This window comes from Cnephaeus nilssonii (assembly GCF_951640355.1).
Source record: "Cnephaeus nilssonii genome assembly, chromosome: X".
NCBI classification, from domain to species: Eukaryota; Metazoa; Chordata; class Mammalia; order Chiroptera; family Vespertilionidae; genus Cnephaeus; species Cnephaeus nilssonii.
This window is the reverse complement of record NC_137071.1, coordinates 25294180-25438358: the sequence shown is the minus strand read 5'-3', so window position 1 is coordinate 25438358 and position 144179 is coordinate 25294180. Positions and strand designations below refer to the sequence as shown.

Below are 144179 nucleotides of genomic sequence, written 5' to 3'. Positions count from 1 at the left end.
GGTTTCATTGATCTTTTGTATTGTTTTGGTTGTTTTTTTTGTCTCTATGCCATTTATTTCAGCTCTGATCTTTATTATTTCCTTCCTTCTGCTTACTCTGGGCTTTTCTTGTTGCTCTCTTTCTAATTCTTTAAGTTACAGGGTTAGATAGTTTCTTAGAAGTTTTTCTTGTTTTTTGATGTAGGCCTGTAGTGCTATGAACTTCCCTCCAAGGACTGCTTTCTCTGTGGCCCATTGTTTTTGGGTTGTTGTACATTCATTTTCATTTGTTTTTAGGATTTTTTATTTCTTTGTTTAATAACATGCTATTTAGCTTCCATGTGTTTGAATGTTTCTGAGTGTTTTATTGTAGTTGATTTCTAATTTCAGGCCATTGTGATCTGAATATATGCTTGATATAATTTCAATCTTCTTGAAATTGTAGAGACTTAGTTTGTATCCTAACATGTGGTCTATCATTGAAAATGTCCCATGTGCATTTTAAAAGAATGTATACTCTGTAGCTTTGGGCTGAAGTGTTCTGAAATGATCAATTGATTCCATTTGATCGAGTGTGTCATTTAGGATCTCTGTTTCCTTGTTGATTTTATTCATTGATGTCAGTGGGGTGTTAACATTCTCTGCTATTATTTTATTGCTGTCTATCTCTCCCTTAAAATCATCCAGAAGTTTTTTTAATATACATATTTGGATGCTCCTGTATTGTGTGCATATATCTTTATTAGAGTTATATTATCTTACTGTATTTATACCTTTAGTATTATTACATGGCATTCCTTATCTCTTGTGATGGCTTTCATTTTGAAGTCTACTTTGTCAGATATGAGTATTGCTACCCCATCTTTTTTATTTTCCATTTACCTGGAAAAAAATTCCCATCCCTTCACTTTCATTTTGTGTGAGTCCTTTGTTCTGAGGTGGGTCTCTTATAGACAGCCTATATATAGATCATGTTTTCTTATCAGCTTCTCTATGTCTTTCGTTTGGTGCTATAAAGCCATTTACATTTAATGTTATTATTATTAGGTACTTATTTGTTGCCATTCTTACTCTTTATGCCTATGTTCTTCTCTTTCTATTTCTTCTTATTATTCCAGTCCCTTTAGCATTTCTTACACTGATGGTTTGGTGGTAATAAATTCTATTAGACATTTTTGGTTTGTGAAGATCTTTATTTCACCTTTGAATTTTAATGATAGCCATGCTGGATTGAATAATCTTGGGTTCAGTCCCTTGGTTTTCATTACTTTGTATACTTCATAGCACTTCCTTCTGGCTGAAGTGTGTCTATTGAGAAATCCGCTATGAGTCTAATGGGAGCTCCCTTGTAGGTAACTTTCTGTCTCTCTCTTGCATCATGTAAGATTTTTTTCTTTGCCTTTAATGTTTGCCATTTTAATTATTATCTGCCTAGGTGTGGGTACTTTGGGGTTCATCTTGATTTGGACTCTCTATTTCATGAACTTGAGTGACCTTTTCCTTCACCAGGTTAAGGAAATTTTCTGCCATTATTTCTTCAGTCTGGTTCTCTTATTTGCTTGGATTCTTCTCCTTCTGGCATCCCTATGATGCAAATGTTGTTATGTACCATGCTGTTCCAAAGCTCCCTTAAATTCTTCTCCTGCTTTTTATTTATTTCCCATTTGTTTCTGTGGATGGGTGTTTTTTTCTACTTTGTCTTCTATTTTGCTGATTTGGTCCTCAGCTTCTTCTAGTCAACTGCTGAATCCTTCCAGGGCGTTCTTTATTTCAGCTATGTCATTACTCATTTCAAATTGACTCTTATTTATTTTCTCAACCTGTTTTTTCAAGTTGTTGTAGGTCTCATTAAGTCCCTTTATAATTCTTCCTAAGTTTTTTATAATTCCCATTAAGTTGCTTGTAGTTCTCACTGAATTGTTTGAGCACCCTTATTACCATTATTCTGAATTCTTTATTTGATAAATTGCTTGCCTCCATTTCATTTATTTCCTTTTTGGGTGAATTCTCCTTTTCTCTCATTTGGGAGTTGTTTCTTTGTCTCCCCATTTTTAATGTCCCTTTATATATGTTTCTGAGTATTAGATCAAACTTCTTTTCCTCCCAGATTTTTGGGGTGGCCTTATGTAGTAGGAGTTTTGTGGGACCCAGTGGTGCAGTCTCTTAAATCTCCTGAGCTGGGTGCCCAAGGAAGTTATTTTGCTTGAATTATTTGTGTTCTCCTGTTGTAGTTGGGTCTTGAATGTTATTGTCCAATTTGTTGATGGAATCTCCTCCTCTGCTGGCTGACTATGTGGCTAGCCCCTAACTATGTCAGGTGAGCTCTTGTGGAAGTGCTGACAGAACAGAACAAAACACAATACAACAAAATGCGACACAAAAGAAGCAAAACTAAAACATACAAAAGACCCCTTCAGCAACAACAAAAGTAACCACAAGAGAATGGAGAATTAGGAAAGAGAAAAGAGAGCAAGAATGATAGAAGAAAAGAAAGAAAAAATATGAGAAGAAAATAACAAAACAAACAAACAAAAGGAATCCACACAAACAAAAAAATAAAATAAATAAAAAGTCAACAAACAAATGCAAAAAAAGGGGATGTATAAAATGGAATATGTAGGTGGAGAGCTGAAAAAAAAGGAAATGAAAATAAAGAATTAGGGGAATAGGTGAAGGAAAACAGTTTAAAATAAAGGAGGAAGAAAACAAAAGAAAAAAATGAAAAGGAAAATAGAGGAGAAAGCATATAGACCCAAAATAAGAAAAGTAAAAAAAAGAAATAAAATTTTTTAAAAATGCTGAGATAGCAGGGTAAAGGAGAAGAGAAAAAGAAAAGGGGAAAAAAAGATTGTGTAGGAAAAGGGAAGAGGAAAAATAAATACATGAACAAAACAGTAGAGATTAGAATTATAACAAAGCCATAAATCAGATAGATAAATAAGATAAATTAAAAAGCAAAAATAAGGGAAGAGTTAAAAATAACAAAGGAAAATAAAATAAAAAGAAAAAAGAGAAGTTGTGTTCTTTTCTGCTGAGTTTAGTGCCCCATGGAAACTCCCTTTGGATCATATTCTTCTGATGACTATGGGCTGACTCTCTGTTTACCAATTCTGGGCTTTCCGTGAGATATTTAGGTGCTAACCAATATCAGAAACCTGCTTGGAACTCCAACTGATCCACAGTTTGTGTTTGTCTCCACAGGACTTGGCTGCCAGCAGGTGGGGCCAATCTGCCCTCTAAAGTAGGTTTGTTAGTAGCATGGGCCCCAGGGCTGGGCCAGCAAACTTCCCCTCATTCTCAGGGCTCTGCCTCAGCCTGCCTTTGCCTTTTAGCCAGCTGTCAATCTTAATCACTCAGAAGTTTGTTTCTGAAAGGGCTTTAGGTGGGGGGAGGTGCTGTTCAGATTCCAGGGAAAGTGGTGGGTGTGTTTCCCTGTCACAGAGCTACTCCTCTGCAAGTGGCCCAAAATATTACTCTGCCCTTGGCTGGGCAGAGATCCTTGTATGCAATCCAGTGGGATATGCTGGAAACCTGGAGTTTCTATTAGCTCTCCTTTGCTGGGAATGTGCCAGTCAGGTTCATGGGATAGTGGGGCAGACCACCCCTCCCCTAATCCAGTCACTGAGGGCTCCTGTGACTGTTCAAACCCACAGGCTTGGCCTCTGCTTTTGTTTCCTCTTTAAAGGTCAAAATGCAGGGTGTGGCAGGCAGTGCTCCTGAGGGTGGGTGGGGTGGGCTGTACCACCTAGGGCAGGGATTTTTTTTTTTCTTTACCTACACTGTGGCTACTGGGAGCCACTAGCTCCTCTCAGGAAAAATGGCCCTTTTCGGTTTGGGCGCCTATGACCAAATGCTCCTGGCTGCTGATTTTCCAAGTCTCCCTGCTATGCTTCCCTCCCCACTCTCTCCTTAGACACCTCAATTCCGCACCTCCCTCCCTGCACCAAAGCCTCAAGTGAGTAGCTAAAAATGAAAACACCTGTGCTCTGGGTTTAGAAAGGAAAAACACACACACACAACACAACAACAACAACAGTAAAAGAAACTGCAGCTTTCTTTCCAACCAGCTCTGGTCTCTTGGCCCCAGATTCTGCCACAGCCAGCAAGCAGTCCTGCTGCTTTCACAGCTGGATGTTAGTGGGTCTGGGCTCTCGTGCTCAGGGCTATGGAGCCTAGCCTTGGTTCCGGGCCTCTATCTTCTGAAGGAGCAGACTCTCCCTTAGCCCAGAGCTCTCACCTCACTCTCAGCCTGCAGGCTTACCAGCCCTGGAGCTGGGTCAGCTCCTCTCATGATCTTGCCCTTTCTACAAATCTGAAGTGTTTTTCTGTCCTTCCTGGATATGTCTCCTCCTCAGCTGGACCTCAGTTGGTAATTACAGGTGAAAGTTCTCCAATTCAGTCTGGCCCTTAGAGGAGGTGCACAAAAGGTCTGTCTATTGTGCCGCTATTTTTCCTCTCTCTCTGACTGCTGTGACATTTCAACCCTTATATATGGTTAGAGCTTTGGAAAAAATCTAAAGCTAGTGAATTCCCAGGGTCTGCTTTCTGTTGTTGTCCTTGCAAATATTAGCCCCAGAATGTTGCAAGGATTAGCTCTGGAACGCTGTCTCCCTTCAGATAGGTTCTGTCCTTGATATACACTTAAAATGTGTCTTCTTTTCTGAGTAATGGACCAGTCAGGGCTTCAAAGTTGCCTTATCTTTACAGCCCTCTGGTTCTTCTTGCAACATGTCTTCTAGTTTCCCAGGGTTTGTATGAAAATCATTTTTCTATTACATGTCCCTCCCCTGTCAGTTTCACAAAAATAAAATACATGTAACAAATAAGCAGAAACCTCAAATTAGAAAATAAGCCATCATTAGGCAACAGAGACCTCTCCAGATCTTTCAAAAAATGGTGATGATTAATAGATAGCACATCTTCACTGAGGAGTTATAATTATCCACACAGTTCTGTGTGTCCATTGATGTTCTGTAGGGGTAGAGCAATGCTTGCTAAGAAATTATTTTATCCTTGGTTTTATGAATGAATCAAAGCAGTGGCCTACATATTTTGTGTACAGGCATAAAGATAAACTGAAACTGGTTATTTAATGGTATCACAACCATAAAATCCTGTTTAAAATTTCCAAACACTTTGCTTTGTCCTATGTTTTTTGTGTAGAGGCAGTCTCAAAGAAAGTATTGGTGTTTACAATTATATGTAGGTTACCAGGTATAGTTCATAGTTCTCTTCTCCAACCCCACATAACTCACAGTTTGGAGAGAGAAAAAAAAGGGTAAGAGAAGGAGGAGGGAAGTTTTTCCACTTTACCAAGCACATGGTAGGTAATTTGAATATCTGGAAATTTTCCTCCACACATTTTTTCTTGAATTAAGACTAAGGAAAGACAAAGAACATCCAAGCCAACCGAAAAAGTTTGAAGACCGACAATTACAAACATTATTGGATGAAGATACGTGTCAAACTCAAAAACAACTTTCAGAAAGATTAAACCTTGCTCAGCAAACAATTTCCAATCATTTACAAGCAATGGGAAAGATTTTCAAGGAAGGAAAATGGGTGCCACATCAACTGAATGAAAGACAAATGGAAAACCAAAAAGTCATAAGTAAAATGTTGCTTCAATGGCATGAAAGAAAGACTTTTTTGCATCGAATTTTGACTGGCAATGAATAGTGGATTTATTTTGAGAATCCCAAACGCACAAAATCATGGGATGATCCAGGTCAACCATCAACATTGACTGCAAGGCCAAATCGCTTGGGAAAGAAGACAATGCTCTGCATTTGGTGGGATTAGGAATGTGTGGTGTATTATGAGCTTCTAAAGCCAGGTGAATCTGTTAATACTGATCACTACTGACAGCAAATAATTGATTTGAACCACTCTTTGATCGTAAAACAATCAGAATGGGCCAGAAGATATGGCAAAGTAATTTTGCTTCATGATGACGCACCATCACACACTTCAAAACCAGTAAAAGACAAGTTAAAAGATCTTGCCTGGGAAGTATTAACCCACCTGCCGTATTCACCAGACTTCGCTCCTTCAGATTACCACTTGTTCAGATCCATGGCACATGCACTTTCTGAGCAGCACTTGAAAACGTATGAAGAAGTGAAAAATTGGGTCTCTAAATGGTTTGCCTCAAAACAAGAAAAGTTCTATTGGGAGAGTATCCACAAATTACCTGAAAGATGGGGGAAATGTGTAGTTAGAGATGGACATTTCTTTGAATTAAGCACTTTTGATGTTCCTCTTGAAATTATCGTGTTTTCTTTCATTACAAAATCTGCATTATTAACCGGTACACCTGGTAAGTACATAGCCCGTGGACAAATAATAGTGAGGGGAAGGCCTGGTGACGGGGTGCGAGTGGGTTAAAAGGGGTCAATGGTGGGGAGGGGAGAAGGGGACATTTGTAATACTTTGAACAATAAAGTTTTTTGTAAAGTAACCTTGAGTATAAAACTTACTTTTGTCAAGTCTCTAACATATACCTCATGAAAATCAACAGATCAGTTTGGAGATGGTGTAATCTTAACAATATGATATCTCTTGATTCCCAAACATGGGTACTTTCCATTTATTTAGATCTTTAATTTCTTTCAACATAATGTTGTACTTTTGAGAGAGGGCAAGCCACATATTTAATTTGTGAAATGTATTCTTAAGTATTTTACTATTTTAGGTGCAGCTGTAAATGGTACTGTTTATTGCATTTTGGATTTTCATTGCTTGTGTACTATATAGAAATACAGTTGATATTTGTATATTCATCTTCTATTTTGTAACACTGAGTGTTAACAATTTTTTACTGACTGCCAGCATCCTTCATGGGTTCACGGACTGCGAGAGGGTGCAGGCCAGGCTGAGGAACCCCCTTACCCCAGTGTACGAATTTCGTGCACCAGGCCTCTAGTAGGAAATATTTGTCAGTAATGTCCTTTCCTTGAGATATTTGGTCTGTCATAAGTATTTGGGAATACTGATTTTTTTAGAATGGGTTGGGAAGTGTTTTAATTGTTGTGAGAGATTATGAAGAGTTGGTATTAATTTTCCTTTGGATATTTTGTAGAATTTGGTATTGAATTACTGAAGCCATCTTGTTCTGGGATTTTCTTTGTTAGTCGTTTATTATTATTATCATTATTATTAACAATTTAGTCTCCATACATGTAACAGGTATATTCACTTTACCTGTTTCTTATGTCAGTTTCAGTAGTTACTGTCTTTCTAGGAGTTTGTCCATTACATCTACTTTATCTAATTGATTGGCATACAGTTATTCATAGTATTCCTTTATATATATTTGTAATTTCTGTAAGGTCAGTAGTAATCTCCTGTATTTCATTTCTTATTCTAGCAATTTGAGTCTTCCCTTTTTTTCTTTGTTAGATTAGCTAAAGGATTTTTAAATGTGTTGATAATTTCAAAGTCTGCCTTGTGGTTTTATTGATTTTGTTGTTTTCTATTTCCCTTTAATTAAATTATGCTCTAATTTGTTATTTTGTCTTTCTCTTGACATTTTTTTTTTTACTTTTTCACTCCCTTAGACTTTATTTTTCACAGAAGTTTTAGGTTCACAGCCAAATTTAACAAAAGGTACAGAGATTTCCCATACACTTCCTGCTCCCATACAGTTATAGCCTTCCCATTATCACTATCTCCAGCCAGAGTGAAACATTTGTTACAATGGATGAACCTACATTGACACATCATAATCAACCAAAATCTACAGTGTACATTAGAACAATAGGATTCACTCTTGGTATTACACATTCTATGGCTTTGGACAAATGTATAATGACATGTATCTAATATTACGGTGTCACACAGAATAATTTTACTACCCTAAAAATCAATTGAATTCCACCTATTTATTCCTCCCTCCAGCCTAGTCCCTGGCAACCACTGATCTTTTTATTGTCTCAACTAGAGGCCCGGTGCACGAAATTTGTGCATGGGGGGAAGGGACCCCTCAGCCCAGCCTGCACCCTCTCCAATCCAGGACCCCTCGGGGGATGTCCGACTGGCTCCTAACCGCTCACCTGCCTGCCTACCTGATCACCCCTAACCGCCTCTGTCTGCCGGCCTGATCACCCCTCACTGCCCCCCCGCCACTGTCCTGGTCACTCCTAACTGCCCCCACCCCCCCGCTGGCCTCGTTGCCTCACGCAGCCTGCTGCTCAGTCATTTGGTCACCCCTCACTAACCCCCCTGCCGGCCTCGTCGCACCACGCAGCCTGATGCTCAGTCATTTGGTAGCCCCTCACTAACGCCCCTGCCGGCCTGGTCGCCCCACCCAGCCTGCTTCTCAGTCGTTTGGTCGCCCCTCACTAACCTCCATGCCGACCTGGTTGCCCCACACAGCCTGTTCAGTCGTCTGTTTGGTTGTGATGGTCACTTAGGCTTTTATATAGATAGATAGTTTTGCCTCTTCTAGTATAATATATATTTTTTTACTTTACTTATTTATTCATCACCATGTATGCCCTCTTCCACCTCTTTCCCCTTCCACCTTTCCTCCCCCACTCCGTCTCTCCTCTCGCAATCGCTACACTGTTGTCCATGTCCATGAGTTCTCTCCTTTTTTTTTTCTTTTGTGCTCAATCCCTACACACACACACACACACACACACACACACACACACACACACCAACACCCCTCCTTTATAGATGTCTGCCTGCTCTCTTATCTGTGAGTCTATCTCTGTTTTGCTTGGTAGTTTTTTTTTTCTTTTTCCAGTCTTTAGGTAGAAGTTTGGGTTATTGTTTGAAATCTGTCCTCTGAATATAAACATTTACAGCTATAAATTGCCATTTATGCATTGCTTTAGCTGCATTTCATGTTTTGGTATGTTGTGTCTTTTTTTCTCATTTATCTCAATGTATTTTTGAAATCCTTTTGTGATTTCTCTTGGTTAATTATTCATGTATTATTTCCACATATTTGTGAGTTCCCCAATTTTTTTTCTTTTTGCTGTTTATATCTAACTAGAGGCCCGGTGCATGAAAATTCATGCACTGGAGGGGGTGTTCCTTAGCCCGGGCTGCCCCCTTTCACAGTCCAGGAGCCCTGAGGGGCAGGAGATGACCCTGCGATCAGGGGAAGGTGACGCCCCCATCACACCTCTGCTGCTGCCACTGCTGGCAGTGCAAGCCTCAGCCATCCCTGGTTACCTGAGCCTTGGGAAGCTGGGGGCAGCTGGGCAGCTGCCATCTGAGGCTTGCCTGCGCCTTGGGCATCAGCTGGGCAGCCACCATCCGAGTCTTGCCTGTGCCTTGGGCTGGCCCTACGTGGCTGGGGGGCTGAGGGGACTGGGGGACTCTGGAGGCAGGCACGCAGAGCAGCTGGACCTGCCTGGGGGCTGAGGTGACTGAGCACTGCCATCTTGTGGCTGTTGGCACCACCATCTTTGTGGGTGTGACAGTCAGTTAGCATATTCCCTCCTTATTGGCTGTAGGCACTGATATCTTTATGAGGGTGTGATGCTCAATTAGCATATTCACTCTTTATTAGATACAGTTGCATGTCTTTGTCTTTGAAAAACATATTTAATATTATTTAAATTATTTTACTTTAATTATTATCTTTAATTAAATTTATTAGAGTGACATTGGTTAATAAGATCATATAGGTTTCAAGTGTACATTTCTATGATACATCACTTGTATAGTGCATTGTGTGCCCACCATCCAAAGTCAAATCTTCTTCCATCACCATATTTTTGATCCTCTTCACTAACCTCCAACCCCCCAGGTAACCACCGTACTATTGTCCATACCTGTGAGTTTTTGTTTGTTTGTCTTGTTTGTTTAGTTGTTGCTATTTTAAACTCACTGAGGTTTTTATGACCTAATATATGTTTTAGCTAGAGAATATTCCATGTGTTCTTGAGAAGAATGTATATTGGTTTTTGAGTAGAAGTTTCCTCAGATTTATGTTAGGGCTAGTTTTTTTTTTTTCCCCCAGTGTTTTTTAATCCTTTTAGTTCCCATTGATCTTCTGCATAGATGTGCTACATAATATTAAAAGTAGGTATTGCCCATCAGCAGATGAGTGGATTAAAAACCTGTGGTACATCTACGCAATGGAATACTATGCCGCTATAAAAAAGAAGGAACTCTTACCATTTGCAACAGCATGGATGGACCTAGAGAGCATTATGCTAAGCGAAATAAGCCAGTTGGAGAAAGATAAATATCACATGATCTCACTCATATGTGGGATATAATGATCAACATGATTTGATGAACAAGAGTAGATTGATCTAGAGAAAAAAAGCAGGGGAGAGGGGTTAGAGAGCAACCAAAGGTCTTGTACGCATGCATGTTAGCATGACCAATGAACACAGACACTGGGGTGGTGGGGGCTTTCCTGGGGTGGGAATGGTGGGTGGGGTCAATTGGGGGAAAACGAGGCATATGTAAAACTTTAGACAATAAAAAAAGTAGGTATTGATGTGATCAAGTACATTCACGGTGGTATGGCTGTAGACCAAAAATAAAGTAGGTATTGAAATATCTAATTATTAGTATAAAATTGTCAGTTTCTCCCTTTATGTCATTTTTCACTTTCTGTGTTTGGTGCTCTATTATTATGTGTACATATGTTTATATTTGTTATATCTTCCTTTATCATTATCAAATGTGTGTCTATCGCTAATAACATTTTTCTTTTATGATCTCTTTTGTCCTATATTGAAATAACCATACCAGATTTCTTATAGTTCTTGTTTGCATAGTAGATATTTTCATTCTTTTACTTTCTATTTAAAATGTTCCAACAGTATATGGTTGGATCTTGCTTTCTTAACCTGTCTGATAATCTCTACATTTTGATTTTATTATTTAATCCATTCACATGTAATGTTGTAATGTTTTATTAATATATTTAGATTTATTTTCTGCCATTATACATTGTATTTCCCATTTGTCTCATGTCAATTTCTCTACTTCTCCTTTCTTTTTGGTGTTAGCTGAATAATTTCTACTATAGCACTTAAATTTCTTTGATGATTTTTTAATCACATTTTTAGTAATGTTTTAATGTTTAGTCTAAGGCTTACCATGTACATCAAAACTTGTCAGAATTAGCCTCATATTTATACTAACTTTATTCCAATGAGCTGTAGAAACATTTTTCCTACATAGTTCTATTTTTTCACATTTTTGGTACTATTGTCATACATATACTATCTAAAAAAGTTCTAAACCCAACAATACATGCTTATAATTTTTACATTATTTAATGTACATCTTTGGAAAAATCTGAGAAATGAAAAAAAGGAAAATGTATATTTATAGCTTTTGTTATATTAACCTTATTTCTTATTCTATTCATTTGTTCTTGTGGATTTTAGTTAATATTTGGATTCTGCTTTTATTGGCAAATATTCCTATATTTTGCAGACCTGAAATACATCGTGTATATATAGATATCATTTTATATAACTGTTTGAAAATAAGTTTAGAGAATATATACATTTATACTGTTTTTATAATTACATAATTAGTTATAATTGTAATTATAAATGAAATGGTGCTCTTTCTTTTTCATTTGGATTAGAATTACTGTCTTTGATACATTGTTCTCATAAAATGCTACACACACACACGCACACACACACAGACAGACACACACACACACACACACACAGAGTTTCCTGCATAGGAATTGGTACATTTTTAACCAGTTTATAAGTTTATAAAAATATATTTAGTTTAGCCAAAAAATATGACAAGGAGGCAAAGGGAGCAATGTATTGTGACTAGACAATAAAAAAAAGAGAGAAATACAGAATGTCCAATAAAAATTCAAATAAATGCTCAGAATCATGAATGATCATAAAAATATTAATAAAACTGAAATGAAAATAATAACTTATATTAATCAAATTAACATAATTAAAAGATATTAACATACTATAAATTGGCTAGCATGTGAGCTTATATAACAGAAGTTACATTTAAATAATTAGCAAAATCATTTTGTCAACATTTAATAAAGTTGAAGATGTACATACCCAATACCCCAGGGATTCCACTTCCAAATATATGACCATGAGAGACTGTCACACATGTCCATGAGAAAACATGTATCAAAATATTCCTTACAAAATTATTTGCAATAGAATAAAATTAGAACAAAAACAAGATTTTATTGATGGAACAGAAAAATATTTTGATATACAATAAAACACTACTCAAAAAGGAAACTAAACAAAGTGATAAAAATCATTATAGAAATAAATTTAAAATTATAATAAAAGGAGAATAATGTGCTTATTTACAATAAAGTGTGTACAAATTTAATGCACTGGGAAGAAATTTCCTTTAAGGCAGCACAGTGACTGGTACAGTAGGATTTTTGAGAGCCAGAGAGGGAGTACAAGGCTGGACAGTGAGATATGATAGTTAAATTTATTAAGACTTACTACATAGCTGTATAAAGCAGGAAAAATTTATGTGTGTCTCTCATAAACACACACACAAACAAAGGTTTAATGAAATGGTGATCAACTCTAGCCAAGATTTTTGTAAACATAAACAACCTATATAACAAAAAGCCAGGGACCATAAGTGTAACAACCGGAATGACCACTCGACCATTCACTATGAGGTACATTGACCACCGCTCAATCCCTCTCCTCCGGTCTGCAGGCTCTGATCGCAGCATGGCAAATGGGGAACCATGGCGAACTGGAGTGGATGGCAGCAGGCAGGACTGGGGACTGGCAAGTGGGCAGAAGATGGCCCTGATTGCAGGCAAGGCCTAGGGACCCTACCTGCAAACAATTTCATGCGCTGGGCCACTAGTCCTATCTAATAAAAAGGGAATATGCTAATTGACCCTGACCCCATCACAAACATGGCAGCACCCACAGCCAATAAGGAGGGAATATGCTAATTGACTGCCACACCCTCAAATATGGCAGCGCCCACAGCCAATAAGGAGGGGATATGCTAATTGACTGTCACACCCTCAAAGATGGTGGTACCCACAGCCACAAGATGGCAGCGTCCAGTCCCCTGAGCCCTGCTGGGGCAGCAGGTGTGCAGCAGGGCCCAGCCACTCTGCATACCTGCCTCTGGAGTCCCCCAGTCCCCTCAGCCCCCAGCCACCCAGTGCTGGCCCAAGGTGCAGGCAAGCCTCAGATGTTGGCTTCCCAGCCGCCCAGGGCCAGCCCAAGGCACAGGAAAGCCTCAGATGGCGGCTACCCAGCTTCCCAGAGCTGCCCAAGGCTCAGGTAACCAGGGCCGGTCGAGGCTTGGGCTGCTGGCAGTGGCAGAGATGGATGGGGCATTGCCTTCCCCTGATCTCTGGTTGTCTTCTGCCCCTGAGGGCTCCCGGACTGTGAGAGGGGGCAGGCTGGGCTGAGGGACGGCCCCTCCAGTGCATGAAATTTTATGTACCAGGCCTCTAGTATTTCTTGTAAGATTTGCAAGTAGCCCTAACCGGTTTGGCTCAGTGGATAGAGCATTGGCCTGCGTACTGAAGGGTCCCAGGTTCAATTCTGATCAAGGGCATGTACCTTGGTTGAAGGCACATCCCCAGTAGGAGGTGTGCAGGAGGCAGCTGATCGATGTTTCTCTCTCATCGATGTTTCTAACTCTCTATCCCTCTCCCTTCCTCTCTGTAAAAAATTCAATAAAATATTATTTAAATAATTTGCAAGAAAAGTCACATACCCTGTAATAGCTATTATGGACTGAATGTTTACTAGTATGTCTCCCCAGAATCAAGTGTTGAATCCCTAGCCACCCGTGTAATTATATTAGGAGGTGAGGCCTTTGGAAAGTAATTAAGTTTAGGTCTGGTCATGAGGAATTTGTACCCTAGAAGAGGAAGAGCTACCAGTGCACCCTCTTTCTCCACAATGTGAGGACACAGTGAAAATATTTTCTATATGCCAGGAAGAGTGCTGTCACCAAAATCTGACTTTGCTGGCAACCTAATCTTAGACTTCCTGGATTCCTGAACTTTGAGAAATAAATGTCTGTTGTTTAAACCACTAATTTTGCAGTATGAATTTTGTTATAGCAGCCCACAGAGATTAACACATAGCTAAAATAATCTTGAAGAATCACACTACCCAATACCAGATAGTTAAGCCTTCTATATAGCTATAGCAATCAAGATTTTGTGGTATTGGCAGAGGGAGAGCTATACACAAATCAGTGAAACAAAATACATCACATAGAAGTAGACACACAAAACCATGCCCAACTGATTATTGACAAAGTTGCACAAGCAATTAAATGAGGAAAGGATAATTCTTTCAACAAATAGTGTGAGAGCAACTAGACATTGATAGTTTAAAAAAAAACAAACCTTGACCTAAATCTCAAATCTCACGCTCGATACACAAAGTAACTAAAAATAAATCATGGGCTTAAATATATAATGTAAAACTATAGAAGTTTTAGAAAAAAACATAGAAGAAATTTTGAGATCTAGTGTTAGATAAAGAGTTTTTAGATTTCACACCAAAAAACTTGATCCATAAAAAAAAAATTTATGAACTACACTTGGTAAAAGTTATAAACTTCTGTTGTGAAAGAACCTATTAGGAAGATTGAAGAACAAGCTACAGAGAAACTATTTAAAACCACATATCTGACAAAGGATTAGAACCTATATAAATAACCATATAAAAGCAACAAAGCAATTAAAAATGGACAGAAAACATTAACATACATTCCAATAAAATGGATACAAATATGTCAAATAAAATAATGAAAAAGATTTTCAACATCATTAGCCACTGGGAAAATTCAAATTTAAGAGATTTGACTACACACCTATCAAAATGACTAAAATAAGAGATAGTAACAACTCCAAGAAAGCAGATCACTCATATACAGCTTGTGGGAATGCAAAATGGTATGGCTATTCTGGAAAACAATTTGACAGTTTCTTGTAAAACAAAATATGTGACTATCATATTAGGCACCAATTGCACTACTGGTCATTTTCCCAGCGAAAATAAAACTTATTTTCACACAAAACTGTACACACATATTTAGGAAAGATTTATTTATAATGGCATAAAACTGAAAACAACCCAGACATATTTTAACAGGTGAATGGTTAAACATACTGTGAAGTAGCCATACTGTGAAATTCTACTCAGCAACAAAGGTACTGAACTATTGATACACACAACTTGGTTGAATCTCAAGGGAATTGTGGTGAGCGTAAAAAGCTACTCCCAAAAGGCTACATAATGCATCATTTTATTTATATAATTTTACTGATAGGAAAAAATTATATAAATGAACAGATTAGTCTGTGCCAGTGGTTAGGGTCAAAAGTGGGGTGGGTTGGGCAATAAAAGGGCATCACAAGGTTCCCATGTAGTTATATAACTGTTTGTTTTTTTTAATATATCTTATTGATTTTTTACAGAGAGAAAGGGAGAGGGATAGAGAGTTAGAAACATCAATGAGAAAGAAACATCGGATCAACTGCCTCCTGCACACCCCCTACTGGGGATGTGCCTGAAACCAAGGTACATGCCCTTGACCAGAATTGAACCTGGGACCCTTCAGTCCACAGGCCAATGCTCTATCCACTGAGCCAAACCGGTTAGGACTAACTGTTTTTTATTGTGCTTGTCTCTACACCAACATTCTGGTTGTAATACTGTACTATAGTTTTGCAAGATGGTACCCTAGGGAAAGATTTAGCAAAGGACATATAGAATATATGTATCATCTATAACAACAGCATGTGCATCTACAAAATAAATAATTTCATTTATGAAATTAATTAGAAAATATCACCATAATACAAAACAACTAGGAAATTATACATGAATAGGGAAACTGCTTAGAAAATACAACTCAATAGTCAAATTCATAGATTCAGAGTACTATAATGGTTTTCTGAGGCTTAAGAATGGGAAAATGGGGAACAACTAACCAATGGGCATGAAGTTTCAGGCAAGCAAGATGAATAAACTATAGATATCTTCTGTACAACATTGTGCCTATAATCAACAGTAATGTATTATACAGTCAAAATTTATTTAAAAGGTGAGTTTTTTATTAGGATAAAATAAAATGAAATAAAATTTAGAAAAGAAAAAAAATACATGCAATTAACATGCAGTAAACATCTCTTTTACAAAGTATCAAACTATTAAACTGAAATAAATATATTGCTGAATTGTTGTACTACATTGGCATAAGTATGACAAAATAAACTTACATCAAATGAAAAAGCTTCTACAGAGCAAAATAAACCATCACCAAAATGAAAAAAGGAATCCACTGAATAGGAGAACATATTTACCAATGATACATCTGATAAGGGGCTAATTTCCAAAATATATAAAGAACTCATACAAAGTTTTTTTAAAAAGGAAGACAAACCTTGCTGGCCTGGCTCAGTGGTTGAGCATCGACCTATGAACCAGGAGGTCATGGTTCCATTCTTGATCAGGGCACATGCCTGGGTTGCAGGATCCATCCCCAGTGGGGGATGCAGGAGGCAGTTGATCAATGATTCTCTTTCATCATTGATGTTTCTATCTCTCTCTACCACTCCCTTCCTCTCTGAAATCAATAAAAAATATTTTTAAAAAGGAAGACAAACAACCCAATTAATAAATGGGCAAAGGACCAAATATACACTTCTCCAAAGAGGGCATACAGATGATCAATAGAAATTTGAAGAAAATTCTCAATGTTACTAATATACAGGAGTGTCAACAATAAAAAACTTAAAAAAAGAAACTATTTATAAATGTTCATTTAATAAGAAACATTTTGGACCAAGTATATAGTTTAGTTCTTTGTTACTAGACTATCACCTCACATGTTGGATGAATGGCCTGAATTCAATAACTAGTCAGACAGAATAATTATTAGAAGATAAGGGCAGGACCAATATTGATTTTAAATTTAAAAATATTAATAATATGTGCATTTATTGATACCTAATTCTGTGCAAGGTTCTTTTCTAAACATTATCTAAGAATTTTATCTTGTAATCTATGGAGTAGTTCCACTTATAATATTAGTAGAATAGGTCTTATTGGAGCAACTGTCCTGTAGATAATAACAGTGACTCTAGATAAAACATTTAAAAAATACCCTCTGGCCCTGGCCTGTGTGGCTCAGTTGGTTTAGTGTCATCCCATGCACAGAAAGGTCACTGGTTCAGTTTACAGTCAGGGCATATGCCCAGGTTCTGAGTTTGTTCCCCCATTGAGGTGCATATGGGAGGCAACCAATTGATGTTTCTCTCTCTCATTGATGTTTCTCTCTCCTTTCTTTTCTCTCTAAAAAATCAATAAACACGTGTGTGTGTGTGTGTGTGTGTGTGTGTGTGTGTGTTTAATTATTTTTATTTTTTCATGTTATTTTATTGTGGTAAGAACACTTAACATGAAAAGACCCCGAATAGCCACAGCAATCCTGAGAAAGAAGAATAAAGTAGGAGGGATCTCAATACCAGATTTTAAGCTGTATTACAAAGCCACTGTTCTCAAAACAGACTGGTACTGGCACAAGAACAGACATATAGATCAATGGAACAGAATAGAGAATCCAGATAGTGACCCAAACCACTATGCTCAATTAATATTTGACAAAGGAGGCATGAACATACAATGGAATAAAGACAGTCTCTTCAATAAATGGTGTTGGGAAAATTGGTCAGATACATGCAAAAAAATGAAGCTTGATCACCAACTTACGCCATACACAAAAATAAACTCAAAATGGATACAGGACTTAAACATAAGATGGGAAACCATAAAAATACTAGAGCAATCCACAGGCAGCAAAATGTCAGACATATGCCAAAAGAAATTCTTCACTGACACTGCCCCTAGGGCAATGGAAGCTAAAGAGAAAATTAACAAATGGGACTACATCAAAATAAAAAGCTTTTTCACAGCAAAAGAAACCATCAACAAAACAACAAGAAGGCCCACTGCATGGGAGAACATATTTGCAAATGGCATCACTGATAAAGGTTTAATCTCCAACATCTACAGGCAGCTTATACAACTTAATAAAAGGAAGATATATGATCCAATAAAAAAATGGGCAACAGACATAAATAGAATCTTTTCAAAAGAAGACAGAAGGAAGGCCAAGAGACACATGAAAACATGCTCAACGTCACTAATTATCCGAGAGATGCAAATCAAAACAGCAATGCAGTACCATCTCACACCTGTCAGAATGGCTATCATCAACAAATCAACAAATGACAAGTGTTGGTGAGGATGTGGAGAAAAAGGAACCCTCGTGCACTGCTGGTGGGAATGCAGACTGGTGCAGCCACTGTGGAGAACAGTATGGCGTTTCCTCAAAAAACTGAAAATGGAACTCCCATTTGACCCAGTAATCCCACTCCTGGGAATATATCCGAAGAAACTAGAAACACCAATTAGAAAGGATATATGCACCCCTATGTTCATAGCAGCACAATTCACCATAGCTAAGATTTGGAAACAGCCTAGGTGCCCGTCAGCAGATGACTGGATCAGAAAACTGTGGTACATCTACACAATGGAATACTATGCTGCCATAAAAAAGAAGGAATTCTCATAATTTGCAGCAACCTGGGAGGAATTGGAGAACATTATGTTAAGTGAAATAAGTCAGTCAATGAAAGAAAAATACCACATGATCTCACTCATTTATGGATAATAAAGAACATTATAAACTTGAACAAAAAGATAGATACAGAGACAGTAAAGCATCAAACAGACTGTCAAATTACAAGGGGAAGGTTAGGGAGAGGTGGGGGAGATAAGAGATCAATCAAAGGACTTGTATGTATGCATATAAGCATAACCAATGGATGCAAAACTCTGGGGGGGTGGGGGCATATATGGGAGTGGGGTGTGGGGGGGCAATGGTAAGATATGTACACATATAATACCTTAATAAAAAATTGAAAAAAAAACACTTAACATGAGACTTACCTTTGTAACAGTTTTTTTTTTATTTTATTGTTTAAAGTATTATATATGTCTCCTTTTTTCCCAATTGACCCCTCCTCCTACCACTCCAGCCTCCCAGGACAAGCTGCCACTGCCCCTGTGTCCATGTCCATTGGTTATGCTAATATGCATGCATACAAGTCCTTTGGTTGATCTCTAGGCAACCTCCCCCCACCCCAGCCACTTGCCTGCCTTCTCTCTGAGGTTGGACTGTCTGTTCAGTGTTTCTTTGTCTCTGGATCTGTTGTTCATTATATCCCACATATAAGTGAGATCATGTGATATTTATCTTTCTCCAACTGGCTTATTTCACTTAGCATAATGCTCTCCAGGTCATCCATGATGTTGCAAATGGTAAAAGTTTCTTCCTTTTTATAGCAGCGTAGTAATATTCCATTGTGTAGATGTACCATAGGTTTTAATCCACTCATCTGCTGATGGGCACTTAGGCTGTTTCCAAATCTTAGCTACCATAAATTGTGCTGCTTTGAACATAGGGGTGCATATATCCTTTCTGATTGGTGTTTCTGGTTTCTTGGGATATATTTCTTAGAAGTGGGATTACTGGGTCAAATGGGAGTTTCATTTTTAATTTTTTGAGGAATATCCAAACTCTTTCCCACATTGGCTGCCCCAGTCTGCATTTCTACCAGCAGTGCATGAGGGTCCCTTTTTCTCCACATCCTCTCCAACACTTGTCATTTGTTGAATTGTTGATGATAGCCATTCTGACAGGTGTGAAATGGTACCTCATTGTTGTTTTGATTTGCATGACTTTGAGTATGTTTTCATATGTCTCTCGGCCTTGTATATGTCCACTTTTGAAAAGTGTCTATTTAGGTCCTGTGTCCATTTTCTAATTGGATTGTTTACCTTCTTTTTGTTAAGTTGTATGAGAGACAAAATGAACATAGTCTTAGAAAAATACAAGCTTCCAAAACTCAATCAGGAAGAATAAAAAAACCTGAATAGGCCAATAACTACCAATGAAATTGAAGCAGAATTAAAAATCTTCCAACAAACCAAAGCCCTGGTGGGACGGCTTCACAGAGGAGTTTTACCAAACATTCAAAGAAGAACTAACACCTATCCTCCTCAGACAATTTCAGAAAATTCAAGAGGAAGGCACACTTCCAAGCTCTTTCTATGAAGACAGCATTACCCTTATTCCAAAACCAGATAAAGACACCACATAGAAAGAGAACTACAGGCTAATATCCCTATTGACATGTTAAAATCATCAACAAAATTATAACAAATCAGATCAAGCATTACATTAGAAAGATCATACACCATGACTAAGTGGGATTTATTCTGGGGATGCAAGAAAGGTACAATATCCACAAGTCAATAAATGTGATACATCACATAAACAAATTGAGAGACATAAATCACATAATCATATCAATCGATGCAGAAAAAGCATTGCCTAACCAGGCAGCCTCACCTCTACCCAGGGTGCCCTCAGATAACACCCGATACTCTACAACCACCACCACCAGGAACCTGCTGCCTTGGCTACAGTCCCATGATCACCGAGATTCTAGCCACCTCTGGCATGGGCTCCTGTGAGTTCCGAAGCACACTCCCCTCTGGCCAGCACAGTGCTTTAGCCCAGGGCAATGCGGTGACCTAAGCAGCAGCTATGTGATCAGCCTGTCCCCGTCTGAGGAGCAGCAGCCCTGTGAGCAGCACGCCCCAGTCCAAAGAGCAGGAGCCTCATGTGGACTGACCCTGTTGGAGGAGCAGCAGCCATGCCAGCAGCCCACCCCCATCCAAAAAGCAGCATCCCTGCGAGCAACCTGACCCCATCTGAGGAGCAGCAGCTCTGCAACCAACCTGCCCCCCTATAAGGAGGAGAAGACTGGCAAGCAGCCTGCGCCCAGCTCAGGAGCAGCAGCTCCATGAGGAGCCCACCCCTGTCCAAGGAGCAGCAACCATGCACAGCCTGTCTCCATCCAATGAGCAGCAGCCTTGTGAGCAGCTTGACCCCGTCCAAAGAGCAGCAGCTGTGAGAGCAGCCTGCCCCCACCAGCCAGAGGAGCCACCACTGCTGTGAACAACACCCACCACAGGAGCCACCACCAACTGAAGAACAGCTGCTGCCAAGACCACCCAAGGAGCAGCCGCCTATCAAGGAGATGCTGCTGCCTGATGAGCAGCCCCTGCACAACTCGACACCAAGATCCTTTGGTAAGACCAAAAATGGGGAGACAAAGAAACCCCCTAAGTCAAGAAAAGAAGGAATCTTCAGAAAAGCAGCTAAGTGAAATGGAGGCATGCAATATGTCAGGAAAAAAATTCAGAATAAGGGTCATACAGTTTATAAATCAGATGGATGAAAAAAATCAACAACTTAGGTAAGAATTAAGAAGGAATAAAGAGTGATATAGCTGCAATAAAAAACACTATGGAAAGTTTCTACAGTAGACTAGGAGAAGTGGAGGGCCAAATTAGTAAATTAGAAGACAGGGAAGCAAACACACCCAAACTGAACTACAATTGGAGAAAAAAATTAAAAGACAGGAGGAGAGCCTAAGGGAGATTTGGGAAAACATGAAATTAAGCAACATATTAATAATAAGGGTTCCAGAAAGACAAGAAGAGGAACAAGGCTTAGAAAGCCTATTTGAAGAAATAATGTCAGAAAACTTCCCTGATGTGGGGATGAAAAAAGTCACACAAGCACAGAAAGTCCCAAACAAGAGGAATCAAAAAGACCCACACCAAGACAAGTCATAATTACGATGGCAAACATTCAGGACAAAGAGATAATCTTAAAGGCTGCAAGAGAGAGAAAGTTACTTCAAGGGATCTCCCATTGGATTATCGAATGGTTTCTCAAAATAAACACATAAGGCCAGAAAGGAATGGAAGGAAATTTACAAAGTATTGCAAAGCAAGGGGCTGAATCCAAGAATATTCAATTGAACAAGGCTATCATTCAAAATTGAAGGGGAAATCAAGAGCTTCACAGACAAAAAGAAAGGCTAATACTGGAACAAGAACAGGCATATAGATCAATGGAACAGAACAGAGAACCCAGATTTTATCACTACCAAGCCAGCAATGCAAGAAATTCTAAAGGGACTGGTGTAAAAGGAAGAAATAAGAAGGGAAGAAGGAACACAGGCACAAAAAATAAAAATGGATACAAAAAAGTACTTATCAATAATAACTTTAAACATAAATGGATTAAAGGATCCATTCAAAAGACATTAAGTGACTGATTGGATAAAAAAACGATGACTCATATATATGCTATCTATAAGATACCCACCTCAGAACAAGGGACTCACACAGACTGAAAGTGAAGGGATGGAAAAATATCTTTCAGGAAAATGGAATGAAAAAGAAAGCTGGGGTAGCAATATTTATAATTGACAGACCTCAAAGTGAAGGCCATAACAAGAGATAAGGAAGGCCACTTCATAATACTAAACAGATCAATAAAACAAGAGGATATAACCCTGTTAAACATATATGCACCCAATGCAAGAGCACACGAATACAAAAAACAACAACAACAACAACAAAAACTTCTGGAAGATATCAAGGGAGACATCGACAACAAAACAATCATAGTAGGGGACTTTAATACCCCACTAACAGCACTGGATAAATTCTCTAGACAAAAAAATCGGCAAACAAACAGCAATCCTAAATGACTCACTAGATTAGACAAACTTAATTGACATCTTCAGAGTATTTCACCCAAAAGCCATGGAATATACATTCTTCTCTAGTGCACATGGGACATTTTCAAAGATAGACCACATATTGAGTCATAGGCAAAGTCTTTCCAAATTCAAGAAGATTAAAATAATATCAAGCAACTTCTCAGACCACACTGGCATGCTATTAGAAATAAACTACAATAAAAACAATCCAAATAATCCAAAAACTTAAAAGCTGGATAGCATGGTATTAAACAATGATTGGGTTATCAAAGAGATCAAAGAAGAAATTAAAAACATCCTGGAAAGGAATGACAATGAAAACACAGCAATCCAAAATATATAGGACACAGTGAAAGCAGTCCTGAGAGAGAAGTTTATAGCTCTACAGGCCTTCCTCAAAAAAAACAAGAAAAAATGGTAATAAATCATTTAACTCTACAACTTAAAGAATTAGAAAGAGAGCAACAAGAATAGCTCAAAGTGAGCAGAAGGAAGGATATAATAAAGAACAGAGCAGAAATAAATGACACAGTGACCAATATGTATATATATATATATATATATATATATATATATATATATATAAAAGATCAATGAAACCAAGAGCTGGTTCTTTGAAAGGATAAACAAGATTGATGAACCTCTAGCCAGGCTCACCAAGAAGCAAAGAGAGAGAACCCAAATAAAGAAAATCAGAAATGAAAGAGGAGAAATAACAACAGACCCCACAGAAATACAAAGGATTGTTATAAAATAGTATGAACAACTCGATTCCAACAAATTTAACAAACTAGAGGAAATGGACATATTCCTAGAAAAATACAAACTTCCAAAACTGAATCAGGAAGAATCTAAAAATCTCAATAGGCCAATAACTATGGAGGAAATTGAAGCAGTCATCAAAAAGTTTCAAGCAAACAAAAGCCCAGGGCCAGATGGCTTCACAGGGGAGTTTTACCAAACATTCAAAGAAGAACTAAAACCTATCCTCCTCAGACTATTACAAAAAATTCAAGAAGAAGGAACACTTCCAAGCTCATTCTATGAATCCAGCATCACCCTAATACCAAAACCAGATAAAGACAATACAATGAAAGAGAATTATATGCCAATATCCCTCATGAACATAGATGCTAAAATCCTCAACAAAATTCTGAGGAACTGGATCCAGCATTATATCAGAAAGATCATACAGTTGACTAAGTAAGATTTATCCGGGTGATGCAAGGATGGTACAATATCCACAAATCAATAAACGTGATACATCACATATACAAATTGAGAGATAAAAATCACATAGTCATAGCAATTGATGCAGAAAAAACATTTCACAAAATCCAACAACCTTTCTTGATAAAAACTCTCAGCCAGGTGGAAATAGTGGGATCATACCTCAACATAATAAAAGCATTATCTGATAAACCTACAGCCAACATCATACTCAATGGGGAAAAACTAAATCCATTTTAGCTAAGAACAGGAATGAGACAGGGATGCCCACTTTCACCACTCCTGTTTAACATAGTACTGGAAGTGCCAGCCATAGCAATTAGAAAACAAGAAGAAATAAAAGGCATCAAAATTGGAAAAGAAGACATAAAACTGTCATTATTTGCAGATGACATGATACTGTATGTAGAAAACCCTAAAGACTCCAACAAAAAATTATCAGACTTAATAAATGAATTTGGCAATGTAGCAGGATATAAAATTAATGCCAAGAAATCTATGCATTTTTATACAACAATAGTGAACATACACAAAGAGAGATCAAACAAACAATTCCATTTACCATCACACCAAAAAAATTAAGATACCTAGGAATAAACAACTAAGGAGGTAAAAGACCTGTACTCAGAAAACAACAGGACACTGAAAAAAAGAGATAAATGAAGACATAAACAGATGGAAGAACATACCGTGTTCATGGATTGGTAGAATCAACATCACTAAAATGTCCATAAAACCCAAAGCAATCTATAGATTCAATGCACTCCCTATTAAAATACCAATGGCTTATTTCACAGACCTAGAACAAAGTCTCCAAAAATTCATCTGGAATAAAAAAAGACCCCAAATATGTGCAGCAATCCTAAGAAAGAAGAACAAAGTAGGAGGGATCTCAATATGAGATATCAAGCTGTATTACAAAGTCACTGTTCTCAAAACAGCCTGGTACTGGCACAAGAATAGACATATAGACCCATGGAAGAGAATAGAGAACCCAGAAATGGACCCAAACCACTATGCTCAATTAATATTTGACAAAGGAGGCATGAACATACAATGGAGTCAAGACAGTCTCTTCAACAAATGGTGTTGGGAAAATTGGACAGATACATGCCAAAAAGTGAAACTGGACCACCAACTTACACCATACACAAAAATAAACTCAAAATGGATAAAGGGCTTAAATGTAAGACAGGAAACCATAAAAATATTAGAGGAATGCACAGGCAGCAAAATCTCAGACATATGCCAGAGCAATTTCTTCTCTGATAGTGCTTCTAGGGCAATGGAAACTAAAGAGAAAATAAACAAATGGGACTACAACAAAATAAAAAGCTTCTATACAGCAAAAGAAACCATCAACAAAACAACAAAAAATTCCACTGCATGGGAGAACATATTTTCCAATGCTATCTCAGATAAGGGTTTAAACTCCAAAATAAAAACATACTTTAAAAACCTTTAAACTTACTACAGTGTTAAAAACAAAAAAGCCAAAACTGAAGAGAAGTCCATATTTGGGAAAAAGTATTGCACTGAGTAAGGTTTTTCTTTTTATGTCATTGAGCCTGAGGGCAGGACACATTTGTGGGATAGCTACAACTTGGATATAAACCTACAGTCTTATTGAAGAACCAGGGTATGTTTATGGTTACCTCAAAAGATGGATAAGAAGGAAGAAAATCTCATCAAGAGAGAGACAAAGATGGTCCCACAAATTTTGAGTATAAACTCTACCAATGTTTTTGCTGAATTATTCATGTGTGGTGCTGATTATAGCAAACTGCTAAGGCTAAAATGACTGAACAAAGATTTAAGCTGTTTACAACTGCAAGTGAGATAGAGTTTAATGCTTGATTTCAGCCAATAATGACTATTAAACCAAACGGGAAAATGGTACTCTCTGAAGGATTATAATAATCCAGTATCTATATGGATGTATAATCACAATGTTCAAGATAAATTCCAATTTACTAGTCATTCGTAAACAAATAAATGTGATCCATATTGAAGTAAAAAGGTAACCAATAATGATCCACCCCAACATGAAGTAGACATGTAAACAATTAGCAGATAGTAATTTTAAATAACTATTACAACTATGCGGCGGGGGTGAGGGGAGAGTGAGAGAAATAGAAGCCATAAAGTAAAACTAAATGAAAAGTTTGAACTTGAAAACAGTACAATATCTGAAATTCACAATTCACTAGATGGGCTTAAAAACAGAAAAGGATAACAGAACAAATGATTAGAGAATTTGAAGATAGAAATCTAGGAAGTGTCCAACCTGAAAAACATAAAGCAAAAAGAATTTAAAAGAGCTACATTGATCTGTGTGACAATATGAAAATGTTTAATATGTGTGTAATTAAAATTCCAGAAGAATAGAAGAGATTAAGTGGGCCAACAAAAAATATTAAAAAAAAACAATGCCAAAAATTTCCTAAAATTGATGGAAGACATTGTTACAGATTCAAGATCAGAACACCTCAAAAACAAAGATAAATAAAAAGATAACCACACTATAAGCATATCATAATTAAATTTCTGAAAGCAGACAGAAAATCATGACCTTCTGAGTTCTCATCAGGAAATAAAAAAGTAGAGGCCCAAAGAAAATAGGATATTTAAAATGCTGGGAAAAGGCAACATAGAACTCTATATTTAGAGAAAATATCCTACCAGAATGAAGGCCAGAAAAATATAGAGTATTGTTTATTCTCTAGTATAACTGTACTACCAAAAGAAAAACAAACAAAAACTAGAGGACATCTCCTGGCTAAAGGTATATGATATGAGACAGGAGCTGAAATCTTCAGGAGGAATGAAGACCATCAGGAATGGTAAATGTCTGAATTAAATTTAATAGCTCTATGTTACATATGACTTTGAAAAAAATTCTATGCAACATTCTATTGTATTTATAATGTATGTAGTGGCAAGACATATGACAACTATAACAATGTATGAGATTGGAAAATTAACATATATAGTTCAAGGTCTTTGTATTTTAATTAAAGTGGCAAGATTAACACAAACTAAGTGGTAAAAAAGTAAGGATATATATTACACTACCTAAAGAAACTACTAAAATTATGCTAAAAGTATAACTAAAACTTTAATAAATATAGTAAAATTAATTTCTAAAAGTATATATTATAGATTAATCCCAAACAAGAGAGGAGAGGAGCAACAGAAGAATGAAAAACAGATAGGGGAAAAAGAAAGATAAAATGATCTAAATTCAATAATTTAAATAATTACTTTAGAGAAAATGTACTAAATATTCCAATGAAAAATAACTCTATGAGGTTGGTAACATTTTTATTTCTTTACTAGAGGCTTGGTGCATGAAATTCGTGCATGGGGGGGCATTTCTCTCAGCCCAGCCTGCACCCTCTCCAATCTGGAACCACTCGAGGGATGGCCTATTGACCATTTAGGCCCAGTCGTGCCTAAACGGGCAGTCAGACATCCCTCTCACAATCCAGGACTGCTGGCACCCAACTGTTCACCTGCCTGCCTGCCTGATTGCCCCTAATAGCTTCTGCCTGTCAGCCTGATCACCCCCTAACCACTCTCCTGCGAGCCTGATTGATGCCTAACTGCTCCCCTGCCAGCCCGATTGCTCCTAACTGCCCTCCCTTGCCAGCCTGGTCCCCCCAACTGCCCTCTCCTGTAGGTCTGGTCGCCCCCAACTGCCCTCCCCTGAGGGCCTGGTTGCCCACAACTGCCCTCCCTTGCAGGCCTGGTCCCTCCCAACTACTGTTCCCTGCTGGCCTGATCACCCACAACTGTCGTCCCCTGTCAGCCATCTTGTGGTGGCCATCTTGTGTCCACATGGGGGAAGCCATCTTTGACCACATGGGTGCGGCCATCTTGTGTGTTGGAGTGATGGTCAATTTGTATATTACTTTTTTATTAGATAGGAGGATTTTTCTTTCTTTCTTTTTCTTTGAAAAACTAAAGCACAGAGAGTATAATAATTTCTAAGTTCATACAAGTGGAAGAGCCAGGATTTAAACCCAATTAGAGCCCATGTTCTCTTTAAAAACCTTTTTATTTTTTTAAGAGAGAGAGAGAGAGAGAGAGAGAATCAATTTTTTGTTCCACTTAGTTGTGCATTCATTGGTTTCTTCTTGTATGTGCCCTGGCCAGAGATTAGAGCCCACATTCTTAATGTCAAAACAATGAAACAATGTCATTTAACTTTTAAGTGTTCAGTGGCATTAACATTTAATGTCCAGCTCTTACCCACTACAAATTAATTTCCAAATAAAAATAGATTTTAATTGTGAAATAATAATTTGTAATGCAAGGCTAGTGAACTCAGTGCTAATATAAAAGCTAGTGATACAATACTTACAGGAAATGTTTAGAGAAAGACAAAAGACAATACAAATATGTATTGAGTACTACAGTGCAGCCTAGAGATGGAAAAGAAGAGAGAGACTTCCCTTAAAAAGAGAACTGGGGATTTAAGTTTGGAGCTATTAAAGGATAACAAACTTTCTATAGATGAGTGAAGTTATTCCAAGCTAAGCAAATGGAATGTTTAATCACACCAGGCTGAAGGTACTGTCTTATGGAATACAATAAAGAGATTAGCCTGCTTAGTGGTATAACATGCACACTGTTAAATCAATAAAACAGATAAATAACTGTAACTAGTTGAGTAACTAGACAAAGAATTAATCTCGCAAGGCCTCACTAGAAGAATATCTCTTATGGTGTGGCTAAGAGCTGTCTTTTGCCCTATTCTGTTTGTTTTATAGTCCTTGTGAAAGACTTCATTGGGGAAAAGGGTCATCCACATATGCAGTGGAATTGAGAAGGTTGTCAAACACATTGTTTGATATATTTAACATGCCAAATTGTGTTAATAGGCTGAAAAATTAGCCAAATCTATCAAGAGGTGATTTAGTATATAGTTCAAATTGAGTAAGTACAACATATAATGAGATGTTTATAAGTTAGTATGAAAATTACTTTAGGATTTTATTATAAACTTATTCTCTGAGTTCCAGTTACTTTATCTACAAACTGATGTAATTAAATTAAAATATTTTAATGGTTCTATGACATTCTTGCCCAGCCGGTGTGGCTCAGTGGTTGAGCGTTGACCTATGAGCCAGAAGGTCATGATTCAATTCCAAGTCAGGGCATATGCCCAAGTTGTGGGCTCAATCCCCAGTGTGGGGTGGGCAGGAGGCAGCCAATCAATGATTCTTTCTCATCATTGATGTTTATATCTCTCTCTCCCTCTCCCTTCCTCTCTGAAATCAATGACAATATATTAAAAACAAAACAAAAAACAACTTATAGACACAGACAATAGCATGATGATTACAAGAGAGAAAGGGTTTGGGGGGAGGTAGAAGAAGGTTAAAGGTGGATGAATGATGATGAAAGGAGACTTGACTTGGGGTGGTGAACGCACAATATAATATACAGATGATGTATTATATGATTGTCCACCTGGAAACCTATATACTTTTATTAACTAATGTCACCCCAATGAATTCAACTAAAAATACTTATTTAATGTAATAAGTATTTCTACTTAATAGAATTAACTTTTTTACATTTATTGAAAAAATAAACTACATTTTTTATTTCAGTTTCCTTATGAAATATATTTTTGCTTAAAATATTATATTGATTGTTTGATCATAATTTCTGTAAAAATACATTTATAAATTGAATTTTGTGTTTTAAATATTTTTGTGACTTTTTCAATGAGGGATCATTATAATTATTAGTATAGTAATTAAACAAAATGATGGTCACATTTTTTTATTTGCAAAATATATTAAACAAATATTAACATGTTATTGAGAATTAGTTATTAGTAGAGTCATATGGGACTGTTTTTGTACTAAATTCATGTATCTGCAATGAATATTACTTTTCGCTAGAATGAGATAGGAGTCAGCATCATTTATTTTTTTCCACTTGTTTTTGAAGATGTGAGCAATGAAAAAAATCTGTTCACTTAAATAAATGGATGCAAATGGAAGGAGTTTGGTTATAACACCGTCATTCAATTATGTGATATCCTTTGGCAGGAGTCAGAAAACTTACCAACCAAAATAGAGACAGACTCATGGATAGAGAGCTGGTAGACAGCTCTGGCAGGGAGTGGGGAGATGGGAGTGGGCAGTGGTGTTGGGTGGGTGAAGGGATTGAGCAAAAAAAAGAAAAATAAAGAAAACTTACTGAGGCTATGAATCAATGTTAATGATTTTTTAACCTCTTTCATTTGGTAGTAATTTGGAGTGTAATTACTTAGGACAAGGGTTGGTTTAAAGTCATCTGTTTAGTAGCCAAAAATCTCTAAATAAGATACAGCCATACCTCGTTTTATTTTGCTTTGCTTTATTGTGCTTTACAGATATTGTGGATTTCACAAATTGAAGGTTTGTGGAAACTCTGCATTGAGCAAGTCTACCTGTAGCACATTTCCAGCAGCTTTTTCTCACTTTGTGAATCTATGTTACATTTTAGTAATTCTCACAATTTGCAAACTTTTTCATTATTATTATACTTGTCATGGTGATCTGTGATTAATGATCTCTGATGTTATTATGTAATTGTTTCTGGCTGCCAACAACTATGTTCATATGACAGCATATTTAATCAATATATGTTATGTGTGTTCTGACTGTTCCACTGAGGGCCCATCTTCCCATCTCTCTCACTCTCCTTGGTCTTCACTATTCCCTTAGATAAAACAATATTAAAATGAGACTCTATAATGGCCTCTAAATATTCAGTTGAAAGGAAGGGTTGCATGTCTCTGAATTTAAATCAAAAGCTATAATTGATTTAGTGCAGAAGGCATGTCAAAAGCTTAGATAGGCCTAAAGCTAGGCTTCTTGTGTCAGTTAGCCACGTTGTGACTGCAAAAGAAAGTTCTTGAAGGACATGAAAAGTGCTACTTCAGTGAACACACAAATGATAAGAAAATGAAACAGACATTGCTGATGTGGAAAAAGTTTTAGTGACTTGGATAAAAGATCAAACTCGCCACAATATTACCATAAACCAATGTCCAATCCAGAGCCAGATACCTAAATCTCTTCAATTCTTTGAAGGCTCAGAACGGGAAGGAAGCTGCAAAAGAAAAGCTTAAAGCTAGCAGAGGTTGGTTTTTGAGGTTTTAGGAAAGAAGTCATCTTCAGATCGTAATAAAAGTGCAACGTGAAGCACCAAGTGCTGATATAGAAGCTGCAGCAAGTTATTGAGAAGAACAAAATCCACAATATCTCTGAGGTATGCCTGTACTGCTTTTTCTTAAAAAAAATAATTTTAGTGCTGCCCAGTGTGGCTTGTGCCAAGTGACTAGTTCCATCTTCGGACTATGGTAAGTTATTGATGTGCAGCTTTTAATACACAGATGTCTATGACTGCATTATTTTTCTTTAAGTCATGTAATCAGATAATTATAGGGAAAATATTCCTAGGTACATTTGAATAATGTTAAATTTTGAGGTGTCCTAGTAGTGACTAATTTAATTTTCTGGTCAGCATTTTACTCAGAATACATCAAGAGAGCACACGGATGCTAAGTTGCCAGGATTTTTCAACTGGTTTACAGGTTTGTTTCCCAACTGTATAATCATTAATTATCTAGAAGGGCATTTTAGCCCATAACAATTTTGCAGTTTCATTTAAAAATAGAAACAGACTCATAGATACAGAGAACAAACTAATGGTTACCGAATAATAGGGTAGTGGGAGGATGGGTGAAAAAGGTAAAGGGGAATAAGAGGTACACACTTTCAGTTATAAAATAAATTACAAGGATGTAATGTACAGCATATGAAAAATAGTCAATAATATCATAATAACTTTGTATGGTGACAGATGGTTGGTTATTTGACTTATTGTGGTTATATTATAGTAAGTTATACAAATGTCAAACCATTATGTTGTACACCTGAAACTAATATAATTTTATGTCCACTATACTTTAATTTAAAAAAATGTAAAAAGAATTCTAGCACATATTGAGACAATAAATTTATGTGACAATAAATTCTTTTAGAATTTGTTATTCATTAATTCTACATATATTAGTTACTTGATTTCAAGTAGATAATAAAGCAAAGGAAAAGAAAAGATAAATAAGATATTGTTCTACCCTCACATTGTCTTTATTTCTGTTTGAATATGTTTGAATCTTTCTTTTATAGACAGAAATTTAAGAGAAACCCTCATGCTTCATAAAATATTATTTCTCTTCAATAATTTTCTAGATCTATATACTTTTTTAGCCATTCTATAATTCTGTGTCCAAGATCCAGGAAAATGTCCATAATCTTCATATTTTTATGTTTTGTATTTTTAAAATATTTTTATTGATTTCAAAGAGGAAGGGAGAGGGAAAGAGAGATAGAAACATCAATGATGAGAGAATCATTGCTTGGCTGCCTCTTGCACGCCCCCTACTGGTGACTGAGCCCACACCCCTGATCTCCTGGTTCATAGGTCGATGCTCAACCACTGAGCCAAGCAGGCTGGGCCATAATCTGCATACTTTTAAAAATCACATTCTAGATAGAATCATATAGAGTATTGTTCTATCTATGTTTAGATTTTGACAAGTGTCAGTTACCATTCATCTTACTGTAAAAGGTACACAGGGAAATATGCAATTTTATCTTGATCATAATAATCTCAAGGAAATGTAATAGAAAAAATAATGCAGACTCTTGGTGGCCCAGAAGATATTATTTTGAACTACTTAGATGGCCAATTTAGTTATTATTCTTGTGCCTAGGACACATTATTTTCAAATCTATTATAACATTGTATTTATTCTGACTGCTTTCTACAGTTTGCTTACTCAATGTCCAACATTGTGTTTTGGGCACAGTGCGGAACACAAAGGTCTAAAATACAGATTTTATCTTCAAGGAGTTTACTTGGAATGTCCCCTCTCCAAATAATAGAAAGGCAATTGATATGTTACCAGGACTCATTGATATGCCTGGGGCTCATCGGAAGAACTATTTGAGATCCTTTCCAATTATTTACATGCAAAATACTAGGAAGGGAAAACACACTCATCAAGAAGTGATGATAATAGATGCTAACATTGAGGCTTAAGAAACATGTTGGTGCCTAGCTGGTTTGGCTCAGTGGATAGAGGGTCAGCCTGAGGACTGAAGGGTCCCAGGTTCAATTCCGGCCAAGGGCACATGCCTGGGTTGCAGGCTTGATCCCCAGAAGGGGGTGTGCGAGAGGCAGTTTATCAATGATTCTCATCATTGATGTTTCTTTCTCTCTATCCCTCTCCCTTCCTCTCTAAAATCAATAAAATTTTTTTTTTAAAAAAAGAAACATGTTGGTAAATAGGTTGGAAATTTGGAGATACCAATAAATTGTTTGCAGGTGGTATAAAAATCAACTATATATTTATCAACGTTTATTAGTTTTTAGTACTAGAAAAAAACCTACTGTATCAGTGAGGGTCCTCCAGGGAAATAGAAACAATAGGATGTGTGTGCAGTACAGAGAGAGAGGGGAAAGAGAAAGAGAGATTGTTTTATTATAATGAATTGTATCACATAATTATGGATGCAGACAAGTCTCAAGATCTGCTGTCAACAAGTTGAAGACCTAGAAGAGCTGATGGTATAATTCAACTCCAAAAGCCAGGAGGCTTGAAACCCAGGAAGAACCAATATTTCAATTTGAGTCTGAAGTCAGGAAGAAAAAAAAAGAGATGAAGTCTCAGATTGAAGGTAGTCAGGCAGGAAGAATTCCCTCTTATTTAGAGAAGGGTCAGCCTTCTGTTTATTCAGGCCTTCAATTGCTTGGCTAAGGCCCACCCACAGTAGGGAGGACTATCTACTTTACTCAGTCTATTTATTAAAATGTTAAACACATCCAAAAACACTCACACAGAAACAACCAAAATAATGTTTGACCAAATATCTGAGCACCCCATAGCCCAGTCATGTTGGTTGATATATTAATTTTCCATTACACCTACAAAACAAGTGGGGATATAAGAGAAAGGTATAATTGCATTTATAGAAATCTGCAGGTAAAACACCCACCAAAACAGAAAATGATACTCATTTCATTCTCTATTTCCAAGTTTTAAAAATCCATTGCAAGTTAAAACTTTGGAAATCTATTCAGGCTCTTTATATTATGCTAATGAAATAAGTGACTTGGCCAAGATTAAACATCTCATTAACCCTAAAGCCAGAATTAAAACCAAAACCTTATAGTTTCAATATTCTTTCTAAGTATACACTGATGTTATTGCCCCCTTATCACCTGCATGCAAGACATGAAATCTGGATAAAACTCAAACTAAATTTAAAGATGGGATTGGTAGATGCATTTCATGTTATAAAACATCTACCTCTGTGCTACTAGTAATTCTGATTCAGATCTCAAAGTACTTTGTGTACAGCTATTACTGAGTTATGTGTCAATTTGAAGTTAATTCAAAACATGTTGTTTTGCATCCTCTCATAAGAACTTAAAAAAAATAGACCTTTAACACCACCTATGAAAATGAAGACCATGATAGGGAGATGTGTATACAGGCATGGAATCAGAATGGGCTATTTATTTGCAGGCTTTGGTAACTGAGAGAAGACATCTCTTCCAAGCTAACAAGATTAGAAAACACTTTCTTATATTTTTAAAACTGTTCAGGTTTTCAAGCAAATATTTATGTAAAGACATTCACATTTTCAGATGTATTGTAAAAATAATGGCAAACCTGAATGAGGGGACTGATGGCAAGATGCTTTCCCTTAATAAACCACCTTCAAAATTTCTGTAAGATCCCCAAAATAGATCATAATGAATTCACTGTTACAAATTCTCCCAGGACAAAGTGGCACAGTTTTAGAAGTGAGCTACTGGGAAAAGAATCTGGCAGGGGGTGGGGTGAGTGAAGGGAATCTAGAAGGAAGTGAGTTTAAACACTTTGCTTTTGCTCACATGCTTGGTTTTAAGCCTCAGCTACTGTAACTTGGGAAGGAAGAAGCTGGGTTCAATATTTGCAAGTCCAGGAGGGAAGACTGTGAGTGAGCATGCACATCAGCAGCTGGAGTGTGTTGTGGTAGCTGCTTTCCTGTGCTAAGCTGATTTACTTGTTTAAGGTCTGACCTCATCATCCTGTCAGTATGGGTTCCCACCTACACTGTTAGCTGCAGCTTCGCAGCTAGAAAGCTAGAAGTATTCTCTGTGTAGCACAGGCAGCAGGCAGCGGGGGAGGGGGGGACAAGAAAAGGCTGCTCTAGGCACTTGTGCTTTTGTTAGTTCAACAGAAGAGGCAGAGAAACCAGAGATAACAAAGGCTCCGTTTCCTTTCTGTGAGAGAAGGCTTTTGTCTTTCCTCCTGCAACAATGTCAATGTCTGGCAAGAAAGAGTTTGATGTGAAACAGATCCTACGGCTACGCTGGAGGTGGTTTAGTCATCCTTCTCAAGGTTCTTCCAACCCTGGAAACTGCCTTCAGCAGGAAGGATATGAGCATAGAGGGACCCAGGTTCAGGGCAGGTTGAAGAACCACTCTCGGGACAGAAACGGACTGAAGAAAAGCAATAGTCCTGTCCACCACAACATATTGCCACCAGTGTCAGGACTGGCCCCTGCCCATCAAAGAGTGCTTCAGAATTGGCACCCACAGAACCTGATAGAACATCTTCGAGCAAATGAAGATACTCCTAAAGCAGTTCCAGAGGAGAATTTGTTCAAAAGAGCTTGTGAGAAACATTCACAAGATTTGGAGATGATGGCTGATGAAAGTACAGGAGAGTCTACTGCCAGGTAGGAGTTTTCATTAGCATAATTGAAAGTCCTAGTCTAGGTTATCTTATCCTCTAAAACTCTCATTTAGTGTTTCAATAAAAGGGCTATAATAATCTCTGATTTATATATAGTCAATCAGGATCTACAAGAAACATCCCCCCTCTAAGTCTATGAAGAAAACAGGAATAACACGTTTTCATAATTTATAGGGAATATATTTTAGGGTTGTGATTTTGCTTCTCCTGTATCATTCTGATGTCATTAAGAATTCTGTTTCAGTTCTAAGAGATGTTTACTCTAAGTATTAATTTTTTGAAAATATCCTTTGTAGCTTGGATGTTCAAATAGTTGTGATTATTTGCAAAAGTGTAATGAATCACATAGAACTCTTTTTACTTTGTGAGTTAAACCAACTCTGACAAAATAAAACCTCATACTGCTCAGCACATTCTTATCGGCTCCGTAGTACATAGTTGCTATATTGACGATTTATAAATGTTATCTATGTGAGAACACGGGACAGCTTCCTTTGGCATTTGAGATTTATCTCAAGTTGTATTAGTTTCATAGCTAGTTTGTAATCATAAAAAAAAATTTTACATAAAGCAGGTAATAAAATGTTGCTCATCGCAGAGAGATGTTAAAGTAGGAAATGTAATTATGTCAATTATTTCAGGACATTGAATGGAACAGGAAATTATTTTAAAAAGTATAATTTCAGGACAGGATAGTTTACAAAATATTTAACGTTACCTTTATTATTTGAGTGGGAGAAAATTGTTCCCTCCTCTAATATTACCCAATATAACTTAACCTAGTGTATCTTTATTTTTAAAATTTTTTATTGTAAGATTTTATTTCCCTAGCATGCTACAGACCCAATTGATGATCTTGGCAACATTATGAAATTGTAAAAGAGCTTTGGAAAAATAAGTATTTGGAGTATGTTTTAAAATGTATAACTGCTTGGCATGAAACTATATTTATTTGGAAACCTGGATATTTGATAACTGTGTCTCTACATAAGTATAGAAGAGAAGAACTGGCATATTTGCTTCTAGATATAATTTTTCCAATATATATGCCTGACAATTTCTTTCTTTTATAAATTCAAAACATAATACCAATAGAAAAAGCAACATTACAAACATGACAAAGGACAAATCAAGTGAGTGAAATGATTCCTTTATAGGAACTCAGTCTTCTTGTTGAAATGTAAACATGAAAATGACAAAGTGTGAAATGACAAAGTGTGTATTAACGAATTGTCCTAAATATTTTTGTGATTACCCCCCAAAATGCTATATAATTGTTGGGATTGCAGGTTGTATTTAGTACAACTAATTGGACTTTCAAAGTAATATATAATCCACATTTTTAGATTCAGCAGATCTTTAAATTATCTCTCCTCACCATGAATATTCATTTTAAAAACTTCAGAATCTGGAGGTTAATATTTAATACATTTGACACTCTTGTAGAAAATTTTAAATTATCCACTCTGGCCTAACAAAATTTTTTGAGGGTCCCTGATTTCATTTTCCAGCATGAAAATATATTTATAATAAATTAGTTGCTAAAATTAAATGCTGGATAAAATATCAAATATAAAGTGTTACCAAATAATATTTTTAAAAACATTTCTCTTATTTCTGATAGATCCATGAAATATTTTCTTATTCATTTATTTCCATGTTCTAAATAAATGTCTGTTAATTATCCTATGGTTAAAGTGGAAAGTTAGTGTTTTCTTAAAATAAACAGGAAGTGCTTTTACTGATGTGCCAGGGATATTTTAAGCAGAAGAGAAGGGTGAATTGAGTATCTTATTAACTGAAATATAATGGCTTATTAATTTACCATTGGCCATTCTGAATTATGTCTTGGTTAAGGAGGGTTTGAAAAGGAGCTTTCTTATGTCCAACTTTTCTAATGCCTGTCTTCAACAAAATACGGCGCAGGAGGAAAGAATCCTGTTTAGTTGGTAACAGCCTTCCATCCCCAAAATACAACTCTTGTAGTAGTTAAAAACAAACAAACAAACAAACAAAAATGACAGTCAGTGTGAATTATCACACTGGTACAATATGGGCTCTGACACTCAGGGCAAAGTGATGGTCTTTAAGCCATCCGGCTTTCTACAAATATTGCATGAAATAAACAGAGAATGGACTAAATTTCTAACATGTAATATAACAGGATAATCTGCAGTTATTCCTAAAATAGATATTAAAACCAAGTTATTACAGTTATATTAATATACAAGTTTGGAGATTTAAAAACCCAAATACATTCTTATGTAATTGAATTATAAGTATATGTATTTCATTTAAGAACATCTCTCTATCATGACCCCACGCTGTGAGTATGCATATATCAGTATCCCTGGCATTAGAGACCTGAACTCAATTGTCATTTTCTTTGTGTCTTTCTCATCTACTAACTGCATTTTTGCTTCCTCCTAACTACCTTACTCAGTGTCCTTTATTTTTTTTTACTATATGCATACTTTATGTATTAATGTGTTTTACTCAGCACTCTTTAAAGACCATTCCATATTACTCTGTGTGTGTACGTATATAATATATTATATTTTTAGCATTCCAAAATCTTCCCTAAATTTTACAACCATTCATTTTTTATAAAAGAGAAAGCCTTAATTTTATAACATAAAATTCAACAATTTTCACTTTTAATTTTTTGCAAAAAAATACATCAATTTTATACAGTTTGTGGTACAGAAGGAACAATATGCAAAATAGTAGAACAGTTTGTGCTGCTTGCCCATAACCTGGATATGCCCATTTCTGTCCTCCAAAGGGTAGAAAAAACAGGTCCCCCCTGACTTAGTGACAGGCCCTTGGGTTGGGACAAGACCTTAGAAATCAAGTCATATATATATCCTATCTAATAAAAGAGTAATATGCAAATTGGCCGTACCTCCACTACACCCACAAGCCATGCCCACAAGCCACACCCACAAGCCAATCAGGAGCGAATATGCAAATAAACCCAACCAAGATGGTTGCAGCCATGAAGAGAAGGAGGGAGGCTTGGGTTTCCCTGGCAATGGAGGAAGCCAAGCTTTCCGCCTGTCCTTGCCAGCCTAGGCCTCCACTCAATGCTACAAAGTTTCAATGATAGAAGATAAATAAATCCCAACCAAAATGGCGGCATCCACGGAGCTGGAGAGAGCAGGAGGTTAGGGTTGCCTCTGGCAATGGAGGAAGCCAAGCTTCTGCAGCCCTGGCCAGCCTAGGCCTCCACTCCAGGCTACAAAATTTCAATTATAGAAGATAAATAAATCCCAACAGAAATGGCTGCCACCACGGAGCAAGCAGGAGGCTTGGCTCTACTCCAGGCTACAAAGTTTCAATTGTAGAAGATAAATAAATCCCAGATATCAGGGCCTCCACTTGGGTTGCCAGGTGGTGTGGCTGGCCTGCAAACCACCACAGGCCCCTCGCCCAGGCTGCCCCATGCCCCAAGGGAACCCCCACCTTGATCCTTGATCCGGGACACCCTTCAGGGCAAACCAGCTGGCCCCTACCCATGCACCAGGCCTCTATCCTATCTAATAAAAGAGTAATATGCAAATTGACCATCACTCCAACACAAGATGGCTGCCCCCATGTGGTCAAAGATCCTGCTCCCATGTGGACACAAGATGGCCACCACAGGATGGCCAGCAGGGGATGGCAGTTGGGAGGGAACAGGCCTGTAAGGGAGGGCAGTTGTGGGTGATCAGGCCAGCAGGGGAGGGCAGTTGGGAGGGACCAGGCCTGCAAGGGAGGGCAGTTGGGGGCAACCAAGCCTGCAGGGGAGGGAAGTTAGGGGTGACCAGGCCGGCAGAGGAGGGAAGTTGGGGGTGACCGGGCCTGCAGGGAAGGGCAGTTGGGGGTGACCCAGGCCTGCAGGGGAGAGCAGTTTGGGGGGACCAGGCCTGCAGGGGAGGGAAGGTGGGAGGGACCCAGGCCTGCAGGGAAGAGCAGTTTGGGGAGACCAGGCCTGCAGGGGATGGCAGTTAGGGGTGACCAGGCCTGCAGGGGAGGGCAGTTAGGGCTAAACAGGCTGGCAAGGGAGCAGTTAGGCATCAATCAGGCTGGCAGGGGAGTGGTTAGGGTGTGGTCAGGCTGGCAGGCAGAAGTGGTTAGGAGCAATCAGGAAGGCAGGCAGGAGAGCAGTTGGGAGCCAGCAGTCCTGGATTGTGAGAGGGATGTCCGACTGCCGTCTAGGGGTCCCAGATTGGAGAGGGTGCAGGCTGAGCTGAGGGACACCCCGCCCATGCACGAATTTCATGCACCAGGTCTCTAGTGTGTGTGTGTGTGTGTGTGTGTGTGTGTGTGTGTGTGTGTGTGTCTATGTATTAATACTTTAAACAATAAAGAATTAAAAAAAGAAAAAGTAAAAAAATAAAGCCTAGCCACAGTGACACATAAAAAAAAAAGAAATCATATCTTGTGCATGGAGAATGGGGGACCAACCCACCATAGTGCATTTTTAAATATGATTCTAGAGCTTTTAATATGGGAATTTAGTTTAAGAAATAATTTCTCGCTAGTAGGTCATAAAAGTATCTTGCTATATTATATGCTACTAAATTTTTGTATTAACTTTTGTATTCAGGACTTTATTCCCTTGTGAATAAACTTTTGCTCTCTTTTAAAAATGCTTTAGATATATGTAAAAATTTTTGTAATATTTTTAAAAGTTTACTAATTTTCTCCCAAAATCCACCTGAATTTCATTAGAAATATGCGGAAGTTATAGAATAATTTAAAGAGATGTGTTTTTATAATAACTCCTCTCATAAAATCAAATTAGTAAAAATACTGTTGTAATTTTTAATAGTTTTTATAATTACTCTGTAGAAATCTTATATATTCTTTCTTTTGCTAATTTTTTAGTGATTTTATAGATTTGTTGCTATTACAAATGGAGTCTTTTTATTTAGTTTGTTTCTTATATAAAAAAGTGTCTAAGTTGGATGGGTGTTCTCCTGTGCATTAAAAGGGTGCCAGTTCGATTCCCTGCCAGGGCACATGGCCAGGTTTCAGGCTTAATTCCCAGTTGGGGGCATGCAGGAGGCAGATATCTCTCTCTCTCTCTCTCTCACTCTCTCTCTCTCTCTCTCTCTCCATATATATATAATATATATATATATATATATATATATATATATATATATATATATATATCCCTCTTCATTCCTCTCTCTCTCAACTAGCTCAGATTAAAGTAAAAAAAGTAAAAAAGTGTTGGTGACTTTGGTTGCAGGTTCTATCGCAGGTCAGATCAGGGCACATACCTAGGTTGTGGGTTTGATCCCCCGTCGTGGTGCATATGGGAGGCAACTGGTCCATGTTTCTCTCACATTGATGTATCTCTCTCTCTCTCTTCCTTCCTTTTATGTCTAAAAATCAATGAACATTTCCTTGGTTGAGGACTAAGAAAAAGAAATTTTAAAAAATCAAAAATATTACAGTTAAGTAGTAGTAGGAAGAAAAAAAAACATAAGGAAGAGAGTTAAGAAGGGATACTCCTTCAGATAGGGAAGGTCTTTCTGATAACATTTGAGCACAGATCTAAACGAAAGAGAAAGACATAAGGATGTCTGACTCAAGAATTCTAAGCAAGTGAGAAGTTAATACTGCTGTGCCAAAAAGGAGCCCGTGACCACCATCCATTTTTTCTTTGCAAATCAATGCTGCATGCCCCCACACAATCCATTTATTAATGTCTAAAACATCCTTAACTGGTGAACTCAAAAATATGCCGTTATAGTGATTTTAAGAACACATGCAGGTCCCATGGCCATTCAGTAACTATGGTACCATTTTGTCCTTTGAGGATCTGGCTACTCATCAAAGAGACCATATGCCTCAGGTACAGAAGCCTGTGCCTTTCCTGAAAACAGACACATGATGGTGTATTTACTTTCTTAACAAAACTATTTAGACAGGGCCAAATGTATTATGCTTCTTTATCCTCCTCACAAATCTATCTATGATATGGAATATGATTGAGAAATATTTATGCATAAGGGAAATCCTAGATTGTAAACAGTGAAACTTATTGTAAGCATTCTTTCTCACAGAATAGGAAGTAAGCTGAGTGGGTATTTACAGAGAGAGCTTTCCAGAAGGACACACCAGCAATTTCAAGAGTCCTGAAATAAGAGGGTGTTTGATATTTTCAAATCCAAATCCAATGCAGCTGAAGTAGAATCCTCAATGGCAAGAGTGGTAGGAGATGATTTTAGAAAGGTAACAATAATAAAACAATAGTTATATAACAGTGAATATATTCCTAGAAGTGAGATCACTGGGTCAAATGGTAGTTCCATTTTTAATATTTTGAGAAATCTCTAAACTGTTTTTCACAGAGGCTGCACTAGTTTGCATTCCCACCAGCAGTGTACCAGGGTTCCCTTTTCTCTACATCCTCGCCAGCACTTGTTTGTGGATTTGTTGATGATAGCCATTCTAAAAGGTGTGAGGTGGTACCTCATTGTCCTTTGGATTTGCATCTCCTGGATGATTAGTGACTTTGAGCATTTTTTCATATGCCTTTCGGCCTTCTGTATGTCCATTTTGGAGAAGTGTCTATTTAGGTCCTTTGCCCATTTTAAAATTGGATTGTTTGTCTTCCTTTTGTTAAGTTGCATGAGTTCCTTGTAGATTTTGGAGGTTAATCCCCTAGTGGATGTGTCATTGGCAAATATGTTCTCCCATGGAGTGGGCTCACTTGTTATTTTATTGATGGTTTCTTTTGCTGTGCAGAAGCTCTTTATTTTGATGCAATCCTATTTGTTTATTTTCTCCTTAATTTCCATTATCCTAGGAAATGTATCTATAAATACATTGCTACAAGAGATATCTGAGATTTTGTTGCCAATGGTTTCTTCTAAGATTTTTATGGTTTCATTTAAATCTTTTATCCATTTTGAGTTTATTTTTGTGTATGGTATAAGTTGGTGGTCTAATTTCATTTTTTTGCATGTATCTGTCCAATTTTCCCAACACCATTTATTGAAGAGACTGTCTTGACTCCACTGTATGCTCTTGCCTCCTTTGTCAAATATTAATTGAGCATAACAGCTTGGGTCGATTTCTGGGTTCTCTGTTCTGTTCCATTGGTCTATATGTCTGTTCTTGTGCCAGTACCAGGCAGTTTTGAGAACAGTGGCTTTGTAGTATAGCTTGATATCTGGTACTGTGATCCCTCCAACTTTGTTCTTTCTCAGGATTGCTGCAGCTATTCAGGGTCTTTTTTTTTATTTTTTTATTCCAGATGAATTTTTGTAGAGTTTGTTCTAGATTTTTTAAAAATATACCGTTGGTGCCGAGGCTGGTTTGGCTCAGTGGATAGAGCGTCGGCCTGCGGACTGAAAGGTCCCAGGTTCGATTCCAGTCAAGGACACGTACGTTGGTTGCGGGCACATCCCCAGTAGGGGGCGTGCAGGAGGCAGCTGATCGATGTCTCTCTCTCATCGATGTTTCTGACTCTCTATCCCTCTCTTTTCCTCTCTGTAAAAAATCAATAAAATATATATATATACCATTGGTATTTTAATAGGAATTGCATTGAAACTCTCAATTGTTTTTGGTAGTATGACCATTTTAATGATGTTGATTCTACCAATCCATAAACACGGTCTATTCTTCCACTTGCGTTTATCTTCCTCTATCTCCTTTTTCAATGTCCTGTAGCTTTATAAGTAGTGATCCTTCTTCTGTGAATATATCCCAAGAATCAAGAAACACCCATTAGAAAGAATATATGCACCCCTATGTTCATAGCAACACAATTTACAATTGCTAAGATTTGGAAACAGCCTGAGTGCCCATCAACAGATAAATAAATTAAAATACTGTGGTACATCTATACAATGGAATAATATGCAGCTCTAGAAAGAACTCTGACCATTTGCAAGAGCATGGATGAACCTGGAGAGCATTATGCTAAGCGAAATAGCCAGTCAGAGAATGAGAAGTATCTCATGATCTCATTCATATGTGGAATCTAATGAACAACGTAAACTGATGAAGAAAAATAGACCACATGGAACAGACTGTCAAACCTCAGAGGGAAGGCAGGGAATGGGAGGGGGGGGGGCAGAGATCAACCAATGAACTTATATGCATATATGCATATCCCATAGACACAGACAATAGAGTGGTGAAGGCCAGGGGCGGTGAGGGGGGAGAGGGCAATGGGTGGAAAGGGGGCTATATGTAATACTTTCAACAATAAAGATTTATTTAAAAAATATAACAGTGGAAAATAATGTTTCTTTTGTAGACACTATGTGCTTATTACATATGTTTTTTCATATTTGCAAGAAAAATATTTGAATGTGAATATAATGTTCACATCTATAAATGATATTTCTCTGGGTATTATTTTATAGGATTTTGTTGTTGTTGCTTATCTTCATACAGGGCAAAAATAATGTGCTTTTCTCACATTTATTGCTAGACCAGCTTTATTTAATTTTATACTGCATTATTCAGTAAAAACTATTAGCTTAAAGGAAAGAATAAAGAAGAATCTACAATTATATTGTTGTTTATAGAAGTTTAAGGTTAAATTCCTTTGCCTAAACTTTAAAATATACCATACAAAAATACATAGGCTATTCAACTGCTTTACTAAGTTTAGAGCATTTGAACAAATAATTTAATCTTAATACAATGATTTCTTTTTTTTAATATTACATGTTTTTTATTGAATTTATTGGGATGCTATCCTATCTAATAAAAGAGTAATATGCAAATTGACCATCACTCCAACACACAAGATGGCTGCCCCCATGTGGTCAAAGATGGCTGCCCCCATGTGGACACAAGATGGCCACCACAAGATGGCCAGCAGGGGAGGGCAGTTGGGAGGGATCATGCCTGCAAGGAAGGGCAGTTGTGGGTGATAAGACCAGCAGGGGAGGGCAGTTGGGAGGGACCAGGCCTGCAATGAAGGGCAGTTGGGGGTGACCAGGCCTGCAGGGGAGGGCAGTTAGGGGTGACCAGGCCAGCAGAGGAGAGAAGTTGGGTGCGACTGGGCCTGCAGGGAAGGGCAGTTGGGGGAGAACTGGGCCTGCAGGGGAGGGAAGTTAGGGGCAATCAGGCTGGCAGGGGAGCAGTTAGGCATCAATCAGGCTGGCAGGGGAGTGGTTAGGGGGTGATCAGGCTGGCAGGTAGAAGCGGATAGGGGCAATCAGGAAGGCAGGCAGGTGAGCAGTTGGGAGCCAGCAGTCCTGGATTGTGAGAGGGATGTCCGACTTCCCATTTAGGCCCGATCCTACCTGGCAGTCGGACATCCCTTGAGTGGTCCCAGATTGGAGAGGGTACAGGCTGGGGTGAGGGACACACACTCCCATGAATGAATTTCATGCACCGGGCCTCTAGTTGGTTAATAAAATTATATAGGTTGCAGGTGTACAATTCTATAGTAGATTTTTATATTGCATTGTGTGTTCACCATCCCAAGTAATTTGTCCCTCTTTTACTCTCTTCTACCTCCCCCTATCCCCTTTTCCCTCTGGTAATCACCATCCTATTTTTGTCTGTGTCTATAAGTTTTGATTTTTTTTTGTTTAATCCCTTCACCTTTTTCACCCAGCCCCCCAACTCCCCGTCCCTCTGAAAGCTGTCAGTATGTTCTCTGAATTTATGAGTCTGTTTTTATTTTGTTTGCTAGTTTATTTTGTTCATTAGATTCCACATATAAGTGAAATCACATGCTACTTATCTTTCTCTGACTGGATTATCTCACTTAACATAATTCTCTCCAGGTCCATCCATGATGTCTCAAAAGGTAAGATTTCCTTTTTTGTATTCCTCATTCAAATATATGTTGTCATTATTTTTTTTAGAGATGAGATGAGAGAGAGAGAAAGAGAGTGAGAGGAAGGGAGAAAGAGAAAAAATACAGGGAGAGACAGATAGAAATGTGAGAGAGAAAGATTAATCAGTTGCCTCTCGTACATGCCCCTACTAGGGATTGAACCCATAACCTTTTGGTGTACAGGATCACTGTCCAACCAGCTGAGCCACCCAGCCAGGGTAGATTTCTTTCTTTTGTACAGCTGCATAGTATTCCATTGTGTAAATGTACCACAGCTTTTTTATCCACTCATCTACTGATGGGCATTTAGGTTGCTTCCAGATCTTGGCTATTATAAATAATTCTGCAGTGAACATAAGGGTGCATGTATTCTTTTCAATTGTTTCAGGGGTTTTTTCAAATATGTTCTCAGAAGTGGAATCGCTAAAGATGAAACTTCTATTGGTTGGTTTGAAACCCTTGATAGAGCCTCAGTACTGAGAGTGAGGTAGCATGGGCCTCATTTCTCATTCCTCAAATATACCATACAAAAAATACACAGGTCATTCAACTGCTTTACTAAGTTTAGAGCATTTGAACAAATAATTAGTGTGATATTGCCTACATATTTAAGTTAATACTAATTAAAATATATTTAACATTTTTTAAATGTGTGACTCCTTTTTATCTAGTAATCTGGTCATATGTTAAGGTCATATTCTTTTAAATGTTATGATTAAACATCTATAATTGTCATTTCCAATATTTGAAAGACAGTGTCATTTTATTTCTGCATTTAGAAATAGAAATAAAGGAGGCAAAATGAATGGTACTATTTAATATGTGATTTCAAGAGCAACATGTTAATTATATTGGCCTATTACACATTGTGTAAGTGTTCAGTCACTTAGTACTTTAAGACTATTTCTTAAACTTGTATGTCTTCTTTCTTGAAGACACAATGAATAAATGAGCTATGTAACAGAAAAAGGACCTTAGGTGAAAACTGAAGAAATATGAATAAATATAATGGACTGTAGTTAGCAATAATGTATCAATATTGGTTAATTAATTGTAACAAATGTGCTTTGATAATATAAGATACTAATAATAGGTGAAACTGGGTGTGGGTTTTATGGGGACTTTCTATACTATTGCTATGCTATCACATTTTTTCTGTAAAAAAAGTGTAATATTTTTAGCAAGTGATATCCTAGTAAATAGATTTCATAAATCTATACTAAAAGACCATCCAGTTTTTTTAATATGTTCTTATTGATTTCAGAGAGAGAACAAGGGAGGGGGAGAGAGAGAGATAGAAACATCAATTATGACAGAGAATCATCAATCAGCTGCCTCCTGCACCCCTGCTGGGGACTGAACCTGAAGCCCAGGCATGTGCCCTGACTGGGAATCTAACCAGGACCTCCTGGTTCATAGGTCATTGCTCAACCACTGAACCACATCAGCTGGGCAAGACCATTCCGTTTTAAAAACTGAAAACTTGCTGTTTGTTTCTTTTGTTTATATTTGTTCTTTGGAAATTGATTAAAAGGATACTAAATAAAAATCAGTGAGCTATTACATTCTCCATGCAAAATGTTACATATTGGCAACAGGATATTATCCTACAGGCAATTCATAGAGAAGTCAGACAACCTTTAAAAACTACATGCAATTTCAAGTCTCGTCACACTGATTGATATTGATTGTGGTTGTCATTTAATATGGACCCACTTATAAGGGTATAGCAACTAGTAAGATCATAGATGGGTATAATAAAAAATCATTCTATTTAATCACTGAGAACACCTTGGATACTAATGAAGTGGCATATATTTATTGGTGTTTTCAAATGAAAACATGGCCTGACACTTCTTTCTATGTATTTATATTGCGAATTATGGTTTACTTTTCAGGAGGAAAGTAATGACACATATAAATCAAGATTTCTTATATAAAAATCTTTATCTTTCCATGCTAAAATGAAAAATATAGTCATTGAGTATATTTTATTATTGGTGACCTTAGTCTATTCAGATTATAATTTCACTAAAGAGAATGGAACCTGTGCAGCCCTAGGGGTTGACAAATAATATTTTGTGAATATATTTAAATAGAAATAGCTTAGGCCAGCAGCAAGGCTCAGTGATTGAGCGTGGACCTCTGAATCAGGAAGTCATGGTTCCATTCCTGGTCAGGACACATACCTGGGTTGTGGGCTCAATCCTTAATGTGGGGCATGCAGGAGGTAGGCCAATCAATGATTCTCTGTCATCATTGATGTTTCTATCTCTCCCTCTTCCTTCCTCTCTGAAATCAATATAAATATATTTTTTAAAATAAAATAAAAAGAACTAGCTAAAAAAAGATAACTAAAAGTGAGAAAATTGAAATCAAATAGTTCCCAGTTATATGATGTTTTAGGATGGGACAAATATTACTGAAATTTTAAATAAAAATCACTACGTAAGTTTTTCTCTGAGGTATGGATTTCCCAAATCAATATATATATATATATATATATATATATATATATATATATATATACTAGAAGCCGGTTGCACGAAGTTTCGTGCAATAGACTTTCCTTCACCTGGCTGCCAGCACCAGTTTTCCACCAGCACTAGTTTTCGTCTGGCCACCCCTGATCGAAGCGCCTCCTGAAGGCTGGGGGCGGGACTCGGGAGGCGCTCCGATGGGGGGCGGTGGCCAGAGGAAAACTGGTGCCGGCAGCCACGCAATCGGCCACCAGCGTCTTCCGCTGCCACCGGAGTCTTCCGTGGGCCCCATGGGTCCTCCCGCAGCTCCAGCCAGCCATTTAGGCCTGCGGGAGGAGCAGGGAACGGGGACTCACGAGTCCCCGCCCCTCGCTCCTACTGCCAGCCAATCGGCCACCCTGAGTCCTGCCCCCCAGGTCTCCAGCCGGCCCAATTGTGGGCGTAGCGGAGTGATGCAATTTGCATATTGCCTTTTTATTATGTAGGATATGTGTGTGTATATATATATATATATATATATATATATATATATATATATAATACTTATATATCACTAGCATTTGCCCTGGAAGAAAGCAATGCCAATGATCATGTTTAATTAAACTACCAGAAGTGAATTCTTTGTTACTGCTGGCTAGCTTTTCTTAGCTTGTTAATATTGTGACTTATCTCTTGCATGCATTAGATGTTACTGTATATAATGGAGACCTCTTGACCTCTTCACACCCTATCTATTGCTGCTGCTTCTTCAGTAAATGTACTAAACACCTTGAAATTTTTTTCAGCAGGCCTTTAATATACACTGAGTGGCCAGATTATTATGATCTCTGAATGCATAATAATCTGGCCACTTAGTGTGTATATATATATATATATATATATATATATATATATATATACATACATATACATACATATATATATTAGAGGCCTGGTGCATGAATTCATCCATGGGTGGGGTCCAGCCAGCCTGGCTAAGGGGAGGGGACATGGGACATGGGCGGTTGGCTGGCCTGCTGGTCGAACTCCTGGTTGAGGAGACAATTTGCATATTAGCCTTTTATTATATAGGATATACACTGAGTGGCCAGATTATTATGCGTTCAGAGATCATAATAATCTGGCCACTCAGTGTAAATGATTGTTTTTTGGTCATTCTGCTGCTAGCTCACTCAATAGAAGCCATCTGTTAAATCTTTTGACCACTGTTTTCCTGTAAAACTATTCTGCTGTCAGAATTTAGTTGTCCTTTTCTGGTTAATGTTGATTACAGTAGCTATTACAACAATAAGCAACTGTATGTATAACAAACTGTCACAACAGTCTGAAGTCTGTTGTAACATCCAACAAGCCAGTTGATTAACTCAGAAGTTGGTATTAGTGTTGGTTTTCACCTTTCACTAAGTGTTTATTGAACTCCTACTGTGTGCATTGTGTTTTCATAGGCATTCTAAGGATGAAAAGATAAATAATACATGCTGATGCCCACTGGAGGTTTACAATATTATTGGGGAGGTAAAGTGCATTCACTTGAAAGATTTCATGGCAAGAAAAATCAGTACTTTGCAAGAACAGGTTAAGTTGCTTGGTCATGAAGCCCTACAGGCATTCAAAGATAAGAAATAATTCTGAACAGAGCAACCTTAGAATGTTTCATGGAGGAAATATGCTTTGAGATGAATCTTAAGTATTGCATAACACTTTGATATCTTTACTTTTCTTGTTGACACTATTACATATGTCCCAACTTTCTCTCCCTTTGACCACCTCAACCCAGCCCTCAGGCCCCTTCCCTCTTGCCATCACCACATTACTGTCTGTGTCCATGGGCTATGCATACATGTTCTTTAGCTAATTTTTCTATACCTTGATACAGCTATGGGAAAGAATGAATTCTAGATAAGAGGAAAAGCACAGAGTGCCTTTAAAAATACACTGATGAATGGATAGATACATAACTCATCAATATTACTCATCAATAAAAAAGAATGAAATATTGCTATTTGAAACAACATGGATGGACCTAAAGCATATTATACTAAGTTAAATAAGTCAGAAATACATGTGCTATATGGTTTCACTTATAGGTAGGCTCTAAAAACACACACAAATAAAAAAAATGAAACACAACAAAAACAGACTCATAGTAACAGATCAAATTGATGGTTGCCAGGGGGGAAGGAAAAAGGGGAGAGGTGAAAAAGGCAAAGAGGAATATGTATAGTCAATAATATTGTGATAAGCTTGCATGGTGACTGATGATTCCTAGACTTACTAGTATGGTGGTGATCACACTGTAAGGTATATAAATTTTGAATCACTTTATTATACACCTGAAATTAATAAAATATTTAAGGTCTATTCAGATGGCAGATTTAAGTTTGGTTGTACTGAATAATATACATGGAGAATAGTACAAAATTAATCAAGAAAAAAATGTTAGTCATAAGTTAAGGAGGGTTTAAAAACACAAGATAAAGACTGTTTAGACTTTATCTTACAGGTCAGGGCTTAATAATCCCCAAGAATTTGCTGAAATATTTTTTGTGTCTGTGGATAATTTTAGGGAGAAGTTCCACTTGACTAGCTAAGATTCTCAAACATTTACATTCCACAGGATGAACAAAATATGAATGCATGAATGAAGCAAAGAAAGTATGTTAATAGATATATATTAAAGTAACAAAAAAGAAGTGAGAAAAATAGATAACACAGGAATATCCATTCATAATATTTAGATCTATAAAAAGTATGATATATAATCATATCAATAGATGTAGAAAAAGCATTCGACAAAATCCAACACCCATCTATAATAAAAGCCTAAGCGACCATCGCAACAGAATGGACGACTGAACAGCCTGTGTAGGACGACTAGGCCTGCAGGGGGGTTAGTGAGGGACAACCAAACAACTGAACAAGCAGGCTGCGTGGGGTGACCAGGTTGGCAGGGGAGTTAGTGAGAGGTGACCAAACGACCAAGCAAGAGGCAGCGTGGGGCAACCAGACCAGCAAGGGAGTTAGTGAGGGGTGACCAAATGACCGAGCAGCAGGCTGCATGGGGTGACCAAGCTCGCGGGGGGCGGCACTTGTGGGTGACCAGGCCGGCAGGGGGGGGCAGCGAGGGGCAACCAAATGACTGAGCAGCAGGCTGCGTGGGGCGACAAGTCCGGCAGGGGGGCTAGAGAAGGGCAACCAAACGAATGAACAGAAGGCTGCGTGGGGCAACCAGGCCCACAGGGGGGGGGGGCAGTTGTGCATGACCAGGCCAATGGGGGGGCAGTGTGGAGTGACCAGGCTGGCAGAGGGGGACAGTGAGGGGTGACCAGGCTGGCGGGGGGACAGTTGGGTGCAACCAGGCCGGCAGGGTGGACAGTCAGGGGTGACCAGGCTGGTGGGGGGGGCAGTTAGGGGTGACCAGGCCAGCAGGGGGGCAGTTGGGGGTGACCAGGCCAGCAGGGGGTACAGTTAGAGGTGATCAGGCAGACAGGCAGGTGATCAGTTAGCCAGCGGTCCCACATTCTGAGAGGGATGTCCAACTGCCGGTTTAGGCCCGATCTAAACCGGCAGTTGGACATTCCCCGAGGGGTCCCGGATTAGAGAGGGTGCAGGCTGGGCTGAGGGGACCCCCCATGCACGAATTTCGTGCACTGGGCCTCTAGTTTTTCATAATAACTCTCAGCAAAGTGGGAATAGAGGCATCATAGCTAAACATAATAAAAGCCATATATAACAAACCTACAGCCAACATCATACTCAACGGAAAAAAAACTAAAACTATTTCCCCTGAGAACAGGAATAAGATGTCTGCTTTCACCACTCTTCAATGTAGCAGTGGAAGTCCTAGCCACAGTGATCAGACAAGAAGAACACATAAAAGGCATCTACATTGGAAAAGAGAAAGTAAAATTGTCATTATTTACTGATGACATGATATTGTACATAGAAAACCCTAAAGTCTCCATCTAAAACTACTAGATTTAGTAAATGAATTAGGCAATGTAGCAGGATAAAAGATTAACACCCAGAAATTGATGGCATTTTTATACACTGATAAAGAACTCTCAGAAAGAGAAACTAAAAAAAAATTCCCATTTAGCACTGCAACAAAAAATTAAGACACTTAGGAATAAAATTAACCAAGGAGGTAAAAGACCTGTACTTGGAAATCTATAGGGCATTGAAAAAGAAAGGAAAATATAAACCAGTGGTTATGGATTGCTAGAATCAACATAATCAAAAGGTTCATACTACCTAAAGCAATCTATAGGTTCAATGCAATCCCCATTAAAATACCAATGGCATATTCTACAGATCTAGAACAAATACTCCAAAAATTTATATGGGACCAAAAAAGACCCCAAATAGCTATAACAATATTCAGAAAAAAGAACAAAGTTGGAGGAATCACAATACCAGATCTCAAGTTATACTACAAAGTCACTGTACTCCAAACAGCCTAGTACTGGCACAAGAATATAGATCAATGGAACAGAACAGAGACCCCAGAAATCAACCCAAGATATTATGCTCAATTAATATTTGACAGAGGATGCAAGAGCATACAATGGAGTCAAGACAGTCCCTTCAATAAATGGTGTTGGGAAAATTTGACAGATACATACAAAATATGAAACTATACTACACATTTATACCATACACAAGAATAAACTCAAAATGGATAAAAGATTTAAATGTAAATCATGAAAGCATAAAAATCTTAGCAGAAACCATAAGCAGCAAAATCTCAGACATCTCTCGTAGTGGTATGTCTGCAGATATATCTCTCCTAGGGCAAGATAAAAGAGAAAATAAACAAGTGGGACTACATCAAAATAAAAGGCTCTGCACAGAAAAATAAACCATCAATGAAATGAAAAGGGAGCCCACTGTATAGGAGAATATATTTGCCAATGATACATTTGATAAAGGATTAATGTCCAAATGAACTCATACAACTTAAGAAAAGGAAGACAAACAACCCAATTAAAAAATGAGCAAAGGACTTAAATAATAGTAGACACTTCTCCAAAGGGGACATACATATGGCCAAGAGACATGAAAAAAATATTCAAAGTCACTAGTCATCCAAGAGATGCAAATTAAAATGACAATCAGGTATCACCTCACACCTGTCAGAATGGCTACTGGCAAGGATGTGAAGAAAAGGGAACCCACGTACACTGCTAGTGGTAATGCAGACTGGTGCATCCACTGTGGAAAACAGTATGGAGTTTCCTCAAAAATTTAAAAATGGAACTGCCATTTGACCCAGTAATACCACTTCTAGGAATATATCCCAAGAAGCTAGAAACACCAATCAGAAAGGATATATGCACCCCTATGTTCATAGCAGTACAATTTGCAATAGCTAAGATCTGGAAACAGCCCAAATGCCCATCAGCTGTGGTACATTTATAGCATGGAATACTATCCTGCAGTAAAAAAGAAGTCTCTTACCCTTTGAGACAGCATTGAGGGACCTGGACAGTATTATTAAGTGAAAAAAAAGCTAGTCAGAGGAAGACAAATATTTCATTATCTCACTCATGTGTGGTATCTAATGAAGAAATAAACTGGTGAACAAAATAGACCCAGAGATATAGAAGCATGGAACAGACTGTTGAATCTCAGAGGGAAAGTGAGGGTGAGTAGGTGGGTGGGAAGAGATTAACCAAAGAACTCATATGCATAACCCATGAACACAGACAATAGTGTGCTGAAGGCTGGGGCAGGTAGTGGGGATGGGATCAAAGGAGAAAAAGGGGGACATATATAATACTTTTAACAGTAAAGACCTTTTAAATAAAATAAAAATATGATATTTTCATCAAGATCTGGGTTAATTGGATTCCAAGATTCTGGACTATTTAAATTAATAATATTTAATTTAAAATATTTCAGCTTCCATTATATTTTTATTGTGGTAAGAATTAACATGACATCTAACCAATCAAAAAATATTAAGTGCACAAAAGAATATTTTTAACTACAGTCTCAATTTTGTATAGCAAGTCTTCAGAACTTGTTCATCTTATGTAATTATATACCAGTTAAACAGAAACTCCCCATTTCCCACTACTTACAGCCCCTGGAAACTACCCTTCTACTCTTATTTTTATGAGTTTTATTATTTTATGTAGCTCACATAAGTGAAATCATGAATTTTTGTCCTTTGGTAACTGGCTTATTTCACTTAGCATGATGTCCTCCAGGTCTTATCTGTGTTGCTGCATGTGGCGATATTTATCTCTTTTTAAAAACCGAATAATAATTATATTTTCTGTATATGTCATATTGTCTTTACAAATTAATGTGTTGATAGACAGGGTATTTTCATGACTTGGCTATTGTGAATAATGATGCAATGAACATGGGAGTGCAGATATCTCTTCATGATACTGATTTCAATTCATTTAAATTTCAATCTCAGAAGTGGGATTTCTGGATCATATGGAAGTTCTATTTTTAATTTGGGGGGGTTAGATCTCCAAACTGTTTGCTATAGAAGCTGCACCAATCTGCATTCCCACCAACATTGTACAAGTGTTCAATTTATCCACATTCTCACCAACACTTACCTTTTTAAAATAAAATTAGAGGCCCAGTGCAAGAAATTTGTGCACGGGGGGTGGCCTCAGCCCTGCCTGCACCCTCTTGCAATCTGGGACCTCTCGGGGGATATCTGACTGCCGGTTTAGGCCCAATCCCTGTGGGACTGCTGGCTCCTAACTGCTCGCCTGCCTGCCTGCCTGATCACCCCTAACCTCTCTGCCTGCCTGCCTCATCTCCTCTAACCACTCTACATGACTGCCTAATCACCCCTAACTTCTTGCCTGCCTGCCTGATCACCCCTAACCACTTGCCTGCCTGCCTGATCGACCCTAACCACTCTGTCTACCTGCTTCATTGCCCCTAACCACTTGCCTGCCTGCCTGATTGTCCCTAACCTCTCTGCCTGCCTGCCTGATCGCCCCTAACCACTCTGCATGCCTGCCTGATCGCCCCTAACTGTTCATCTGTCTGCCTGATCGCCCCTAACAGCCTCTGCCTTGGCCCCCACTGCCAGCTTCATCCAGAAGGTCGTCAAAAAGGACGTCCGGAATGATGTCTGGAAGGTTGTTCGGCTGTCTGGTCTAATTAGCATATTACGCTTTTATTATTATAGATGTGTGAGGTGATATCTCATTGTGGTTTAATTTGTATTTCCTTGATGATTAGTGATGTTGAACAGCTTTTCATATACCTGTTCACCATTTTTATTTCTTTGGAAAAGTGTCTATTCAAGATCTTAGCTCATTTTTAATCAGGTTATTTGTTCCTTTGCTGTTGAGTTGTATGAGTTTCTTGCATAGTTTGTATATTACCCCTTTGTCCATAGATAGCTTGCAAATATGTTCTCTCATTTCATAGGATGCCTTTTCACTCTTTAGTTCCTTTTCTGTGCAGAAGCTTTTAGTTTGATATATTACCACTGATCTATTTTTGCTTTCAGTGCTCATGCTTTTGTTGTGAAATCATTGCCAAGACCAATGTCATAAACTTCCCCCCTATGTCTTCTGCTAGAGGTGTTGGAATTTCAGGTATTACATTAAAATCTTCATTCTGCTGTGAGTTGATTTTTGTATGGGGTGAGATAAAGTCTAACACATTCTTCTGCATGTAGATATTCAGGTTTTCCAACATCATTTTTAAAGAGGGAATCCTTCCCCCATTGTTTATACTTGGCATCCTTGTCAAAGATAGTTTAACCATATACACGTGTCTCCCCCGCCCCCGCCATACCCCCGGGCTCTCAATTATTTTCCATTAGTCTATTTGTCTGTTTGTGCCAGCACTATACTGTTTTAATTATTGTAGCTTTGTAATATATTTTTTGAAATTAGGAAGTGAGATGCCTGCAACCTTCTTGTTTCTCAAGATTGCTTTTGCTATTTTTTTGGTAATTATATATGAATTTTAGGATTTTTTTATTTCTTTAAAAATATCATTGAGTTTTTGAGAGATTTCACTGAGTCTGTAGATATCTTTGGGTATTCTGAGCATTTTAACAATATTGATTTTTTTCAGTCCATTAATATGGTATGTATTTCCATTTATTTGTGTCATATTTAATTTCTTTTATTAATGGTTTGTAATTTTCACTGAACAAGTCTTTCACATTCTTGTTAAGTTTGTTCCTAAGTGTTGTATTATTTTTGACAATTTTCTAAATGGTGTTGTTTTCTTAATTTTTTCTTCAAATATGTTGTTACTGTATAGAAACATAACTGATTTTTATATGTTGATTTTGTATACTGCAACTTAACCGAGTTTGTTGAGTAACTCTACCTGGCTTTGTCTTTTTTTGAGACATATTTAGGGTTTTTTCGACATATTAAGATCATGCTATCTGCAAACCTAGATAATTTTTCTTCCTTTTTGATTTAGATGACTTGTATTTCTTTTTATGCTAATTTTTCTGGATAGGATTTTTAGTATTATGTGACTAGATGTGATGAGAGTGGGCATTCTTGCCTTGTCCCCCATCTTTGAGGAAAAATATTCACATTCATTTTTAACTGTTAAGTCTGAAGTTAGCTGTGAGATTTTCACATATGGTCTTTATTTTGTTGAGGTAAATTCCTTCTATATGTAGTGTATTGAAATCTTGCTGTATTTCCTTAGGAGTTACCTTCAATCTTGAGCTTTTTAAATTAGATTTAATGCACATGAAGAATACAATATAAACTATATATGCATGAGAAAATTTTATTTTTCAGAACAGTTATGATAGTCAGCATTATTATATAAAAAGGGTATATATAGTAGATAATCTTATAAGACACTCAGAGACATAAAACCACACCCTTTCAAGCTTACCAAATTTGGTATTAAGAATACCAAATTTAATTTGAATAAAAATAAAGTGAATAATATTAAATTGCAAAACAACTTTGTAAGACAATAGATGTGTTTGTTCATTTTCCTTGGGGAAGTAAAGTCCAGCTATAAAAGCTATAGGTCAATACAATTTATTTTAAAACTTATAACATATTTGTTTATTATCATTTTCAAGTATTATGTACAGTCCATAATTGTATGTGCTATACTTTTAAACAACTAGCAGCGCAGGTTTGTCTACACCAGCATCACCACAAACATATGAGTAATGCATTGCACTATGACATTAAGATGGATGTGACATCACTAGATGACAGGAATTTTTCAGGCCCATTATAAACTTTTGGGGATATGTTTGTATATTCAGTATATCGTTGACCAAAATGTTAGGTGGCACATGACTATATAAACACACACACACACACACACACACACACACACACACACACACACTTCCTTAGTTCTAACCCCAACAGTTTTCTCATCCATGAAAATAGTTTGGTGTCATTATGCTGCAGTGTAAAACACTTATCAGTTACAATATCTATAAATTACAATAGATTATTTTTTTAAATGATTTCAGCCCTGGCCTGTGTGGCTAAGCTGGTTGCGCATTGTCCAGTGCACTGAGAAGTTACTGGTACAATTCCTGGTCAGGGCACATGCTTGATCCCCAGTAGGGGGCAGCTGATGCTTCTCTCTCATGGATATTTTCCCCTCTCCCTTCCTCTCTCTCTCTCAAATCAATAAAAGCATATTTTTTTTAAAAAAAAATTATGATTTCAGAGTAGAATTAGTTAACACTGTCAAAGGTTTAGCTAGAAAAAATACCAAATGCAAAGAGATTTCAGGCTCAATTGCAGTAGTGGAACAGAATGTAATAAAGTTCCAACACTACATTTAAATGCTTAAATTTCTTACTGTCTTTTTTTGGTTGACAAATATGTGCTCTACATTATAATAGCAGCAGAACAGCTAGATGGCCATACCAAACACAAAAGGAAGCAACAACACATGCTGTTAAGTGTCGTTTCGATTGCTTAGAAATGTCAGCCCATGCAGATTTATTCCCTGTTATAAATTAGGACAATTATTTCTCTAGAGTTTACATTTTCTTCACAAAAGAGTCAAAGTTCCTACAGGTTGAAAAGAGGACTTTCAAAAAAGATATCTCCCCTTTCTTTGATGACCAGTTCATTCTGTTCTTCCCTGCCTGATCTTCTCAAGTGATTCCTGCTCAGCTTTGAGTCTTTCTGTCACTTCCTTTTCCTCACTTCTCTGGCCACTTCTTTAAAGAAATTTGCAATGCATCTTTTGTCTACAAGACCTATATCCTTCAATGATGCATTCTTTATTCTTCCCTTGCAGAAATTCTGTTCATTTACAGAATCTTCTGCACCTTTTAAACACTCCATGGAGATTGAAGCAGCAGTCACCCTGTAAGTCTTAAGTTTAACATTAGCTTTTAGACTCATCAACCTGTGTCTAGCTCTGATATTTCCTTCTGAAGTTCCTGAAACATACACTATTGATTGTCCTTCATCAGAAAATCCCTGGATCTACAATGCCTCAGCGCCCAAGCAGGAGGAGCCTGCCATGTTCACCCTAGGTCAATATAATTTAAATACCATAATCCTAAAACACTTTCTAGTCTAGGTTAATTAAGCAACCAGGATACTACATGAAAAATTTCACCAAGTATAAGCAAATATTTATCACAAGTGCCAGCCCAGTGTGATAATACCGATCTCCTTAAAAATGCAACTTAGAACTTAAAATAGAATTACTTTTCCTATTACTAGTGATAAACCCTCATTATTTTCACCTCCAAAATGTATCAGCAAAAGCTTTTCATGAGTGAAAGTAACTCAAGAGCTTCTCATGAGTCACGATGAATTAATTAACTAAAATCTGCATATAGTCAAAGGTCATTAAATAAAGGAGTTTCAATTAGGAGCTATTGTCAGTGGAGGTCTGGGTCTGAAATAAAGGTGACACAAAACACAAGAATGTGAAGCCAAGATTAGAAATTTAACAGGAATAGGAGGAAAAATATCCCTGTTAAGTCACTAAGGTTATAAAGGTTGCTATGGAGTGAGCAAAGCAGATCATTTTCAGATATGCTAGTTGAATGAGCTACTCTTGGGGCAGTTCTCCTTTCTGATAGTGATAAACAGGATCTTGGACTTCAGTGTGCCCAAGAACCATCTGGAGAGCTTATTAAAAATGTAGTAATACAGTACTCACCACTAGAGAATTTAATTCATTAGTTTTGAGGTGGAATTTACAAATGTGAATTTTTAACAAACTTCTGAACCAAACTTTAAAAGAACAGTTGATCAGCTTCCTCAAGCCCAATTTGTCAGGATCCCTACAGGATTCCAATATTTGAAAAAGATAAGAATGCAATTAATAAAATACCAAGGCTGTATATAAAGAATAATTGATAATAAAATATAATAACCAATTATATTTTATATAAAGAGTTGAAAATACTCTTTAATCTGTAATTTAAATTAAATTCTCAAATGTTGACAAGGAAAATTAATAAAAAACTTGTCAGTAGTAATTTAGCCTTATACTCCCTCCCCATGTGTGAAAGTATGACAAGGGAATAAAAACACAGATCCTATCCTTAAGAAGCTCATAATTTTGTTGAAATGGAAAATCACCTCCTATAAAAATTTTAAGAGCAACTACAGGGGGCCAACTCAGTCCAGATCTCTTAACGTTTAACATAGAACCATGGAACAGAATGACGAATATCAGAGGGAAGGTGGGAGTGGGGGATTCCTTTGCTAAGGGAGGATGAACAGGAGAAGGATAGATGTGGGGGGGGGAGAATATCTGCTGTATTTTGCTTCAATGAAGTTACTCAAAAAAAACACACAATACTGTATAGATAGTTGATTATTGCATTCTTAAATAGCTTGGTCATCACATACTTTGTTTTTATATTTATCTTTAGTTCTTTAATATTTAAGATGAAAGTATTTTATTCTCTTTTAATTAAATTTATTGGGGTGACATTGGTTAATAAGATTATATCAATTTCAAGTGTACATTTCTATGATACATGATCTGTATATTGCATTGTGTGCCCACCCCCCCCCCAAAGTCAAATCATCTTTAATTACTGTATATTTGGCTCCCTTTACATCTATACTACCCTGTTACCCCCTTCGCTCTGGTAACCACCATTACTGTTGTTTGTGTCTGTGAGTTTTAAAAAATAATATACAGGTGTTTGTAAAAGTTAGAATTTAAACATGTTTGTCTACTTTTAAAACATTACACTAAATTAAAATACTATATTATTAATAAATAAAATGAGTAGAATTGCTATTGTTTGTTGAATGGTAACTGCTTAATTCTGAAAGTGTACCTAAGAAGCACTTGTAAGCTAATGGATTATTAAGTATTTTCAATGATTATACCATTTTCATTGCTAGTATTTTTAAGGCTGTCCTTATTTTTCACTGATCCATGCAGTACCATTAGTGAAATACACTGAGGGCTCTAAAGCACAGAATACATAAAATGGTTTATTAATAGTAGTGAGAGTGAATACATTGAAACATGAGGACACAGCTTATGTAATTCAAGCCTTTTATTTAATTTATTTGATTTATAAAATATATTTATGTTGAAAACCATCTTAATCACTCATCTTTTTTACCACTATATTATAGTGGTTTTTTTTGAAGTATGCTTTGACAGTTGTGTGTGATTGAAAAAATAAAACAATATAATCAAGTGAAAATATGTGTAAAAGAGTAAACTGAAGATATCTAGATATTTTTCTAACCTTTTTCACTTTAGTTGATATGTGAGAACCAAGAGATCATCGACTTGAAGCAACATGTCCTTTAAAAACATCTCTCTTTGACTACATCAATGAGCTATGATGGTTTTTGCTTATAATATTAATTTGAATTCTAAAGTGTTTTATTCAAATTATTTTATATTTTATGTGATTTTCTAGCTTTTCAACTCTAAATGGAAATTAAAAGTATGTCTCTATGACTCTCATCTTAAAGGCTCCATAATGCTATATACCTATATAACACAGAGATGCACACACTTCCAGAAAAGGTCAAGTTTTCAAAAACCATGTCCTCTTAACTAAGTATGATTTGTTTTACTGATGAATAACTTAAAGATAACTAATTTGAACATCATGCATGCTCTTCAGATTTCACTTAAGTATTTTTTAAAAAATTGTTAACATTTATATAATTATTTTTGTCAATAACTAAATTATTTTTGTCAATAATATTATTCTTGTCATTTAATGAAAACTAAGAGTACATCCCAGAAAAAGAGAGACATGGGGGAACCCTCATACTGACTGGGCTCTTGTAATTAATGTCAGGTTTTCTAAAAATTGAATAGGAGACTACCCAGAATCAATTATTTGATATTTCATTAAGAAATGTTTATTGGGGAGACACTTAACTGTAGGTGAGTCTTGTGTGTTGGAAAATAACAGTCCTGTACTTAACACCAAATAATAGTATAGGAAATAAAAGGTTCGGAGTCTCACTACAGTTTTCCATTGTACATCAGGTATAGATTCTATCTCAACTTTGATTTTCTAATGTTTGAGCTTTTCTCTTTCTTCCTTTTCTGTTTTCTTTTCCTTTCATTACTATCTTGATTCCTAAAAGAGGATGAACAGGTGAGGGATAGATGTAGGGAGAGTAATATCTGCGGTATTTTGCTTCAATGAAGTTATTTGAGGTGTTACAGAAGTCAACACGAATTAAAATAAGATTCTAGCCCTAGCTGGTTTGGCTCAGTGGATAGAGTGTCAGCCTACTGACTTGAAGGATCCTGGATTCGATTTCAGTCAAGGGCACATACCTCGGTTGCAGGCTCCTCCCTGGCCCAGGCCCTGTTCGGGGATCATGCAGGAGGCAACCAATCGATGTGTTCCTCTCACATTGATATTTCTCTCTGTCTTTCCCTCTCTCTTCCACTCTCTTTAAAATTCAATGGGAAAATATCCTCGGGTGGAGGATTAAAAAATTAAATAAATAAATAAAAATAAGATTCTAATCTCAGCACAAAACATGATCTGGTTGATTATATTATAAAGTCAGATTTGCACAGGCACCAACTATGTCATAAAGATCATGCCAACATAACTGGGTATGAAGATTATTGATATTTATATCTGGAAATATATATCACACTAACTTTGTGTGATTTAATTAGAAAAATCTTAAACTACGGTAAGATGACAATTGGCCTTGACAAAAATGGCAACCAATTTTTTGGAGGACTATTACTTTAGTTAGAATATAGAACATCTAATTGAAAGAGAAAATTATTTTAAGGTTTCTATTTAATAAATTCAACTCATACTGATCAACTTTGAGGTCAAACTTTGAATGCACTTTATTTTATTTCTTTAAGGAAGAGGTTCATTTTGTGGTATCTTGCTGGAGACCCATGGTAAAATAAATAAAAGGGAAACCCCAGATTCTGCCATAGTAGCAGTATATCACTCACATTATTTTGAGTATGAGCTTCACCTAGTTCTACATCCTTCACCCCAGTCTTTTGCCTTTATCTTCTTAAGTTACAAGGATTTGTGTGAGAAAACTTGGAAAGAAGAAAGACACCACATATCTCAAAGCTGCATCTTATCTTGTTGAGTTGCTTCTCTTACTGTTTATTGTTTCCAAAACCTTTGACTTTCTGAGAGTTCATTAAAGAGTATAGGCACTTCAAGCACTATATTAAAACAAATTACATCAAATTTTTCATTTTATTTTCCTAGTTTATAAATAATTATGGCTAAAATATACATTAACATTTGAGAAGAAAGTACTGCCCAGTAGATACAAGAATATGCTATTTTAATAAGATTAATATTAAAAACCAAAAATATACAAATTCATATACAGTAAAGTATATAGAATATATAAAATATACAGAATATGTACACTACATACATATACATATTCTTAGATACATATATTTATATATATTCTTAGTGATATTACTACTTTGAGTCATTTTAGTCTTTTTTAAATATATTTTTATTTATTTCAGAGAGGAAGGGAGAGAGAGAGAAACATCAATAATGAGAGAGAATCATCGATTGGTTGCCTCCTGTCCGCCCCCTATTGGGCATCAAAATTGCAACCGGGCATTTGCCCTTGACCAGAATCAACCCTAGGACCCTTTATTCTGCAGGCTGATGCTCTATCCATCGAGCCAAACCAGCTAGGGCCATCTTAGTCATTTTTAATTTATACTGTTTTCATACTGGTTTCTGTTAAATCTATTCCTGAGGGCTTCTCTTTATTGTCCAGAGTCTGCTGCATTTAATGGAGTGTATGTAGTAAGGAGGACATAAAAATGCAAACTTTTTATCATAATATTTGTTTAAATATAACTATGCTTTGTTTTCCCGCCCTCATCCCTGAGTCTCCAGTTTCTTTGTCTCCTGTCTATCTTGAAAGTAGCTTTATTTCTTCTGTTAAAACGTTATCTTCAATGTTTTAACAGAAGAAATAATTTCTTTATCTTTGTTTTGATGGCTGTACCTGATTTTTACACTTTTCTATTTTTTTTTTTTTTTTGGTTCAGCAGTATTAGACGCTCTGATGTTAACAACATATTTTTTTTTTGTAATTGAGCATTTCTCTGCAAAACACCTAAAATAACATGACATTATAAAAATATTCCTAAGTGATTTTCAAAGTAAGTTGTGACCACAAAGCAGCAATTGAAATTTGGCAATATTAATTTCATGAATCAATATTTATGAATTTTAAACAGGCATACCTAAAAGGTCAGAACTGAGCTTCTACATAACAGTACTCTCTTGCTGCTGTTCCAAATACAAACTAGTTTTCTTCCTGTCCCTTGATTTGCTCTATGCTTCTGCCTGCAAACATAAAGAATAATTGGTAATTGTTATGGACAGCAGACAAAGTGTGACTGTAGTTTATGTTTTCTTTTCCCCTAGAAAAATCATTATTTTCATAGTCTATCTCAGTTTGTATTCGGTTTTCTTAAAATATCAGGCATCATGTATTTTATAAAACTAATGGGAATGAAAAACGCCCATACAGATGGATAATATGCTAAGAAAAAGTAATGAATAAATATGAGCAATATAATTTATCTTCCAGCCATGCTAACCACCTAAAATGCCCATTGTGTTATGGGGGGAGGGGGAAGGTACTTATGGCTCCTCAGCCAACACAAGTAATGTGTGTTTGTGTTTGGGCATTTTTCTACCACAGCCTATATAATAAAGAGGTAATATGCAAATTTACCCTCACGCCATAACGCCGTCACAAGATGACGGCGCGCACAGTGGGGGCGGAGGAGCGGGGGTGGGTTAGGGTTAGGGTTAGGGCTTCTGCCGGGATTTCTGCTGCCCCACATGTGCACTGTGGGGGCAGGGCCAGGCAGCCGCTTTGCACGGCACAGAGGCGGGGCATCGGGGTGGCACTCCAGGACTCGGGGGCCGTCCCATGGAGCGGGGTTGCGGGGAGAGAGAGGGGTCCTGGGTCTCACGCGATTTCGTGCGATGAGGCACTAGTCCTATATAAAAGTCACAAGAGAATGAACTCTGGAGTCATATTATCAGAATTAAAGGCCAATTATACTACTTATTTGTTTTATGACCTCAGGTGAGCTATTTAACCTCTCTGTGCCTCACTTGCTTTTTAATTAAAAAATCAATGTCACTTTTGATTGAAGTGACATTGGCTAATAACATTTTATAAATTTCAGGTGTACAACATGATAATTCAATATCAGCATACTCTTGTAGTCTCCCACCAAAAGTCTAGTTTCCATTTGTTATCATATATTTGACTCCCTTTACCCATTTCACCTCCCCCCTCATAACCCTTCCCCTTTGGTAACCACCAATTTGTTGTCGGCATCTGAGTTGGTTTTTGTTTTGTTTGTTTGTTTTGTATTCAACATAATTGTATGAGTGAAATCATACAATTTTTGTCCTTTTCCCTCTGACTTATTTCACCTAGGATAATATCCTCAAGATGCACCCATGTTGTTGCAAATGGCAGTATTTAATATTTTATATGGACGAGTAGTATTCCATTGTGTGTGTATGCATATGTATACATACCACATCTTCTTTATCATTCATCAACTGATGGATACAAATTATTTCTGTATCTCTACATATTTGTGATCTTTTTCCAGCTTTCTTTTTTGTAGTAGCGATTGGAAGTAGTGAACATTCTTTTTATTTTGGTATCATTTTTATTTTAACATTTCAGCAGGTTGATAAATAGAGGTATTTCTTTTGTTTTCTGGTATATGGTGCTATAGCCCAAGTTTTTCTTTTCCCTTATATGCACTACTTGTGTCTCCAGGGCCATGGCGTGGGAGGGTGTCGTGGGCATCACTGTAGTTTTTCAAGTTGCTCCATCTTTGTCAGATGGGTTGGGTCACAGCCACCATGGTGAGGGATTGTGACAGTTGGGGGAGAGAAGTGTTTGCAAGCATGCAGCACTGCTGCCTGATTTTCTATGGCTGCCCTGGGAGGCCATAGATATGTTTCTGTTGCTGCTCCCAGGCTTCACAGCAATTGGAGAAGAAAGCCAGATTCTGGGGTGCCATTGCTGCTTCTGTCCCTCTAATCCTTCACCTGCCATGGTGTGGGGGCTGCACTGCAACTCCTTCACTCCTAACACATTTTTTTGGGACTGCAGGCTCAGCCACAGTGTCTGGAGAACCATGTCTGGGGCACTGTCTCTGTTATTCACCCCATTCTGCCTCCTCAATATGTTTTAATATGCTCACCTCCATTTGTATTGATGTTTGGATCTCTCAGTCATCCAAGGGTGTTGAGCTGAGGAATCTTTGTTGGGTTATAGGTGTCCAGCTAGTTGTAGATGTATGGGGAGATACCAAAGTGCCATCTGTCTCCACCATGATAGTCAGTAGGTCTTTTCCTCTAGTTTTGAAAAGGAGGAAAGTATATGCATCTATCTCATATGGCTGAGTGGAACAATAAATGAAACAATAAATATAAAGTCACTTGGACAATACCTAACATGTAAGTGTTCAATAAATGTTAATATTTATGAACAATTGTTGTCATAACTCATTCACCATATGGAATAAGCATACTAGAGTTTCTTGTAGGTCAGTGATAACAATTGCCTTCAGTTAATTATTTTATAACTAGAGGCCTGGTGCATGGATCATGCACCGGTGGGGTCCCTCTGCCTGGCCTGTGGGGATTGGGCTGAAACTGGCTCTCTGACATCCCCCGAGGGGACCCAGATTGCAAGAGGGACCCCACCAGTGCATGATGGGAGCCAGGGAGGAGCCACAGGAGGGTGTGTCCGGCCCGTCTTGCCCAGTTCCAATCTACTAGACTCTAGCAGCAAGCTAACCTACCGGTTGGAGCGTCTGGCCCCTGGTAGTCAGTGTGCATCATAGCGACTGGTTGAATGGTCGAACGGTCAGACACTAAGCATAATAGGCTTTTATTATATAGGATAGGTATGAGTCATTGTTATTTTACCATATCATTTATTTAATTTATCATTTGAGGAGATTTCCACATATCTTCATAATCTGGTGTATTACAAAAATCCTTTCTCTATTCACTAAAGTGGATATCTAAAATGGTAATGTTTAGTATGTAACATTTTCTAGTAATTTGAGCAGGTAATTGAATGTGAGGAATTTAAGGACCCATTTTAATACATCATTATGTTATTTGTATTGTGGTGAAATCAAACTAATAAAATACAGCATCTAAGATAATGAAATCTTTTAAATCCTTGTTAGATGGTCTACAAACACATTGTAGGACATGAATACAATGAATATTTTAAACAAGGGTAGGTTTATTTTTTCTTTAAAAGAACAGAGTAAATATTTCAGGCTTTTCAGGCCATCCAGTTTCTGTAGCAACTACTCAACTCTGACTTCAGTGCAAAAACAGCTATAGATAATATGTAAATGAATGAGTCTTACAGTAGTCCAATAAGACCATATGTATGGGATATTGATTTTTGGATTTTCAGATAATTTTACTTTCTTCTTTTGATTTTGTTAGCCATTTAAAAATTTAAAGTCCATTTTTAGCTCATTAACCATACAAAACAGATGGCTGGTTGGATTTTAGCCCATGGGCCAAAATTTGTCAAACCTTGTCCCAGAAGCACTTTGTGAAGCATAAAGGGAATATTTTCTCCAACAGATAACCATAAAAATTCTGTGATGTTGATAGCCTTAGCTGAGATACTTTGAGCTCTAGACCTTCCCACTAGCTGAGTCTTGCTCATTTTTCAGAGGTGCTTTAATTTGACAGTCTATTTAAAATCAATTTTACATGTCAAAATGCTCTCACTACTGTTAAAAAAGCTAAAATAATTCTGACTGAATGTTTTTTATCTGATACAGAACAGTAAATGAAAGTCAAGAAAATGTATTACTGTAGATTACTCCCATGTCTGGAAAAAAATCACAGAAAAGTAAAAATCCCCTAAAACTACTATTTTATTCATATATTCAATAAATATTTAGAATGCATAATATATCCAAAGTAGCTTTATAGAGAGAACTAGAGGCCCGGTGCATGAAATTCATGTATGGGGGGGCGGGTTTCCCTCGCCCGGCCTGCACCCTCTCACAATCCGGGACCACTGGCTCCTAACCACTTGCCTGCCTGCCTGCTCCATCGCCCCTAACTGCTCGCCTGCCTGCCTGATCACCCCTAACCGCCTCTGCCTTGGCCCCTGACTGCTGTGGCGGCTGCCTTTGCCTCATCTCCGCCACCATGGCTTTGTCCAGAAGGTCTGGAAGAATGTCCAGAATGATGTCCGGAAGGTCATTTGGCTGTCTGGTCTAATTAGCATATTATGCTTTTATTATTATAGATGATGTATAAAACAACTGCTTTCCAGTTGCTTATGGGACACAATATATATATACTAGAAGCCCGGTGCACGAAATTCGTGCACGGCGGGGGGTTGTCCCTCAGCCCAGCCTGTACTCTCTCCAATCTGGGACTCCTGGAGGGATGTCCGACTGCCCGTTTAAGCCCGATCCCACCGGGCCTAAACGGGCAGTCGGACATCCCTCTCACAATCCAGGACTGCTGGCTCCTAACTGCTTGCCTGCCTGCCTTCCTGATTGCCCCTAACCACTTCTGCCTGCCAGCCTGATCACCCCCTAACCACTCCACTGCCAGCCTGGTTGATGCTTAACTACTCCCCTGCCAGCCTGTTTGCCCCAACTTCCCTCCTCTGCCGGCCTGGTCACCCCTAACTGCCCTCTCCTGCAGGGTTGATCACCTCCAACTGCCATCCCTTGCAAGCCTGGTCCCTCTCAACTGCCCTCCCTTGCAGGCCTGGTCCCTCACAACTGCCCTCCCTTGCAGGCCGGGTGCCTCCCAACTGCCCTCTCCTGCTGGCCATCTTGTGGTGGCCATCTTGTGTCCACATGGGGGCAGGATCTTTGACCACATGGGGGCAGCTATATTGTGTGTTGCAGTGATGACCAATCTGTATATTACTCTTTTATTAGATAGGATAGAGGCCTGGTGCACAGGTGGGGGCCAGCTGGTTTGCCCTGAAGGGTGTCCCTGTTCAGGGTGGGGTTCCCTTGGGGCATGGGGCGGCCTGAGCGAGGGGCCTGTGGTCGTTTGCAGGCTGGCCACGCCCCCTGACAGCCCAAGAGGAGGCCCTGGTATCTGGAATTTATTTTCCTTCTACAATTGAAACTTTGTAGCCTGGAGCGGAGCCAAGCCTGCTGCTCCCTCCGGGGCGGCAGCCATCTCTGTGGCAGTTAATTCACCTTCTACAATTGAAACTTTGTAGCCTTAAGCAGGTGAGCCCAGCCAGGGTGTGCAGAAAGCGTTGCTTCCCCTGTTGCCGCCGGCAACCCTGGCCTACTCTCTCAAGGTCCATTCTGCCGCCATTTGTTTGAATTTGTTTACCTTCTATAATTGAAACTTTGTAGCTTGAGTGGAGGCTTAGGCCTGCAACGGCTATGGAAAGCTTGGCTTGCTCTGTTACCTGGGAAACCTTGCTCACTGTGGCTGTAGCCATCTTGGATTGGGGTTAATTTGCATACTCACCCTGATTGGCTGGTGGGTGTGGCTTGGCTGGTGGGCGTGGCTTATGTAGCGGAGTGATGGTTAATTTGCATATTACCATTTTATTAGAGAGGATATGAATAACTTTAATGGAAGATGGAATGTAATAAATAGTGCAATAGTAGTATATCAAATAGGCCGTAGAAGTTGTTAGTATTTGGTGAATTAGAAGAAAAATTGCTTATAAAAACTATACCCTTAATCCCAGTATGTCCACTGGCTCCTAACCATATATATATGTTTATATATATATATAAACATGTTTATTCTTTAAAAAATATATATTTTATTGATTTTTTACAGAGAGGAAGGGAGAGGGATAGAGAGCTAGAAACATCGATGAGAGAGAATCATCGACCAGCTGCCTCCTGCACACCCCCTACCAGGGATGTGCCCGCAGCCAATGTACATGCCCTTGACCAGAATCGAACCTGTGACCTTTCAGTCTGCAGACCGACGCTCTATCCATTGAGCCAAACCGATTTTGGCGATGTTTATTCTTTTGATCAATAATTATGTGCCTTTTGCCTTTTAGTTTCATAAACAGCTAGCTAGCTAGCTGTTTCCCTATACCAAGGCAATTTTTATGTTAAGGTGAAGTCCAGATACCTAAAGGGAGTGTTGTCAACCAGCATTTGGTTTTAGAGCCCAGTGACAATATTGCTTCTAGACATCTCATAGTAGCCCCTAAAGTTAAAAAATAAAAAAGTATAACTTGAGGAATACTAATAGAACATCTCATGGCCCAAATATTCCACCCTTATCCATTTAACTAATTTTCACATTTATTTTTAGAAATTACTTCATTGTCCCCTGTTAAATTGTAAGTAGGCCTAGCTTCTAGGCTATTGGTTTCAGTTAGGATGATGTTTATTTGCAGGCATCTTATTCTATTTTTTATATGTTGTGTTAATTTTATCATAATGCAATAAGACTAGGATGTATCAGAATAGATTCCCAAATTTATCATAGTCCATCAAACAGCTTAAATTACTAGAATGTGTTATCAACTTTATATAGTTGTAATTTATGTACAACCAAACTACACAGATATGAATATACATATTTTTGTAGGATTATTATAAAATAAGTTTTTATAGCACATCATCAAAGTAAGACCATTTTGGTTTTTGGTCAAAACCCATGTAACTACCATATCATCTAGCAATCCAACCTTTGGGTATATATACTAGGAAAATTAAACCAGTTTCTCAAAGAAATACTACACTCAAATGTTCAGTGCAGTATTATTCACATTAGCCGAGGCATGGAAACAACCTAAGTGTCCATTTATAGGTAAATGGTTAAAGAAGGAAACCTACCATGTGTAAACATCGATGAACCTGAGGGCATTATGCTAAGTGAAATAAGTCAGACAAAGTCAAATACTATATGACCTCACTTAAGTGTGGAATCTAAAAAAGCCAACTCATAGATTCAGATAGGTGATTGGTAGATTGATGGTTGCTGGTGTTGCAGGGTGGAGACAATGGGGAAATATTGGTCAAAGGGTACAATTTCCAGTAATAAGATACGTAATTTCTGGAGATCTAATATACACCATGGTGACTATAGTTAATACTACTGTATCATATACTTGAAAGTATCTAAGAGAGATAATATTCTCATCATAAGAAATAAATGATAATCATGTGAGGTGATAGAAGTGTTAACTAAATGTATTGTAGTCATCTATATATATAAAAGCCTAAGTGACCTTTACGACCAAATGACCAGAATGAATGGAATGACAAGTTGACCAGTCACTATAATACACACTGACCACCAGGGAGCATATGCTCAACACAAGAGCTTCCCCCTGGTGGTCAGTGCACTCCCACAGCCAACCTCCTTCAGCCCCTCCCCCTGGCTGGCCAACCTGCCCCCCTGCCGGCCAACCTCCCATGGACCCTCCTCTCTGCTGGTAGGTGGTCAGTGCGCTCTCACAGCCAACCTCCCGGAGCCAGCCAACCTCCTGCAGTCCCTCCCCCTGTCTTGCCAATCCCGATCATTCCCGATCACCGGCCAGGCTGAGGGACCCCACCCGTGCATGAATTCTTGCACCAGGCCTCTAGTTTTATAATATACATGGGTATAAAAGCATCATGTTGTACACCTTAAACTTACACAATGTTATATGTCAATTAGATTTCAACATAGCTGTGAAAAATGCAAAAACAGAGAGAAAATATTAAGATATAAGGTAGAATAAGGAAGGCTATTGTAAAATGAAGGAAGGCATGATTCTCTTATCTGAAAATGGAGTTGTTGAATATACCATTTAAAAAAAGAATGACAGAGCATAAAATAGTGGTTTACAGAGGCTGGGGCATAAGGGAAACAAGGAAGAGGTTGAAAAAGGGTACACATTTTCAGCTAAAAGATGAATATGTTCTAAGGATGCAATTTAACATGGTTAATATAGTTGATAGCACCATGTAATTGAAATTTGTTCAGAGAGTAGAATTTAAATATTATAACCCATATTGATTAATTAATTGATGAAATAATCAATTAATATGTGGAGTAATGGGTGTGTTAATTAACTAGATGGGAGAATCCTTTTATAATGTATATGTATATCAAATCATCATAATGTGAACTGAATATCTTACAATTTTGTTAATTATACCTGGGTAAAGCTAAAAAAATGCTAACTATCTCTACACTAATAAAAGAGTAAGATGCAAATTGACCGTACCTGTGTGATGCCCACCAGCCAATCAAGAGTGAGCATGCAAATTAACCCAACAAAGATGGCGGGTTAATTTGCATATGCAGGCACCAAGCTGCCGGGGGCAGGGCATGACGCTTGCATCATTGCCATGACTACAACACAGGCATTCCGCACTGCCCCAGCTGCTCTGGGCCTCTGGGCAGCATGGGAAGTCAGAAAGGCGGTTCCGGGACAGAGTGAAGGTGGTGCCGGCAGCCAGGGGAAGGAAGGCCCATTCTTGCACGAATCTTCGTGCATCAGGCCTCTAGTATTTAATGTTTTAGTTAGTTAATCCTCACCCAAGGATATTTTTCCAATGATTTTTAGCGGGGGGGGGGGGGGGGATAAGAGACAGAGAGAAACATAGATGTGAGAGAAGCACATTGATTGGTTGTCTCCTGCACATGCCCAACCAGGGCCAGGGATTGAGGTTGCCACTGAAATATGTGCCCTTGACCAGAATCAAACCTGGGACCCTTTAGTCTGCAGACTGACACTCTAACCACTGAGAAAAGTGGCTAGGGCTTTCAAGCACCATGTTTTTAAATGTTATCTTTATTGTTGAAAGTATTACAGATGTCCCCTCACCCCCCCCCCCCCCCCCCCCGTTAACCCCCTCCACCTCGCCCCAAGAACCCTCAGACCTTCACCGCATTATTGTCTGTGCCCATGGGTTATGCATATACCATATGTATATAAGTTCTTTGGTTTAGCTCTTCCCATCCCTGCCCCTTCCCCCTGAGATTTGTCAATCTGTTCCATGCATCTATGTCTCTTGATCTATTTTGTTCGTCAATTTATTTTGTTCATTAGATGCCACATATAAGTGAGGTAATCTGATACTTGTCTTTCTCTGATGGGCTTATTTCACTTAGCACAATAATCCCCAGGTCCCTCCATGCCATCTCAAAGGGTAATATTTCCTTCTATTTTACAGCTGAATAGTATTCCATTGTGCAAATATACCACAGTTTTTTTATCCACTCACCTACTGATGTGCATTTGGGCTTTTGCCACATCTTAGCTATATTCTATCCTATATAATTAAGAGGTAATATGCAAATTGACCATCACTCCAACACACAAGATGGCTGCCTCCATGTGGATACAAGATGGCTGCCACAAGATGGCCTGTGGCGGAGGGCAGTTGTGGACAATCAGGCCTGCAAGGGAGGGCAGTTGGGGGGGACCCAGGCCTGCAAGAGAGGGTAGTTGGGGGGGGGGACCAAGCCTGCAAGGGGAAGGCAGTTGGGGTGGACCCAGGCCTAGAGGGGAGGGCAGTTGGGGGTGATCAGGCCTGCAGAGGAGGGCAGTTAGTGGTGACCGGGCCAGCAGAGGATGGTAGTTGGGGGGGACCAGGTCAGTAGGGGAGAGTAGTTGGGAGGGACCAGGCCTGCAAGGGGAGGGCAGTTGGGGGGACCAGGCCTGCAGGAAAGGGCAGTTGGGGGTAACCGGGCCTGCAGGGGAGGGCAGTTGAGGGTGACCAGGCCAGCAGGGGAGAGCAGTTAGGGGCAACCAGGCCAGCATGGGAGGTTAGTTAGGGGTGACCAGGCCTGCAGGGGAGGACAGTTGGGAGCAACTAGGCCTGCAGGGGAGGGCAATTGGGGGCAACCAGGCCTGCAAGGGGAGGGCAGTTAGTGGTGACCAGGCCAGTAGGGGAGGGAAGTTGGGGGTGACCAGGCCTGCAGGGGAGGGTAGTTGGGGGGGACCAGACCTGTAGAGGAGGGCAGTTGGGGGGACAGGCCTGCAGGAGAGGGCAGTTTGGGGGGACCACGCCTGCAGGGGAGGGCAGTTGGGGGTACCCAGGCCTACAGGGGAGGGTAGGTGGGGGGGACCAGGTCAGCAGGGGAGAGCAGTTAGGAGGGACCAGGCCTGCAAGGGGAGGGCAGTTGGGGGGACCAGGCCTGCAGGAGAGGGCAGTTGGGGAGAACGAGGCCTGCAGGGTTGGGCAGTTGAGGGTGACCAGGCCAGCAGGGAAGAGCTGTTCTCTACTTCATTCAATTATACTCTAATTTTTATTATTTTCTCACTTATACTGACTTTGGGCTGCTTTTATTCTCTTTCTTTCTTTCTTTCTTTCTTTCTTTCTTTCTTTTTTTTACTCTTTTTCCAGTTTTTTTTAAATATATTTTTATTGATTTCAAAGAGGAAGGGAGAGGGAGAGAGAGATAGAAACATCAAAGATGAAAATCATTGATTGGCTGCCTCCAGCACGCCCCCTACTGGGGATTGAGCCTGCAACCCAGGCATGTGCCCTTGACCTGAATTGAACCTGGGACCCTTCAGTGTGCAGGCCAACACTTTATCCAGTGAGCCAAACCAGCTAGGGCTCTAGTTCTTTATGATGTAATGTTAGGTTGTTTAGTTGAGATTTTTCTTGTTTCTTGAGAGCTCTATAATGATATGAAATTGCTTCTTATTACTGTTTTTGCTATATCCCAGAAATTTTTATAAAAAATATTTTTACTGATTTTAGAAAGGAAGGGAGAGGGAGAGAGAGATATAGAAACATCAATGATGAGAAAGAATCATGATTGGCTGCCTCCTGCATGCCTCACACTGGGGATTGAGCCTACAACTAGGCATATGCCCTGACCAGGAATCGAACCATGACCTCCTGGTTTATAGGTGAATGCTCAACCACTGAGCCACACAGGATGAGCATCAGAAGTGTTGATATGTCCTATTGTAATTTATTCTATTCATTTGTCTCTATTTTATTTCTTCTTTGACTCAGTCACTCTTAGTAGTATATTATTTAATATCCACATGTTTGTGGGGTTGTTTACTTCCTTTTTACAGTCAATTTCTAATTTCAAAGCATTGTGGTCAAAGAATTTGCTTGGTATGTCAATCTTGTTAAATTCATTGAGGCTAGTTTTGTGACCCAAAATATGGTCTATGCTTAAGAATGTTCCATATGAACTATGGAAGAATGTATAATCTGATATCCTGTGATGAAATGCTCTGTAGATGTCAATTATGTCCATTTTTTCTGATGTGTCATTTAAGGCCTATATTTCTTATTGATTTTCTATTTAAATGATCTTTCTACAGCTTTCAATTGAGTATTTAGCTCCCCTATTATTGGTGTGTTTTTGTCAGTTTCTTCCATTATTTCTGTTAGTGGTTGTTTTATATATTTCGGTGCTCCCCGATTGGGTGCGTGTATATTGAGACGTGTTATGTCTTCTTGATGTAGTGTTCCCTTTATCAATATAAAATGTCCATCTTTGTCTCTTTTTAACTTTGTTATCTTAAAATCTAATTTGGCCCTAACCAGTTTGGCTCAGTGGATAGAGCGTCGGCCTGCGAACTCAAGGGTCCCAGGTTTGATTCCAGTCAAGGGCATGTACCTTGGTTGCAGGCAAATCCCCAGTAGGGAGTGTGCAGGAGGCAGCTGATTGATGTTTCTCTCTCATCGATGTTTCTAACTCTCTATCCCTCTCCCTTCCTCTTTGTAAAAAATCAATAAAATATATTTTTTAAAAATATATTTTGTCAGATATAAGTATAGATACACCTGTTTTTCTGTGGATGCTATTTGCCTGGAGAATCATTTTCCATCCTTTCACTTAGAATCTATCTCTGTCTCTGCAGGTCAGATGCATCTCCTAAAGGCAGCATGTGTTTGGATTTTATTTTGATCCAATCTGCTACTCTGTGCCTTTTTATTGCTGAATTCAGTCCATTTAAATTTATGATACTTATTAATGTATGAGGATTTTCTATAGTAATTTTATCTTTTGTTTTCTGAGAACACTGAGTCTTCATTGGTTATTTTCCTTGTTTTTCTGTCTGTTGTTTTTGTTTGGTGGTATTTCATACTTTTCTCCTCTCTTTCTTCTTTTTTAAAGTTATGTGTCTCAGTTTTTGTTTTGTTTTTTATGTGTGATTGCCATTAGGTTTATGAAAAAGAAAGTTTCATATATATAGTAGTCCTTTTTCTATTGAATGCATCTGATCTCAATCCTTTTTTGCAAATTTAGACCTTTAACCCTTTGCACTCGCTTGCTTTTTTCTCGATTCCTTTATTCTACTCAGGATTTAATTTTTTAAATACCCCAGATTTTACAAAGCGCAGCAGTAGAATAAAAAACTGGAGTTTCTTTTCATACAAACTTATTTATTTGGATTTTTTTATATTTCAAATTATTGATACATTCAAAGAGTATAAAAAGAGCTGCTACCGATGCTATGTCGAGTCACACTCAACATCCAAGTGCAAAAGGTTAACCCTTCCCCATTTATGTTTTTGTTGTTACAAAGTATCCCTGTTTATGCTGCAAGTTTGTTGGTGATCTTACTCACAGTTTTGTGACCCTTTGTTCTTTGTTTCAGGTAGAATAACCCCCTTGAGTGTTTCCTGCAATGGTTCTTCTGGTGATAAATTTCTTTAGCTTCTGTATGTCTGGAAAAGTCTTTATTTCTCCTCCATACCTAAAGCATAACTTTTTGAATTCATTATTCTTGGCTGGTAATTTCTCCCTCAGTAGTTTGAAAATTTGGTTCCCCTCTCTTTTAGCTTTTAGAATTTCTGCTGAAAGTCCAATGATAGCCTAATTGACTTTCCTATATGTTATTTTCTTCTTTTCTCTGGCTGCCTTAAGGATTCTTTTTTTGTCATTGTTTTCTGACAGTTTTAATATAATGTGCCTTGGTGAAGGTCTTTTGAATTGAGGTAATTATGTGTTCTGTTTGCTTCTTCTATTCAAGGATGTAGCTCTTCTTATAGGTTTGGGAAGTTCTTGTCAACTTATACTACTCTTTCTGATTGAATGATATAGTTCTTGTAGAATTCTTTATTTTTTTATGCTGAACTCTCACTCTTCTTCCCTCTGCAGCATTTCTATATTTCTATCTTTGATATCACTAATTCTATCCCCCACCTTGTCATCTCTATTTTCTATGCTTGTTAGTCATTCTTTTTATTATTTTTTACAGAAATAGGAGAGAAACATCAACCTACTGTTCCACCCACCTATGCATTCATAGGTTGATTTCTGCCTTTGCCCTGACCAGGGATCAAACCTGAAACCCTGGCACATCGGGTCACTATTCCAATCAACTGAGCTATCCAGACAGAGATCATTCTTGATCTCTTTTAATGAGTTATTCATCTCCACAATTTACATTTTTTTTGTTTTGTTTTCAGTTTCAGTCTCTTTGATAAACTACTTGTTTTGTTCATTGATTTTGTTTCTGAGTTCATTGAACTGCCTATCTGAGTTTTCTTGTTTCTTGTTGATTTTTTTCAGAATTTCAGTCTTGAATTCTCCATCATTTAAATCACATATTTACATGTTTCTAAGTTTATTTTCTAGATATTATTCATTTTCTTTTTGAGCTGCCTCATTACCTTGGTTATTTATGGTATTTTATGGATTCCTTCTCTGTCTAGGCATCTGTGTATGAGTTCCATTTCTCTAGTAGATTGATAAGAAGTCTTTATGTTGTTTCCAGTAGGAGGTGCTGAAGCACATGTTTTCAAATTATTTTTCACATCTTTGCATGGTGGTAGAAAATGGCCTCTGTTCCCTTAGAAGGTGGGCATCTCCCCTGTGATCTGGTCATCCGAGTCCTAGAAGACCAACTGTTCAGGGTTCCAAATCTGTGAAATTCCAGTGCTGTCCTTTGCAGCCAGATGCCGCCAGAAGTTCAGCCTAAATGTGAGGTGGGGATACCTGGCCACCTCCTATGTTGCTTTTCCCTGATAACAATGGTAACCAGCAGATGCTGTTGCATCCCCCCTGAGTTTCCACCAGACCCTTGGAGAGTCTCAGAGTGTACATTTCACTCAGAGAAAAAGTGTTTCTGTAATACTAGTCCTCGAGTTTGCAGATAATGTGCTTTGCAAACGACACTAATGATGAGGGGAGGCTAGTTCTGGCAGATTAAGGAAGGCAGTCAGGCTCTGTGGATTCGTTTCTCTGTCTGGAATGTTGATTGCCAGAACCATGGCCGCACCTCTGTTCTTCATCCCTGCTCAGGTCACTGGGCTCAGGTGTAGCTCATACTGCCCATTCCTGCATGAATGTTTACTAAATCTCTTTGCTCCTCCTGTCTGAAGGTAGTGCCAGCCATAACCTGATTTCTCCGCTCTTTGGGCTGAGCTCTGCAGTGAGCTATGGGCTTCAGGGCAGAATCCATGGCTTCTTTGATCTCTTCTCCCTTCTCACCTCCCGGTGCACTCCCACTTGCCCAGGTTTAGATGTTTCACTGTGCGAATCACTCAGATGTGTTTGTGCACTGAACAGGGAATGATTTGTTGAATTATAGCTGTTCAAATTGTTGAAATTCAAGGGGAGAGACCAAGAGGATCTCTCACACTGGCATTCCTCTCTTTCATGGCACTTAAAGCATATTATTCTAAATATTAATAACAGTTATAATTGCATGGATGGCCATATGCTTTGAATTCAATGAAAACATTGTATGATCTTGCTTTATACTATTCATATACCAGTATATTTACTTTCAAATAACAATTTAAGTATTTTAAAATAGCATCTTAAAATAGAATCGCATCTGATATATTACAATACTTATTTAACAAAAAGGTATGCATCATTTCTTTGGAGAAAATTATCTATTTACTGTAAGTTTAGAAAGGTTTAGAATAATGGCTTAATTTATGTCACTCAGAATAAAAACATTATCTACATGAAATCAAATTTTTCAATATGTAATACATATAGCTATCAAAGAGAGAGAAAACTTTAACTTTGTGATCTGTTTTTGAGATTTAAGTCATCCGTTTCCATAACTCCAAATGTAATAAAGCTTAAACTGCAATAGTATTAAGTTATGTGCATAAACTAATACATTCATTGGACATTTACTGAACGCCTTCTCTTTGTCAGGAAAAGCATATGAATTAATCTTAAACAGCCCTCCAAAAGAGAGTCAAGTATAAAAATTTTATTTAAGCAATCAAGTTCTCCCCTAGATTTCAGAAAGCAATATTTATATAGTCAAGCAAAAATTATAGAAATTAATTTTAGGGAGTAGCTTTACATTCCATCGATAAGAATATAATCTTTGCTATAATGAGTTTTGGGAACTTAGGCAGCACCATTAAAAGAATTTTGAGTTTCTATTTAATCTTTCATGGCTCACTTGAAAGATGGAACAAATGGCTGACAAAAGAAAACCAGAAAAAATATTATGAAGCTATTTGAAAACATAAATGCCAAAAAATATAAATTTATGCACTCTATATTATCAACATCTGCTCTAGGCCTTTACATTTGAACTTTGTTCAAAGGCATGCTCTCTAATATAACTGTTTTCAAAGATTGTCAACTTCAAATTTAAAAGCATTTCTGAGGATCTCCAAGAATATAGAGTATGTATATATTTTTATTGTAAATTTTATTTATTTATTTTGTTTTTTATCTTTTTTGTTGAAAGTATTCCAGATGTCCTCCTTTTATTTTGCCCCATTGACTCCCTCCTTCCCACTCCTGGAGGCATGGAAGCATGCAACAAACTGAGGAATCTCAGAGGGAATGGGGAGAGATTAACTAAAGAATTCATGCGCATGTATGCATAACCCAGAGTATGCATATTTTAACTTATATTGCCAAATAGCCTTCCAAAGAGGCTGTTAAAATTAATAATCTCACCAATTTATTGATATAATGCATTCTATTATTTCTCAAAGTAAAATTGTTACAAAATAGTTTTGAAGCAAAACTACTACTCAGAAAAACACAGGAACCTCAAATATTTTATTTAAAATTAAATAAATCCAGACAACAGTAGCTTCTGTTATGTCAGCACAAGGGCAGATTAAGAAGCTCCAGACTCTCATTCCTCCATGGGAACATCAAGTAAACAACTACAGACTGATTAAAATAACTTGGTGAGAGTTCTGAAAACATATACAACAACCAAGCAAATGACCAACCAAGAAAAAGCCACATTCAAATTGGGAAGAAATTTCCTAGCATTTGTGCTTGCTCTTATACCATCCCCTTCCAAGGGTGGCATGGAATATTTGGTGGAAGGCAACTTACTTTTTAGTTTCTCTTCAGGATACAAGGAAAAAAGTGGAGCTTGTTTGAAACATTTTCTGGTTTTACTGTGGGTTAGTCAAGAAACTGATTTCAGTACAGTAGCCTTCCTTATCCATAAGTTTGCTTTCTGTGGTTTCAGTTACCCACAGTCAACTATAGTCCAAAAATACTAAATGGGAAAATTTCCAAAATAAACAGTTAAGTAGTTTTAAATTGCACACTATTCTGAGTAGTGTTTTGAAATCTCATGTCATTCCACTCCAGAACTTGAATTGTCCCTTTGTCTAATGAATCCACACTGTATACACTGCCTGCCCATTAGTCACTTAGTAGCCTGTTCAGTTATCAGATTGACTGTTGTGGTATTGCAGTGCTTGTAATCAAGGTACTCTTATTTTACTTAATAATGGCCTCAAAGAGCAAGAGTAACGATGCTGGTAGTTTAGATATGCTAAAGAGAAGCCACATAGTGTTTTGTTTTAATTTTATTTTATTGTTTAAAGTATTACAAATAGTAGTACATATGTCTCCTTTTTTTCCCCATTGACTTTTCCTTCTCCTACCCCCCGTACCGGCCCTTACCCCTGCCCCCAGTGTCTTGCATCCATTGCTTATGCTTACATGCATGCATACAAGTCCTTCGGTTGACCTTTTCTTTAAGTAAAAATGTGAAAATTCTCAACTTACTGAGGAAAGGACAAATGGTATAATGAGGTTGCTAAGATTTATGATAAGAACAAATCTATCAATGAAATTGTTAAAAAAGAAAAATAAGGTTATGCTAGTTTGCTATTATACTTCAAACTACAAAAGTTAAATATGTGGATGGAAGACATGAACAGAAAATGTGCTGTGATTGACAGCAACCCATGATGACAGGAAGCATTGATCCTATGCAAAGAATTCAGCAGAGAATCCCTTAAAACAACGGATATCAAGCCATTTACTGTAACTAAAGAAAGGTTATGAAGATTCATGAATAAGTTTGACATTTTGCCATCTCATATCAGCACAAGAAGAAGAAGTCTGAGTGCAGTACAATAAGATATTTTGGGACACAGAGTCCATATTCACATAACTTTTATTAAAGTTTACTGTTATAATTTATTATTAATTTTTGTTGTTTATATCTTACTGTGCCTAGTTTAAAAATTAAATTTATTATAAATATGTATGTATAGGAAAAATAGTATGCATAGGTTTTGCTACTATCCACAGTTTCTGGCATCCACTGGGGATGTTGGAATGTATCCCCTGCTTATAAGGGAGGGGTACCATTGATTTACCTAACTTAGAGCTCAGATGAGAATGACAGTATAGCTTGTATCTCAGATTGGAAGCCACAGAATCCAATGGCAGGCACCAAACACATGAAAATTGCAATGGGAATACAGACTTGTGAACATCTGGAGACAAGATAGTATGGGTAAAGGAATACAATAGAATATCTAGGGTACACAGAAGAAATAGAAGTGAGATTTAAAGAAATTATATATATATATATATATATATATATATATATATATATATCCAGCCATGTATATGAGAGATAGGGGGGTAAAGCACACATGTAAGCCCACAGAAGATCCATACCCAGAAAAGGCCCGAGAAGACCTCAAATCTTTATGCTGAGCTTTTTTCAAAGACTTTTCCCATACAGAGCCATTATGCAAAAAATAGGAAAGTCTTCCCAACTGCCCAATTTTCACAAAAGACTACAAAGCATACAAAGAAACATGGAAATATCGCTCTTTCAAAAGAAACAATATAAATATCCAGAAACTGGCCATAATGAACCATATGTTTCAGATGTTCTAGACAAAAATTTAAATAATTTTATTTAATATCCTCAAATAACTAAAAGAGAACACAGTAAAATAAATGAAATCAGAAAAACAATACATGGACAAAATAAGCATATAAACAGATAACAATTACTTAAAAAAACAAATTCTGGAGATTAAAAATACAATACTTAATTGAAAAATTCACTAGAAAGCTTTATCAGCAGCCTCTAACCAGGAGAAGAAGAAAATCTGTGAACCTGAAGATAGGTTATGTGAAATTATCAAATCTGAGAAACTGAAAGAAAAAAATAATGAAAAACAACAAATGGAGCCTTAGAGGCCAGTACATGCATAACTGAAATCCCAGGAGAACAAAGAGAAAAGGGGGCAGAGAACTTCCTTAAAAAAATAATGGTAGACAACTCCTCAAATTTGAGGAACAATATAGATTTTAAATACAAATATCTAAATGAACTCCAAAAAGTATAAATCCAAAGAGACCAACACAAGACACACTGTAATTAAACTGTACAAAGTAAAAGAAAGAGCATCTTAAAAGCATCAAGAGACAAGTGACTCATCACATACAAATAATCTACACTAATAAAAGAGAAACATGCAAATTAACCATCACTCAGCTACACCCACAAGCCACGCCCACCAGCAACTCAAGAGTGAGTATGCAAATTAACCCAACCAAGATGGAGTCTGGCCACAGAGCTGGAGCAAGCGGGATACTTGGGTTGCCCGGCAATGGAGGAAGCCAAGCATCCCGCCCTGGCCAGCCCTGGCCTCTGCTCAAGGCTACAAAGTTTCAATTTTGGAAGATAAATAAATCCCAACAAAAATGGCAGCAGCCATGGAGCTGGAGCTGAGCAGAAAGCTTGGGTCGCCCTCGGTGATGTAGGAAGCCAAGCTTCCTGCCCTGGCTGGCCCTGGCCTCCGTTTAAGGCTACAAAATTTCAATTATAGAAGATAAATAAATCCTAGATACTTGCTTCCAGCCGGCCTTGGTCTCTGCTCAAGGAGGCGCTGAAAAAAAAAAAGAAAAAAAAAAAGGAGGGGCTGGGACCTTGGGTTGCCGGGGGGGTGGTGGTGATCAGGCCATGATGGGATGGCAGGAGCCACTGGGGGTAAGCAGACCAGCAGGGGGGCCAGTTGGGGGTGAGCAGGCCATCACTGGGGGTCAGTTGGAGGTGATCAGGACAGAGGGGGGTGCAGTTTGGAGTGAGCAGGCCAGCAGGGGGGCAGTTGAGGGTGAGCAGGTCAGTGGGGAGGGAAGGTGGGGGTGAGCAGGCCAGCAGGGGGGGCAGTTGGGGTGAGCAGGCTGGCACGGGGGGCAGTTGGGGATGATCTGGCTGGCAGGGGGGCATTAGGGGGCGAGCAGGCCAGCAGTGGTGAGCAGTTGGGGGCGAGCAGGCCGGCAGGCAAAGTGGTTAGGGGCAATCAGGCAGGCAGGCAGGTAGGTGAGTGGCTGGAGCCAGCAGCCCTGGATTGTGAGAGAGATGTCCAACTGCCGGTTTAGGCCCAATCCCTGTAAACCAGCAGTAGGACATCCTTTGAGGGGTCCCAGATTGTAGAGGGTGCAGGACGGGCTGAGGAACACCAACCCCCGTGCACGAATTTCATGCACTGGGCCACTAGTTATCAATAAGATTATTAGTGGTTCAGCAGTGGGATGATATATTTAAAGTACTGAAAGAGAAAAAAAATACTATCAACTGAGAATTCTACATTTGGTAAAACTGTCTTTCAAAAAAGAGAAATAAAGTAAGATATTCCCAGATAAACAAATACTGACAGTTTATTAGCACTAAACCTGCTCAACAAGAAAAGTTAAAGGGAATACTTCAAGTTGAAATAAAGGATATTAGACAGTAACTTTAAGCCAAACAAAAATATAAAGTTCTCAGATAAAGGAAGATGCACAAAAAATATTTAAAAAACAGTATTATCATAATATTGTTTCATAACTCTATATTTTATTATTTTACAGGATTTAAAATTCAACACCATAAAAATGATCATAAATCTATGACAATGGGTTTACAATACATAAAATTGTAATTTGAGATGTCAATAACAAAAAGGAAGTGGCATAACTATAAAAGAATAAGGTTTTCTATGTGATTGTAGTCAAGTTGGTATCCTATATAATAAAAGGCTAATGTGCAAACTGTCCCCATGACCGGGAGTTCAACCGGGAGTTCTGCCAGGGGGCAGGGCCGGCTGGCCAACTGCTCCTGATTGGCCTCCCCTTCCCTGATTGAGGGTGGGGCCAGCTGGTCAACTGCCCACAGCCCCTCCCCCTGTCCAGTCCCACCCCTGATTGGCCCCCCTCTACCCCGATCGGGGGCGGACCGGCCAGCCAACCGCCCATGGCCCCTTCCCCCCAGCCGGCCAGCTGGACCCCACCCGTGCATGAATTGGTGCACTGGGCCTCTAGTCAGATTATAATAGGTTATAATTTAGGATGTAATATGTATTCTTCATGGTAACCACAAAGAAAATATCTATAGAATTTTAATAAAATAGAAATGAAGAGGGAATCAAAACATGAATCCAAAATATCAACAAAACAGAAAGACAATAATTGAGTAAATGAGGGACAAAGAATAACATCTTAATGAGTCATATAGAAAATAGAATACATAATGGCAGTTTTAAGTCCTTCCCAAGCATTAATCGATTTAAATATAAATGGTTTAAACTCCTTAATCAAATGACATGGATTAGCAGAATAGATGTTTTTTAAAGTTTAGAATATATGCTGTCTACAAGAAACTGACTTCAGATCAAGAACATTCAAGGATGAAAAAAGACATTTCATGTAAATAGCAACCAAAAGAAAGCAGGGGTAGCTATATTGTATCAAACATAATAGACTTCAAGTAAAAAAACAAAACAAATAAACAACTGTATGTTACAAAAGACAAAGGAACTTATACTGATAAAAGGGTCAATCTACCAACAAGATAGTATAATTATAAAGATACAAGCCACAAACACCCGGGCTTCTAAATATATGAAGCAAACTGACAAAATTGAAAGGAGAATTAGGTGGCTGTACAATAGTATGAAGAGATGTCAATATCCCAACATCAGTAATCCATAGAATAATAAGACGTAACTTCCATAAGGAAATAGAGGATTTCAACAACGCTATAGAATAATTAGACCTAATAGACATATACAGAAGAGGAGAGAACACTTGCAAACTCATTCCATGAAGCCAGAATTACCCTGATTCTAAAGTCAGACGAAGACACTACAAGAAAATAAATCCTCAGACCAATATTTCCTGTAAATATAGATGAAAAATAGTTCAACAGGATACTAGCAAAAAGAATTCAATAGCACATTAAATTAATTATACACCATAATCAGGTGGGAAAAGCATTCCACAAACTAGGAAAAGAGGGGAATAATCCTTAATCCTATAGCTAGATTCATATAAATGGTTACTGAAAGTTTTTCTTATAAGACCAGGAAAAAGACCAGGATTCCCACTTTTGCCACTTCTATTCAACAAAGCACTGGAATTCCACACACACACACAAACACACAAACACAGACATCCATCCACATAGGAAAACAAAAGAACTATCATCTCTGTTTATAGTGCTATGGTCATATAAGGAGAAAACTAAAAACTCCACAAAAATTATTATAACTAATAAACTAATTTAGCAAAGTGGCAGGATGTAATCAATATGCAACAATAAGTTGCTTTCTGTACACTAAAAATGAACAATCCAAAATAATTAAGAAAATAATTTACTTTACAATAGCTTCAAAAATAATAGATACCTAGAATTAAACCTAAGTGAGTAAAAGAAACAAATTTATACTGAAAACAACAAAACATTGCAGGAAGAAATTAATAAATAAAAAGACATCCAGTGTTCATAGATTGGAAAATTTAATATTGTTAAATGTCAGTACACCCCAAGTAATCTACATAAATTTATATGGGATCTTAAGGGACCCTGAATAGATATTAAAGTCTTGAGAAAGAACAAAGTTGGAGTTCTCACACTGCCTAAATTCAAATCTAACCTCAAAGCTATATTCAGAAATGTATGGCAACAGCATACAAACAGACATGTAAACAGATGGAATAGAATACAGAGCCCAGAAATAAACTTTTTCATATACAGTATAATAGCTTTCAACAAGAGTGCTCATTTAATGGGGCAAAAGAAAATGATTTTATTAAATTGTATTGGGAAAATTGTATATCCACATACCAAAGAATGAGATTGTACCTGTACACTATATAAAAAATATCTAAAAATGAATCAAAGAGCTAAAGGGAAGACCTAGAACTATAAAACTTATAGAAAGCATAGGGAAATAATTTCATGACATTAAATTGAGAAATTATTTCTTAGATATGACACTAAAAAGCACAGGCAACAAAAGTACAAATAGATAAATTATAATTTATCAAATTAAAATCAATGCATCAACAGTCATTATCAACAGACTGAAAAAGGCAACTCCTGGAATGACAGAAACTATTTGTGAATCATATATCTGATAAGGGGTTAATACCAAGAGTATAAAAATAACCCCTATAAGTAAACAAAAACAACAAAATATATATTTTTTAATGGACAGAGGACTTGACATTTCTTTAAAGAAGATACACAAATGGCCGATAAGCACATGAAAATTTGATCAACATCACTAACAATTCAGAAAATACAAATCAAAATGACATATAACACTTCATATCTATTAGGATGGTACTATAATAAAACAAGCAAAATAAAAACAAACAAAACCCCCAAAATAGCCAGTGTTGGTGAGTATGTTAAGGAATTAAAACCCTGAGCACTGATGTTGGGAATATAAAGTTATGCAGCCATTATGGAAATAGTATGATGTTTTCTCAAAAAATTAAAAATGTAATTACCATATTATACAGCAATTGTCCTTGTTGGGTATATACCCCCCAAAACTGAAAGCAATATTATTCACAATAGTCAAAAAGCTAAAACAACTCAAGTGTCCATCAACATATGAGCAGATAAACATAATGTGGTATATGTGCCTATAATGGAATATTAGTTAGTCTTAAAAAAGAATTTCTGACATATGCTACAACAAAGATGCAATTTGAAGACATTATGCTATGTGAAATAAACTGGTCACAGAAAAAATACTGCATTATTCCTCTCATATGAAGTACTTACTGTAGTAAAACTCATAAAGACAGAATGTAGAATGGTGATTGTGAGAGGCTGAGGCAGAAGGAAATGTAGTTATTATTTAATGAGCACAGTTTCAGTTTGGGAAAATAAAAAATGTTCTGAAGAGGAATGTTGTTGATTACAAAACAATGTGGAAGTACTTAATGTCAATGAACTGTATACTTTAAAATGGTACATTTTATGTTATGTATATTTTACCACAATTTTAAAAACTTAAAACAATAGACAATATAAATATATTCTCAAATAATAATGATAAACAGCTTGTTCTGGGAAACTAAAAAGGCCCTGTAGTGTAAATAGTTGTTTTGGAGTTTGAAGATTCTTAGCTCACATCCTGTTATTATTATTATTATTTAAAAGTCTCTTATTTCATACTAGAAGCCCGGTGCACGAAATTCGTGCACGGCGGGGGGTTGTCCCTCAGCCCAGCCTGTACCCTCTCCAATCTGGGACTCCTGGAGGGATGTCCGACTGCCCGTTTAGGCCCGATCCCACCGGGCCTAAACGGGCAGTCGGACATCCCTCTCACAATCCAGGACTGCTGGCTCCCAACTGCTCGCCTGCCTGCCTTCCTGATTGCCCCTAACCGCTTCTGCCTGCCAGCCTGATCACCCCCTAACCACTCCGCTGCCAGCCTGGTTGATGCTTAACTGCTCCCCTGCCAGCCTGTTTGCCCCCAACTTCCCTCCTCTGCCAGCCTGGTCACCCCTAACTGCCCTCTCCTGCAGGGTTGATCACCTCAAACTGCCCTCCCTTGCAAGCCTGGTCCCTCTCAACTGCCCTCCCTTGCAGGCCTGGTCCCTCACAACTGCCCTCCCTTGCAGGCCGGGTGCCTCCCAACTGCCCTCTCCTGCTGGCCATCTTGTAGTGGCCATCTTGTGTCCACATGGGGGCAGGATCTTTAACCACATGGGGGCAGCTATATTGTGTGTTGCAGTGATGATCAATCTGTATATTACTCTTTTATTAGATAGGATAGAGGCCTGGTGCACGGGTGGGAGCCAGCTGGTTTGCCCTGAAGGGTGTCACAGATAAGGGTGGAGGTTCCCTTGGGGTGTGGGGCGGCCTGAGCGAGGGGCCTGTGGTGGTTTGAGGGCCGGCCACGCCTCCTGGCAACCCAAGGGGAGGCCCTGGTATCTGGAATTTATTTTCCTTCTACAATTGACACTTTGTAGCCTGGGGCAGCAGCCATTTCTGGGGCAGTTAATTCACCTTCTACAATTGAAACTTTGTAGCCTTAAGCGGGTGAGCCCGGCCAGGGTGTGCAGAAAGCTTTGCTTCCCCTGTTGCCGCCGGCAACCCTGGCCTGCTCTCTCAAACTCCATTCTGCCGCCATTTGTTTGAATTTGTTTACCTTCTATAATTGAAACTTTGTAGCTTGAGTGGAGGCTTAGGCCTGCAACGGCTATGGAAAGCTTGGCTTGCTCTGTTACCTGGGAAACCTTGCTCTCTGTGGCTGTAGCCATCTTGGGTTGGGGTTAATTTGCATACTCACCCTGATTGGCTGGTGGGCGTGGCTTGGCTGGTGGGCGTGGCTTATGCAGTGGAGTGATGGTTAATTTGCATATTACCATTTTATTAGAGAGGATTGGAACAAACCAAAGAAAGAGCTTCGTAGAATACCATACTGGGCCAAGACAGTGTGTGAGACACAAGAGTTTCTCATATAATAATTTCATAGTATCTAATGTATGATTGTTACTTAGTATGTTTCTTTTTTTTTAATTTTTGTTAATCCTCAACTGAGGATATTTTTTCCATTGATTTTTTTTCTTAGAGAGGGTGAGAGGGAGGGGGGGGAGACAAAGAGAAATATCAATGTGAGAGAGACATATGGATTGGTTGTCTCCCGCACAGGCCCTAACTGCAACTGAGGTATTAGATACATGCCCTTGACCTGAATTGAACTTTGACCCTTCAGTTTGTGGGCTGATGCTCCAACCACTGGAATAAACAGGCTAGGGCCCACTTAGTATGTTTCTTGAATAAATGCATGGAAAAGTACAATTTAAAATATATATTGATATTCACATGAATATTTATTTGTGACCCTCTACTAAAGTATAAGGTCAATCTAAAGTAGAGATTGTGTTTCATGATATTAATGATTTCTATAGAAATTAAATATAAAAAGAGCAAAAAAAGAGCAGTGCAAATAAATCAATAAAAGTTTTGAAGTGATTGCCGAAACCGGTTTGGCCCAGTGGATAGAGCGTCGGCCTGTGGACTGAAAGGTCCCAGGTTCGATTCTGGTCAAGGGCATGTACCTTGGTTGCAGGCACATCCCCAGTAGGGAGTGTGCAGGAGGCAGCTGATCGATGTTTCTCTCTCATTGGTGTTTCTAAGTCTCTCTCCCTCTCTCTTCCTCTCTGTTAAAAGTCAATAAAATATATTTAAAAAAAAAAAAGTTTTGAAGTGAGGGAGAAGATCATATATTGAGACACAAGAGGGTGCTAAATATGTATTTTGAAGGCAAAAATAGAGTGGGGAATTACAGAGAAAAATTGAATAACAAAAACTTTGAGATAAAGAAGTACAAAGAATATTCAAAGAATTAGTCAGTAGAGCACACTGTACAAAGGACAAGCATGAATTGGAAAGGGTAAATTGAGGTCATATTGCAATGTCAAGATGAGAAGTTTGAACTTAACTTGATAGACATTGGGGACACATTGAATGATTTTGAGAAGATGTATGATATATATGGAAATGAATTTCACTAACACTAATATAAAATTTTATTATAGATTGGTTTAGAGAATAGGAAGTCAGAAGCATGAATAACAGAAACTATGGAAAGAAATAGGCTCAGGGCAACAAATGGAAAAAATAAAGAGAGTAAAAAATATTTCTTATTGCCATGTACTTTTATATAGGTACATTTAGCATTCAGAATAACTGCAAAGTGATTGCTATTATTTTCAGTTTTGTAGTTAAGAGATTAAAGGTTCAATTAACTTCCTAATGGTTGGACATCTAGTGCTAATAGAGCTATGGATTGAACCTATTTTTTAATATAAAACTCATACTCTTGTTTTCTTGGGATATATTCCTAGAAGTGGTATTACTGGGTCAAATGGCAGTTCCATTTTTAATGTTTTTGAGGAAACACCATACTGTTTTCCACAGTGGCTGCACCAGTCTGCATTTCCACCAGCAGTGCAGGAGGGTTCCTTTTTCTCTGCATCCTCTCCAGCACTTGTCGTTCGTTGATTTGTTGATGATAGCCATTCTGACAGGTGTGAGATGGTACCTCATTGTTGTTTTGATTTGCATCTCTCGGGTGATTAGTGACTTTCAGCATGTTTTCATATGTCTCTTGGCTTTCTGAATGTCCTCTTTCGAAAATGTCCTCTATTTAGGGGTCCTTTGCCCAATTAGAAAGGATATATGCATCCCTGTGTTCATAGCAGCACAATTTACAATAGCTAAGATTTGGAAACAGCCTAAATGCCCATCAGCAGATGAATAGATTAGAAAACTGTGGTACATCTACACAATGGAATACTACACTGCTGTAAAAAAGAAGGAATTCTTACCATTTGCAACAGCATCGATATAACTGGAGAACATTATGCTAAGTGAAATAAGCCAGCCAGTGAAAGAAAAATATCACATGATCTCACTCATTTATGGATAGTAAAGGACATTATAAACTGATGAACAAAAATAGATACAGAGGCAAAGCAGCATGGAACAGACTGTCAAACCTCAGTGGGAAGGCTGGGGCAGGTTGGAGGGGAGGGTAATAGATCAACGAAGGACTTGTATGCATGTATATAAGCATAACCAATGGACTCAAGACACTGGGGGGGAGGGCATGTGCCAGGGTGGGTAGGGGAGGCCGGGGGAAGGTCAATGGGGGGGGGGGAAGGAGACATATGTACTACTATTTGTAATACTTTAAACAATAAAATAAAAATTTAAAAAAAGACTCCCTCCAAGGGAAAAAAATAAAAACAAACAAACAAAAAATAAATAAAACTCATACTTTTTTTGGATTTATTTTGATATATACCCAGAGTGGAATTGCTGGGTCATAAGGTGGTTCTATAATTAATTTTTCTCATAACCTCCATACCGTTTTCCATAGTAGCTGGACCAATTTGTAATCCTACCAACAGTGCAGGAGGGTTTACTTTTCTCCACATCCTCTGCAACATTGATGTTTGTTGATTTATTGATGGTAGCCATTCTGACAGGTGTGAAGTGATATTTAATTGTGGTTTTAGTTTGCATTTCTCTGATGATTATTGACATTGAGCATTTTTTAATATGTCTTTTAGCCATCTGTATGTCTTCTTTGGGAAAGCATCTATACAATTTTTAAGTTGGATTTTAGGGTTTTTTTTGGTATTGAGTTGTATGAGCTCTTTATAAATTTTGGATATTAACCCATTATCAGATGTATCATTGGCTAATACGTTCTCCCATTAAGTATGCTCTTTACATTTTCTTGATGTTTTTCTTTGCTGTGCAAGAAATTTTTAGTTTGATATCCCATTTGTTTATTTATTCTTTTGTTTCCCTTGCTCAAGGTTATTTGTCAAAAAAATTACTAAAAGTGATGTCAGAGAGTTTACTGCCTATGATTTCTTCTATAAGTATATGGTTTTGGGTCTTACATTTAAGAATATAATCAATTTTGTGTTTTTTTAATTTATCTTTATTATTTCAGATGTCTTATTTTTCCCCCATTAACCCTCTCCAGCCTATACCTGCACCCCCATAGGCCTTCAGAGAACTGCACTATTGTCTGTGTGCATAGACTATGCATATATGCATAAGTATAAGTTCTTTGCTTAATCTCTTCCCACCCCACTTTCCCCTTCCCTCTAAGATTCATCAGTCTGTTCCATGCGTCTACCACTATGTCTCTGGATCTATTTTGTTCATCAGTTTGTTTTGTTCATTAGATTCCACATATGAGTGAGATCATGTGATATTTATCTTTCTCTGACTGGCTTATTTCACTTAGCATAATGCTCTCCAGGTCTCTCCATGCTGTCTCAAAGGGTAAGAGATCCTTCTTTTGGACAGCTTCATAGTATTCCATTGTGTAAATGTACCACAGCTTTTTATACACTCATATACTGATGGGCACTTGGTCTGTAAGATCTGGGATCCATTCAGGTTTTAAGAAAGGAAAACCTATGCTCATAGAAAATAAGTGACTTGTACAAAATCACGTACTCAACTAGCAGCAGAGCCTGCAATGGGACTCATATTTTTATTTTAAGTTATTTGGCTTTATATTTTTTCTCAGTCTTTTGGACTTTTATTTTTTTTCTTTATTGATTAAGATATTACACATGTGTCTTTATCCTCCCATTGTCCCCCATCCCCCACTCATGCCCTCACCTCCCTGGTGTCTGTGCCTATCGGTTAGGCTTATATGCATGCATACAAGTCCTTTGGTTGATCTCTCCCCCTTACCTCCACTCTCCCCTACCTTCCCTCTGAGATTTGATGGTCTGATCAATGCTTCTTTGTCTCTGGATCTGTTTTTGTTCATCAGTTTATGTTGTTCATTATATTCCACAAATGAGTGAGAACATGTGATATTTTTCTTTCTCTGACTGGCTTATTTCACTTAGCATAATCATCTCCAGGTCCATCCATGCTGTTGCAAATGGTAAGAATTCCTTCTTTTTTACTGCAGTGTAGTATTCCGTTGTGTAGATGTACCACAGTTTTTTAATCCACTCATCTGCTGATGGGTACTTAGGCTGTTTCCAAATCTTAGCTATTGTAAATTGTGCTGCTATGAACATAGGGGTGCATATATCCTTTCTGATTGGTGTTACTAGTTTCTTGGGATATATTCCTAGAAGTGGGATCATTGGGTCAAATGGCAGTTCCATTTTTGTGTTTTGAGGAAACTTCATACTGTTCTCCACAGTGGCTGCACCAGTCTGCATTCCCACCACCAGTGCACGAGGGTTCCTTTTTCTCTACATCCTCACCAGCACTTCTCCTTTGTTGATTTAAGTTATTTGGCTATAAAAGGGAAAATCATACTCCTAGCTTTCTGGTATGCCTGACAAATCTACCACCATTAGAGGTACAAACTTTTGGATTTATTTCTTTTTTGTTAGCATACTGAACTTCTTGGAAGAGGTAACTAATTCATGCTGTTTTAAGTTCTTAGCCTCTCCAGTGTACTTCCAGATCCATGGAACTGTTTGATGGCTGAGTATTATGATGAGCAGGAGACAGAGCAGGGCAAATTTTAGTTCATAGGGAAGTCCAGGGCCCTTCTTATTTGATGGAGAGGGTCAAAGTAGGGGATCTTGGCTCACTATGGAAGCCATAGGGCATTTGGGGAACAATAAGGGACATATAGCACAAAAAGAGAGGCATAGAAAATAAACAAGTGCATTTTGTAGCAGGCATTTTTAAAGAAAATTTATATCACCCTACCCTTATTAGCCAAACAATATTGTGGCTGAATATCTCAGAGTCTTTAAAGGTTAAGAAGATTCAGAGCTGAATTCTTTATTTGAATTAAAAAGACAAAAAGAATAATGCCACCTTGGACCAACTGTCTTAAAAAAATACAAACAAAAAAACCAACTAACAACACAGGCCAAGTTGTTGGTGAAGGAACCTAAAACTAATCCTATCTGGTGGTTGGAAAGTGATGCATGGAAGCAAGAAAGGTGACAAGCAAAGTATGTAAGCATGCTCACCCAACCATCAAATTTCTCAGATTCCGCTGATTGTAAATTTCTATGTGCTTGTGTTAGTATTTAAATCTACCATTTTGTGACATATTTCAGTGTTGTAAAATCAATAGTGATCATATTGTTCTAAATAGTCAAAGTTCCAGTTACAAGATGAATAACTTAACTTGGGGGAATCCAATGTACAGAATTGTGACTAGTTAACAGTACTGTATTATATACTTGAAAATTGCTATAAAAGTGGAATTTAAATGTTCTTACTATGTGTATACAAAATGGTAACCATGTGAGGTTGTGGATATTTTAATCTCATTGTGGTAATCATTTCACACTATCTAGGCATATGAAACCATCATGTTGTATACCTTAAACTTACACAATGTTGCCCAGCCAGAGTGGCTCAGTTGACTGACTGTCATCTTGTGCACCAAAAGGTTGCTGGTTCGATTTCTGGTCAGGGCACGTACCTGACTTTTGGATTTGATTCCTAGTTGGGGCACCTACAGAAGACAACCAATCGATGTTTTTGTCACATCAGTCTCTCTCTCTCTCTCTCTCTCTCTCTCTCTCTCTCTCTCTCTCTCTCTCTCTTTCTCCCCATCTCTTTCTCTTTCTCTCTCCATCTCTTTCTCTCTGTCTCTCTCTTTCTCTCCCCCCCTCTCTAAGAATGTCCTCACATGAATATTAAAAAAGGGTATATAAAAAGTAAAATAAACTTACACACTGTTTATGTTAATTATATATCAATAAAGCTGGTAAAGAAATATAAAAGATGGAAATATGTATATTTTCCTGAGGGGTTTGACATATTATAAAGAATGTTATGGAACTCTAAAGCTTAAGATTATTCAATAAATACTTCTAATGTTTAATGAGTACACCATGAAGAAGCTTCAAGTCATAAACAAATCTGAAACATATTGTGAATCCTGCCTACAATATCATGCCTAATGTCATTATCATAATACCAACAAAAATTAAAGATATATGCTAGCATTTTGAAGTTTATGGTTGTGTATATGACAATTAATACTAGCCCTGCAGCTGCACCATACATAGTATGGTTCAATTCCTGATATAAACACTAACCATCACAATTTACTTTAATGGAAGATTAGGCAACAATCATAGTAAAATATTCAGAGTGAAAAGTTTAGTTTACTGTACTCCAAAATATTTCTTTTAGAAGTTGATGTGCCTAAATTTCTACTGTAGATTAGCACACTCACTAGGAGAATAAACCATATTCTTACTCTTATCCCCCTTTCAGATTACATACACAACATTCTGAAGAAATGAATCTCAGTATACCTGAGGAGGAGTTCCATGCTGTAAATCATGCAGAGAAAACTCTCCATAAAATGCAGAACTACCTGAAAGAGAAACAACTCTGTGATGTGTTCCTCATTGTTGGACACCTCCGAATCCCAGCTCATAGGTAAGTATCCTTATGCAGATAGAATGTCTGGTGATTAGAGTATGAATGAACAAGCATGAATGAAAAACAATCAGTCCATTGATTATAAATTGGAACACTGAGGAAAACAGATTTTTATCATCCTATATTAAAAAGCATTACCATATGTCTTTTGGCTATCTGTATATCCCATTGGAAAAGTGTCTATTTAGGTCTTTTACCCATTTTTTATTGGATTGTTCGTCTTCCTTTTGTTAAGTTGTATGAGTTCCTTAAATATTTTGGAAATTAACCCCTTATCAGATATATCGTTGACAAACATGTTCTCTCATACAGGGGACTCACTTTTCATTTTGTGGGTGGTTCCTTTTGCTGTGCAGAAGCTTTTTATTTTGATTTATTCCCATTTGTTTATTTTCTCCTTAGTTTCTCTTGCCCTAGGAGATGTATCAGCAAACATATTGCTATAAGAGATGTCTGAGATTTTGCTGCCTATGGTTTCTTCTAGGATTTTTTGGTTTCATGAATTACATTTAAGTCATTTTATCAATTTTGAATTTATTCTTATGTATGGTGTAAATTGATAGTTTAGTTTCATTTTTTGCATGTATCTCTCCAATTTCCTCAACACCATTTATTGAAAAGACCATCTTTACTCCATTGTATATTCTTGCCTCCTTTGTCAAATATTAATTGAGCATAATGGTTTGGGTTGATTTATGGAGTCTTTGTTCTATTCCATTGATCTATATGCCTGTTCCTGTGCCAGTATCAGGCTGTTTTGATTGCAGTGGCTCTGTAGTATAAATTGATATCTGGTATTGTAATCCCTCCAACTATGCTCTTTCTCAGGATTGCTGAGGCTATTTAGCATCTTTTTGGGTTCCATAGAGATTTTTGGAGTGTATGTTCTAGATCTGTAAAATATGCCAATGGTATTTTAATGGGGATTGCACTGAACCTATAGATTGCTTTGGGTAGTATGAACCTTTTGATGATGTTGATTCTAGTAATCCATGACCACTGGTTTATATTTTCCTTTCTGTCTTTTTTTCAACGCCCTATAGCTTTCCAAGTACAGATCTTTTACCTCCTTGGTTAATTTTATTCCTAAGTGTCTTAATTTTTTGTTGCAATGGTAAATGGGATTGTTTTTTATAGTTTCTCTTTCTGAGAGTTCATTATTGGTGAATAAAAATGACAAATTTCTGGGTATTAATATTGTATCCTGCTAATTTTGCATCATATCTTCCTACATTGCCAAACTCATTTATTAAACTTAGTAGTTTTTTTGGTGGACTCTTTAGGATTTTCTAGGTACAATATCATCTCATCTGCGAATAATGACAGCTTTACTTTCCACCTTTCAAATTTGGATAATTTTTATTTTTTCTTCTTGTCTGTTCACTGTGGCTAAGACTTCCAGTACTATGTTGAATGAGAGGCTTGCTTGTGGGATTAAGACTGGTGTAACCACTATGGAAAAACAGTATGGAGTTTCATCAAAAAGTTAAAAAAGGGCCCTGGCTGGTTTGGCTCAGTGGATAGAGCGAACTGAAGTGTCCCAGGATTGATTCCAGTCAAGGGCACATGCCCCAGTTATGGGTTTGATCCCCAGTAGGGGACAGGCAGGAGGCAGCTGACCAATGATTCTCTCTCATCATTGATGTTTCTATCTCTCTCTCTCCCTCTCCCTTCCTCTCTGAAATAAAAAAAAGAAAAGTTAGAAAAGGAACTGCTATTTGACCTAGTAATCCCACTTCTAGGAATATATCCTAAGAAACCTGAAACACCAATGAGAAAGAATATATGCACCCCTATGTTCATAACAACACAATTTATAATAGCTAAGATTGGGAAACAACCCAAGTGCCCATCAGTATATGAGTGGATAAAAAATCTGTGGTACATCTATAGCATGGAATAGTATGCAGCTGTCCAAAAAGGATCTCTTACCCTTTGAGACAGCATGGAGGGATCTGGAGAATATTATGCTAAGTGAAATAAACCAGTCAAAGAAAGATAAGCATCACATGATCTCACTTATATGTAGAATCTAATGAACAAACGTAACTGATGAACAAAATAGATCCAGAGACAGAAGCATGGAACACATTGATGCATTTCAGAGGGAAGGTGTGGGTGGGGAGAGATTAACTGGGGAACTTAATATGCATTTATGCATAGCTCATAGACACAGACAATAGTGTGTTGAAAGCCTGGGAGCCAGGTGCTAAGTGGAGGGGGTCAATGGGAAAAAGGGGCACATCTGTAATGCTTTCAACAATAAAGATATATATATTTTTCCAAAAGCTTTACCGTATATTATTCAATTTCCTATGGGATATTTAGAAGATACAAACTTGAAAAACTGATGAAGAAAAACATCACAAATCCTTTCAAAGAATATCAAGTTACTATTTGCCTTTCTAATTTCACTAGCATTACTGAACTGTGAAAGTTTTATAGAAAAAAGAGTCTCACCAGTATTAAAAACTTTCTGACTGCATTTCATGTTTTTCAATAAGATCATGGACTGATTTATTTTCCTATGAAACCTTCTTATTTCCAGGTTGGTTCTCAGTGCCATGTCTGATTATTTTGCTGCAATGTTTACTAATGATTTGCTTGAAGCCAAACAAGAAGAGGTCAAGATGGAAGGAGTTGATCCTAATGCACTTAATTCCTTGGTGCAGTATGCTTACACAGGTAAGTGCTTGGCATATATTAACTCAATTAATCCTTACAATAATACCATATTATATAACCCACATTATTATTATTCCTATTCTACAAGTTAAAAATTAAGAATAGACTAGTTAAGTAACTTTTATAAAGTAATAAGGTGCAAAATCAGGATTTAAATTCAATTCTATATAATAATAGAGGAATATGCAAATTGTCTGGGACGCCATAATGTCACAACCACTCAGCAGGCGGCATGCACAGCAGGTGTGGGTGGGCAGTGCCTTGCAGCATCAGGGGATGGGGCGGGGCTTCGGCAGGGGTTAGGCAGGCATGCGCAGAGGGAGGCCTCTGCCGCAAGCCTGGCCTGGTGGCGAGACGGCGGCAGAGGCCTCCATCTCTGCGTGCCTGCACCAGGAGTTAGGCAGGCACACGCAGAGGGAAGCCTCCATCTCCGTGCACCTGTGCCAGGGGTTAGGCAGGCGTGCACAAAGGGAGACCTCCACTGTGGGCATGCCCCTGAGGGTCCACAGGCCTCTGCCTTGGCCCAGCCTGGGGTCCACAGGTCTCCCCCGGCTCCAGCTCCGGATGGGTGGACAGGGCCTACCTCTTTGGAGTGATGGATCATGGGGCTTCCACACTGTGACAGAGCACAAGCCAGGCTGGGGGATACCCCCACCAAGTACACAAATTTCATGCACCAGGCCACTAGTATACTATAAAAGAGCAAGAGGTAAGAAATATGATATTAAAAAATATGACCATAACAGAATAGACCTCTCTCTCTCTCTCTCTCTCTCTCTCTCTCTCTCTCTCTCTCTCTCTTCTCTTTCACAATATGGGTATACTCTCATTTATAAAAATGAGACTAGAAGTCAGATATTTTAACTATACATTTGAAATTTGTACAGTCTCTTCATTTGAAATATTTAAGTTATGTGTATTCAAATTATAAAACAGATATAACAGGATGTGTTTTGGGACCAAATAGTATGTATGTGTGTTCATCTATGTATGTAATCATTCATTCATTCATTCTAAATTTATTGAGGAATAATTGACAAATTGTATGTATTTAAGTTTGTCAATTTACACTGTGATGATTTGAGGTATATATGATTATGAAGATCAAGATATTTAATGCATATATCATCTCAAATAGTTAACTCTTTTTATGTGTGATAAGGACACTTAAGATTCACTCTCAGAATAAACTACAGTCACCATACTGTGCATTAGATCCCCAGAACTTTTATAACTGAAAGTGTATCATTTAACCTACATTTACCTTGTCCAACTCTCACCCCTTGGCACCAACCAATTTACTTGCTTTTTTCTATGAAATCATCATTTTTTTTATTCCACATACACTATACTTTTTGTGTCTAGCTAACTTCACTTAACATAATGTCCTCCAGTTCATCCATGTTGTCACAAATGGCAATATTTCCATCTTTCTCATAGATGAATAATATTCCATTATATATATAAACCTATCTACATAAATACACATTTTCTTTATCAACTCATCTGTCAAAAGATGGGTTGTTTTCATATCTTGGCTCCTGTGAATAATGTTGCAATGAACATCAGAGTGTATATATGTCAAGATCCGATTTCCTTTCCTTTAGGTATTTACCCCGGATTGAGGTTTCTGGATCATACATAGTTCTATTTTTAAAAATATTTTAGGAACCTTCTTACTGTTTTCAATAATGGGTGTATCAATTTAAATTCCCAGAAACAACACACAACAGTTTCCTTTTATCCAAAGCCTCATTAATGTTGGTATCCTTTCTGTTTTTAATATTAGCCATCCTAACAGGTGTGAGGTGATATCTCATTGTAGTTTTGATTTGCATTTCCCTGATGACTAGTGATGTCCAGCACTTTTTCATGTTCCTATTGGCAATGTGTATATCTTCTTTGAAAAAAATGTCAATTCATGCCTTTTGCCCATTTTTTATTGGATTAATTTTGTGTTATAGAAATGTATAAATCCTTTACATATTTTGGACATTAACCCTTTCTCATGTATATGTTTTGCAAATAGTTTACCTCGTTCTATCAGTTGCTTTTTCAGTTTATTTTTTGTTTTCTTTGCTATGTAGTTCCTCTTGTTTATTTTAGCTTTTTTTGCTTATGCTTTGGTGTCTTATCTAATAAATTATTGCTAACACCACTGTCAAGGAGTTTTTTTGTTATGCTTTCTTCTAAGAGTTTCACTTATTTAGAAATCAATATCCTAATATCTGGGCCAGATTTCAATGTCTATAGCAGGTGAATCTTTAGGTCTGAAACTGAGAATAGTTCATACTTCTCTGGGTCTCATGAAACATAGGCAGGGCTCTTCCTTCAAAATCCAGGACAAGAAACAACACAAGAAAGTCTACTGATGGACTGGAGCCCTTTATAACATATTTTAAAGGGTAAACCAAATATAAAGCATCTCACGGTATGTATTACTCTTTTCTTTATGGTTTTGCAACATATAGAAACAATATTAAGGTATTTTACAAGGCCAGTTTATACAATTTATAAAATCCATATGAAATATCATTATTTATAACTTATCTATAGCTTGGTTTAAACCAAAAAAGTGGCAATTTAACTTATCAAAATAACATAACATTTGTAATAATTCATATAATATTTGCTCCAAAATAATAAAGGTATTTCAATATAAATAAAACAGTTTAATTTCTGTGGTTTCATTTTTAAAGATTCTTTATATATATTTTTAAAATAGAGCCTATTTCTTATACCTAACAAAATAATATTATAAGCAATTCTTATTTTAAGGACTGCTGGCAACATTTTCTTTCTTTCTTTTTTTTTTTTTTTTTTTTGAGACAGTATCAGGTATCAATTCCAGGCTTAATATTTGGGCCAAGTTATCCTTCTTAGCTAATAAATACAGATGAAAAAATGGCACATAAGCTCAATGTTCTTATGTACCAAGATTTTTTTCCACACAAATGACTGATACCTGTTTGGCCAATTGTATTACCCTTATACAAGATTGCATTATGTTCCTTGAGTCATAATATGAACAGTTTTTTATTTAAGATTTAGTTACAGGACTAAGATAAAGAAATAAGTTGCTCTTCTTTGCAATGATAGTATTCAATGTTCATTAGCTACAGTGGTTTTGGATAATCTAGTCTGGCCTCCGTCAGCCATCTTATTAGCGTTTATACAAACTCTCTTGTAACTAGTACATGTTGGCTTTAAATGGTGGTTACTGTACTCTTGAAAATATAGCCTCACTAATGAGAGAAAGTGAAAATTTCAACTAGCTAGCTTATTTGTGTCCTACTTTATGGGACATGTAATCATTCTTTACTTTTTCAAACCATCTAGGTGTCCTGCAACTGAAAGAAGATACTATCGAAAGTTTGCTGGCTGCAGCTTGTCTCCTGCAACTGACTCAAGTTATTGACGTCTGCTCCAATTTTCTCATAAAGCAGCTCCATCCTTCAAACTGTTTAGGGATTCGATCATTTGGAGATGCCCAGGGTTGTACAGAGCTCCTGAGTGTGGCACATAAATACACAATGGTAAAATCAACTGATTCAAATTAATTTATAGTAATGTATTAACCCAATATCTAAGTTACTGAATTTTTTGCTGATATATTTATGTATATGTGTACATAAATATATATACACTAGAGGCCCAGTGGAAAAAATTTGTGCATGGTGTGTGGGGGGTCCCCCTCAGCCCAACCTGCACCCTCTCCAATCCGGGACCACTGGCTCCTAATAGCTCACCTGCCTGCCTGCCTGGTTGCTCCTAACTCTTCCCCCCACCCCCTGCCGACCTGGTCACCCTTAACTGACCCCCTTGCTGGCAAGGTGCCCCCAACTGCCCCTCCCTGCTGGCCTGGTTGTTCCTAACTGCCCCCAAACACACCGGCCTGGTCACCCCTTACTGCCCCCTCCTGCCATCCTGGTTGCCCCCAACTCCCCCCCCCCTGCTGGCCTGGTTGCCCCACACAGCCTGCTATTTAGTCGTTTGGTTGTCCCTCACTAACCCTGACTTTCAAATAATAGACATTAGATTAAAATATGTGTCTGGTTGAGTTGTACTCAATCAAGTTTCTCATTCTTGAAACTAAAAAAGGTTTACTGGAATCTCAAAGCCTGAAGAATTGAAAATATTGCCCCAAATTAAATTCTACAAGTATATTTCAATTCAAATTCACATTATTAAGAAAATACAATTTTCCCAATATTTTGCACTGTTAGAACTTTAATTTTTAAGTTTGTGCAAATTATGATTTATAATGAAAATATTCAATAAAGAAAAATTAATTGATTAATACTGATTAGAATGCTTAAGAACTATAAAATTAGTAACTCAGACAATTCTATTGTATGGACTTTTTATGTCTTAATGAAAACATATTTTGGTTAAAAGCAATTTGTAGTCCAATCCCTTAATTAATTTAAAACACCTCTCAATTCTATTACTAATCATAATAAATTGAATAAACACATTCTTATATGCTAATTCTTTGAAAGTTGCATGGCATAAGACTATGTTTATTCAGACAAGTGACCGTGACATGAAAGATTGATCATCTGTAGCAAGGCAAAAAAAAGTAGACATATGGTAAACATACTCTTACCATTATCAGGATACAAATTGCCTAATGTAAAGAAGAAAATCAACTTTTTAACCTCTGAAGCAGGAAACAACACAAGAGATGGATCTTTCTGTGACAATCAAAAGATAAATATTTCAGGCTAAGAAAATTGCTACAGTAAAAAAAACAACATGCAAAGATTCAATACTAAAAGACACATACATAAAAGTGAACAGTAGAGAAAATTATGCCTAAGAATAAGAAAAAATTAACATTAAAATTTAGGATTGAGAGGATTGAGATTCATATAACTAAAGATTATTTTTCTACAGTTGTATATGGACCTTAAAATTTCCAAAGTTCTAATATTTGAATCCTCTAAAAATTTATTGTAAAATTTTCCCACTCGTCTTTCCATCTCTGGTCAATTTTGAAAATATGAAGTTTCAAACATATTCCTGAAGCAATGACATTATTTGGATAATCATATTATAATGGATTGGTGTTTTAACATATGTCATTTAGTTATGCTATTTATATTACTATATCCTAGATATAGATACAATATAATTTATAAGAACAGCAATTATGTAGTTTAAAGGTTAATCCTACCTTAAAAACCAAACATGGAAAACTTCCTGTTAAATTACTTAAATTCTTAAATTAAGTATTAGCAGCTTCCTGGTTGGTATCTTACTTTTGCAGACAAAACACATGCTGATAAACAGCTTGAATTATTTTTGTTGCTCAAAACCAACTTCTCTTCCTTTTCCTATTATGTGATTTTTAAAGCAGGATGTGCATAAAAACAATATTGTTCTCTTCTTTAATTCCTCTTCTTTAGCTATTTTAGTATATATTATAAGTGGAGTAAAATAGGTAAAGCTCTTGTTATAATAATGCTTTTATAATACTGTATTAATAGTATAAAAACACAAATGATTTTAACTATTTGATTACAATTGTTTTAATCACAGACTACGTAAAACAGATTAATCTCCCTAATGTGTATGGGCCCAACCAGAAACACCATCATAGACACATCCAGAATGTTTAGCCAAAAGTCTAGATATTCCCTGGTTCAGTGAAGTTGATGCATAAAATTAACCACCATAATCATATAAACAGTAATCTACACTGATGAAACATTCAGCAAGTATGCTAAATTTATTAAGTTTTACAACAATGTAAATGTAGATTTTAAAAAAAAATGAATATCAAACCAAAGGTACAAAAATGTTCTTAAGAATGAGCACAGAAGAAAGTTTTACCTTGAAATTAGGAGCAAATAATTCCAAAATAAAACAATATAAAATTAATCTTTAAGCTTAACTAGATGTTCTCTATAGTACTGTATATTCCAATGCCACATCTAGATAATTCAAACCAGTAAATTTATTTTTTATTTACACTAATTACCTATATCATCAGGCTATTTTCAATAATCGCATCAGGCAGCCACTCTGAAGCCATAACAAATTCTATCAACTCTAATTTCTAGATATATTTAAATATGACCATCATATAAACCATTTTAATCATTTCTTAACTTTCTGAGAGGCATAATTCAATTTTATTGATTGTATATGACCCACATTAACTATTGAGTGGGTTTTACACAGTGAGACAATTCATGGGAAGAAGTCAAATTATCAAATTAAGTGTTTGGAAGAAGTTGATTCCAACCCTCATGGAATAACTTTGAGGGGTTCAAGACTTCATTGGAGGAAGTAGCTGGGGAAGTGGTGAAAAAGCAAGAGAACTAGAATTAGAAGTGGAGCCTGAAGATGTGACTGAATTGCTGCAGTCTTATGACAAGACTTTAATGAATGAGGAAATGTTTCTTATGAGTGAGAAGAAAAAAAAAGTGGTTTTGTGAGATGGAATCTACTCCTGGTGAAGATGCTGTGAAGACTGAAGAATGTTGAAGTGACAACAAATGATTTAGAATAGTGCATAAACTTAGTGGATGAAGCAGCAGCAGGGATTGAGAGAAATTATTATAATTTTGAAGGAAGGTCTGTGGGTAAACTGCTATCAAATAGTATTGCACGCTACAGAAAAACCATTTGTAAAAAGAATGCATCAAACTTCAGTGTTTTCTTATTTTAAGAAATTTCCATAACTACTTAGCCTTTAGCAGTTACCAGACTGATCAGTCAGAAGCCATCAACATCAAGGCAAGACCCTGTACCAGCAAACATATTATTTCTCAAGGAAGGATCAGATGACGATTAGCATCTTTTAGCAATGAAGTATTTTTAATTAAGGTATGTACATTGTTTTTATAGACATAATGCTATTGCATACTTAATAGACTACAGTGTGGTCTAATATAACTTTTATATACACTGTGAAACCAAAAGGTTTTTGTGACTCACTTTATTGTGATATTCAGTTCTTTGTGGTGGTCTGTAATTGAACCTGCAATAGCTCCAAGATATGCCTATACTTTGACATTTACTGCACAGGAGACCAAACAATTCACACAGCCTGTTTTCCTATCTGAATAATTCCACTCCCCACAAGACCACATTGGTGATGACAATATTTTTTAAAGAAATCCGTTAAGTTTGAAGTGTTATACATGTGTAATGTATTAGTTGTAGAACTAGCTCCATTATTTTGCTATAGGGTAAAGACTTTTCAGACAGGGTCATCTGTTACATATAAGGACCTGAGTCTCTGAATTGCTTGCCTTAGTCACAAGAGGGAAGTTTGTCTAAATAGGCAAGTTAACTTGCATTTATGGTATCAGAGCTTCTTGATGGGTCTGTCAAACTTGATGGTTGTTGTATGGATAAGTTTGCTATTAGACTAACTTAGTTCTACAATGATTAAACTCAGAGTGGAGCTGAGGAAGTGATATGATTTATCCAGTTCCCCCAGCTACTCATAAGCTGTCTTAAACTGCTTCCAGAATAGTATCTATTTATTGTAAAATGTAAATTACCAACTAGACATGTTTATCTTCATTTCAGAAGCATTTTTCATTGCATTTAAAAATTGAGATCTTTACTATAAAATGTTGGAAACAATCATTGTGTTGTCAAAAAATATATATAACATTATGAATCATAAAAAAATATATAGTGGTGTTTCAATAAAAGAAAATTGAAACACAGCTGCCTGAAATTTGATGCTTGACAAAGTACAAGACAACACACTGACAGAAGAGAAAATTGAGGTATAATATATAAAAATTGAAAGATAACCCACCCCCTCAAAAAAAAAATACAAGAAAACATGGGAGACCCTTTTATATTATTTGGAAACTGCAGATTGTTAACCATTCTAAAAGATACCTTTGCCTTGGTAAATATATGACCATGCTTTTCCATAGGAGAAAATATTTTTTCATCAATCTTGTTTCATCTCAAAGAAATTCAGTGTGTTGTTTTCTATGTTGACAGCCAGACCTACTTCTCCCAAGCATCCAAAAATGCCTCCAACTTGAAAATTTTCAGCCTTTCTTTTAAGGTTTTTTTTTGCTAAAGACCAACAGGCCAGTGTGACATCAGTCATTTCTGGAGTTATAAGCTGTTGTGACCTACAACAGCTGAAAGAGGAAAGCACTCTTATCAACTTGGACACTATCCATATGAGCTCTGAAGTGCTTAGGGACATTCCAGGGTTCTTAAATAATTTCAAGTAGAAGCATTTGCCTCCTCAGCTTCAGAAACCTCCCGCATGCCCCTTGCCATTGGTAGCAACAGCACTTGCATGTTATAAACGCATCTCTCTCTCTCTCTCTCTCTCTCTCTCTCTCTCTCTCTCTCTCTCTCTCTCTTTCTCTCTCTCCCCCTCTCACTCTCACTCTCACTCTCCCTCTCTCAGCACCCACCCTTTTTGTGAAGTTTCTCAAAGTGAAATTCTTTGATATGCTTATTTTGTTAAGCAGTTTCTAAAGAGCCCTAGCTGGTTTGGCTCATGGATAGAGTATCCTCCTGCAAACCAAAGGGTCCCAGGTTCGATTCGGGCCAAGGGCACATGTCCAGGTTGTTGGCTCAATCCCCAGTAGGGGGCGTGCAGGATGCAGCCGATCAATGATTCTCTCTCATCATTGATGTTTCTGTTTCTCCCTCTCTCTTCCTCTCTGAAATCAATAAATTAAAAAAATATATTTTAAGCCGAAACCGGTTTGGCTCAGTGGATAGAGTGTCGGCCTTCAGACTGAAGGATCCCAGGTTCAATTCCGGTCAAGGGCATGTACCTTGGTTGTGGGCACATCCCCAGTGGGGGGTGTGCAGGAGGCAGCTGATCGGTGGTTCTCTCTCATCAATGTTTCTGGCTCTCTATCCCTCTCCCTTCCTCTCTGTAAAAAATCAATAAAATATATTTAAAAAATGAAATAAAATAAAATAAAAAATATATTTTAAAAAAGAAGTTTCTAAAGAACAAAGTTTCAGTAGATGACCTCTTTTTTCTAGGAACACTTCATCGATGTAATAAAGAACCAAGAATTCCTCCTGCTTCCAGCTAATGAAATCTCCAAACTTCTGTGCAGTGACGATATTAACGTGCCTGATGAAGAAACCATTTTCCATGCTCTGATGGACTGGGTGGGGCATGATGTGCAGACTAGGCAACAAGAACTATCCAGGCTGCTTACTTATATCAGACTGCCATTACTTCCACCACAGGTATGAACATTTACCAGTAATATAATTATAGTTCAAACTACCACTTGGCATTAATCCAATCCTGATTTTTCCATTTTATTCAGAGGAATTTGAGTAATTGTAAAGTACAGGATTTGTTTGGCAGAAGGACATACCCAGTCTTCAATCAGCAATATTAATGTTGAAGAGAGAGGAAACAAAGATTTTTAAAAACTACAGATAATCCACATTATCTAATGAGCATCCTCATCAGTTTCAATTTCCTCTCACCAAACAGAACTTATAACAAGCAGGAAAAATGACTAGGCTAACTTTTTCTTTCCCTGCCTACCTTCTAGGCAAGGTGATAATAATCAGTACAAGATCATACCAGAAGGGGTTGTAGAAAGGAGTTATATTCTACTAACATGGATAATTAGCTACAAGGATCGAAATAATACTATATAGTAGTATCAGATGCACTAAAGCAGGGGTCCTCAAACTTTTTTAACAGGGGGCCAGTTCATTGTCCCTCAGACCATTGGAGGGCCGGACTATAGTTTAAAAAAAGACTATGAACAAATTCCTATGCACACTGCACATATCTTATTTTGAAGTAAAAAAAAAAAAAAAAAAAAAAAAAAACGGCAAAAACACCCGCATGTGGCCCGCGGGCCATAGTTTGAGGACGCCTGCACTAAAGCAATATTATAATAATGACATCTCCACATGCATGCTGAAGGCTCATAGTAGAAATCATTCTAAAAACAAACACCCTTGAATAAGATTCAGGATTGACTCACCTCATACTGAATTTTAGTATGTGAAATCTAATGATGTTAGAGTGCAGTTCTCTATATATAATTCCACCATTGGTGATAATCACAATTATTTCTGTGTAGCAAATTGGCCAATAGTATATATCATTTACATATTATATATTCATGAATATGTTACACATATATACACTTCATATACTGTATAGACTGTGGCTAAGGTTTTCGAATATCATCCACTTTGGAAGGAGGGACCTTATCTGTACTAAGTGAGGCAGTAGTTTCATAAACATTAAAAGTAATTTATCTTCAAAAAATTACTAATTAAATGTTAATATTGAACTTTTGGTTTCTCTAGCTTGTTAAGTTTAGTTGTTAATTAAATCCTATGGAACTACATATTTATTCTTAAGAATCTGTCTGTATTTAATGAAAGAACATTGACTACCCTCCTGGGTATAGCAACATTATCCAAAGGGCAAAGCAATAGTAACATCAAAAAGAGAAACATTAAAATATATATGTCATGTTAGACCCAAGGTTCAGAAACTATAGAAATTTTATGTGTTCTTGTGAATGTATATACACTTGTGTGAGTGTTATTCTCATGATATGGTCTATTTGACTTATGATAGTCTCTAAAGCAGTGCTGCTCAAACTGTCCCTGAACCAGAAATATAGCCTTGCCCGGGAGCTTGTTAGAAACTCAGTCGCTCAGGTCCATTACAACAGGCCTACCGAAATAATTTCTGGGGAGTGATGCCAAGGAATCTGTTTTAATAAGTTCTCCATATGATTTTAAAACATGCAAAAATTTAAGAAGCACTGGTATAAAGGATCAGAACCCTTTCACTGTACAATGCTGTAAGTCTATATGATATTCTTTCAGCAAGATGCTTAGTTTGAACTTCCCTTACTTTATTGGAGTGGGAAAATTTCCAGCCCAAACACAAAACCAGCGGTGCCTTGGCCTCCTGCCCCTGAATAGGCCTTATGCCTAAAATGTGGTCGTTGAAAACATTTCCTGATCATGGTAGTGGTGGACAATAACATACAGAATATAAACTTCCAAAACAAGTTTAAAAGTGTCCTTAAACAAGTACCCTAGAAATTAAATATATTTTTAAATGGTCATAAATCTCCAAAGAATATTTTTGAAAAAAGCAAAAACTATATAGCCCAGTTTTCAAACCTGTTTTCAGAACTGTATGAATTGAGGAAATGCCTGGGATCTCACTAGCTAAGTCAAAACAGGGATCCATCAGAGATGACAGGTGGAGTAAGAACAGAGCTAGGGTTAACCAGTACAGAACAGGAAACTTCTGTGAAGTTTTATGGAGTGAGGTTAGCACTTCCACTCCAACAATCTGCTTGTTATTCCTCCCTATGACACTGTGGACCCAAAACTCAAAGGAATTAATCTAAATAACCCTTGGCAAAATTCTGAAACAAAGCTTAACTTCTCAACTCATTTCAGGAAAAATAATTTACTTAGCTCTTATCCCATTCAATAAGTGTTTTATTGACTGCCAGGGAGTAATGTTTAGAAGTATTACTCATCTAATAGTGTTAATGTATTAGCTATTGACATTACTAACACAAGTACCTTACTGATGTTATACATATACATGTAAATAATTTTTTAAAAGACCTACTTTCAGAATACTTTACAAAAGTGATTTAATGATAAAGATGCAACCTCCTATAGGTAATATTATTTTGTTTTAACTGGACATGTTTGTACCACCACCCCTAAATCCACCAAAAACATGACTGCTTCTCTAGCTACATGCCATAGACTGAGAGATGCTTGCTTTGTGCATACAAAGCCATTCTCCTTGATTGCTTTTCAATAACACATTTTATGAGTGCTTTTTCACTCCCTGAGATTATATGCATATATACTTAAAAGATAAATATCCTCTCTAATAAAAGAGTAATATGCAAATTAATCATCAATCTGCTATATAAGCCACACCCACTAGCCAAGCCACGCCCACCAACCAATCAGGGCAGGTATGCAAATTAACCCCAACCAAGATGGCTACCAAAAGGGAGGCTTGTCTTCCCTGGCAACAGAGGAATCCAAGCTTTCCACACACTCTGGCAGGCCCAGGCCTCCACTCAAGGATACAAAGTTTCAGTTATAGAAGGTAAACAAATCCAAACAGAAATGGCGGCAGCCACGGATTGAGCAGGAGGCTTGGCTCCGCTCCAGGTTACAAAGTTTCAATTGTAGAAGGTAAGTAAATTCCAGATACCAGGGCCTCTGCTTGGGTCGTCAGGGGCGAAGCTGGCCTGCAAACCACCACAGGCCCCTCGCCCAGGCCTCTCCACGCCCCAAGGGAACCCCGCCCTGATCCGGGACACCCTTCAGGGCAAACAAGCTGGTCCCCACCCATGCACCAGGCCTCTATCCTATCTAATAAAAGAGTAATATGCAGACTGAGCATCACTCCAACACACAAGATCAAGATAGCTGCCCCTATGTGGTCAAAGATCCTGCCCCCATGTGGACACAAGATGGCCACCACAAGATGGCCAGCAGGGGAGGGCAGTTGGGAGGGAGCAGGCCTACAAGGGAAGGCAGTTGAGAGGGACCAGGCCTGCAAGGGAGGGCAGTTGGAGGCGGTCAACCCTGCAGAGGAGGGCAGTTAGGGGTGACCAGGCCAGCAGAGAAGGGAAGTTGGGGACAAACAGGCTGGCAGGGGAGCAGTTAGACATCAATAAGGCTGGCATGGGAGTGGTTAGGGGGTGATCAGGCTGGCAGGCAGAAGCGGTTAGGGGAAATCAGGAAGGCAGGCAGGCAAGAAGTTGGGAGCCAGCAGTCCTGGATTGTCAGAGGGATGTCCGGTGGGATCGGGCCTAAACGGGCAGTTGGACATCCCTTGAGGGGTCCCAGATTGGAGAGGGTGCAAGCTGGGCTGAGGGACAGCCCCTTCGCCCCCATGCACGAATTAAATGCACCGGGCCTCTAGTGTCAAATAAATCTTCATAGATCATTAGCTAATACCATGAGGCTTTAAATCATTTTAAATAATAAGTGAACATAAAATATGTTACTAAATAAGTTAAAATGTTAAATAATAACATCTACATTTGATTTAACTTGAGTTTTCTCCAAAGTTATATAAACAAAAATATGTCCTTTCTAATGGTGGCCTCTTCACCTCATATAGCATGTATCATTACTTTTCAGTTACTGGCAGATCTTGAAAATAGTTCCATACTTACTGGTGACCTTGAATGTCAGAAACTTCTGATAGAAGCTATGAAGTATCATCTCTTACCTGAAAGAAGACCTATGATGCAAAGCCCTCGGACAAAGCCTAGAAAATCAACTGTGGGGGCACTTTATGCTGTGGGAGGCATGGATGCTATGAAAGGTAACAGAAATAAATTAATTAATTTAGGAAGTATCATTCAAAAAAACAGATATATTTGCAACACCCTCCAAATTATGAGGGTAATATTAAATTCATATTTAAATGTATGCATCTAAAGCTAATTTTCATAAATAGGGTACTTTATGTAATTTTATAACTTTCTTTTCTTTTTTTTTTTGGTTTAATAATTCTTTTTATTTTTTTATTTTTTTTTAATTTCTTTATTGATTAAGGTGTCACATATTTGTCCACATCCCCCCATTCCCATCCCACACCCCTCCCCATGGATGCCCCAACCCTCTGTTGAACTTAAGCATTGGTTAGGCTCATATGCATGCACACAAGACCTTTGGTTGATCTCTCCCCCCTCCCCCCACCCTCCCCATCCTCCCTCTGAGGCCCGATAGTCCGATCGATGCCTCCTTGTTTCTGGTTCTGTTCTTGTTCATCAGTCTATATTGTTCATCATTTCCCCTAGATGAGCGAAATCATGTGTCACTAGAGATATACTTATAAGAATTGAATGTGCGACGAGCAATAATAGTTATGCTGACAGGCAAATGAATCAGTCTGTAGTGAGTTTCTTTCTGGACCAACAGTTCTTTTGAGACCCAATATCAATGTCCACCAGTTCCTTATGAGTACATGTCGGCACTGACCCCTCAGCTCTGGATGGTGGACAAATGGTGGTAATGCAGGTCCGACTCCCTCTGGTTTGGTCTCGGCCGGACCCAGGGGCACGGCTTCACCCGGATACAGGGGCCCACGGCCTCACCCAGACCCGGGACCCAGCCTCACCCGGATCCAGGGGCCCACGGCCTCATCCGGACCGGGAACCCAGGCTCACCCGGATCCCGGGGCCCACGGCCTCACCCGGACCCGGGACCCAGCCTCACCTGGATCCAGGGGCACACGGCCACACCCAGACCCAGGATTCAGCTTAACCTGGAACCAGGGGCGCATGGCCTCACCCGGACCCAGGGGTGCGTGGTCTCTCCCAGACCCAGGGTCGCATGGCCTCACCCGATCCAGGTGCCCACGGCCTCACCCAGACCCGGGACCCAGGCTCACCCGGATCCAGGGGACCACGGCCTCACCCGGACCCGGGACCCAGGCTCACCCGGATCCAGGGGCCCACGGCCTCACCCGGACCCGGGACCCAGCCTCACCCGGATCCAGGGGCACACGGCCTCACCCAGACCCAGGATTCAGCTTCACCTGGACCCAGGGGCGCATGGCCTCACCTGGACCCAGGGGCGCGTGGCCTCTCCCGGGCCTGGGACCGAGCCTCACCCGGATCCAGGGGAACACGGCCTCGCCCGGACCCGGGATCTAGCTTCCCCCAGACCCAGGGTCGCGTGGCCTCACCCGGACCCAGGGTTGCGTGGCCTCTCCCGGGCCTGGGACCCAGCCTCACCCGGATCCAGGGGAACACGGCCTCACCCAGACCCGGGATCTAGCTTCCCCCGGACCCAGGGGCACGTGGCCTCACCCGGACCCAGGGTTGCGTGGCCTCTCCCAGACCCAGGGTCGCGTGGCCTCACCCGGATCCAGGGGCCCACGGCCTCACCCGGACCCGGGACCCAGGCTCACCCGGATCCAGGGGCCCACGGCCTCACCCGGACCCGGGACCCAGGCTCACCCGGATCCAGGGGCCCACGGCCTCACCCGGACCCGGGACCCAGGCTCACCCGGATCCACGGGCCCACGGCCTCACCCGGACCCGGGGCCAGGCTCACCCGGATCCAGGGGCCCACGGCCTCACCCAGACCCGGGACCCAGCTTCACCCGGATCCAGGGGCACACGGCCTCGCCCAGACCCAGGATTCAGCTTCACCTGGACCCAGGGGCGTATGGCCTCAACCGGACCCAGGGGCGCGTGGCCTCTCCAGGGCCTGGGACCCAGCCTCACCCGGATCCAGGGGCACATGGCCTCGCCCGGACCCTGGATCTAGCTTCCCCCGGACCCAGGGGCACGTGGCCTCACCCGGAACCAGGGGCGCGTGGCCTCTCCCAGACCCAGTGTCACGTGGCCTCACCCTGATCCAGGGGCCCACGGCCTCACCCGGACCCGGGACCCAGGCTCACCCGGATCCAGGGGCCCACGGCCTCACCCGGACCCGGGACCCAGGCTCACCCGGATCCAGGGGCCCACGGCCTCACCCGGACCTGGGACCCAGGCTCACGCGGATCCAGGGGCCCACGGCCTCGCCCGGACCCGGGGCCAGGCTCACCCGGATCCAGCGGCACACGGCCTCGCCCAGACCCAGGATTCAGCTTTACCTGGACCCAGGGGCGCATGGCCTCACCCTGACTCAGGGGCGCGTGGCCTCTCCCGGGCCCGGGACCCAGCCTCACCCGGATCCAGGGGCACATGGCCTCGCCCAGAACCAGGATCTAGCTTCCCCCGGACCCAGGGGCACGTGGCCTCTTCCAGACCCAGGATTCTGCTTCACCCGGACACAGGGGCGCATGGCCTCGCCCGGACCCAGGGGCACGTGGCCTCACCCGGACCTGGGGCCCAGCCTCACCCTGACCCAGTTCCTCACCCGGACCCAGGGGCGCGCGACTTCACCCGGATCCGGGACCCAGCGGGGTTTCGTCTTCTTGATTCCAATTCCTGTTGGTCAATTCACTCTCAGCAATTCCTTCGGCCATTTTCTCAGAGTTCCAGGGCAGCCACCGCAAAACTCGTTGGGCGGCGGGCTCGGCGAAGCTCCGGTGTGCCCGGTGCGCGGCGGCGGGCTGGTCCGGGGTGGCTGCATCGGCCCTTGGGTCTGCAGCGGTGGCCGGTCGCCGAGCGTGCGCACCTGGCCGCTTCCGGGGTGTTGAGATTCTTGAAGGACTCGGAGGTCAGCAAGCGCGTAGTCTCCCACCCCATGTCTCCCAGGGGCTCGTCTGTCCGTGCTCGGCAGCGAGTGGCGCCTTCCCCTCAGCCGGAGACCGCTGGGGGAACTGCGCCGAGCACGTTCCAGGCCGCCATTGTGTCGCCTGAGCCGTAGTTTTTAAAGTGTGGTCTTTGGGTCACCGGCATCAGCTTCATCCCGCGTACCCCTCTCTTTTATTCTAGTTGTAGAGCATCTGCTCAGTCAGCCCTCCGGTGGTTCTGGATGGTGTCTGCTCTGCTCTCCCGTCGTAGTCTCAAAATTGTTGTGGTAGGCAGCAATCAGGCTTCTGCCCTATGCCTCCATCTTGGTCCTTGTTTGTATAGTTAAGTCTTGATTGTTGTTGGTGTCACTGGGAAGAATTGTCCTCCAGGCCAATTGGCCGTGCGGACCCTCTGTGTCTATAAAGGAAGAGTTGCTGTGTGGGAGACACGTTTATGGGCCGGGTCTTGGTGCAGCAAGGCTTTGGCGCTCACTGCGTCTGCCTCTTGAATGTGTCCCTTATGGGAGTGGTTGAAATCTGGTGTCATCTCACACCGACCACTAGATGCCCTCGTTTCTGGGTCTCCAATGGAGTGTAGGTCAGCTACTGCCTGAGGCCCCTCAGCAGGAATTACAGCATCCCTTATATTCGTGACCTGTTTCGGTGTCTTCCCATTTTGGCTGCCTCCCTATCACTCAGCTTCCCCAATCTCCCTAGGTGGTCGCTATTGATACCCCCCTTTGTGGGCTGAGTGCAAAGTCTTGGTGTTGTTAAGCCTTGATTGCTGTTGGTACACTGGGAGGATGTGACCTCCAGTCCAATTGGCTGTGAGGATCAGCTGTGTCTATGCCGGGAGACAGCCCCATTCAACTAGACTTGCAAAATTGTAAAAGCCTCTGTGTTCAGCTTGGATGGGGCGGAGTTACAGGGCGGAGCCTACTGCCTTGGGTTCCCGTCAGCCCCACCCTATGAGGTTCCTGTGTCTCAGTGTCCCTCTGTACTCCCAGCAAACACCTCTGAGAGAAAAGCGCCCTGGAGTTTTGCGTGCTGCCAAACAGTCTAGTCTCTCCCCCAATGAATCTGGATTCCCAGATTCTCGCCCGGAACTGGGTTTCCGTGTAGTCAGAATTGGGGCTCACTGCATTCTGGCGCTTTTGTCTCCTTCCCACCAGGGCGACTCAGCGGCACAGTCAACAGCCCATCCTCTGCGCACAATCCCGTGCGCGCCTCCGGTGCTCTGCTCTTCGCCGCCTCTCTGCACCTCTGCCCCACAGCCCAGCTTTCCCCAGTATGAGCCTGGCTTCCCCAGGTCTTTCCCGGAACTGGGGTTCAGTGCAGTTGGAACTGGGGGTTCAGCACAGTCCGGAGCTTTTGTCTCCTTCCCGCTAGGGCAATCCAGCGGCACAGGCAACAGTCCCTCCTCTGCGCACATTCCTGTGCGCGGCTCCGGCGCAACTCCTCTGTGTCTCCGCCCCACAGCCCAGACTCCCCTAGCATGAGCCCGGCTTCCCAGGGTTTCGCCCGGAACTGGGGTTCAGTGCAGTCGGAGCTGGGGTTCAGCACAATCTGGCGCTTTTATCTCCTTCCCGCCAGAGAACGCCAGCCAGGCTGTCAGCCGCCCCTTCCTCTCAGGCTCCGTCTTCCCCGCACGCGCCCGGGCTCGTGTCTCCGCCCGTGTCTCCATACCTCAAGCTTTTATGGCTTCTCTGATTTTCCTTGTGGTTTTCTCTTTCCTTCTAATTGTGGGCATTTCAGTCAGCCAGCTTTCCTGTGGTTCTGGATGATGTCCGTTTTGACTTTTAGTTGTGTTTTTGAAATTGTTGTGCCCGGCTGTAGGTTAGGTGTTTAACCTATGCCGCCATCTTGGTTTCCATAACTTTCTTTTCTTACCTTATGGGATAAAACCCTTTAATTAGTGTTGGCTAAATTCTTAATAGAAACTTTGATGGGGGAAATTTTTTTTAATTTAAGTACTCACTTTGAAATATAAGACATTGTCAGGGAAAACTTGTTTAAAGTGTAGTATAAAAGGGTTGAGTTACTCCAAATTTGTTTTCTGAAAGAAATAGAAGATTGGTCCCTAACACTTTGCTGTCAATTTCTTGTTATATGCTCAAAGATAAGTTAAAGAACCTTGATGTAATGATAGCAAGATCAGAAATTCAAACATGGATAAAAGGAATGGTTTTACATAAGAATTTTATCAAACAGAATAGGGAGCAGTTTCTGAAGCCAACATATCTATCATAAACCCTTCTTAGAACCAATTTTTCTATAGTCCTACCTTTTTGCACTTGATTTTTCAGTCTGTAATGGCCCCGTGTTAACAAACAATGAGGCAAGGGTTTTGTAATTAAAAGTTGACTGTGTAGAAAATAAAACCAATCCACTTAAAATGTGCCAAATCACACATATATATGTTTTGATGCCTGTAGGAAATGATGCAAGAATCAAAGTTCTGTGTTACTGAAACAGATTATATATATATATATATATATATATATATATATATATATATATATGTATGTATATATAATCATGCTCACAACTGGAAATTGGAAGACTCTATAGGAAATACAACAGTTAATCATAAAACTATAAAAGAAGAACTTGCAATTATTTCTAAAGTAGTACAATATCTTCACAGAACTAATATTCTTCAGAAAATAACAAATACAATGAGATCCTATATTTAATTTCAAGTCTGACAACTTGATATTTTATTGCATTTTGTTGAATATAATGAATTATAGCCACCTTTTAAAATGTGTCTTGTTTCATGTTTAAATTCAAAGAGTACTAAATATAAAATACAAGCATAATTGTCCTTAGTTTCTGTTTTAAAAAAAAACACAAACACTAACCTGCAAAGTGAGAAATGGAAAATTTGGGGGTTATTTATTTATTTTCTATTTTTGTTACTTCTTTAGGCTCCTGTTTAAGTTAACATTTCATAAGTGAATGTGTTACAAAAAATGGAAAAAATGGTAATAAATCAGACAGAGAATGACAAATACTACATGGTTTCACTTACATGTGGAATCTAAAACAAATTAGCAAACAAAGCAAAACAAAAACAGACTCATAGAAACAGAGACCAAAAGGATGCTTACCAGAAAGGAGGGAGCGGGGTGATAGGTAAAGAAGGTGAAGGGGAAAATAGTCAATAATATTGTGATAAATTTACAGGGTGACAGATGATAACTAGAATTAGTGGATGCTCACACTTTAAGGTATAAAAATGTCAAATCACTATATTGTGCACCTGAAACTAATATAACAAATATAATATTGTATACAAACTATACTAAAATTTAAAAAATAAATAGTAGTATCTATAAATCCTTCTTAGTTTCTAAAAATTAGTGAAATTGGCCCTGACCAGGTAGCTCAGTTGTTTAGAGCATCCTTCCAATACACCAAGCTTTCAGGTTCCATTCCAGGTCAGAGCACATAAGAGAATCAATCAATAATTGCATAAATAAGTGGTACAGCAAATAAATGTTTCTCTCTCTCTCTTCCTCTTTCTCTCTAAAATAAATTTTTAAAAGGTCCGTCCAAAAGGCCACATATTATGTTACTTTTCATATTAAATGTCCAAAATAGGGAAATACATTGAGACAGAAAACAGATTAGTGGTTTCTTAGCTCTGATGGGGTGGGAATTCATGGGGAGTGATAGCTAAAAGATACAGGGTTTCTTTTCAAAGCGATGAAGTGTTCTAAATTGACTTTGGTAATTGTTGCTCTTATCTGTAAATATTTTAAACACCATTGACTTGCACATTTTAAATAGGTGCATTGTATGGTGTATGAATTATATCTCAATAAAACTTTTTATAAGAATTATGGAGAGGCACTGGCTGGGCAATTCAGTTGGTTAAGAGTCCCATCCCATTATGCCAAGGTTGTTAGTTCAATCAGGGCACATACAAGAATCAAAGAATGAATGCATAAATAAGTGGAACAACAAATAGGTATTTCTCTCTCTCTCAAATTAATAAACTAAAAAAAAAAATTTAAATGAGTAAAATGTATGCCTATAAGCCCATGACTCCATTAACATGTTTTCATATGGAAGAAAGTAAGGCCATCATTTTGAGATTCTCTAAGTACCTAGTATATGAATAGGCTTTATGTATGGGAAGTTGCAGACAACTATAATTATAGTAAAAACTACTATTTTGAGGCCCTGATTCTTGATTAAGATTTTGTAAACATCATTTGTAATCCTCACAACAATGCTACAAGATAGATTTTATTACCCCAGTTTTGCGGATGATGAAACTAAGGCTCTTTAAGGTTAAACAGACAACTCAAGGACAAATATTTAGGAATATTGGAAATGGAATTCTTACTCAAATTCTATTAGTATGTCCCTATTTGCCATACTGCCACTATTTTAGAAGAAAGAGGAATGACAACAACAAAATTGACCCCTCTCTTTGCAGGTCTTAGAATCAATTGGAAAACCAGGGTGAGCACTCAAGGGGAAAAATTAAAGAAAGGAAGAAAAAAAGGAAAAAAAAAAACTAAGTATAGCAAAAACATTAAGGGTAGCATTTATTTATGTAAATCAGCATTACATCTAGAAAATGTACCTGTTCACATTATTTCATATAACTATAAAAATAATTTTTATCTTATGGTTTTTTTTCCTCTTACAATGTCTTGCTTCATTTATTTTTTTAAAGATACTCTTTGAACTTTCACCTTTTGATGTTTAGGAAATACAGTACTTCCTCAGTCTTTAAATTCCTCTCTGATTCCTACAATTGACTTGAAATTAGTTGTTAAAAATAGATATCACACAAGTGGCTCAGGTTAACTATAACTCCTACCATGTATATCAAAAGAATCATCAGAAAGTTGTATAATCAGAGAATAAATATTTAAAAATTGTCAAACGGTAAACTCTGGGCTTTTGTACATACAAGGTATTCAGTAATATTTTGTTTATTAAAACAATGAATTCTGAGAGTATAACAGGGGACACATTAAAGTCTACTATATTCATTTTTAGATTGTTTTAAAAATAGATGGAGGAAATTACTAAATGGGATATATTCACAACTACAGGAACTATCCTGTTCCCAACAATACTACAAATTTTGATTGGTTTGTTCCCTCTTGAATGAATCATAATGAGGATTGACTAGGAGCTTAAAAATGAATTGAGAAATAATACTTGTAATGTTTTAGGATAGAAGCTTAATTTACACAGAAAAATTATAAAGTGCTTCCTTAAGAGAGAGATCAGTAAAAAATTCTTAGTGTTCCCATTAAATATAGACCTGCCATAATAAGCTAGCTAGAGGACTTACATTTTGATTAGTTGGAGCAATAGTGGACGTGGGAAAATGGACTGAAGAAATCTTCAGAATTCAAAATACAGAATTACCAGTCACATATGTTTGCAAATGTAAATAAGAGATGTGGGATAAATATATCTGCTATATTTAATCTAATGCCAAAAAGATTACCATGGCATAAAGCAGATTTTTCTATACCTTTCAATTTAAATATTCTATATACAGCTGATTAATGTAGCTTGTACAATGTCCTGACTAATTACTTCACTATTATTATCATCCTAATATATAAAAACCCTGGGTTGTAACGACCAGTAACAACCGAGGCTCAACTAACCAGAAGTCAGTCCTGCAGTCAGCTCTGGGTTGCACTGACTGCTGAAGGGGCTGCAAATCAGGACCAGAGAGAGGCCTGAAGAGAGAAGCAGGGACTGATCCGTTGCCTTTGTGGAAGCTTTTGATCAGCACTTGCGTCTCTCTTCTCTCCCAGTCTGGCCAGCAGCTGCACCTCCATTTCTCTCCAGGCCACCACCGGGGCTGTTGATCAGCCCCACCTTTCTGATCAGGCCCCATTGATAGGCCCAGAGATGCTGACTGGCATAAGAACCAACCAATCGGAACCAAATGTGGGTGCTGTGAAGAACCAATGGCTTCCTAGGGGGTGGAGCTTTTAACGTTGATTGGCATAGGAACTGACCAATCAGAACCAAGTCTGGGTGCTATGAAGAATCAATGGCTGCCTAGGAGGTAGAGCTTCTGATGCTGACTGGCATAGACACTGACCAATCAGAAGCAAATCTGGGTGCTGTGGGGAGCCAATGGCTGCCTAGGAGGCAGAGCTTTTGACCCTGACTGGCATAGAAACTGACCAATCAGAACCACATTGGCCAGCAGAGGAGGGCAGTTGGGGACAACCAGGCCAGGAGGAGAGGGCAGTTGGGGGCGAGATCAGGTTGGCAGGGGAGGGCCATTGGGGGCAAGATTAGGCCATCAGGAGAAGGCCTTTGGGGGCAACCAGGCCGGCAGGGGAGGGCAGTTAGGGGCAATCAGACAGGCAGATAGAGGCAATTAGGTGCAACCAGGCCAGCAGGGGAGGGCAGTTAGAGTTGATCAGGCTGGTAGGTAGAGGCAGTTACGGGCAATCAGGCAGGCAGGCAAGTGAGCAGTTAGGAGCCAGTGGTCCCAGATTGCGAGAGGGATGTCCAACTGCAGGTTTAGCCTGATCCCCCAAGGGGAGAGGGTGCAGGCTGGGCTGAGGGAACATCCCCCAATTGGGGAGGGTGCAGACTGGGCTGATTGAAACCCCCTCCGTGCACAAATTTCATGCACTGGGCCTCTAGTATATATAATATTAACAATTAGTGCAGCCTAGCCTTCATTTTATAATTTAAACTAGGGGCCTGGTGCACTAAATTTGTGCACCGGGGGGGGGGTTCTCCTCAGCCCAGCCTTCCCCCTCTCACATACTGGGACCCCTCAGGGGATGTCCTACTGACGGCTTTGGCCCACTCCCTAAGCCACAGTCTGGCCTCCCTTTGTGAGAGACAACCGGGCTGATCAGCGAAAGGCACCAGTGCCATCACCCCGCTTCTGGAGCCACTGCCAGTCACCACAGCCACCAAGGTGTTTTCATCAACATTGACTCCAGTCCCTTCACCAAGAAAAAGATGACAACTTTCTTTAGGCATTTTCAAGATGTGTCTTTCATAGAATATGACATTTCTTTCTTTCTTTCTTTCTTTCTTTTTTTTATCCTCACCTGAGTATATGTTTCCATTCACTTTTAGAGAATGTGAAAGAGAAAGGGAAAGACAGAGAGAAACATCAAAGTGAGAGGAATACTTTGGTTGCCTCCTGCATGAGCCTGACCTGGGCCCCAGCCAGGGAGGAGCCTGCAACTTAGGTACATGCCCTTGATCAGAATCTAACCTGGACTCTGCGGTTGGCAAACCTAGGCATTATCCACTGAGCCAAACCATGTAGGGCAGGATATGACATTTCTTAGCCCTCCAGCAGCGGACCTTCATTTTTTTTTCCCCAGGAGTGTGGTGGAAAAGCCCTAGATCATCTTTTTGGATTCTTCTACCCAAGTTACTAAGAATATTACCAGTGACATACAGGGAGCTTAGCCAATGAGCGGTCAGAAAAGGTGTTTCCTCTGTAGTCACACCTATCTCCTCCAATCTCCGGCTCTGCCCCTGCCAAGGCCTAAAGCCTCCAGCCCTTGGCAGGGTACCCCCAGCTGGCTTGATCGCCAGGCTCCGCCCCTGGCCAAGGCCTCAAGCCTCTGTTTGAGGCTCGGGCCCTGGGCAGGGACCCCCAGCTGGCTCCGATCGCCCTCAGGGACCCCCAGCTGGCACAATCGCCAGGCTCCACCCACGGCGAAGGCCGCAAGCCTCTGGCAGAGGCTTGGGCTCTGGGCAGGGACCCCCAGCTGGCTCCAATCGCCCACAGGGGACCCCAGCTGGCTCCAATCACCAGGCTCCGCCCCAGCGGCCAAGGCTGCAAGCCTCTGGCCAAGGCTTGGACTCTGGGCAGGGACCCCCAGCTGGCTCCGATAGCCGGGCTCCACCCCCAGCCAAGGCTGCAAGCCTCTGGCTGAGGCTTGGGCCCTGGTCAGGGACCCCCAGCTGGCTCCGATCACAGCAGGGGACCCCAGCTGGTTCCAATGGCCCAGCTCTGCACCCAGCCAATGCTGCAAGCCTCTGTTTGAGGCTCGGGCCCTGGGCAAGGACCCCCAGCTGGCTCTGATTGCCTGCAGGGGACCCCAGCTGGCTCTGATCGCCTGTGGGGGACCCCAGCTAGCTCCAATCTTCCCCTCTGATCTTCGGCTCCAATCGCCCAGTTCCGACCATGGCCACTCTCCAAGGCTGCAGCCATCTTGGTTGGGTGTATTTGCATATTTGCTTTCTGATTGGCTGGTGGGCGTGGCTGGGGCATAGCTGGTGGGTGTGGCTTGTGAGTGTAGCAGAGTGATGATTTGCATATTACTCTTTTATTAGATAGGATTGGCTCTTCAGTAAATTCCAATTATGAAGTTTAAAATAAAAAGCTAAAATAGGAAGAAGAAGATAGGAAGACAGATTTAGGAAAATTGGAATGAGGAAGAGGAAAGATGAAAATATTCAGAGAAAATTAGTTGACAGAGTGAAAGTAGTTGTGAGTTTGTAGATATTCCCATGTTAACAGTATAATCCAGCGATATTTAGTATAAAATGATAGTCTGCTAGGTGGTATTATTTGAGTTCTCAGCATTCTGTATAGTCAGTAGAGCAATTACTGATCTGTAAATCAGTATTTAGCCTAATAATCTGTTTTCAGTAAGAGATGCAGGGATTAAAGTGAAAGAGTAAATCAGTACCTGTATATTCATAAGCTTTTATTATAAAAATTAAGTCTCTTGAGATAGCTCAAGCTGGTTTGGCTCAGTGGATAGAACATCAGCCTGTGAACTGAAGTGTCCCAGGTTCGATTCCAGTCAGGGGCACATGCCTGGGTTGCGGGCTTGATCCCCAGTAAGGGGCATGCAGGAGGCAGCTGATCAATGATCCTCTCTCATTGTTGATGTTTCTATCTCTCTCTCCCTCTTCCTTCCTCTCTGAAATCAATAAAAATATATTTAAAAAAAACTCTTCAGACAGAAATACTTACCATGTACTATTCACCAGAAAATATTTAAAATTAGAGAAAAGAAACAAATACTGTTCCCATGAATGCAATATACACAGTGAAACTCTGCTTACATTTTGATGTGATATGAACTCATACCATCTATATGTGTATAATAGCCTAAGCAACTGAATGACAGAATGACTGGTCGACCGGTTGCTATGATGCGCACTGACTACCAGGGGGCAGATGTTCAATGCAGGAGCTTCCCCCTCGTGGTCAGAATGCTCCCACAGCCAACCTACCGTGGCTGGCCAACCTCCCACGGTCCCTACCCCCAGGCAGCCAGCCCTGATCGGTGACAGCCAGCCAATTTCCCACTGTACCTCCCCCCAGCCAGCCAGCCATGATCAGCCCCAATTGCCGGCCAGGCCGAGGGACTGCACCCATGCACAAAATAATGCACTGGGCCTCTAGTTGATTTAAAATTGGCTACTGAATGCTTCATGTGCTAACTATATTTTCAGTGTAACTAATTGATTTTATTTTCTCCACAAATCTCTCATTAGAAGAACAAAACTGAAAGTGTTTGTTTTTGTATTTATTCTTATGGTTGACTCTGTAAAACTGGTATGAAATCTCCAAAGCCTGTTATAAGATGTCTTATAACAGATACACCACATATCTAAATAATAATTATTTTATTTAGCATCTTGGTTTTTAGTCAAAAACTTCCCTGTTGTGCAACATCAACTTTTACTTAAAAAACAGCAGCAGCTATTGTGAATGACTGGTAAAACACATTGCTCACAAAACTGACACTTTATTATGAAATAGTGACAATTTATTATCATAGTAGTGACAGTATACTAAGGTAGTAATTTTGATATTCCAGTAATTGAGTAGAAAATGAATGTATTAAGGAGATAGTACATATATTAGTGCATCAAGGAGATAGTACATCAGAATTATATTTAATTATAATAAATAATAAATAATAATATTCTTATAATCCTTTGTGTTAGCACCATGAAAACTATGTGAATGAACAACATAAACCCATTTAAAAGAATTTTTTCTTCTTGTTTCTTTAGTTATTTCTACTTTGAATCAGCATACAGAAACACACACACCAAACTGAATAAAAGGGCATAAATTAATATACTGAATGGTCATAGATAATTAAAATCATAATGGATGTGTAGACCATCAATAATAGACTCTAAGTTAATTTTTTAACATAAAGCTTTATTCTGAAATGTCATGTACCAGGAGGTAAGAGAAAAATAAAATTTATATTAAATTTGGCAAGTACACCATGTTACTTAGATATATACATATGTATTAATAAATTAAATGTTAATTACCATAACCTCATTGATATGGAAGCACAATTACTAATTATCATGCCTGCCACTTTCTCTTACTGTAACGTCCTCACTCTAAATCTCCCACTAGTCCATTTTTTTAAGTCTAAAGTATTCTTTTTTAAAATATATTTTTATTTATTTCAGAGAGGAAAGTAGAGGGAGAGAGAGACAGAAACATCAGTGATGAGAGAGAATCATTGATGGGCTGCCTCCTGCACACCCCACACCAGGGATCACACCCGCAACCTGGGTATGTGCCCTGACCAGAAACTGTACCATGACCTACTGGTTCATAGGTTGACACTCAACCGCCGACCGGGATAAAGTATTCTTCAAAGCATTGTTCAAAATGCACCTTCTCTGAAGTCCTTGGATTTCTCCATCTACATGTAAAACTTCCCTTCTCTTAATTATCTCAGTAGATGACAAGATTCTACTGTTTACTAACTGATATAAGTAGGTCTCCTCTCCTGCAAGGCTGCAAGCACCTCTAGAAGATGCATGCATCTTGTTTATTTTTTTAATTTACCTTTATTATTGAAAGAATTATAGGTATCCCCTTTGATTTTTTTTTTCCCATTGAACCGTTCCACCCAGCAACTATCCCTTCCAGGCCTTCACCACACTATTACCTGTGTCCATGGGCTATGCATATATGCATGTAAGTTCCCTGGTTGATCTCTCTTCACCCAACCACCCTCACCTTCCCTCTGAAATTCTTCAGTGTATTCCATGCTTCTATGTCTATGGGTCTATTTTGCTCATCAGTTTATTTTGTTCATTAGATTCTACATATGAGTGAAATCATGTGATACTTGTCTTTCTCTGACTGGCTTATTTCACTTAGCATAACACATTCCAGGTCCATCCATGCTGTTGCCAATGGTAAGAGTTCCTTCTTATTTACAACCTTGTAATATTCCATTATGCAAGTGTACCACATATTTTTATCCACTCATCTGCTCATGGGCACTTGTACTGTTTCCAAATCTTAGCTATTGTACATTGTGCTGCTATGAACACATATTTACTTTGTAATTGCAGTTTCGTGTTTCTTATGATATATTTTTAGAAGTGGGATCACTCGGTTTAATGGGAGTTCCATTTTTAATTTTTTGAGGAGACTCCATACTGTTCTCCACAGTGACTGCACCAGCCTGCATTCCCACCAGCAGTGCAAGAGGGTTCCTTTTTCTCCACATCTTTGCCAGCACTTGTCATTTGTTGATGATAGCCATTCTGACAGGTGTGAGGTGATACATCATTGTTCTTTTAATTATTTGCATCTCTCTGATGATTAGTGACCTTGATAAATTTTTCATATGTCTATTGGGTATCTGTATGTCCTATTTGGAGAAGTGTCTATTCAGGTCCTTTGCTGATTTTTAAATTGGATTGTTTGTCTTCCTGGTGTTGAGCTGTGTAAGTTCTTTATATATTTTGGAAATTAACCTCTTACCAGATGTATCATTGGTGAATATGTTCTCCCATATAGTGCGTTCTCTTTTCATTTGTTAATGGTTTCCTTTGCTGGTCAGAAGCTTTTTAGGTTTATGTACTCCCAATTGTTTATCTTTTCCTGAGTTTCCCTTGCCCTCTGAGATATTTCAGCAAAAATATTGCTGCCAGAGATGTCCGAGATTTTGCTGTTATGTTTTCTTCTAGAATTTTTGTGGCTTCGCAACTTACATTTAAATCTTTTATCCATTTTCATTTCATTCTTGGGTATGGTATCAGTTGGTGATCTAGTTTCTTTTTTTTTTTTTGTGGTTTGTTTTTTGCATGTATCTGTCCAGTTTTCCCTGCACCATTTATTGAAGAGACTGCCTTTACTCCAGTGTATGATATTTCCTCCTTTTTCAAATATTTATTGACTATAAAGATGTGGGTTGAGCCGAAACTGGTTTGGCTCAGTGGATAGAGCGTCGGTCTGCGAACTGAAAGGTCCCAGGTTTGATTCCGGTCAAGGGCATGTACATTGGTTGCGGGCACATCCCCGGTGGGGGGTGTGCAGGAGGCAGCTGGTCGATGTTTCTCTCTCATCGATGTTTCTAGCTCTCTATCCCTCTCCCTTCCTCTCTGTGGAAAATCAATAAAATATATTTAAAAAATAAGTAAATAAATAAAGATGTGGGTTGATTTCTGGGCTCTCTGTTGTGTTTCACTGTTTATATGCCTGATCTTATGTCAGAACTAGGCTATTTTCATTAAAATGGCCTTGCAGTATAGTTTGATATTTGGTATTGTAATACCTCCAACTTTGTTCTTCTCTCTCAAGACTGCAAAGGTCTATTTTGGTTCCATATAAATTTTTGGAATATTTTTCTATATCTGTGAAATATGTCCTTGGTATTTTAATAGGAATTGCATTGAATCTATGGATTGCTTTGGGTAGTATGGGCATTTCAATGAGGTTAATGCTTTTTTTCTTCTTTTTTTAAACATTTATTGTTGAAAGTATTACATAGGTCCTCCTTTTCCTCCCATTAACCTCTTCCAGCCCACTTCCATCTCGCGTCCCCACCCCAGGCCCTTACCACCCCATTGTCTGTGTTCACGGATTATGCATATATAATACAGGTTAAGTGGTTGATCTCTTCCCATCCACTCTCCCCTGACTTCTCTCTGAGGTTCAACAGTCAGTTCATGCTTTTATGACTCTGGGAATGATGTTAATTCTTCCACTCCATGAACTTGGATATCCTTCCACTTATTTGTATATTTCTTAATTTTTTTCATTGTGAATAATGCATCTCTCTATATTTTATTATTATTATCTGTTGTTGTTGACAGTATTATAGATATCCCCCAATTTCCTTGCCCACTTTAATCCCACTCCTCCCAGCCCCTGTCCTACCCCAGGCCTTTAAGACACTATTGTCTATGTCCTTTGGTTATTCATATCTGTATATAAGTTCTTTGGTTAAGCTCTTCCCATCCACCTCCCTCCCCTCTGAGATATGTCAATCTGTTCCAAACTTCCATGCCTCTGGACTTATTTTGTTTCTTAGTTTATTATGTTCATTATATTACATTTTAAGTGAGATCATGTGATATTCATCCTTTTCTGACTGGCTTATTTCACTCAGCATAATATTCCTAAATTTATTTCTTAAAAAATGTCATATAATTTTCACAGTATAGGTCTTTTACCTCCTTGGATAAATTTATTCCTAGGTACCTTATTTTTTTATTGCAATAGTAAATGGGGTTGATTTTTTAGTTTATCTTTCTGATAGTCCATTATCAGTGTATAAAAATGCCATCAATATTTGGATGTTGATTTTGTATCCTGCATCTTTGTGGAATTCATTTATTAGATCTAGTAGTTTTCTATATACAATATCATGTCATGTGCAAATAATGTCAGTTTTACTTCCTCCTTTTTGATTTGGATGACTTTTATTTCTTCTTCTTGCCTGATCACTAAGACTAGAACTTCCAGTACTGTGTTGAATAAGAGTTGTGAAAGCAGACACCCCTTCCTGATCTTAAGGGAAACACTTTTAGTTTTTGCCCATTGAGTATAATGTTGGCTGTTTTTCCCATATGACCTTTATTATGTTGGGGTATGATCCTTTTATTCCCACTTTGCTGAGAATTTTTATCATAAATTGGTGTTGGATTTTATTGAATGATTTTTCTGCATTTATTGATATGGTCATGTGATTTTTATCTTTCATTTTATTTATGTAATATATCACATCTATTGATTTGCAAATATTGTGCCCAACTTGATCCTCAGAATAAATTCTACTTAATTATGGTATTTAATGTTTTTAAATTTATTACTGGATTTGATTTGCTGATATTTTGTTGAGGGTTTTAGCATCTATGTCCATCAGGAATATTGGTGTATAACTCTCTTTCTTTATAGTGTCTTTATCTTGTTTTGGTATTAGGATAATTTTAGCCTTTTAAAAAGAGCTTGAAAGTCTTCCCTGTTCTTGAATTTTTTGGAGTAATTTGAAGAGGATAGGTGTCTATATAATTGGTTTTAACCATTGTTCAATATCCCTCTAACAGGTACCACTACAATAGAAAAATATGACCTCAGGACCAATACCTGGTTACATATTGGCACTATGAATGGCCGTAGGCTTCAGTTTGGAGTTTCAGTTATTGATAATAAGCTCTATATTGTGGGAGGAAGAGATGGTTTAAAGACTTTGAATACTGTGGAATGTTTTAATCCAGTTGGCAAAATCTGGAGTGTGATGCCTCCCATGTCAACACATAGGCATGGCTTAGGTAAGAATTTAATGTTATATGGTTTATAAAGAATGTATAGTTCACAGAACTATTTAAAAATTAAATTCAGCTGCATATTGTTGGGATAGCAAATCCCATAGTCAAAATGTCTCCAAAATGCTGAAAAGCTTAAGCAAATAGTCAAAGCCTTTAAAACTTTTTTCTTATTTCAGATGTCATACTTATTACAATGGATAAAAACTTTGAGAAGGATTACATTATTGAGGAACACAAACCTACAATAGAGTTTTGTTCCAAACTCAATTTAGAGGAAAGAGCACTTGATAATGGAGAGATGTGTTTCTAGTTAGATGAATCATGTTCCTTTCTATAATAGGCAAATCTATATTTCAGCAAAAAGCCAATGATGCAGATCCAAGGCAGGGAAAATCCACTTCAGTTGAGAGCAGCTCTAAGTTATATGTAATCCAGAGTTTATAAAAAAGTTTAGGAAAGATGCAGTGGAGACATCTAGAACAGTGGAGAACTTTGATTCTCCTAAATATCTGTTAGGATACATCTTTTTTCATACTAATCTTCATACATTTTCAATATCATAAAGTCTTTTGAAAAAATTAAACAATAATTTCCTTGTTACTTTTTTTATTGATTAAGGTATTACATATGTGTCCTTATCCCCCTATTGCCCCCCCACTCATGCCCTCACCCCCTGGTGTCCGTGTCCATTGGTTATGCTTATATGCATGCATACAAGTCCTTTGGTTGATCTCTCCCCCTTATCCCCACCCTCCCCTACCTTCCAGATCTTGTTTTACACAGCTAAAAAGTGGCAGATCCAGGTCTGGTATCATTTGCCCCCAAATTATCTGATAAATAGTCTATTTCAAATGTTTGATTATATTAATTATATTCAGCTCAGTTGTGGCAGTAATTCAAAAACATAGCTTAGAAAATATATGTTACAGAGAAATCAGAGCAAGTTTTAAAATATATTGATGTTACTAAAGAGATAGAATAGGTGATGCGGATATACCTGAGAGCTCATTGAGATGGTAAAGAAGGTGGGGGCGGGGGGAACTCATGTATTCCCAGAACAGTTGAGAAGCAGTTAGAAAGGAGGTATTTATAGTATCTAATATAACACATTTTTAAATACTTCTCAAAAACCTTGTCTATTTAGTTACCTGATGAGAACCTTTTTTATTCCTATAATCAAGAACAGGCATTAGAAAGACAACAGTTAGCCTACATTTCTAAGATTTATCTAAGGTTCAGTCATATCTCATCTACTTCTTACTTTAAAAATGGCATTAAATTATGCCAGGAAAATCGATTTCCCTTATCTATCACATCCTCAGAAATGATGTGTTCCCCTACCTCCTTTGGCTTCAGTATGACAACAATGATACGTTTCCATGATAATAGTAACTATGCCTGAAAATTTTCTTGGGTTAAAATACCATATTTAGTTTCATATCAAGATCAGTAAATTATTCATGTGTGCACAAAAACATTTAAGAAACAAAATCAAATTCTAAGCAGTTTGCTGCTTGCATATAATAGCCATTATATGTATTATACCTAGGTGAGCCCTCATGCTGTTTTTATTCTTTAGGTGTAGCCACACTTGAAGGACCAATGTATGCTGTTGGTGGTCATGATGGATGGAGTTATCTAAATACTGTAGAAAGATGGGACCCTGAGGGACGTCAGTGGAATTACGTGGCTAGTATGTCAATTCCTAGAAGCACAGTTGCTGTCGCTGCATTAAACAACAAGTGAGTAACCCAAAACGTGCATGGTCTTTGCTCCTAGGTCATGTGCTACACCACTTCATTGATGTGCTCCATCAATCAAAAACATTCCCAGGCCCTAGCCGGTTTGACTCAGTGGATAGAGCATCAGCCTTTAGACTGAAGGGTCCTGGGTTCGATTCTGGTCAAGGGCACGTATCTCGGTTGCAGGCTCCTGGCCCTGGTTGGGGGCATACGGAAGGCAACCAATTGAGGTGTCTCTCTTATATCAGTATTTCTCTCTGTCTCTCCCTCTCCCTTCCACTCTCTAAAAATCAATGGAAAAAATATCCTCAGGTGAGGTGACAATGAGGTATCACCTCACACCTGTCAGAATGGCTACCATCAATAATCAACAAATGACAAGTATTGGCAAAGATGTGGAGAAAAGAGAACTGTGGTACACTGCTGATGGGAAGGCAGACTGGTGCAGCCACTGTGGAAAACAGTATGGAGTTTCCTCAAAAAAATAAAAAATGGAACTCCCATTTGACCAAATGATCATACTTCTAGGGATATATCCTAAGAAATCAGAAACATCAATCAGAAAGAATATATGCACCTCTATGTTCATAGCAGCACAATTTACAATAACTAATATTTGTAAACAGCCCAAGTGCCCATCAGAAGATTAAGTGGATAAAATTCTATGGTATATTTACACAATAGAATACTATGCAGCTATAAAAAAGGAACTTTTACCATTGGCAACAGCTTGGATGGACCTGAAGAGTATTATGCTAAGTGAAATAAGCCCATCAGAGAAAGACAAGTATCACATGATCTCACTCTCATATGGAATCTAATGAACTGATGAACAAAATAGATCCAGAGACATAGAAGCATTGAACAGACTGACGGATTTTAGAGGGAAGGTGAGGGTAGGGGATAGATCAGGAGTGATTAACCAGGGAACTTATATGCATATATGGACACAGACAATAGAGTGGTGAAGGCCTGGGAGGGTCAGGTGTGGGATGGATCAATGGGAAAAACAAGCAAATTAAAGGGACATCTGTAATACTTTCAACAATAAAGAGAAAAAGAATAATAACAGGCCTTCGTTGGAATTCTGCCTTCATTATGATGGAAATACTTGTCCAAAATGAAAATTTAATTAAATATTCTGTAATCATTTGCTATTCAAATGTGGTCCTGGAATTAGGAGTGTCAGCATCACCTAAGATCTATTTAGAAATGCTGAATCCTAATTCCACTCTGGACCTTTGGAATCATAATAGGCATTTTAACAAGATCATCAAGTGACTCTGTGTGCTCATTAAATTTGAGAAGCACTTCTGCATTCAAACCAATCCCAGCTTTACCTTCAAGAGGCCTCCATTTATTACATAATAACTTATTCTTGACTTATCAAGACTTTGGCTATCTTTGTAATAGGGCAAGTTTTATTTTTGTTCTTTACCATATACTGTCTTGAGTATTTAGGGTTCCCAACTCTAGAATTACATCTGGTTCCATCTTTCTAAATCTTTCCTACTTCCTGATTACTTGCCTATAAGAACAAGCTAATATATTAAAACCCAATGATGTTAGAGATTGCTAAGAGCTTGAATTTATTATTTATTTCAATTAATCATATGTACTTTCTGACAAGGGACCTTTGGAGACAATGACCATCATATAGGAGGGACTTGAATGAAGAGAAATTTAGACATCAGGATGGAACAAGTGGCAGGAGACAGTCTTGTGTGTTTGTACTGACCTTGTGTCAAGCCAATACCTCCCATAAATGGGCTCAGTAGATTGATTTTAGCACCTTATGCAAGAAAACGTAGGGAATGTCTATAGTTAAGGGGAGACCTAGCCTTAGAGTGTCTTAGAGCTTAAAATACTCTGAAATCTGTTTATCCTGGCTGGCCTGGCCTGAATGATTATCAGGTGACTCAGTAACAATATCCTACCTATTACCACCCATCAAAACTGAACATGAATGGCAGTTATAGACATATGGCTTAGTAAAGTTTATGGAAGAAATGTTATAGCCACTATATCTTTATGGGGAAAAAAAGTGTTTTCCTTGGTTCTATTCTATTCACTTAGTCATTTATCAAGTTAACATATTCCTAGTGACAATTATATTTTTTACTATATAAAGTAGTTAATAAAAACAATATGGATTTTAATGCTAGGCAATTGAACCTAGGTAAAATTGTAAGGTTGTTTTTAATGAGGTATAATTGACAAATATTAAGAATGTTTTCACTATATTCCTTCTTTCTCTGTACATAATTTCCCATGGGATCTTTTAATCTATTATGTCTAAGTAACTTTCACAAGTTTGGAGTAGGGTAGATCTATTATTTCAAAGTAACTTCCACAAGTTTGGAGTGGTAGACCTTATTGTGACTTCCATTCAAAAACTCAGACTGTCTGCTAGAAAATCTTAGGATAGCAGAATACACAGAATGAGGAAAAAGTAGGTTTACAGTTGTGAGTACGCAAAACAGAGTTTATTCTTGTATTGTTATTTATTATTGTACTAGAGGCCCAGTGCATGATTTAATCATGCACCTGGTGCACCAGCGGGCTGGCTGTCCGCGGGTGCCCCAGGCCTTCCGAAAGCCTCCGGAGCTGCGGAGGCTTTCGAAAGGCCTTGCGCCGGAGCAGACAGCCGGCCGGGTCCCCCGCTTTGGCCTTTGATCGCGGGGGACCTGGCCGGCTGTCCGCCGGTGCCCCAGGCCTTCCGAAAGCCTCCGGCAGCCATGGCACAGACGCTGAGCTCGCGGCGCCAGTGGCGCCGCGAGCTCAGCGTCCTGCTGGCCCAATCAGCTACCCTGGCCACCCTGAGTCCCGCCCCCTGCGCCTCCTGCTGGCCCAATCGTGGGCGTAGCGGAGTGATGGTAATTTACATATTACCATTTTATTATGTAGGATTATTGTTATTTTCCATATGAGCAACTGTACACCTACTTTTGCCTACCATGTATAGTCAGAAACTTAAAATGCTTTGTGCAAGGTTCTTTTACTTTCATTCTATGCATGAATTGGATAAACATAAATTTCTGTGTTTTTTTCTTTCTAGGCTGTATGCTATTGGTGGACGTGATGGAAGTTCCTGCCTCAAATCAGTGGAATACTTTGACCCACACACTAACAAGTGGAGTCTGTGTGCTCCAATGTCCAAAAGACGTGGAGGTGTGGGAGTTACAACATACAATGGATTCTTATATGCTGTTGGGGGTCATGATGCCCCTGCTTCTAACCATTGCTCCAGGCTTTCTGACTGTGTGGAACGGTAAAATATTTATATTTATTTATATATGTATTTATTTGGTTATTTTTTTAGAAAAAATTAGGCTGCCAGAATATAGTTTTCCAAATAAGTGTTAATCATTTCAGAGGATCAGTCCATTTTAAAATTGCATACTTACTTTTAGGCTTAAAATATTTTGAAGAAATCCTCCTCATTATGTGTTTTAGACCCATCAAAAATATATAAAGATAATATGCTGTTTTATTGTTTGGTAGTCACCCTATAAAATAGTGAGACAAAAGGGATGTAATAATAAATTAATTTTACACCAAGCTATATCACTCAAACTATTCACCAGCTCAAATCAAAATAACTTTACTGTTTAAAAAATCAATCATCAAAAGAGAAAGACCACCATATAACATACAGAAAGAATTTCCTAATGGAGTTGTTAATAATGTTGTGAACAATGAGTATTTAAGTATTTAGTTTCCCAAAGATAACTTCTTTGAATGGGAGACATTTATTTAAATTAATAAAATATATGTTTGTTAAAATCAGTCACATGACTGTAGTTATATCATTTACATTCCCCTTAAAGACAGAATATGTATATGCAAATATAATAGTAAAATAATATACAATAATAAAAGCTTAATATGCTAATTAGATGGGACATCCTTTTGGATGACCTTCCAGATGAAGCCAGGACTGTGAGGGAAGCCCGGGTCCCGGGTGCCAGAGGGAAGCCAGTGCCGGCAGCCGGGGGAAGGAAGGCCTACTCTTGCACAAATTTCATGTATCCGGACTCTAGTATTAACATAAGACCAAATTAAAAATTTACAGTCACTAAAACTATCATAATTAACAAGACAGAGATCAGTATGGGATGGTGTCCTCAAAAGAAATTCATGGAGTAATTAGAATTTATAGTTTGTAAGCATACAAAAGAATGGATGGGATTGCAAGTATAGGGAAAAATACAACCAAAACTATTGGTTGTTTAAATATGTGTTATATCCTTTACATATATTTGTAGATATTCCAGTCTTCCTCTGCTGTTGACTTATAGTTTAATTTCACATTGCATGTTTTCAAACTCTTTTAAATTTATTCATATTTGTTTTGTGGCCCAGCATGTGGTCTCTCCTGGATAATTTTCCTTGTTTACTTGAGAAAAATGTGTATTCTGTTTTTTGGGAGTAGAATATTTTATATCTATATTTTTAGGTTCAATTGGTCTATAATGTTGTTCAAGTCTCCCATGTACTTATTTATCTGTCTGCTTATTCTATCTAATATTAAAGGTGGAGAATTGAGCACTTTCACTGTTACTATAGTGCTTTCTCCCTCCAATTCTGTCAGTGTTTGCTTCATATATTTAGGAGCTGTGCTGTTTTGTGTTCTTATGTCTATATTTTTTATACATTCTTTATCAATTGACCTTTTTATCATTATATGATGTGTTTCTTTTCTCTTGTAACAGTTTTCGTTTTAAAGCCTATCTATATATACAAAAGTCTAAGTGACCAAACAACCAGAACGACTGGTCAACCAGTCGCTATGATGTGCACTGACCACCAGGAGGGCAGATGCTCAACACAGGAGCTGCCCCCTGGTAGTCAGTGAGCTCTCACAGCCAACCTCCTGCAGTCCCTCCCCATGGCCAGCTAACCTCCCCTGGTCCCTCCCACTGGCAGCCAGCCAACCTCCCACAGTCCCTCCCCCCAGCTAAGGCTCCAGGCACAGGAGAATCTGGGTCTGGGAAGCCTGTAGGAGGAGAGCGACCGTGACACGTGACGCTGATCGAGACAGAGTAGCAGCTGGGAGGGGGCAGAAAGGGCAAGGCAGAAGCCTAACTACAAAGATGTAAAGCAAGCACCACCGCCATCTTACCTCTGCTACCTCACAGTGCTGCTCACCCTTCTGACCCCGTCAGCCACTTCTAGCTCAGCCCGGTGCCTTTCCAGGCTCCCAACCACTGATTGGCTAGCGCTCCTATGGCGGTGTGCCACCATTGGCCGAAGTCAGCTATCATGCTTGGGAGTGGAACCCCAAGAAAATGTGCAGCTGAGGTAGGAGAGACAACCTGTCTGTCTGTCAGCAACTCTGCCCCGGGGAGAGCGAGGTGGCCTGAGCGCGGGCAGCGAAGTAGAGCTGTATTTCCACCTCAGAACGTAGCTGGTGTTCAGACCGTTTTGGGGGAGCTCTGTCTGTGGTCTTTGCTTGCTGTACCTCAGCACATCTACACAACTAGATCAGGGCCTGCTGGCCAACCTCCTGCGGTCCCTCCCCCCACCCCCATGCACAAATTCCTGCATTGAAGTGTCTTTAGGTACTTTGCCCATTTTTTTAAATTGGATTATTTGTCTTCCTTTTGTTAAGTTGTATGAGTTTCTTATATATTTTGGAAATTAACCCCTTATCATATATATCATTGGAAAATATGTTCTCCCATGCAGTGTGCTTTCTTGTTGTTTTGTTAATAGTTTATTTTGCTGTGCAGAAGCTTTTTACTTTGATATAGTCCCATTTGTGTATTTTCTCCTTCATTTTCTTTGCCCTAGATGTACTCCCAAACACAGTGATGGGCAACCTTTTGAGCTTGGTGTGTCAAACTTCGCCAAAAAACTGAGCATAACTGGGGTAGTGTGTCACTTTGAGGAAAAAACATTATTTCGCAAATGTTTCATCCTCAGGAGCAGCAAATGTTTCATCCTCGGCATGCGGCCACCTCAGTGGCCACGTGTCATCAGAAATGGCTACACGTGTCAGTGCTGACACGCGTGTCATAGGTTCGCCATCACTGCCCAAACATATTGCTATGAGAGATGTCTGAGATTTTGCTGCCTATAGTTTCTTCTAAAATTTTTATGGTTTCACATCTTACATTTAACTTTTTTATCCATTTTGAGATTATTCTTGTGTATGGTGTAAGTTTGTGGTCTAGTTTCATTTTTTGCATGTATCTGTCCAACTTCCCAACATCATTTCTCTTAGTGCAGGAATAAGTTTATAACTATTTCCCTTCCATTTTAGTTCCACTATAAGGAGAGATGGAAAAGCAAAAAGGAAAGACATTATGCTATTTTAATTTGAAAGAAATATCGTGACTAACTTTATCCTATATAATAGAAGGCTAATATGCAAATCTACCAAACGGTGGAACGACCGGTCACTATGACGTGCACTGTCCACCAGGGGGCAGACGCTCAACGCAGGTGCTGCCTCCTGGTGGTCAGTACGCTCCTATAGGGGGAGCACCACTCAACCAGAATCCTGGCTCACAGCTGATGAGTGCAGTGGCGGTGGCAGGAGCTTCTCCCGCCTCCACGGCAGCACTAAGGATGTGGGGAGCAGGCCTAAGCCATCAGTCGAATATCCCCCGGGGGCTCCTGGACTGTGAAAGGGTGCAGGCTGGGCTGAGGGACCCCCGAGTGCATGAATTTCATGCACCGGGCCTCTAGTGTTTAATAATATCTCCTGTGTGTCTTTACAGATAGTAACCATATTACAATTTATTTTCTTCAAAAGATTCAACATTCCCCAAATTCCTCTATTTAATCAAGAAGTATCCAGATAATATTAACATTAGCCATATTTTTAGTATTAATTATCATTCATATGCATGACACTCTTGGGTTTTGGTTGCAAATCTCTAAGGAAATCTTTTTATGATCCCTTATTCACCATTCATCCATGTGTGTATTCTTATGCTGACTGCAGCCTCAGAGTATAACAGCAATTGTGTTGAAGATGCAGCTTAGCTAAAGCGCACAGCTATGGATTATCTGGTTCTGGGTTTATAACATCAGAATTTAAGGTGATACGCTACATGATACTAAAAAATATGCTCTGGACATTGAGGTGATCTTAATTATTTAAAATCTCAGACGTTATTAAAAATATTATTGGACATAAGGTCAGATCAAATATAAGCTGGAATAAGATTATTTAGAATATGATTAAAGAGATTAAAAACATAAATAAGAGGGATAGTAGAAATATAAGGAAAATAGTGGAGGCTAATTAATTAATGTCTCTTTATAAAATACATCTTTATCATTAAATTTTACAAATAAGCCAATATAAAATCAAAGAATATTTTCATGTATAATTATAGGAGTTTTCTTTTACTGTTCACTTCTTTTAGATTTTTTCATTATGTATTTTTAAAATATAGACTTAAAATTTTAAGAGAGAATTCCTGGTGAAGATTTTAATTGATATTATTTACTGAATTATCTTTCATTTTGCTTAGAGGAAGGTTTGGGATAAAAAGTGAACTTCAAATTAAAGTGGAAATAATCCTAGGCTCCTGCAAAGATAAACAGGAACTCTCAAAGGGGAAAAATATAGAATAAGGCTATGGCCACTCTAGCCAAAAACAGTATTAAAACCATGGTACGACATTCTATGAAACTAAAAAACAATTATATTCAGTCCTTCCAGTGTGACTCAGTGGTTGAGCATCAACCTATGAACCAGGAGGTCATGAGTTTGATTCCAGGTCAGGTCACATGCCCGGGGATGCTGGCTTGATCCCCAATAGGGGGCATTCAAGAGGCTGCCAATCAATGATTATCATCATTGATGTTTCTATCTCTCCCTCTCCTTTCCTGTCTAAAATCAATAAAAATATATTTAAATTAAATAAACAATTATATTCAGATTTACTTAAAACTTTAACTCTCATATAAGCAAGATCAGGCATTTCATTTATAACTTTGATATACAAAGAATAAGAGAAAAATGAGACCAGCATAATAAATGAGAGAGGGAACATTTTTCACACGTTAAGACACTAATAAGTGAAATTTCCTCATAGAAAATCTAAGTACCAACCAAAGAAATGCATGATCTTTTTGGAAAGAAAATACATTTTTATATGCTTTGAGTGTCCTCTGGTGGCTGAAGAGAGTTTTGTCATGTACTTATCTTTCACATTTACTAGTTAGACCACACTTGATATTTATAAGGTATGTTAATTTCTTATATTAGATAAGTATACGTTTTATTAAAACCTATTATTTTTTATTTTAATACTATATTGGACTTTCCTTCTCAAATGTATTCCTAAACCTCTTAAGGTATGATCCAAAACATGATTCATGGTCAACTGTGGCGCCTCTGAGTGTTCCTCGAGATGCTGTCGCTGTGTGTACTCTAGGAGACAAACTCTTTGTGGTTGGAGGATATGATGGACATTCTTATTTGAATACCGTTGAGTCATATGATGCACAGAAAGATGAATGGAAACAGGTACTCTTATTAAAAGTATTCAAATTGGTATATTTCAGGTTTTAATAAAATATATTTTAAAATATGTTTGAAATTAGTTTCATTCACTTCATCTTTAGGGTCTAATCAGATTCATATCACAAAATTTGTAAAACATGCTTTATCTAAGCTATATAAAACTACTAGATGATCTAATTGATCATTAGCAGGATCCATCAGTATTTATATGAAAGTCAGTCACTTGATATTATGTAATCATTTCTTTCACATTATAGTGAATCAGATTCAACCACACTGGACTGTTACCTGAGCAACATTTTCCCTTGTCTTTATGCAAGGTGAAGGTTAGACCAGAATAGCTAAGGCCTTTATTAACTCTAATATGCTATATTATGCTAAATACAGAATTCAAGAGCTTTACTATTTGGCCAATTTCCTACGTATATATTATGACTTGAGAACCAAAGAGCAATGTCCTCATCCATAAATATCTGCCCCTTCTTATCACTGGTGTCCAAGAAGGAAAATATTTCAATCCCCTCCTTATAGAAATTTATAAACTGCACTAGTCATAACTTCTAATCAGTCATTCAAGAAATTTAGTGCATAGTAAGAGACTGGAATTAAATCCTCTCAAAAGTTCTGGGCATCTAACAAAAGAAATTATAATGACAGTATATAAGCTGGGGCACTGAAAGGACATTGCGAGAATGCTCAAGGCAAACTTGATGCTTGTGACAGTTTTTCTAGGGATAGCTCTAGACTTATTCCAAAATATCTAATGGTGGTTTGTTAATTAAATAATTGGTTAATAAAAATGAAATATGATTAACTCTTCATCATTTCCACAAACATGCAAACCTTGTATTTGGTATCTAACTTCACCTTTCCTTATACTGATTTCCTGCTGCTCTGTACTCTACATAGCGTGTTGGTTACTGTTCTAAATATATGTTAATGTAATGATACCTGATAATGGATCTCTATCTCATTCCTTCAACAACTTGATTCATTAAGACCCTTGAAAATATTCAAATCATTCCATGTTGGTTGTATCAATGCTTAAGACCAACTAGAAATGAAAAAAAAAAAACATTTTAGCAAACAAGTTAGGTCAAATACAATAATCAAAATGATTGTCTCAGGTGATTAAATTTACTTTTCTGAAAATTGTATGCCAGTACCTAAGATGCCTGGATTCTGTTCCTGGATTTTCACTCTTTCATTGTGTGATGTCAGAAAGAGTGAAAGAGAACAAATAATGGAGTTTTAACTTCTATATGACAAATTATTTTCATTTATTATCTCACTTAACTCTAACAAAAACCTTGAAGGATAAGTATTATTTGCTGTAATTTTTCAAGTGAGAAAATTACCAGAGAGGTGAAATTTACTCAATATCTCCTGCTCCTCAATCTCATATGTACATCTTTTTAAACACTATGTTGTTGTTGTTGTTTTTTCTACCACACTGGACTGTTATCTGGGCTACATTTTCCCTTGCCTTTATGCAAGGTGAAGGTTAGACCAGAATAGCTAAGGACTTTATCAACTCTAATATGCTATACTATGCTAAATACAGAATTCACTTAAACATCAGTTCTTTTCCTGTTTTTGTTTCCTGTGTTAGGAAGTTCCTGTTAACATTGGAAGAGCTGGTGCATGCGTTGTGGTGGTGAAGCTACCATAAAGCTATCTCAATGGAGAAAAACTGGATAATTTTAAGAAATGAAGTAGAAAGAAGAGAGGAGGAAGAAACATATTCTTTCCTTCAATTAGTAATCAAACATAAAAATTCTTGCATCATTTTAATATGTAGTTATGATTGCTCTCATTTGCGAAACCAAATCAACTTTTAAACATGAATTACAAGTAGGTGTTAAGATTGTGTGGTGTTACAGCTGATAATATACATGGAAATCTGCTCATCTAGATTTAGCCTCATTACTTTAAGATGTTTAAAGGAAATTGATAGTGGCCAAAGTATGAAAGGCTTTAAAAGCATTGTTAATTTTTAAGTTAAGAGGCTGAGAAATTAAAAATGTTTTCTATTTCAAATAAAGGTACTCTATTATCTGGACCACAACTAATATAAAAAGAACCTCTAAAGCTTAAAATATAGTCTGATTTTCAGTAAGACATCATTCTCCTATTCAAACAATATCCTCAAATAAATAATAATACCTTACATATATTAATGGGAAGCTTTTACTGTGTCGACAAGGGAAAAAACATGAAAAACTCATTGGTATAATTTGTTATGGTAATCACAATATATTAAAATTTTCACAAACTTACTCTTTTATAGTACCATCTTCCAGAACATACATATAAATTTGGTATTACTTAACATGTTGGATTTATTACCAGTGAAATATTATGGTAATTTCATATACAAAATAGTGAATATTTATCATATGAACATTACCTGTGACCTCTGCTGTAAAATGTCAGGGTCTTACTTGTATAGAAAGTAATATTCCCTTCAAACATTTCTGTGAACTCTGCCAACACCTACCATTAATTTTAACAAGTTTTTAAAAACAATTTTGAAGTACAATAGAACTGAGAAACTATTCTACAATATTAACACATGGAAACACAAAAATGTTTGATATCCATGGAAAATTCTGTATTTATCTTTTATGTAGCAATACATGCTTTTCTGTTAATGTTATATTAATCCTGTAGAAAATGTTAAGAATATGCATACTACAATAAACATTTTTAAATTAAAAAAACAAAATGGTTAGTTGGGTTGTACTTTACCTTTAAATTTTTATTTGCATTTATCCCATTATAAAAATATTTAAGATAAAATGTTGAAAAAACTTCTTGATGAAAACAACTTTTCAAGTAAATGTACAATTTTAGAATTTCTGCAATATATTCTTGTAAACAGGCTTTGTATTGTAGTATGTGAAACCAACAATGAGACAACTGGAAAAATAAGGTGAAGTGACTTGTCTTAAACCACACAGCTACTACGTGGTAAAGCCACATTTGTTTGAATCCAAAGCGCATAAACGTGATACATGAATATCATAATCCTCTTCCTGAAAGAGATTCATTATCTTAATGTGACTGTGGAGAAATAGAGAATGAGACACAAGCATTAATTAGCAAAGCTCATGATTGATCACATATTATTGTTTCCTCTGGAGGCTTTTAATTTATTATCCAGCATCATAAAAATGTTCTGGACAAAAAAAGGTAGTATGCCCAAGGAATTTGCAGAATCTGGTTCATCAGCCACTGGAGGATGAAATTGTAACAATATTTACAGTCATCAAAATAGGCTGAAACAAGGCTGTGCCAATAAAGAAACCTCAAAATTTTACTGACTTAGCAGAGCGAATGTTTATCACTCATGTAAAGTCTGATTCAGGTTGTGTGTGTGGGGAGGAGGGGTGTTAGCATGGGTTGAAGATAAAAATGGACTTTCGTTCATATTGTGACTTAGAGATTTGAGTTCTCTACATCCTGTGACACCAATATCCCAAAATGTGACCTCCAAGACCACTAAGACCGGAGAAGAGAGAGTGTGGAGCAGCATAGTGGCTTTCAAATTCCTTAGCCAAGAAGAAACATACACTCACATTTCATTGAATACAACCAGTCATGTTTCACCCATTAATGAAAAAGTGGTAAGGGAGAATAGTCTTGATGTTTATCCAGGAAGGAAATGGGAACTGAATATGAGTAAGTACAATTATTTTCCAGTTACCCAGTGGTTTGTAGATCAACATATTTTAAATTATGATTATGTATCTAAATTGAAGTGTTAATAATCTAGGAATAACCAGGCAGAATGTTTAAACCATATAAAACAATTAGAAACGATATACATCAACAGTATATGTAAAATAAACCAAAGTTCAGAATTAAGCTGAATAACCAAACCATGTAAAATTACCCCAACTACTACTTGCTAACATCTAGAACATTGCATATATTTTCAATACCTTAAAATTGATTATCAACTCTTCTCATCTCCCACCCCACCTCAGGTAATACAACTTTTTAAAACTGATTTAAATAATAAATCCAACTATTTACTCATAGTAGAAGATTTGGAACTAACTGTAGCTATGTTTACCAGAAATTTTTAAAAATCACGAAGATTTCTTACATATTTTAAAATGATCACTTATAGCAATTCATTATAATCCCTAGATGAGAAGAGCAGTTCTCCACTTTCTAATAACACCTAAGGTTTATACTGCATAATGTAATTCAACAGAACAGCATTCTGACCAATGATGAACAACTTACAAGAAATTATTTTGCCTACTCAGTGTTCCATTATAAAGCTAGTAATTTGTCCAGTATTAAAAAAAATTAAACTTCATTATGCCAACAATTTCTAGAAGTATTAACTTATCAACATGTCATCTTTATAATGCCATTTATTAAACTGAAAGGAAACCTACATTGTACATTCTGGTTTTCACTTAAAATATATTTAAATCTATCATTTGAGTCCTCCCTATTTGCAAACTACATTTTCTTCCTCAGCACTAGATGGCTCTGAGGTGAAAGCAGCTTTCATGATCCTTGACTGTCCTTTTTAAAGGAAAGCATTATGGAGTCTCAGCAGTGAGCATTTTTCAGTTCCTTCTCAAACCCCATCTCAAAGAAAATGTGAGAGAAAATCTAAAAGTTCTATTCAAGGTGAGAAGACTCCAATCTCAATTCACTCCAAAAAACTGTTATGCCAGCTCTTCCGTCATTGACTAGTAAATGATCAGTGAAAACACATGATAACAGTACCTCATTATGTAATTTACATAGACTGCTTTATATCTAAATATATCACAGAGAACATTTATACAGATAAATTAGTGTTAACAAAAATTACCTCTACAAATGTCCTTTCTTCATTCTGAAATGTATATAATTGTTTTCAAGACGGGAAACCTAAACATCCTGACTACACATTAAAAACATGGTATGTCAGCCTGGCTGTGGTGGCTCAGTGGTGGAGCATCAGCCTATGAACCAGGAGATCAAACGCAGTTTAATTCCCTGTTGGGACACTTGCTGGGGTTGCAGGCTCAATCCCTGGTACGGGGTGTGCAGGAGGTGGCCAATCAATGATTCTCTTTCATCATTGATGTTTCTATCTCTCCCTTCTCTGAAATCAATAAAAATATGTTTTGTTTTGTTTTAAATAAACATGGTATGTCAGAATACATGTGAATTCTGGAAAACTTCAGAACTGACCTCAAAAACGCAAACATAAACTTAGAGCGCTTTTGCTATTGCTTAATCCTCTAATGAGAGTTAAAAGGAGACTAATGAATACTAAATTCAGGTATTTGATAAATAGTGTGATTTCTACTAGTCAAACAGTCCTAACAAACCAACAGCTGAACCAGGATAGTCTTTCTCAGCTCCTTGTAAATTAGGAATTTGAAACGTTTTCAATTAAAGCTTTTATTTTTCCTGTGGACTTCAACATGTGTATCCCAAACAACAGTTTCTGAAGTGGCCTCTGATGCAGACTTTGGAATCCCTTTTTCAGCCTCACCTTGGTTATCACTTCAATACTTGTAAGCAAATTTATTTTTCAGAGCCTCTTCTATGAGGGCAGTAGTGTCAGTAGCATCCACAGGCTTGGGCTTTATATATTGTTCTGAACAGTTTTTAAAGAGAGATAGTGAAAGGGAAAGGGGGGCAGAGAGAGACACACACACA

General features: G+C 38.3%; 1 protein-coding gene across 2 annotated transcripts; it reads left to right on the top strand.

Moving 5' to 3' along the window:
• The first annotated feature begins 30998 nt into the window (after positions 1–30998).
• KLHL4 (kelch like family member 4) lies at positions 30999–141196 on the top strand. Of its 2 annotated transcripts, none has more exons than XM_079764894.1 (11): positions 30999–31138; positions 94676–94843; positions 97395–97531; positions 100871–101067; positions 106529–106741; positions 110675–110861; positions 128046–128270; positions 129847–130009; positions 133068–133280; positions 138329–138500; positions 140110–141196. In XM_079764894.1, the coding sequence occupies exons 2-11, from the start codon at positions 94701–94703 to the stop codon at positions 140167–140169; spliced, it is 1710 nt and encodes a 569-aa protein (XP_079621020.1). In that variant the 5' UTR covers positions 30999–31138; positions 94676–94700; the 3' UTR covers positions 140170–141196. The 2 variants fall into 2 exon arrangements, with proteins under 2 accessions (XP_079621020.1, XP_079621019.1); XM_079764893.1 differs by lacking the exon at positions 30999–31138 and adding an exon at positions 35070–35667.
• Positions 141197–144179: the final 2983 nt, after the last annotated feature.

Excerpts from the sequence above, each read along its gene's own strand:
- KLHL4 (XM_079764893.1), top strand. The coding sequence starts at position 35,246 with ATGTCAATGTCTGGCAAGAAAGAGTTTGATGTGAAACAGATCCTACGG. Across the intron at positions 35,668-94,675 it reads ACAGGAGAGTCTACTGCCAG|ATTACATACACAACATTCTG; the intron begins GTAGGAGTTTTC and ends TCCCCCTTTCAG. Across the intron at positions 106,742-110,674 it reads TGCCATTACTTCCACCACAG|TTACTGGCAGATCTTGAAAA; the intron begins GTATGAACATTT and ends ATTACTTTTCAG.